This window comes from Opisthocomus hoazin, chromosome 4 (assembly GCF_030867145.1).
Source record: "Opisthocomus hoazin isolate bOpiHoa1 chromosome 4, bOpiHoa1.hap1, whole genome shotgun sequence".
Taxonomy (NCBI): Eukaryota; Metazoa; Chordata; class Aves; order Opisthocomiformes; family Opisthocomidae; genus Opisthocomus; species Opisthocomus hoazin.
The window spans coordinates 67,353,319-67,496,516 of record NC_134417.1 but is presented as its reverse complement, the minus strand read 5'-3'; the positions used below and the strand labels follow the sequence as shown (position 1 = coordinate 67,496,516).

Sequence of the window (143,198 nt, the reverse complement as noted above, 5' to 3'; positions counted from 1 at the left end):
ATTTTGAAACTACTAAGGCTTCTCAATCTATTGTTGACCTACCATTTCCCAGCAGGAGGCTGTTAAGAGTTGCATTTGTACATTGGGAAACAATCTTTTAATCTCTAGTCTGTCATTTCAAGAACAAATTGAGATTATCACTGATAAACCCCATCTTAACTTGATGAAACATTACAAAACTGGGCAGACACATATTTCCCCCATAACTATGCAGAGAAACTGAAGTTTCTTAATAAATTCTGCTTTTTCTCTGTTTGCTGCAGCATCCAAACAAGCTGAGGTTAAAGAACCTTTGTATCTGATTTTGAAAATGTGCTGCACAATAAAAAGGATTGATTTCCAAAAGGTCCAGAATTCAGAACTTTCTAGAAATTGAGTGCTTTAAAATGTCCTGGTTTTCTTATTCAAAAGTCTTGAAGTGTGTTTCTTCACAGATTTCTCCTTGCATTGGTTATAATTTCATTTGTGGTATTTTTCGCAGGTTTCCTGTACATCTGCAAAGCCTGCATCTGCAAAACAGTCCCTTTACTACAACAGGCTTAACATCTGAAGTTGCTCCACTGGCGGTTCTTGCCCTTTAGGGCCTGTTGATCTCCTTCACTGGTGCTGGCTCATGACCCTCTGCTTGCAAATCCAAGGAAACAGCAATGATCCTGTGCTCCAATAAACCCTTGTAAATGACTTCAGGAGCGGTACTGCAGTTCCTGCTCACACAGATGGGAGCTTACTCTCTTCCAAGGTCCGTAATGCAGCAACCTCTCTTCCAGAGGCCGAGAGGCACGGTACTCAACCAAACAGCCAATCTTTTTAGCAGTTTGTTAGTAACACAGGCGGTAGAATCATAGAATCATTAAGGTTGAAAAAGACCTCTAGTATCATCAAGTCCAACTATCAACCCACCACCACCATACCTGCTAAACCATGTCTGGACATGCCATATCTCCATGTTTTTCGAACACCTCCAGGGAAGATGAGTCCACCACTTCCCTGGGCAGCTTGTTCCAATGCCTGACCGATCACTCTTTCAGTAAAGAAATTTTTCCTAATATCCAATCTAAACCTCCCCTGATGCAGCTTGAGGCCAATAGTGGTAGTAGGTCAATACCCTTTCCTCTACCCGCAGAGATCACATGGTGTGTCAGTGCCCCAAAAAAGTGAAACAGCGAGCAGGACTAGTGAAAATATAGTTCAAGTTCAAAGGTTTAGCGCTTTTTGTTTCTTTCTTTATTTTCTTTTAAGGAGAAAGCTGAGCATGAACTTCTGACAGCTCTATCTTGGATCACTTGGTGAAATTTTCTTTGATTTTATGGGGTTAAAGCAGGGGAGCTGCTTTCCCCACTCTTGGGTTGTGGAAATGCGGTATGGATCTGGAAGACAAGTTTTGCCCAGAGGAGAAACCACTGCCAAGGCTTTGCTGGCTGGTGCAGGTACACCAGCAGCTATCCATTTGAACTCTGCAGCTCTTCTTCTCCTTGCACTTATTTTCAGAGGTTGCCTAAAGGCTTACTTCTGCCTCATTTAATCTCATTTAACACTGAAAATCATTTACCTCTATTTAACATAATTCACAGTCCCTATAACCTGACAGGGGTAATGGACACTCAGCTGGCTAATCTTTGTAGAAAATTCCCAGTTTAGGTTTTATTTCACTTGTATCAGTTCAAATCTTTTTAAGGAACCTGAAAGGAATTCCCACTGAAATACCTTTATGAAAGATCAAATGCTATTTTTGAAAGGTAAACTCCCCTTTTTTTTCAACTTTCAAACATCCTACTTGACTTAGTATTAATAATTTAGACATACGATATAAATATGATACTGAAATAAGCTCAGAATAGAAGTTATAATGAAACTATGCAACAAAGTTAGTTTGACATATCAGAAAACATTTTGGTATTTGTAGAATGAAAGTGAAAAATACAAACAAACTTCTGAAATTTCCTCTGAGAAAATGCATTAAAATATGATCTTCACTCTCAACCTTGCCATGACTAGTGTCAGTATCCTCTCGGTCAGCTTTGCAATAGCAGCTCCCACTCCCTTTCCTCTTCTCCCTTTGCCAACTGTTTCCCTCCCCCTCTTGAGTTCCTCAACAGAACAGATATTTCTCTTATCTCTGCTAGCCATTCCCAACATCTAAATACGCAATTCCCCCTCGTAACTCCCCTGAGCTGGCTGCTTGTAGCATGTGTGCTCTCCAAATTATAATTCTTGCTGACCTTAGCGAACCATGTTGCTCTTCAAGCTTCTTCGGGTGCTCTCCAAGTGATTCGACTGATAAATGTGCTTCTGCAAAAAAAACTGGACTTGTACCAAAGTTCCTTTCTTTACTCTTCTTCCTATGTTCTGTATTGCTATGATATCTAGCCAGTCTGTAAAATGTTAACTCATTCCCTACTATTTCAATAGTGTCCATGAAGTTTATTCAGTTTTATAAAGCAGAAGGAAACACATTGTTTGCACCTGCTCTGTTGATATTCACAACTTCTTCCCTTTTCTTTTGCAAAGTGCTTCGGTTTCATGTTACTGTTTTCCTCTTATTCATTACTTACACCATCAAACAACACATTGAACAGCCTCTACATTTAACTCAGTTTGCTGGAAGTGTTTTCTCAGGACACCTACAAAACTGAAGTAGAAAAGTAATCCCAGATCTAGTAAGTGTAAGAACGAACTGCTTAAGGAAGAATTGCCATTTGCTACCAAATGGGAATTAATTCAATATTCAACATTACTCTGTCTGGTTTTATTTGCCAAGGCACTGGAGTGCCTGGGAGCTCTTGCCAGGTCACTGCTGTGGGAGGCACTGTACAAGTAAAGGGCAAAGAAAAAAAAACACCCCAAAAGACGAGGCACACAATAAACCATTTGCAATCTGCACAGATATAATTGTTAGAGTAACAACACTCCTTGTTTTGTCTGATTTTGTCAAAATAAAAGGCAAGCCAATACAGAAGCTCCATGCCAGAGAGGCATACTCTGCCATAGTGCTAAGCTTTAACTTGTTAGACAAAATATCTGGCTCCTCACAGTCCAGCCTGAACTGTGAAATCCAACAATTTCTGTTGGCATTTTTGCAATTGATATCAAGATGACATTACAAAAAAAACCCAAAACAACTGCTGAAAGGACAGAAGTGGGACAGGATCACAGAATCACAGAATCACAGAATGGTAGGAGTTGGAAGGGACCTCTGTGGGTCATCTAGTCCAACCCTCCTACCGAAGCAGGGTCACCTACAGCAGGCTGCACAGGACCTTGTCCAGGTGGGTCTTGAATATCTCCAGAGAAGGAGACTCCACAACCTCCCTGGGCAGCCTGTTCCAGTGCTCTGTCACCCTCAGAGGGAAGAAATTCTTCCTCATGTTCAGACGGAACTTCCTGTGCTTCAGTTTGTGCCCATTGCCCCTGTCCTGTTGCTGGGCACCACTGAAAAGAGCTTGGCCCCATCCTCCTGACACCCACTCTTCAGATATTTGTAAGCATTTATTAGGTCCCCTCGCAGCCTTCTCTTCTTCAGGCTGAACAAGCCCAGCTCCCTCAGCCTCTCCTCGTAGGAGAGATGTTCCAGTCCCCTCATCATCCTTGTAGCCCTCCGCTGGACTCTCTCCAGTAGCTCTGCATATTTCTTGAAGTGGGGAGCCCAGAACTGGACACAGTACTCCAGATGAGGCCTCACTAGGGCAGTGTAGAGGGGAAGGAGAACCTCCCTCATCCTGCTGGCCACACTCTTCCTAATGCATCCCAGTATGCCACTGGCCTTCTTGGCAGCCAGGGCACACTGCTGGCTTATGGTCAACCTGTTGTCCACCAGGACACCCAGGTCCCTGTCCGCACAGCTGCTCTCCAGCAGGTCCACCCCAGGAGCAGCACCGAGTGACAATAAGAGTGATGATAAAAAATAACTCTGCTTACATGTGGACTTTGCCATCATGAGACCAGTCTGCTTACGGGACAAATGTGATACTCTGCCTAGCAGCTACGACTGTTGGAGGCTGTGTTTTCCTACCTACCCAGCAGTAATAACAGTGGGAAATGAATGCCACTTATATTTGGCAGATGATATTAGTTGTTTCAGGAGAGGTAAAATGCCAAGTATTTAAGCAGCTTGGTCTGGTTTGGTGTGGATTGCCATCTATTTCTTTGAGACCCAGAACTAGAAGTGAATGCTAAGGGCTTTCTTGTCCAGCAAAACAGAGAAGTTCCTCTCTGTTTAGAGTTAGAGGAAGTTTTCAGTAGAAACAGCATCTTTCTTAGCCTTTTTTTACCCTTGTTTTTTTAACTGCTTGTATAAGTGAACATGCCCTACTCTACTCAGATTTTTCCTGTGAAAAAGTTGAGAAAGGTTTTCGATATGCACAAGCCGATTAGTGGCTGAGTACAAGTTTTCTTCAAGGAGCAAACTTCACAAAAGTTTTGCATCCACGTGGTAATTCTCACTAGATGTTTAAGACTATTCTGTTGGTAGACACAAATGTAGAGTTAGCAAGCCATTTCCTCTTCCATTTCTTTCTCCTGAATCTTTGACAGATGTCTCAGCTGGAATAAAAACATAACAGCATAAATCTGTACAAAACAAGAAGGAAAAGGTAGAGAAGATTATTCCCTTTTCCTCTCTAGGGTAGGCCATAATAATGTACACAGCAGTGGCAGGGTATTAGTAAGACTTGTGGTACTTAAGTTACAGAGCAAAACAGAGCAGTATTTGGAGGCGCAAAAAGTCACTATGCCTGTGATTAGCAAGACATTTCATTTTCTGACACTCCTCAGCTTCTGAGATAAGCACTGAACCACCTTTTGTCTATTGAAATCACAACCATTTTACATACATTCATGTTCATCTGCTTTTGAGACTAAATGTAGGAATCAATCAGTACTTTAATGTAGATCAGTCATCACTGGGAATTTTATTCATGTTGTGTTCAGTTAATCATTTCAACATGATAATTGATCTAGTTTAGTAGATATCTAGAGCCTGCTTGGGCAGGTGAGACGGTCAGCTTTCCTAGAAGCCTGAAGAAGTAAAGTGAAACCCTAGACCCACACTGAGTATATTATATCCATCCACTGATTTCAGTAGGAACAACATTTCATTCATGACCTTATTTCTGTAGCAATAAATGCATTCATTACCCCACTAAGCTTTATTTAAAAATTCACCTGAGAGAAAATTTAACCAGAACATGATGTGTGCTATTTTTATGTACATATTCAGGAATGAACTCATCATGGCAGTATTTTGTTTGCCAGAATTCTTTTCTTAGGTATTTTATAATTTCTCTGTCTAGCTCAAAGATGATTTGTCCAGGGAATACAGCTGGAACTGAAGTATTTGTTAAGAAATCATTGAGAAAGCAGCATTTTACATGCTCTCCAAAACCAAGAATTTTTTCACAAAGATATTGTGTTCAACAGTTAAATTAAGTACCTCTGTATAGGGATCCACACTCCTCTAACCTTACCGTCTTCTAAACCGATCCATTTAAACCTCCTCCACTTCTCACAGCAGGCAGAGGCTCAGCCTAAGGGGGACTTTGCTGTCACAGCTTAAGGTAATTGAAGTCACAACACAAAGATGATGCTTTACTTTCCATGGGACAGGAAATCGGTCCAGCAATTGGTGTGGACATCTTGGCACAAAAAAATGGTCTTTAAAGCCTGATGAGGAGTCCTCAAGTTAGCCTAGGTGTCCTTACCACTGGGAAATGATTAGCTGAACAACTTCGCTGGCTACTTCTCTGCATTGTGCAATGTTTAATTAGAACAGATAAAACAAGATTGCTCAGCAGCTGCAATTCTTTAACCTAGAGGATTTATTGCATTTGAAAACTGAAGTCAGTCAGATAATACTCTCCGAAGGGAACATGCAGTTACTTAGAAATACACATGAAATATTTAGGGTGAAGTAATCCATCTGGCATGGGGAACATTTCATCCCTGTTATTTAGCCACTGATCTGTAACTGCACTTTGTTTCATGGGCACTTTTAGGGATTATTTTATCTGATTAGCAATATAGAATAAAACCTGAAAATGTTGAAAAGATGCTGGTGCTGAAAAGAGGCTGGTGCTGAAGGCATTCACTGCAGAAGTACATCTGAAACGTGCAAGCAGTGTAACAGCAGAGTATGCTGGTATAACAGCACTGGCCTCAGAGGAGTAGTAGAGTGGAGAACCAGCCCAGGAAATTGTTATTAAGGTCAAGATTAAAGCACGCATACAAAAAACTTTGTGTATTTGTCAGTGGCTTCTTTATAGCTGTCTGCGTTCAAAATTTAGGTCCTCAGATTTCCAGCTAACATTGGAGATCCTAGATTCTGCAGATACCCACATTTTTTTCGCCAAATACCACAACTGAGTAAAGATCATTCAACCATGGTCAGAAGTAAACCACCATCTCCCTCATAACCACCCTGGTGACATTTACCAAGTTGTCAGTATTCCGTGTCTCATAATCACCTAGACATTGACATTCTTAGAGCACATGTGTGAGAAAGGCCTTGCACACACAGAGACCATGGGATATGAACTAGATGCTAGAATCTGACTGTAAAGCTGCTTTTTCTGGAGAGGCAGAGATTCGGATGGCAGATACCTAAGTTTTTCATAGGAAATGTTCCCTGAAGCAGGTTTCTGGAATCCAGGTCTCTCTTTTTTGTACATTCCATTTGAATATAATTATGTTTAATAACATATTTCTCTTTCAATGAATACTGAATTATGGAGTAATTCAAACCAGAGAGACTGGGAGAAGCTCAGCTACAAATAGGCTACATTGTAAGGCTAGAGTCTTTATGAGGAATGTGTGGATTCGTCAGCTCTTATCGGAGAAAGGAACTGACTGTGGATCTTCACATCTGAGTACGGGCTGTAACTATTGAGCTGATGGATGGAACAGTAGGAGCAATATTATTTAGTACAGGCTTCCCTCCAAGCAAGGGTTCAGGGTGGGGACGCCTAACTGGAATGGTAGATCCTATTTGCTTGCAGTTAACCTTCCCTATGTACAATTTAGGGGCCTTAAGAATGTCATTGGAGGTTATGGGTTTCTACATCTGGGCTGTGATGAGGCTGAATAAGTACACTTGAATTTATTTTTTCTTTTGTTTGGTGAATCATCTTTTAACTAACAGTCAGGATTTTTAACAGAGCTGAATCTTTCCAGTACACTTCAAAGCTTCTGCTGGCACCCAGACAAGCACACATTGTGGCATCTGCCCCCGCATTCAGGAGGCTGGGACATGCAGACTCCCCCAACGGCAACTTTCAGAGCGCTCCATCACTTGCTTGGCCAGTGGTTGTTACGTGTTTGTGTCGTCTCTCTAGAAACTATCTAAATCAGACTCCAAATGTTCCTAAATTCTTTTGCCTAGAGAGCAAAAATCTGACAGCGGCTTTGAAAGGGAAGCCTCCCACGGGATGCTGTATGTCAGCCTGCCACAGGACTCTTCAGCCAGAAATACTTCTTTCTTGTTTGTATTAAGGCTTTATGTGGGCTTTTCGCAGCTTGAAATGTCTTCTACCAGTTCAGGTAGATCATACTTTTAAATGTTGATTTATGTGTTCAGTACAACAGAGAGATCTGGGGCTGAATGCTACAGATAAAAAGGAGGCTGAACGAACATGCACAGAGGTGCAGCTAATACCCCTAAGTAAACGCCGTGTTCATAGGACTTGTCTTCCCAATGTCATGTCTTCCCAATTATTCACTGTTCCTTTCTAACCTAATATTCTCTCTGTCCTCTCATTCTTGCTCTTAGGGACTCTGCAGCTAGGCAGAGGCTTTTCATTGTACAGGTGTATCCTCAGCAGAATTTCTTCAGGTGGTCTATTTACAGTTAAAATTAGATAAAAGAACAATTTTAGCTTACCTTACTGAAGGGTTTCCCTCCCTTTCCTTGTAATTCATATGAAATGACCGTCCAAGAAGTTGAAGTGAAGGGTGAGCAAGTGAACACCCTGTTACCTGTCCATCCTTGGGGTATTTCTTGAGACACTAGATGCAGTTACTCAGAAAAACTACAGTTCATGAAACAAAGAAAATGTAGCTTACAACCGCCAAAAGACCCAGACAGAAGATCAAGTAGCATTCCAAATATTTAAGCCATCCAATTCAGAAGACATCAAAATGATTTAAAAACAGTTCTTTGCCTTATTAAACAGTTTCTTGCATTATTAAGCCATGGAGTCACTAATTTCCTTGTCAGCAGGAAAGCAGCTCCTGTGTAAAAGACAGCAATGAACTCAGAAAATTTGCTGAAAGATAGATCGGTACTACTGTTTCACTAAGGATATGGTACAGGTCTTCAGCTGACCCGTCCGGTTGACAAGGGCCAATTTGTAGCAGGTAAGGATCTTTTCACAGCAATAGCATGATAGCAGTCAATGTGAGATGTCACAAAGACTTCGCTGTGATTGTTAAGCAACTAAGCCTTGTTGGGTGCATTCATTACAGCCTAACAGTGCTCTACCTTGATAAACGGTAGGTGAAATTAGTCCCTCACTAAATGGCATTAACAGGTCATGATCAAGGCTTGTCATAAGTTTTCATGGATATGAAATATTCATTTCTTCAGATTACCTGCATATGAGCCAGGTATCCCTCCAATGAAAAGAGGGATTTCATTTGTCTGTACAAAAATAACCTCAAAGGCTCTGGGAGCTCTGAAGATAGACTCCCTGGTATTTCTAACAGGCTGGAAGGAGAGAAGGAAAAAAAAAATCTGCCTTGGTATAATTTGAATCTTGTCTTTTCAAAGCCCTTTTTCAAGCTGCTGTGCCTCAAGGCCCACCAAATGTGGGCCTCAGTCGTGCGGCACACACACCTGTGTGCAAGGAGGGAGCCTGCGGAGCATGCAGGGAAGGCGTCTTCTCCTCAGATTTTGGAGTGGATGGGGACAAGGGGCAACACTGCAGCAGCTGGGGCCAGTGCTCCCCATGCTTGTTTGGGAGGCAGAGAGTCTCACGGAGTTCGTGCTCTGGAGAAGAAATAACCAGCCCAGCACAGCAATTCTGGAAGGTTTCCAAGTCCCTGCACACTGATAGGGAGGCACAACACAAGAAGCGGTGTGTATATCATGGGGAACTGCACAGCTAAATACGTCTGAGATTCTTGCTCTAATACAATGTGCAGATTGGGTCTCACAGAAAGCTGGCTTTCCTGGAAGATGAGGGAATTTATGCTCTGCAGTTGTTCAGCATTTATTGAGATTAATCTCTGATTATAATAAGCAATGAAATAAATTTGCTTTTTTAATGATTTTTTGGGGGGCTCAGTTTTGTATTTTTAGAAACGTCTCAGTCAAGCTTATTGAACATAATTTCACATTCTGTTTTCCACTAATTAGTGAAATGGTATCTCATTTCATCATGGAATATGTCAGCTTTGTGTGGCATTGGAACCAGAATGGAAAAAAAGGAGGAATTATATCAGGGACTGGGTAAGGTCTGCTCCATAGCGGAAATACAGATTGTGTGGTTGTCCCGCAGTGCCATGTGACTGGCCTGTCCAAATCCAGCATGATCCAAACCTTGTTTCTAACAACACATAAGGTGATTGCTTCCTCAGCACAGTCTGCTACTAAACCCCAGCAGAACAAAAACAGTACCACAAAGGTTGAGCTTCACAGCACTGTGACAGCAGGACCTGGGAAACCTGATGGAGATCTCTTTCTCAAAGTGAATTTATCCACCTTCTGAGCTGTAAAAATTGTTTCTCAAAAACATTAACAAAAAAGAATGATTTTACAGAAGGAAAAGTTGTATTTTGGAGACTGTACATTACATCTTTTTGAGTCACAACAATTTAAAGAAAAATAGAAAATGGACAGTCCTCAGGACAATTCAAGGGATTTTTTGAACTTGCAAAGAAAACCTTGTTACAATATCAAAAGAGCTATTTTAGCATTTTTCCTGGTTGTTATTTTTTTAAGAACATTTCCTGATTTGGTTGGCATTATTAACTGGTTTTCATTTTTTACCAAACGTGTGGGAAGTGTTGTTAAGTGGTGTCTATTGACAGTAAAACCCAGTAAAGTACAAGCTGAGTTACATGGGGTACAACAGTGCAAAGCAAGAGTTTAGAGGAACCAAACTAACGGAAGAAAGCTAGCATGATTTTCCGAAAGATGTTGTCATCATGTTCGGTTGCAGTAGGGCATGACTGAAATTAAAACTGCTGAAGCAAATGGAAAAGTCAAATTAGCTAAGAAGATTTTAAAGCTAAATTCTATTGTATGAAGTTCGTCTTTACTCAACTGAAATTCCCAAGAATTTCTCATTTCTAACTTCCCAAGACTTTCAGTATGATTCCCAAGAATTTCACCAGGAGTATTGCTTGGAGAAAGGCTGGAGGGTTAGGCTTTTGGGTAACAAGAACATGGTGGCATGCTTCTGGGTTAGTTTTATGAAACATCATAAAATAACGGGCTATAAAACAGGAGTGCGTAATAAAAACAAACTGCAATCACTCAATAAACCAATCTTTCTATTTTAACTTTAGGGGAAAATGTGACTTAGGAAGTGAAGGAACCGTCTATGTTTCTTCCAAATACTTGTAACTAGCCAGTATTTCATGTAGTAAACTAAGTGGGAGACAACAGTCGCTTTCACGCTTCAGTGTATGAATAACCTTAGTTTGAAAAAATAAATGCTTGCTCCTAAGACTTTACAGGAATAGCCTGTTTCTCACTTCTAGTTTTCCGGGCCCACTTTTATGATTAGAAAAAGGAATCCAAGTGAGCTGACTATACTTACACATTTCTCCATATAATTTGTGTTCTATACATCTGTCTTTCAGATGACAAAACTTTAGGGTCAGGTATTTTGCAAAACATCAAAGAAGTTATTAATCTAAGTAAAAAGGATAGTCTTGTGCGAAAAGAGAAACTGCTGAGCAGATTTAACTTTGGAAAAATCATATGGCTATTTCTGCAGCTTGTAAAAATTGCTGGGATTGTATCTTTTGAAACATTTTTGAGGTATGGAAATGGGTCAAAGATATGTGAGAAGACTCCCACCTGTGTCTCCCTATGTCAAATATTGCTGCAGTACCTGCTCTTTCCATTATACCAGATTCCAAACCTATGTGTTTAATGGAAAATAATCCGTATATTCAGTGTAGAGCAGAAAAAAACTATGGAAGAAGACTATAAAATAAAATTGCATTAACACAGAAGCTGGAAATAGAAAACACTTGGCTAAATAAACTAAGAGTATGTCCATCTTGCTTTTTGCAGACAGATGGACTTTGTCTTGTTTGTGCTGTGATCTGGCTGGACCTGACTGTATTACTGCTATGACCAAGAGCTATTTGAGAGGCTACTTTTCTAGGCATTGGATACCAGAAATATCCAAAGTGAAGTTTGTTTTCTACCACAGCCTTTCTGTGCCGTTTTAGGCAAATCAATTAGCTCTTCTATGATCTAACTTGTAAATAATTTTCATTAACATTGTGAAAGCTACATGTCTAACTGTTGTTCAGGAGATGGCTCATCTTTCCTGCTCTGCAAAATGATCGTGAAAGGACCTCCCTTATCCATAGGGGAGCATAAGTAGAACCAACAACACATCGTCTTGCGTCTTAGCCATGTGCTGGGTATAGACATGACTCCAGTTTTCCTTTTGATAGGATTTCTTAGCTCATGTACAATGTCAAGCAAATGCAGCTTTACTACATTTTCAAAGTCAGTTCAGGCCAGCAGCAGCCTTGGTGCTTTCATGCAAGGCTGAGACTGGGTTGGTAACTGCTGACTCTAGGGTGAAAGCCCTGGGGACACAATGCAGAGTCCAATGAGCTGGCTCTGCAGGAATTTGTGTGCCTGCAGAAGCTGAAACACTTTATATTCACTTACCCACTCAACCTCAGTTATGCCCCAGATAAAGGCAACCTGTCTGTAGATTAAACATCCCTAATAACTGCACTAATGGTGGACATACAAGCAACCTGAAAAGACTCCTAGTCCTTGCAGATCTTCAAATGATGTAACATGGGGTATTGCCCATAATTCTTCATGGTATCCTCAGTGAAATGTTTGTAGTGAATTTTCATCTGTTAGGCTTCCAATTTTTCTCATTGACATGAGAATTATATACAAACAAGGTATACATAGAATCTCTGACAAGGCTTTGTCACACCATTACAGAAGGAACAACCTTTTTGTTGAGAAATGTCAGTCTGAGTGAGACTGTTTAGTGAGAACATACTTCTCCCTGCACTTCATAGGTGAGAAAAAACCAAAGCATTTTACTTCCTTACTTTCAATACATTTTGACTGGACTTGGTTACTCTTGTACTTCTTTTAATAAAAATTATACATGTGAAATGCAAGTCAATCATACAAAACTAGTCTTTCATTAAAAACCTGGTATTTTTACTTGTTCTTTTTTTTTGTTCCAGCCCAGCAGTGGAATAAAATATTTGGAACTTCAGGATTACCCAAAGGACAGGAATTTTGGTTTTTGACAAGCCGCACTGCTTACCAGGCCTGCATTTCACATATACTGAGTGCTCTGATTGCTTCCAGACCATGTTCTCGGAAGTTCAGGAAGTTCCTTACTGGGCAGCTTCTATAGGACAAATTCCATCAGTCGGTTATTTACTCTTGTGTTTGTCATTTTCAACCACCAATGCACTCATGAACCTCCCTGCTGTTTTATTAGCATGACTGGATCCATCTGAACCCCAGTGTCTGGCCTTTCCCATAATCTGCTACAAGGCCATCCCATAAGAGCTTTCTGATTCAGCTCATGTGCAGGGAACCAATGCAAGAACCATTACACAACACATGAGGTGTACGTTTTCTTCCCATGCTAATCTACACCCATCTCAGCCACTAACTGAGTATTAGGTGTGACAGAAGACATCTTGTCAGACATGGGTAAATCCAATAGATCAGCTTCCTTGTCTTGGCTGTAGCATTTGTATCTTTCCTCTTTTTTTCAGCAGTCAGTAGTATAATTTAATTCTCAGAAACTGGTTGTGTTCCCTACAGATTTCCAAGATAAATAGGGTAATGAACAACATAGTTAGCACCTAAATTCTCTTTTGGGTTGAACTTCGAAAAAAAAATGAGAAATAATTTCCAGTTATATCGTAGTCTGTGCAAAAAAATGTTAGCAAAAAGCCAAGAAGTCAATACCAGAAAATACAGTCCTCCCTATTGGATGATGACAAGGATTAATTCAGAGCAGCAGCGCTTCCATTAGCTGAAGGGACTGAGAATATGGGTACAATAACAGAGATGTTGATGGTTACCAAACGCTCACCTGTCTCATTTCTGAGATTTTGTGACATGACTGCAGAGTCTGATATAAAAAGGGAATAAAAGCCACCTAAGGACAAAAATATATTACAATAACAGATTAAACCCAGCCTGTTTATCCTGGCTGATCTTTCTGAAATCTTTAAATCTAATTGTCTCTTTATTAATAGAATGGTAACATTTTTATTGAGTACTTTTTCTGGATTGGCCTTCAGTTGGATGGTAGGCATATACAAAATCCAGCTTCATTCCCCCCCGCTCCCCTCAAAGCTATCACCCTTACTTTACACCGCTTTGTGGCCTCTTGACATGGTGTAGCTCGCTTAACTGGCTTGACAGCCCTGTCTCTCCTTGCATTCTTCACCAGGCAGTCTACTTCCCTCAATTCTCCTTCTCTTTCATGTATAGATATACATATATATGAGCTATTGAACTTTTGATTGAATTTTAGTGCTCATAAAGATCCCAGATGAAAGCTCTCAGGTCTTTTAAAATCTGCATATTTTTTAATCAACTGTGCTTAGGGTTGTCAGTTAGAGGCACTCGAAATTTTGACTTTCTTCAAAGAGATCTGTGCTTTCCATCCCAAACTTGGACCACAAGTTCGTTCCATACCGTACACCAAGTAACCTTTGAGAGCAAAAACATTCTGGTCTTGGGTCTTACTGGAACTGGAAGCAGCAAGTGAAAGGCTGGGTGTCACAGGAATCTGAACTATTCAGTATGTCAACACTATTTGAAGAGCCACGTGTGCGTCATGTTCTTGTTTGCAAGCTAATTAGATTACTTGTTTTGGAAGATGGATTAATGAATTAATCACAGGGTGCGGTGGATGTTTTTTCTTAATGTTCTGAGACCAATTTAATGTGAAGGTTTTTATTTTTTATATGCATGATTCATTTCAGAACTGAAAAACACTGGAAGTAGAAATGTGAAAATGATAACTGTGTTAAAAAATGAAAATGATAATCACTGCCATCTTTGGCACAGCAAGATTTCTTTTATGTTATCTGAAACTGTAGATAGTACCAGCAACCGTGGAAAGAGGGAATGAACGATACAAGAGCTTTCTAGCTAATAAATCAGAGCTGAATGGAAAAGGGTGTGGTTTTAATTGCGCAAAATGCCAGACAGGTTTCTGGTTTGCAAAACTGAAACCAGGGGTGGTTCACATCTTGATATCTTCTCATACTGCAGCATTTATGGAAATTCTACTATTTTTTTGTCTTTATTCAAATTAATTAAATTTTGGGCAACTCCTAACATCACAAAATGCACTGGCTCAAATTTATTGACACAAAGGCAGAAGGCAGCATGGACTGGGATCTAGCCCTGGGTTCTGCACAGAGGGAGACACTCGTTTCTGGCCAATTCAGCAGCTGCACCAAGTCAGGCATTCATATGTGCACGTGCCTCTTCATTTGTTTTCCTGTTCTTCAGTTTTCCTGTTCGAGACAGCTGCCCACCTAATGAACCAAATTCTGCACGTCCTTTTCTTGATTACCACTGAGCACTGTATGGTGGGATCCTGGCACCTGGCACACAAGAAGGGAAAGAGTCTCAACATTAGGCAATGTCAAAGTGTGCGATTCTGAGCAAGACAATTTGCACGAACCATGAACCATCTGGTCTTCAGTCATTTTGAAAATGAGAGGTGAAGCCAGATTGTCAAAGATATTTACCTCAGTAAATAAAGATGGAGATACATGTCCAAGAACAGAGATAACATGCCCTAGATACTTTTAAAAAGTGCCTGGGGAATTCCCACTCATCAATAGAAGGTAAGCAGCTAGACACTTCTTAAAATCCCACAAACCAAACATCTTTATAAATGTGCTCTTTGTTTCCTGATCCCTTCTGTTTTCACCTTCAGCTGTACAAACACTCTCTGTACAGACAGAAGATGTGCCGTTCCTTCCCCAGCAACCTCCTTTGGTTCTCCTTCGTTACTAAAGCTGAGGAAACAACAGAAACCAAAGTATAGACTGCAAAATCTGCATTACTAGTACAGACCAAACATATCCAATAAGGTCTCTCTGAGACAAGACAGAGTTCCCATACCTGTTGATTAGGAAAATAAACATTTTTCTTGAATGTTGAATGACTCTTCAATGGAAATTAGCAGACAAAACGCACAGAAAGATTGAGTCCTAATCATGTTTCAGAGCGTGACTAGACACGTGTCTTTAAGAGAATAGGTTTAACAATGGTGAATGCATGCTACCAATAATGCATGCCATTGCTAGGTATGTATTTAGTTATGTATCACAATTTACCTTCATATCTGCTTAGTTTTAATGCAACAAAATAGAGAAAGAGCTGTCACAGTCATGCAGCATTTGCAAAAATCTCAAATCCATGTTTTGGTGTGCTTTATGGAGCATTCACTCCAATGTTGCTGAGATTTATTGTGTCAGCTGGAAAATGAAACAGTCGTTATTTCATGTCTTTGGATGTCTGAAGGAAAAAATATTACTTGTAGGCTTTTGCTGAGTACAGTGATGCATTTCAAAGCCCTGTTGCTACTGTATGCTCCACCTGAGAGGCCAGATAGCTGAATTTTTTCTTCCTTTTGCTTTTTGTACATTAGCTGGTATATGGCAGTGCTGTAATATGACATGCAGCCAACATGTTTATTGCATACTGCTCAAAGGGTGTAAACCAATATTGTTCCTTAGAATAAAATCTGTTGCTTTGACCATAGAGCATAGGAAAGGCAGTGGGGTGGATTTGCTAGAAGGGGCAGGCAAGCAGGACTCCATTTTCAGCCTCAGCACCCCGGCAGGCCAGGTCGCATGGTGGGAGGCCCCTGCTCAGTCCTGCTCTCCCTTGCCCCGTAGCCACCTCCTCATTCCCACCCAGAGTGATGCACCCAGTGCTGTGTCCCCCCACCATGCCCTGCTCCTCTTGCTCTGTAACTCTCAGCCTGTGTCCCCAGCACTGAGCTGCCCATAGCTCTGCACAGTACAGGAACAGACGTCCTCCCTAAATCACAGTGAAGCTCCCAGCACGGGCTGTGACTTGCACTGGGAACAGGGATTTTCCCAGGTAATGGCAATGGGAAGTGCCCTGGGTGCCCAGGAAGATGGACTCATTCAGATCCTTAGTTTTTCTGTGATGTCCTCAGAAAACTTATTTGCATTTCCAACATTACGTTACTCTTCGCTTAAGACAGTCATTCATACTCATTGGAAAATTTGGGCTGAAAGGAGCTCGGAGGTCATCTGGTCCAGCCCCAGCTAATAAGCACCAAGAGAAAGGTCAGGTCCGGCACTTCACGGCTGTTGCATGAACACGGTGCGGACAGAGGCAGAGCAGGAGGACGTGCAGTGAGTCAGAGGAGGCTTTCCACTCCTCTTTCCAGCCTAGGCTTCCCTAGCCAGGGACAGAACATCGCTGCAGAACTTGTCAAAAAATGTCTCTTGTGACCAGGAGGAAGCCTGCAAGAGTTGTGACTATTTTTCCCCCTGCTTTAGCTTTCTCAAGTGCTGAAGATGTGTCCTACCTCTTTTCTCTCCACATAGCCACCTGAGCTGTTTCTCAGTGGTTTCTTCACAGAGCCAAGGGTTTCAGTAATAAATAGTTCAAGGGCGTTTTGCGGCTCTGAGGGCTGGAGCCTCACCCTCTGCAGCCAACGCTCAGCACGATCCTCCCTACGCCTTTCAGGCTGAAATGAGAAAGCCTTCAGGATGTTTCAGTGATAAACTGAGGAAAAAGAAAGTAAAACAAGCTTTTTAAAGAAGAAAACTCCAATCCTAAATGCTACTGAGTGCTCACTATCACACTCAAAGGCATAATTCTGTCCCTTGGGGACAGAAATATTAACTACAGGTGTCTGTTAAAAAATGAGGCAAGAAAGAGTTGGATGTTTCTTTGTCAGCTCCATTGCAACAGGTTTGGAAAGAGCTTGTTTATTGTATACCTGGAGATCAAGAGCAGCTTTCCATCAGCATAACTGCAGAGTACAGTCTGTAATCTTTTTTCTGTCTCAGTTTTAAAAAGAAAATACAAAATCGAAAAACAAAATGAGATGAGCTCTACTTCAGTGACACATTTACTTTTTTCAGGTGTTTGTAGCTTTAAAAAGTTTTATGAGAATTACAACTACTGTGACTGACACTGTACAGTTTTATTGTAGTACTGCTTAGATTAATTTACTCTGGAAGGATGCAAAGTTGCTATTCTGAGATCAGTTAAGGAACCCAGTTCAATTGCCAGTACAAAAGTGGCACTTAAGAGTAGGTGTCTACTAGCATACAATATATCAGAAGGAAGAATATCGAAGCTATCTGATGACCTTAAACCAAACTAAGGCGATTTAAAAATTCCTCCTTCAGCATAAACCAATCTCTACGTTTCTGAATTTTGCTTTAGATTTTTAAAGAAGAATCTTGAAGAAATAGGAAGGAGAAAATCCTGATAAAACCTAATCAAGGAAATGCTTTTAATATTAAAACAGATATTTTCCAGTGTTTTATACAACAGGCTTCATAGCAGTTTTGGTCCTAATCCCATTTGAACACATATTGGATTCAAGCAACAAGTTAGTTTCCTTTCCCACCTAAAGGAACCTATTGCCCCACCAGAGAACGTAATTCACATCATACATCCAGCAACTCTGTGGGCGTTGAAATAAAGGTCAGATTTTTTTTTTGCTTAGCCTTTGTTTATTTGCTTGTACCCGCTGATGAACATTGACAAAGAAGAGCTCAGGTGAAACAGACATAGGTACCGCTGCAGGAGAGCGCTGCTCTGTGCAAGATCACGTTTCTGAACTTAAAGAAGCTTTTTGAAGCCTCTGGACTGGCGTCAGGTCTTGTTCAAATCACAGTAGAGTCCCTCTGGCTGGCAGAGCGGGAACGGTACAGGCTCCTCATGCTCCGGTGCAGCAGCCTGGAGCCATGAGAGAGCAGTAAATATCATTTGTCATCACTGCTTTTCTCATCAGACCTCCCTCCCACTTTTAGAGAGAAAAAAGGTAAAACCATCTTGCTAGTCTCACTACTTTCTATTGGAGGAATTTTTATAATGTATTCTTTTTTAACATCAGTAAAACTAACGATTTCTCCTGGTTGAAAACTACTGCAATGATGGAAGGTTTTTTTATAGTTTGATAATGAGGTATATTTTTCACCCCTTACTCTCTTGACTCTTTAAATAGCTGCTATTAGTGTAATCTATCCTCTTTATCTTGCTTCCCACACATACAGAAAAATACCCCATAGAGAACTGTTCATATGCATTTAGTAGTTACTATGAGTTTTATTACTGCATTTCATACTAAGGTTTAAAAATTTTAATCATGCATTACCCTCTCAGAAAAGATGCTGCACACTTGCAGAGTGAGTAGCAAATCTTCAACATAACTTACAGAGCAAAAATAGTGTAATTCGTCTAGCAGATATGTGCAAGAATTTAACCTGTAGTTAATACATTAAGGCCTTTAACGAGGATCTAGCATGAGAAAACATAAGGCTTAATATTCCTGTATGCTCACCAGTTGTAAGTTCGGCCCCACCAAGTGAGAGAACGTGATGTACTTTGAGTTCAAATTGCATTTTAAACCCTTCACACACAAGCAGTTAGCCACCTAACCAGATGTGTCTGGAAGAGCATCCATTTTGTCCATATTCATCTGAAATTATGGTCAGCACTCCCAGTACGAAGGGAACCTTCATTAAAGGAGTTTGCTTTATTCCCACGTAATAGAAAAATAAATTTGTCTTTAACTTGCTTGAACTATCTCTCTTCTATGCACCGTTCAGGCACGAGCTGGGAATGCTCATTTCTCTGGCATTTATTTGGAAATCACAGCTCACGATCACATCAGTTGCTAATATGTCAAACAGCATGCTTTTATGCATCTTGTTTACATAGGGTTTTTTTTTAATATCATTGCTGTTCTTTAGGCTTTATGTACTATGATAACACCCTTTCTCAGCAATTAAGTAATTTATCAGATGACAGACATTACTGTACAGGACCACCATACACTGAAAAATTAGGCTCACTTCAGCAGAAGCACAGAATCACAGAATGGTAGGGGTTGGAAGGGACCTCTGTGGGTGTACCTCTGTGCTAATTATCACCAGTGATAGTTATGCATAATAATAAAAAGCTTTCTAGAAAGATAATGAGGCAGATTTTGCTTTCAATAACACTAATGTAAATGCATAATAATTCTGGCACATCCGCAACGTGGTTCTTCAAGATTTGCATAACCATGGCTGGACTGCATTCATCTCGTAGCACTGATTTCTTGTCCCTGCCTGGATTCAGCACAGCTGCTCTCAGCAGTACAGCTGACTTCGAGCTTAGGGACAGAGTCTTCATCTGAGACACAAGTTCAGTGATGTCTTTTTTTTTTTCAATGATGTGGCCCATTGTGTCTAATAAAAAATCTTTCTTTTTTCAAATAGATATTCCATGTTTTCCACCTCCTCAGCTGACAAGAAGTGATAGAGGAATAGGGACACTTCTGACAGTCAGAAATCTGACTCCAGGGACACAAGCTGAACTCATCATCACTTTGCTCCGAAAGTATGGAATTGTGAGAAAGGAATTTGTTGGGGCTAGTCACTGTTAAAATGAGCAGTAGTGAAATTTTGCTTGCCATCATTTAGCTTACCAATAAAAAAGATTATGAGTTTCCATATGGATTTTTTCATTTTCTCTTATTGACACATAAGAATCCACTGAAATATAAAGATGAAGCCACTCTCCTACTCTTGAAATGCTTCACAAAGCAATTCCCTGAGTGTTGCCACAGACTAGGAATGAAGAATCAGCACAGATTTTCATTTTTATGGAGTCTTTGATATAGTTCTTTGCAAGATATCACTAAGAAAAGAACTTGAATCATGGGTTGCAATTGAAAGTTAAAGACCAGTGATGCTATTTGGAATGGAGTGTAGTCAACTCTGTTGATTTTGGCAACCACTGTTCAGTAGCAGGTATGACTGTCCCATGCAAATCACCGGTCATGAGTTTCAGTGGCTGTTTGCCTATGCAAGACAAGACGAACCCAACCGATTGTAATCACTGCTTCCCTCTGCAGTAGAAATTTGTGCTGTGACACATGATACCAGGTGCTGGACACTGGCTACTATAATAAAAGTTAATTTGCAGGATGGTATGGGCTGCATTAATTTTCAACGTGGCAAAATGCTAACAATCGACCCAACCTTGGGCCAGTGTTGTTTCATCAGCAAACTGAAAAAGGAAGTCAGTCATGAGTCATTTAAAATGCTGTAGATAATAGAGAATTATTTAGATTAGTCAAAGCCACAGGAGTCCAGAGGGATATTAGAGTAACTTAAGAACATGAAGCAAAGCAGCACATTGACAGATTAAATCCTTTGTAGCTTAAAAAAAAAACAGATTGGGGCATTTACCTGGGAAGAAGGTACAATTTTTACAAAGTGGAATAGCTTCACTAGTGGACTGAAAGAAACTTCTATAGCCTTCTCCCTTCCCCCCCCCCCCCCCCCACCCAGTCCTCTACTCTACACCCTGCTCACTAGGAAACCCTGTGAGAATTAGGGATGGTGGAGGTTAAATTTCTGTGTACTATCAGTTAGGTGAGAGATTAAACCCCAAGCCTCTGTACTCCACTGAGTATCCTAGCAGTAAGCTCTTGGACTTTGAATTATGCTTTTATGCAAGAAAAGAAAGAGCATGTGGAGCAGTCGTATTGTAAAGGGCTACAGCGACCATTGTGGCATCCTGGATGGTGCCCAGTCCATCAAGGCAGTGCTCACTGAGCCCCTGAGGGAGCATGAGCAGAAGACTATCAAACTCTTGGATCCCTTCCAGGACACTAGCTGGGTATCATGTTGCCCAGCATATGTCATGATGTGTGACCAGGCACCCAGTTCTGAGACCAAAAAGTTAAGTGAGGTGGAGCTGCTCTCAGATTTTGGGCTTCCTTTAAATCCCAGGTCCACTTTTGTATCCCACCCCAAGATACTCCTATAAAAGTCAAAGGCCCAATGAGGTAAGGAGTAATACTCCATTTCTCAAACCAGAGATTACACCCCGTAGTGATGGTGTTAAGATGGCCATCCTGTGCAGTTAAAAGCAATGTTTAAATTGAACTTTGACCTCTGAAACGGGCCTGGTTTTTTAAGCCACAGTCAGAAAGCTGCAACAAATGCAGCTGGGGTCCCCCAAATGATAGTGCCATGCATGAAAAAATATTCAGATATTCAGAGGAACACTCTGGGCTGCACAGCCCAAGCGAAGGGACATGGACAGCACCCATGGATAGCATGCCCTGTCTCCCCCAGGGACGTTAGAGTGTCACCATTTCTGTTTGAAGACTAGTTCCCAGAGGAGAAGTTGGGTATGAGACAAATACTCAGAACTATGTCACTAGTTACCTGCAATTTTCTGTCACAGACTATGCTCATTTGCCCACAATAAGTAATAGATTAATTGAAATAAGAAGGTTTTTTGAGATAAAGAACCAGAAATGGAATGGTAGAAAGACTATGGCAAGCGTAGCTGACCGCTTTAATTGAAAATCCAGCAGCGAGAGAAAAATCAGTAAGAAAACCAAATCTTGACTAGTTTTCCCATCATGTTCCCCCTCTGAAACAGGGATAAAGCACACACCTGAAATTTTCAAACTGAAAGCCAACATTATTTCAAGCATATAGCCCGCTACCTACACAAAAGCTCTTCAGGTAGCACAACATCAAACACGAGACCCAGCAGCAGACAATCAGCTTAACTAAGCACCCCTTTGAGAGCAGCTCTTTAGGGAGAGCTGAGCCATAAAAACTGCTGGGGATGAATGACATCAATGCAATTTACTGGCTTTCTTCAAATAAAGGCCTCAGCATAAGGAAATGATTTAAGAGACAGCTAAACTCTGCTAGAGTCATAATTAGTAAATAGATTCCATTACACATATTAGTGTATACAACTAATTCAGGATAATTAACAGAAGCATACGACAGAAGCAGCTCTCCTTTTTTTCCCAAAAACATTTTATTAACATTACTTATGAATTCATATTTAGAAAATATTGTAGGTGAAATTAACTGAAATTCAGACATGGCTCAAATACAAAACATAAAAGAAGGTGCAATAATATCACCATAGGCATAATCTACGATAAGATATACAATAGTGCCTCAAAAGAGGGATTACATGAGATTTGCAGAAGCTTCTGCTTTTCTGCTTTAACAGCCACTGCATAAACACAAATATCACGATCCTCAGCAAGTGTAATCAGTGTAGCTCCATTAAAATCAATAAAAATATGCTGATTCATGCCATACGAGGATCTGGAGTGTAACAGTAGAAATTTCAAACGTCATGAAAAAGTAATGGCTACATTTTCATTTTTATACTCAAGTAGCTTATTCATTGCCTTTGTCAGAGTCTTTATCAAAGTACCCCTATTCCCAATTTTCTCTTGTGGAATGAGCCAGATAAAGTTTATACTTCTTTCACTGTTATGAAGGCTTCTGAAAGCCTTGACTATGAACATAACTTGTAAAGGGCAGTCTACTTAAATAATAGTGCCAAAGTATGTAAAATCACAGGGCAACAAACCTCTGAACGCACTTTTGAAAGGTTCCTTTTCTTTAGGAAGCAGAGGATGCCAAAAAATCCATGACAGAGATTTAGCTTTGTACTCTTCTTAGTTATACTAAGAGACAATTGATTTTTCAAATCTTAATTGATTTGTAACAGCTCAAATATTCTCCCAAGGCAATAGTAACATTTCCCCATAAAAACATGGAAATCTAAATACCTGGCTTTGCCAAAGTATTACTGCAAAGACAACAGAGCAGAAGAACCAAACTTAGGTTCATTCTTCTTCTATTAAAACGCAGTTCTTTATAAAAGTAAGTTGGAAATAAAAAGCAGTTCTGAAAGTCAGAACTATGTCAGTGTACAAAACTGCATGGCAACTATCTTACAAAAGAAGAAAGTGGAATCAAAAGAAGGCGTTTCAAACATACAAGTGCACATCAGCTTTAAGACTTCGGGTTATATGTCTGAGGTTTCTTAACCAGTTTTCTCATCATTTTTCTGCGGAAGACATTTGTTGGCTTGTTGATTCTTGGCTTCTCAGTCCCTGCTAAGAAAACAAGGAAGCCGTTAGGGAAACAGAACAGAAGACTGTTGATACTCTTTATTGTTTGGGTTTTTTTTTTCATGTTACCCGGTTTCAGCAGTTTATTCAATAATAACAAACATATCAGAAATTGTAAAATGTGTTCTGTACACCCTACTCTCACACACTGTAAGGTATCCAATGTGTCCATCTTTGGCACTGGAGTCCTCCTTTGCTGCTCTTTTCTGGAGCAAGCATCTAAGCCTTTCTAGCTGTCCTGCAGTGACAGCAGAATAGAAGTAAACAGAGTGTTCTATCCGAAGAAAAAAAAAAAAAAGAGCTATTACTACATTGCTCTGAACAACACTGGGGCAAAGTCTAAAATATAAGCAGTGCTTGTGGGAAATGAAAAGGTAAAATGATCTGGGTTTCTGCACAGAACTGGGTTTCACACAGAAGCTGCAGAGTAGCCAAAACCAGTCAGGGTTATCTCCAGGAATGCTTACGAAGGCCGCATGAAATGCATGAATGCAGTTCTGAAAACAAGTACTTTGCAAACCTGACTACAAATCTTTCGTCTTTATGCTGCCTGTTTACCTGCACACAGAGCCTGGTTGGCCAGTTCACAATCCTTGCGCTGCCACCCCAATATATTTATTTTCTGAAATAAACTTCTTTAATGAAATGAATCAGAAACCTTTTCACTCCAGAAGCTATAGATGAATTCAAACAGCAGTTGCATATTTGCACAGGGAGAGGTCAAATGAATTCAGCTTGAGACTCCAAAAGGTAACAGGAAAGATGCTGGGGAGGGGATTAAGGGAGCAGGAGAGAAGGAGTGTCTTAAGTTGCCTTAACGATTTGTTTAATGTGAATGTACACTCCCAAGCTACAGAAATGAATATATATAGCACAACATTAATTAGCACTAATTATGCCCTTAACTATGGGCTTCGGTTGTACCAAGCCTCACTGAACTGAACTCCACGAGTTAGTGAAAAAGCTTTCAAGCGATCCTTTACCGTTTGGCTGCCTGGTGCTCTAGTTACAAGACAAACAACATTTCCTTACTCCTTTCTGCCACAAAAAGAGCGGGGAAGGGAGAACCCCCAGGGTGGGTCCGGCTGGGTGTAGGCAGGGGCAGAGCGTGGAGGCAAGACGCTGAAGAGGCAGTTTCCCTCCTCCTCTCTCTTTGCACACTGAGGCTGGAGCCTGGCCCTACCATTTCCCAGGTAGTAATAGATGCAAATTAGATAATCACAAGCATCTCAGATAGACTTAGCATGCTATTAAGGACTCCCTTACAATACTAGAATGGTAGAGACACACTCAGACTCGTCACCCACAGAAGTATTACTGCCGTGACTAACTGGCAGACAGTATTTTTACTTCTGAGAACTGTACTTGGGGTGCAATCCTTGCCCTAGCCCTGCTTTTCTAGCCCAGAAATGAAGAATCATCTCCTGACTTAAGCCTTCTGACTACACATCTTAAATACTGAAGTACCTGGACCTTGTCCATATCTCATATTTAAAACAGAACTACTTCTTGCCTTTTTTTTTTCCCCGAAAAAGACAATGTACATGTTAGATACAGCCTTAATTTTTTTCTCCATTAGTATGATATTTTTTTAAATATTGTGCTGTGTCTGCTTCTTGAGTGCTCTGGGAATCAACATGTAATTATACTTTTCTCTCTCTCATTGATTTACATATCAAATTAATTAAGCTAGAGTAGTAAAACTTGCAACAGCTGGTTTGAACATAGGACTGCAGGTAAAAGCAGAACTGTTTTGACTTACAAGCACAGCCAGTAGCTGATTTGAATAAAACCATTAGAAAAAACGAAATATCATTCCCAACCCTTCCCCCCACAGCCACAGAACCAGTTGACTCAGCACAACTGATGAGGCAGAAATCTTTAGGAATGGGAAATGCAAACAGGCAGCAGGGAACCCAGGGAGGATGGTGACTGCTGAATATGCAAAGGAAAAAAGTAAACTGATTTCACAACTTAATTTAACCCTACTTTAAAATACCTGGAAGAAAATGAGACCTTAATTAGTATTCATGCTGGTACTGAACAGTTTAAAGACTGATTCCCTGTGGACTCTAGCAAGTTAATTAGTCATTTTGCATGCCCCTCTCTACACTTCATTCAAAAACTGGTGTAACCCCTCACAGGGAACTGTTCTTGTCAAGAGGATTTAGTGTTGCATCTCTGCTTTCTTCTGCCTTTGAAAACATCGAATCCAAAGTGCAAAAAGCATACAGCAAGTCAAGGTGAGTAAAAGAACACTATGAACACCCATTACTGGTATTTGGATTGCTTTATCTGCTTATGACTGATAAAACACAAAAAATCCTACCTTTTCTGCAGACATTGTAGCAATCCGTTTCAGTAACGAAGTTATTGGCATTTCCACCACAGCCAGTATATTTGAACTCGTTACATGATTTGGTCTTGGCGTCATAGTAATAGCGAGGCACAGCAGAAGAACACAGTCCTTCATCCTTCGGGCTATAGCATAGCAAGGGACCAGCTTCAAGAAGAAAGAAGGAAAAAAAAAAAACCAAGAGTGAGAGAAAGACAAATTACATAAATGTATCTCTATGCCTGGCTTCTTAAAATGTACCCTGCAATAAATTTTGTGGATAAACAGCTCTTGTTCTCATTGAACTGATGCGACTGTTACCCATGTCTTCAGAGACTTATTACATCTTATTCCTGTGAGCTACGAATTTGAGAAAGCAACAGACTGCCCCAGAAAATAGGATTACTATCCCACATGTGAAATTCATCAGCTTTCCCCATTTGTGGTGCCATACATACGACATCTGAGATATTTACATAGTTTGGCCAGAAGTCTTATTCCACATATATAGGCATATAACAACACCTCCAGTGGAACTACCTCTGTAGAGGAAGACGACACTGTTTTATTTATCCTTGCTAAGATTTTGACAGCAAATCCTGCCCGCTTGCAGCAAAAAGTACAAACCCCACCACTTTCCTCACAAGCACCACGCTTCATTTCGCCTCAACAAAATATTACTTTTCTTGCTGGAGACCTTTTACCAGTTTATCAGATGTGCAACAGGGAAGGAAAAAAATAGTTTAGCATTCACCTCAGAAACTACTGACAATCTGCCATCAGCCAGAAACAACTGTCTCATCAAGCACTTATAAAGCTTAGGCAGAGACAGCTTTTACACATTCTGGTATATTTTTCCTCATCAAAGATCCTACCTTCCACTGGATATTAACCTGGTGTTTATGACAATGCTTCACTATAGTCATCTGCTTATAATTATCATCCTTCTCATTTAAAGTTCATACGGAGAGACAGTGAAGAGTCATGTCAGGCAAAAACCTTTTATCAGTTGAGTTGGCAAGCGCGAAAATCCCAAGCCACCTCATACTATCTCTCAGGCCTGAATTTTATAAAGGCACTTCTGCTTCATAACAGGATATCACTGCCCTGGACGTGACTGCCACACGTCTCCTACATCTGCTTCAACACAGATCTCCAACCTTATTTCCCTCCAGATTATACATGTGCACGTCTCTAGAAGTCAAGAGATCAGTTGGGGGTAGCTGTGGGCACATTTAAGGTCACAATATTAAACTAACACAGCACTTTGCTCTCTCAGTAACAGACAGCTGACACAAGTGACACATGCAAGTCTGTAGACTACATAAGAATCTGCTTCACAGAAGTCTTCAAAAATACCACTGTACGTGTATCCAGAGGAAAATACCAAATAAAGTATCATCTTCATATTGCTTTCAAACCATCTATTTTATTAAAAATTTGGAACAACCATTACTTTTCTCTGGCAGACAGTGGTCCACACAAGACTGCAAATCTCTGAAGTTGTTGCTGTTTCCGTAACAGCCACCGTAGATGAACTCCTCACACCTCATCGAGGTCAAGTTAAAGGCGTATCTTTTTAGATGACCTCTGCAAGGTCCTCCATCAGCCTCCAGCCGGCACAATTTGGGCACTTCTGCAACAAAAACAATTTCATCCTCTGTAAAATCAACCCTTCGTGCTCCCCATACTGGACAACATGGTAGGGGAGACAAAACGCTCTTACTCCGGTCGCAGGCAAGTCCCAGCTTCTCCCACTACCTGCACTCTTTAATCAAGTGGGGCAAGCTTTACAGGAGGAATCTGATGCAATAATTAGCAACTAGCTACAATATTAAGTTACATTTAACATACTAATAGTTAAATTCTGCGTGTCGCTCCCGAGACAACTCGCTCTGGTTTCTCGGCATAAAATCGACACCAGCGAGGCAGCTGCAAGGAGCAGGGCGAGAGACGGGGTGGGCACCAAGCTTTCCACAAACAGCGCGGCCTCCCCCATGCCCCCAGAGCCCCCCTCCAGCCCCCCGCCACCCCAGGGCCACGCAGGGGAACGGGGCCCCGCCGGGTCGCCCCGCGGGGGCTGAGGAGGGCGGCCGGGGCCGGTCCCCCCCGGACTCACTCTTGATGGTCCAGCAGTTCTTCTCGCAGTCGTCGAGGGTGTGGAAGTTGTTGGCGTTGCCGTGGCAGCCCCCGTAGGTGAACTCCTTGCAGCTCTGCGTGTACCTGTCGTAGTACCAGCGCGGCACCAGGGCGCGGCAGGGCCCGTCGTCGGGGGGCAGCAGGCAGGCGCGCTGCTTCTCTGCGGGAGACACCGGCGACCGGGGCTGAAGCCACCTCGGCGGCGGCCCCGGCCCCGCGCGGCCGCCCGCGGGGTCCCGCCGAGCGCCCGCTCCTACCTGTGAGGGGGCGCGGGGCCAGGGCGGCACAGGCCAGCGGCAGCAGCAGCGCGGGCAGCGGCAGGCGGCGGCGGGCGGCCATGTCGCGGCGGCGGACGGGACAGAGGGACGGAGAGTGGCACCGGGGCCCCGGGAGCGAGCGGCGCTGCCCGGCCCGACGGCAGCGCTTTATATGCGCCGAGACGGCTTCCCCGGGGCCGCCTCCCTCCTTGCGCGTGTGGTGGGAGGGGAAGGTCTGATTCAGCGGGGCAGCAGGTCCCCGCTGACCCGGCCGTCACCGGGGCGCGGCAGGCTGCGCGCCTGCGTGAGCCCGAGCGCCGGGGGCGCGGGCCGACCCCCGCCCCGCCGCCGTCGGGGGCCGCCAGCCGGGGCTGGATCGGGGGGGGAGACACAGGCTGGGGCTGGCTCGTCGTCGGGATGCGCCGCCCACGGCGGAGGGGCCTCTGCCGTGGGGCTACCGGGAGCTGGCCGGGGTCCGCGGCTGCCCCCCCCGCCCCGCCTTTACGGGATGATGCTCAAAGAGGGTTTCCTGTTAATCACGGCGAAAACCGGGACGGGTCACTTAGCGAAAGTCCTCTCCCCCCTCGCCCTCGCCGTGCGGGGGTAGCGGGCGGGACGCGGAACATGGAGCCGGCGGCAGGTCCCGGTGCAGCCGAGCCGAGCACAGCCCGCTCAGCGATGTCCCCCGTCCCGTCCGGCCGCCTCCCGCGCTGGGTGCCCTTGGGTGCAGCGCCGGCGGCGCTGGGCGCAGCGAGGCACTGCCTGGGCTCCTGGGAGAGCCAGGGGGTGAGCGGCTGAAACCTCGGGCTAGTGCAGGGAGCCGGGTTTCGGAAAGCACCGTCACTTGTCTTACTCTGTAGACATCAAACCCAGGCAACACGGCATCATCTGGGGGAGGAGGGGGTGAGCAGCAATCAGAACGCTTTCCCTCTCTAATCTATTAGAGCCATTACATTAATTAGTGCTTACTCCAGATTTAATACAGTGAGAGAGATAAGACTGGCTGCAAATTAGGTGTGCTGTCTATAGACAGCAATAAACTAGTCTGATCTCCCGTTGTTCTTCTCCACTCCCATTACAGCACGCGTGTTGGGCCTCAGTCCTTCAGGCGGGAGCTGTCATCGATGGGATTTTGATACAGGGCCCTGGAAATCTGTGGCCTGCAGGAAAGGAGCCGCAGTCCGCGCGGGCTGTAAGGAGGAGGAACTTCATAGCACCCAGATTATTTCAGGAACTGACTTTCTCTCCATGGCTTCTCTGCTTTTCTTCTATCATGGAGGATTACGACCTAGTTTTCTGACATAATCTTATTTTTCATAAAGGCAAGAATGAGGAGCAAATTCAACCCCCACCACACCCAGGTGGCTTCTGGGAGCATATGAATGGCACCTCTCTCCCCCTGTAACAGCACTTCCTTTTTTTCAGAATCTCTGGTTGCCAAAGCATAAGTGGGTGCTTTAGTGACAAGAAAATAAACACTGGTACAGTTTGAGGCATCACCATGGGACACATCTGTCACGTTTTAAAATCTTATAGCTATAACTGTTAGTAACAGGTGTCCTTGGGTTTAGGGGTTTTGTTAAGCTTGCTAAGCACAGCTACTATAATAAAGCTTAGATCCTTCTTGTAGGGGAAAAAAAACCAAAACATAACATACATTTTCTATTTCCAGAAAAAAAATCAGAAGGCTGTCTTTATAATATTAGGAAACTCTCAAGTGATTTTAATATGACTAGACGGATGTCCTTTAGTTTTCATCAGATTTTTGTTGGAATTGCAAAGAAAGTCATTGAAATACCACTTCAAACAGTAGCAGCAAAACAAATGCTGTCATGCAAATAACATTTTCCATATTTTCCATTTCCTCTGTGCATGCACACACACAAATCAGAGTTTGAGCTAAACCCAGCTGTCAATCAATGCTGTAGCACAGCGCAGTATGCGTTCAGCTGCTCCTCTGATGTAACAGGAAAGAAGTTCACTTAGATTAGGTAAGTATCTGTAAAGACATATGAACTAGAGTGAAAGTTAAGATAGTAAGTGGTAGAAAGTCCTTTACTAACTGCAATCAGCAGAGTTAATCACGCCAGCAGCCAGCTCACTGCAGGCTTTCCGCTACAGGGTTATCAACACCAAGCTGCAGCTGTCCTTCCCACCCTAACCACGCTGACCCTGCGCCAGGGCCCACCCACAGCTCACTCCCGCACCCGTCGCCTGCCACCGCCACACCACACGCTCTCTGCCTCTCTGCACCGCAATGCTTCTGTTCCCACCAACAGCCTTGGCCCCGGCCTGCCAGCTCCTTCCACCTGTTCTCACTGGTCCGGGACCAGCAGCTGCCAGTGTAGATTACGGGGGTGTGGAAATTGCATACCAACAGCTGGGAAGGGGAGGAGGGGGATAATAGCCAGAGGGATGGGGAAGAGGAACTGATTTCAGTGAACTTGCTAAAATACAACACATACAAACCCTGAGAGCTCTAGAGGAGAAAGATGTAAGTCTTATGTACTTCTGGCAGCTGCATACATCTGGTGAGTGGGGAGAAGAGGAAAAAGCATTGTCTTTAAGGGTAGAAGGAGGAACCAGCAACTGCCTACACAGGCCTTTGAAGCGCCAGATAAGGACTCGTACAGGCCCGTTCTAATCGCTGCTTCCAGGCCTGCAGCCCTGCTCACTGTAAGGGGTGGTGGATTCTGCCTCTGCTGGCATTGTCGGAAAGCGGCTGCTGGCATCAGAGATGCTAGGTGCTGTACAAACATGTGGTGAGGGACCACCCTGTTCCAAAGATGTTAGCCCCCCGTTTGTAATCTAGACCTCGAAAATGTCTGCAGCCACAGCAGAAGGATGGCCTGAGTCCTGTTTGCGTTTTCTGAACCCATCGCTTCTCTTACCGACCGTGCCCTGTCCTCAACACCTGTCGTAACTCCATGACTCCGGAGACGCTTTGTGCAGGCCAGGCGTGGCATCCCTCTCTCACAGAGCCGCGATTCTGCTTCCCAGACGTACCTACCGACAGACATTTCTGTGCCTGCCATTGACAGCCTGGCCGCCTGCTGTGACACCTGACCCGAGAGCTGTTCTTTTCCCTCTCTACGTTTTAGTCCAGTCCGTCCATAGTTGCAAGTGTGCATGTATTGAGGAGCGTGCCCACGCAAACCAGCTGCCTCGGCCGCTGGGCAGAGGAGCGCAGAGCCCAGGGTCGCCAGTGGCAGACGCGAGCGGGAACCATCGCCCGGCCAGGAGAAGCAGGCGGCGGCGGCAGGGGAAGAAAGACCTGGCCGCGGGGCCGAAACACCTGTTTGCCCCGCAGAGCGGTGGCGGGGAGGGAGAGGAGGGGGGAGGCCGGCCCGGGAGGGCGGCTGCGGACCCCCGCTCCCGCAGCCGGCTGCCCTGCGGGGGGCTGGGGCGATGCAGCGGGGCCCAGCGTCCTGCCCGGGCCGGGCCGGCCGGACCCTCCCTGTCAACGCCCCGGCGCCCCGGCCGCGGGGCCGGCCCGGGCGGCGGGATGTAATCCGGTTAGGGGGGATTAGGGTGGCGGTTTAAAGGCCGGAGCGGCGGGGGGAAGGGGAGCCAGGAGCGGCGGGGAGGAAGCGGCGGTCGGCGAGCAGCGGGGCAACCCGGCCGACAGCGTGAGTGAGCCCGGGGGCGGGCCGGGGGCGGCCGCCCCGCCGCCCCGCCGCCCCGCGCCCGCCCGGGGGCTCCGGCCCCGGCGCCCTGGCTGCCCAGAGGTAACCTTTTGTCCTCCCTCCTCCCCTCCCTCCGCGCTTTGGCAGTGCAGACGATGCCAGCCATCAACATCGAGGACCTGAGCGAGAAGGACAAACTGAAAATGGAAGTGGAGCAGCTCCGGAAAGAAGTGAAGCTGGAGAGGCAGCCGGTGAGTGGCCGTGGAGAAGGGGCCCGGGGCCGCCCGGCCGCCCGAGCGGGGTTCTCCCGTTACTCCCTGGGCGGGGTTGCGGGGGCCGACGCGGCGGCCGGGGGCACGTCGGGCGGGCGGGCGGCGGGGCCGGGTGCGGCAGCCCAGCGCGGAGCGGGAGCGGCCCGGCCCGGCCCGGCCCGGCCCGCCGCGGCGGGCCCGGCGGAGGCGCGGGCAGCGGGGCTTCGGGAGCCGCGCTGCCGGAGAGCCCCGGGTCTTCTGGGACGACCGCAGTTTGCACCGGCGGGTCCTGCCCACCCCCTTCGGGGCAGGGACCGGGGACGGCGCCGGCGCCATGCCGCCGCTAGCTCCGGCTGTTCCCGGTGCGTGTGGCACCCCTCGGCTTCCCCTCCCTCGGGAGTCCCGGGTGCCCGGTGCCAGCGCAAGGCAGCCTTGCCCGGCGAGGGAGGGGCGCGGCGAGCCCAGCTCCCCTCCCCTGCCCAACGCGTTGGGTCCCGCCAGCGCCCGGGGAGGGGGGTGTGCCGGCGGGGAGCCCGGCTGCCGCACCGCTCCCCGTCCCGTCCCGTCGGGGCGCGCACCGCACCCGGCCGGGCTGCGGGAGGGGCCGCACGGCCACGGCCGCCCCCCGCCCGGGCACGGAGCAGCCGACGGGCTGCTGCTGCGGAGCCGTGGTCCGTCCAGCCCTGGCCCGTGGAAGCGTTGTGCTTCTGAGCATTCACACCGATGGTTCCTTTCTGCGGGCGAAGCAGTTTCCAGTGAAATTTTTGTATTTTTGCACATTTTCCGTAGATGAAGAACGTGCAGAACTGATGTTGCTCCACGATAAAACTAATACATTTTTCTTTTTCATTCTGCATGCCAGCAGAAGCAAACCACATCTAAATAAACGCTTCGAGTTAGGCCTAAAAATACATTTTAGTTAGGACTAAAAATACATTTATATGTGGGAATCAGTGGCGTTCATCACGTTAATTACATTGCACGTCTAGGTGTTTAGCCCAGAAAGTAAGAAAGCCACAGTTATGTTTTAGCTGTCGGTTAGTTATCAGTGATTGTAGATGTTACGGTATAGTGTGAAGCTCCAGCAGTATGGAGGGTCCCGCATCCAAGTGCTATAGATACCTATATCATCCATCAAAGAGTTCCCAAGCAACTAAAATATACACTGTAGGGTGTATAGATTTTGATTTTCATAATAATAATAATTTAAAATTCTTGCCTAAATATTGGGAGTAAGCCAAAAGCCTGATCGCTTTAGGGAAATAGATATTTTCAAATCACCTGTAGTAAAGCACAGACAACATCCTCAATCTAACCAGTGCTTTATAAAAGAAGTTTGACTGTAAGAACGAAATCAGTGTTGTAGTTGTCACAGCCCCTTGGTACCTGTATGGGTGTTACAGGGAGAGGGAAACGCAGAAGCCACCCTTCTGTTGTCACCAAAAGTAGAAATGTTTGGCCAAAGTTTTCTTCACCCTTTCCTATACCTTTACAGCACAAAGAGGAGATACCGTTTTGAATGATTTTTTGCATGAATGAAAACGCCTGAATGTGTGTTCAAGCAGACATTTTTTTCTTATATGTGAAAAAGACCCTGATAGCGCTGAGTGAAGTGAAACAAACCCCAGTCCTACGTATACTTTGGAGCACAACTTTACTATGGCGTAAGTTGTCCCAATTTGAATGAACAGGATTTGCGAGGCACAGAAGAGCAAGGCATGTGTAATGGGCTTTGCAGGTCCAAATTTTCTTTGCTGTAAGGCAGCTAGAGATTGTTAGACCTTGCTTTCTGCACTGCTTAACTGGGAATTAACTCTGAATTCTTTCTGATGGCTTAAAGCTTAATTTTGCACAGGCCTTTTCTGTTGGCCTGTGATACAGGAGGTAAATTCATCGGTTCTCTTGTCACAATTTTACCTATGGAGTAAAATATAATTAACAAAGAAGGCAAGGGACCTTAAAATTAGAAATACTAGTCATCTAGTGGCCTGGCCAACAGCTGGTTCCTGCTGCTGACTCTGCTGCACTGCTGTGGCTCTGCAGGGATTGCGAGTAGGAAGGGAGGGGGTGGGGACAGAGCTGAGAGTGTGACCTCAGCCATGTCAGGTATTCAAGCACCTAAGGACAGTTCCTGCTGACATAGGGAAGGGAAACTAGAGATGTAAGTGGACGAGGAGCCTCTGGAGCTGATGGGGCCTGCTTGTGCACCCTCAGGCTCCGCAGACACTGTTACTGCAGGTGCTGCATGTGCCTCTGTCTCCGTGATCACAAACTAAACCCATTTCTTCAAACGCAGGTTCTGTGCAGGCGTACCAACATCAGTGCTAGTTTGCTATGAATGTCATGCTAAGTGTCATGCATGTTATGTTCTCTCTTAGCACAACAGGCTGTTCTATTAACCGTTGTTCGAAATAACCCCAGGTAACCTGTAAGTAAATTGGCTTTCCTAGTCAGGTCTTTACTCCCATTCAAGATGCATGGCTGCTGTAATAGGACTGCCAGGTGAGAACTTGTGTTACCACTGAAAAATCATTACTGCATGTTTTGTTTGAGAAAAACACGTAAAGTCATAAATATGTCGAAATTGAATTGAAAGTTACTGATCCTGAACCCAGTAAGTCATGCTGATGCCAAGGGAGAGTGTGATCTGCAGCTTAATAAAACTATATTGCCTAACTGAAAAAAAAAAAGCGCCAGTTTAACTATGCAGCAACTGCTGTTCCCAGCAGCGTTACACATTCCCAGCGATGCTCACGTGTTCTGTGTGAGTATCGGGCTGTGAAAAGAGTGCGAAGGAAGCCGAGTCTGCACATGCTTAGTGCTGGCTCTGTGGTCAGATCGTTTACATTTGGTGGGAAGGTCAGTAAGGGAACGGAGGACGTGGATTCCCTGGTTCGCTGTTCTGGTGAGCTCCAGCTGTAACGCAGCCACTTCTCTCTTCTTTCACTTGAGGTGTCCAAGTGCTCCGAGGAGATCAAGAACTACATCGAGGAGCGCTCGGGCGAGGATCCGCTGGTGAAGGGGGTTCCCGAGGACAAGAACCCCTTCAAGGAGAAGGGAGGCTGTGTCATCGCGTAGGGAGACGCACCAGCGCCTGCCCGCGGGGCAGATGCTCTCCTCGCACCCGTAGGGAGTCACTAGTGTGTCCCACCGCCGCCGGTCCTTCTTGAACGAGCACAGGAGCGGATTTCTTGGTTTTCTTCTTTTTTTTTTCTTACAAAAATAAAGAAACCAACCCGACAGCAGCCGAGACCCGCGTGGGTCGCTGTCCCCCCCCTCCCTCCCGGGGCCGGGCCGGGCCGGGCCGGCTCCTTTCGCTTCGCGGCGCCCGCTGTCGCCACCCGTTTATCGGTCGCTTCGTGGCTGTTCGTTGGCATTAAAGAAAAGCTGCCCGTAACCGGAGAGCCTGCCGTGGCTTGCTGCGGGGGAGAGGAGCTGGAGGAGGGACGGGACGGGGCGGTGCAGGCGCCGCCGGGGCCATCCGCACCAGCCCTTAAAGCTCGCCGGGCCGGGCCGCGGCCTTCGCCCTTGGCGGAGCGGGGCAGGCCGGGCCGCGGCTGCCATGGCGCTGCGCGGGGCTGAGCGCTGGGCGCGCCTGGCCTCGGCCCTGCGCGGCGGCGGGGCCCCGGGGCGCGGCGGCAGCTGCTGGCAGCGGGACGGCGGCCGCGCCGGTGACTCGCCGCAGCACCGCGACTTGCGGGCGGCCCTCAGGAAGGTACCGGGCGGAGGGGCGGGGGGGGGGGGCTGTCCCGGGACACCCGGCCGCGCCGCCCCGTGCGGGGACAGCAGCCGAGGCGAGGCCACCGCGCCGCCCGGAGCGGCTCGGGATGCCTCTGGAGAAGCGAACGTCCCCCTTGGCAGCATCAGAAACGAAACCATGTGCTCCCCGCACACCGCGCTGCCGGGCCCTGCGCTGCCCCGGCGGAGCGGGGGGGCCCGGGCTCCCTCCCGCAGGGCTGAGGTCCGTTTGCGGGTCCGGGCGCAGGAAAAGGCGACGCAGAGCCCGCTTGGCACCGCGCCGTTGCTAGGAGGGGAGCGGCGGGAGGTGCCCGTCGAGCTGAGTCCTAAATCAAATCATGGCTGGTGAGGCGACAGGTAAACTGAATGACAGTCACAGAATCACAGAATGTTGGGGGTTGGAAGGGACCTCTGTGGGTCATCTAGTCCAACCGCCCCAATCTGCAAGCCGTGGTGGTGTGGGTGGCCCCCCCTGTGTCCCCAGCGGTGAGGTCAGTGTCACCCGCGGAAGGCTGCGGTGGCATCCAGCGCAACCCGTCAACACTATGTGATTACGGGGTTTGGAGGTGGAAAGCCCTGGCGTGGGGCTCACCGGGGCCGGCTGTGGGCGAAACAAGCCCGCCTTGAAACCAGGAACCGGCGAGAAAAGCGCTGAAGGTGAAATGACTGATCCAATGAGCGCACCTGCTACGAGGAGTAAGCAGGACTCCGGTGGCAGCCACGCAGGGACCGGCAGGACACGCGTTCGGAGGTCGGCTGCGTGGGGTGTGAGGGCTGGTCCCCGGTTTACCTGCCGCCGCCAAGCGTACAGCTCCTGGCTGGGGGTGCCGTGCTCGGCCGTGGCCTTTTGGAACGGTACGCGCTGGATCGCCAGGTGTGAAACTCATTGGTGTGAGTTGGGAGCTGTGCTGTCGTACCTTTGATAGGTGCTTTTTAAAATGATTGTAGGAATCTTACATTTGAAATTTTTCCAAATTTCACCACGTTCTCAGTCCACTGTGGCCAAAAGATGGTGGAGCTACTTCTGAGTCATGTGATTTTCACTACATTTTTTTGTTTGTTAGGAATTAACTTTCACACTTCTAGCATTAAAACAAGATATCCCAAAGGCCATTTAATTAATCAAGTTTTCCAACACGAATATGAGGCCTGTTATCATTGAGCTTTAGCAGTTGTGGGTTCTGCTTCTGTGTTATAAAAAACCTGAGCAGTAAGGAAGAGAGATGCACGACCAGTCTGTTTCCTAAGAAACTGGTTTCGTTAGTCTAAATTCCTGGACCTTCTGCAAAGCAGAAATAAGGTGTCAGAGAAAGAATCAGTAGAAGAAGTTGGAAATGAATCCTCCTGCCTCACCTGGATTAATAGTGCAGGATTTTGTAGCCAGTACCATAGTGTCAAATTAGTGCTGATCCCACCTGGAGGGAGCCTTCACTCCGTGTATCTGCAGAGACATCTGCCCAATGAACTTGTTCCCGGTGACCTGGCACTACGACTGCATTAGTGAAAAAGCAACGTCCTCCTGAAATAGAGACAATGAGGCCAGACCTTTCGAAGGCAGCAATCTGGAAGATTTTAAAAGTCCTGCTTTGTCATGGCGATGTCAAGCCACACATTGTTTTGTATCTCAGGTGTTTGCTGATGTGTATTTACCGAGGGATCAGATGAGAAGGGAGGTGGGGAAAGTGGCTGTAATTAATGGCTGCTGGCGCATTGTTTGTTGCTCTGCTGTGTGACACAATGCATTTTTTTTTTTTACAAATAATTTTTTTTTTTTTCCCCACTCTTGTTTTTATTCCCCCTGTGCCTGTTGAAGTGCGGCTCACGGTATGCCCTGCCTTGCTGGGTTTAGTGCAGGTAATTTCATCATGGTCTAAGAGGGAATGTGATGCTACATTATCACATAAATCCCTGTGATAAATATATTGTAGAAGAAATTACAGTAAGCAACATAAACCCAATGTTGTCATTGCCCTGTATGTTACAAAATGTGTATCTAGCATTTATTTTAGATTTTATCTGGTCATACAGAATAAAAAAAAAAAAATCACTGGTTTATGTTAAATCCAGTTGTTCATTCCAGAGCTTTTAGTAATCAATGTTTATTTTTGCTTTAGTTAAACCTATCCCCAGGGACTTCAGGATAAAATGAAAAGTAAAGTCTTTGGGAGAGGATGACCACTCGGGATCTGTAACACATTTGAAGTGTACTTGTGTAATTTGGGGTGCTCCTTCCTCTAGCAAAATCCAGGTGCAACTACCAGAGAAATCGGAGAAATGAGCAGTGTAATTCCATGAGTGAAAACTGATATTTTTTTTGTCTCTATTAATTTTATTTTTTAATCTATTAAATTAATGTATTTTAAATGATCTGTAGTTTTCCAATTGTTCTGAGCAGGATGAGGAAGAGACTCTTATAATTCCAGGGGGCTGTTTTTAGCAAGGGTATTGAAATAAGCTTGTGAGTGGTTTCCTTTAGAACTTTATAGGTCACCACCCTTCCTCTTGGAAATCGAAAACGTAACTTTTCCTTAACCTGTTGAACAATGGCTGCAGTGCAGTGGTATCCTACAGCTTACTGCAGTAATTAAATTGTAACTGACGTGAAGGAAAAAGATTTAACCTCCTGTGTCTGTATGCATAACATATAGGATATATACATGCTGTCCATTTTTCCTCTAGCATTAGTAGTAAGAAGCTTTGGGAAGTAGGTTTGAAAAGGATTGGCATGTGTTTTGCTGGAGTTGCATCTAATGTAAATGAGATTTCATTTTACATCCAGTGGTGACTTGGACTAGTTACGCTGTGTTACATTTCTGTAGGATAAGGGAGATTTCCCCTGTGACAGTGAGACTCTGCCAAAGGACACTGCTAGCTTATTTGCCACTCCTGGCTTGTGTGTCATGAGTTTCTCTTTATGAATATATATGTTTGTACAAGAATTAAAGCCTCTTCATATTAGAGCATGCAGGATATGAATTAAATATTGATATTCACTGTAACTTTCCAGTAAAATTACAGTAAATTTCCTGTCAAAAGAATATGGTCTTTTTGACCTGCAAAATACCGAAGCTTGACCACCATTGCCACTGGAGCACCTTGGGTGGAGTTGGTTTATTTGTCTTTGTAGCAAATCATAAAACCCAGTAACAGAACAGCAAAGTAGCAGGTTGCTGGTATTACAAGTAAATCACTTTATTAGTTAGTTTCTCACTAAACTGGGAGGGAGAAAAGACGCAGCTGAATCTCCAAAATACATGACTTGCATCTGTAATTTTAGAGCCTTGCTTATTGTAGAATCATAGAATGGTTTGGGTCGGAAAGGACCTTAAAGCTCACCTAGTTCCAACCCACCTGCTATGGGCAGGGTCACCTGCCCCTAGACCAGGTTGCTGAAAGCCCCATCCAACCTGGCCTTCACGAGGTTCGCATGGGCCCACCTCTCAAGCCTGTCCAGATCCCTCTGGATGGCCTCCCTTCCCTCCAGTGTGTTGAGCGCACTGCCCAGGTTGGTGTCATTACCACCAAAAATTATTGGTGGTAATTTTACAGAGAGGAAATTTTCATAATTTTTTTTTTTTTTTTTAATTGGAAGGGGCAGCTGGGATGTATCACTGTAATAAGAGGAACCATCCAGTACATTCACTAGTGCCCTAACAAGAGTTGCTTTTAAATCAGTTTAGGAGAGTAGGAGAGGAAAACAAAAAGAGCTTCAGCACAGTCAAGCAAGCTCTGTAAAAGGCTTTTTCTGATAATCAGAAAAACATCACTTAATGTACAAATGGTTCATTGTGTAGCAAAAATGTAATAAAGGCAATTTTGTGAGCAATGCTCTTATTTGTTACTCAGTGTCAGAGTAGTGCATACATCTGAGATTGCAGCTGCTGTGTTCAAACATTGGGGTTTTTTCTTCTCCCATATTCACGTTAGAGCAAATTGCCTCTGCATCTAGTTAGACTTCTCAGTGAGCATCTTCCAGCAGGAGAGCTGGGCCTAAGGGACATTTTTGTGGTTCGGGTCTAGCTATTATATTCCTTTATCATTATCATACCTGATTGGCTTAGGCAATACAGTTACACACTTCTGACAACTAAAACTGTGTCTTAAGAAGCAGTTTATGACTAAGCAAACATCTGAGGTTTATATAGCTTTTGCCATGACTGTTCAGAGAATGTAACTTTGCTTAAATCTTTTTAGGTCACATGTGCTTGGAAATGTGCAATTAAATCTCCCCCCCTGCCCGTGTGCCCATACTAATGAATGTGACATCTCTCAGCCAGGCGTCAGGGTGCTCTGAGAGCTGGTCTGTGTTTCAGCTTGCCTAGCTCTTGACTTTGATTTTCTGGGAGAATTTTTTTTTTTTCCTGTTTGGGCTCAGAGGGAGAGTGAAAGCCTACATCCAGCTCCAGTCCTTGAAGATCAAGTTTGATACACAAATGCTGATAGATTATAGAAGAAGTCTTCCAAGATACTTGGTGTGCTTCTTAAAATTATTTGCTGTCATGCAGCCAGGCTTGTGCATCTAGGCATCAATTGTTACATTTTCAGCATCCTTTAGGAGCTGAAGATCCCTGGTCGGTAGCCCTGGTAGCACCACCTGAGCTGCATGTTCTCTCAGACAGATTTCAATGACTAGTTTTTAACTTGTCACAAAAAACCCTAGAGCGTTAGTTTCTCTTTAGGAATAAGTCAGGGCAAACTTAATAATTTTAAGTATTTGCAGTAGTGCCATTGTATCTGCAATCTGCAATTTTATATACGGCAGCCTTCAAAATATGCCATGTAAAATTTGTTGGGCAAACTGGTGTGGGTGGCATGCTGCGTTCCTGAAGGTGCCAGAGGTGTCTGAGACAGTGAGGCGCAGAGAGCCTAAGGGCAAGAGAGTAGCGACCTGAAGCCGCTCTTTCGTGGGATGTTCTGCTCCTTGCCTGTGCCATGTGCCAGGCCAGCTGGGGAGAATGTGCTCCGTGAAAGCTAAAGGACTGGAAGGCTGGAGCATGGAGTGTGTTCTCGTGTGCTCTTCACAATGCCTACTGGTGCCTGGTCTGTGGCACTGCTGCAGAACCGGCAGGATTTTGTCTGTGGTCAGGAGCCTTCGTTCCCCTCTGTCGACATCCCCCGAGACCACTGTGGGCAGGAGGCCGAATTGGAGAAGCGCTGGAGTGATCGAGGGCAGAGCTGCTCTTCAGGAAGGTTTGGGAGGGTTTCTCAGGAGCGGGTCCTCCCAGCCCCATTGCTGCGAGTACTGCTGTTAGGAGTGTGCAGTGGGATTAGCGCAGTGGTGTATGTTGTGGTTGCATTTTCAAAGGCAGAAAAGGAAATTAGAAACTCTTGAGAAGAAACCAAACTTTCCTGGGGAAGCTGATAGAATCCTGGAGAAAAATCACCTCATTTGGAGAGAAAAGTGGAATGTTTTATTTCAGCTTGGCTTTCTCCCAGCCACAAAAAACAAACAAAAAAAAGGAAAGCAGAAGGAACTGGAGCGTGCTGAATAAAAATGTTTCGCATGATGCTGGAGCAACGCAGTAAGTAGATCCTCTGTAAGCTTCTTGTGGTTCAGATGACAGTCCAAGTCTTTAGCTGATGATTCAGTACTATGAACTATCAGACCTTCAGTGAGGTCAGCTGTTCTAATCCGTGAGGATACCCCAAACTTACCGGGTATTTGGCTGATATGGTGATGAGCAGAGGCTAAGTGTCAGCACATATATGAACTAGCATAAGCTGTGGGTCTCTGGTGAGTTTCCATCTGCAGTTTGGCGTGTGCAGAGCCATTCTTTGAAGAGCTCTAGAGAATATTTTTTCCTCTTGCAGTAGCACAAGACAAAGAAGACGTGAGGGCAGCAACAGAGTTAGGATCAGTTCCTAGGACTGAATATTTTCTGTTTTATCTAAAGGATTCAGTCATGATGTGGGCCTCTTGGATGCAGTCAGTAAACCATGTCTTATGTCCAGGACTGCTTCTCTGGGTACAGATGTGACAGCACAGATATTCCTGTCTGAACGTGGCCCACTGATGCACCGGGAAGTCCTAGAAGTATGACAGGAGACTCTGGTTGCCACTTGTAGTTCTGGTTGGTGAAAAAGCAGCAATGAACATTGGAAGCTCTGCTAATAGAGATGTCTCGAGGAAGGAAATCGATCTATCCAGACAAATGGTATAGCCCAGACAGCACTTGATACAACATTGCTTAACCAAGCCGATCTGTCCACCGTTACCCAATTGTCAGGTTGCACTTCTGCCTAGGTAGTACATAAAGTCCTGAACCCTCTGATGGGGAGCAGTGTGTGGGTGGCAAAGATGGATGAACTCTGGAGGTAAATGCCTTTGAAGTTGGATCCCATCATATAATTCCATGATGTCCTAGTACGTTGCAGCAGAGAGGTGGCCTGGGATGGCATGGGCCACAGTGAGGTAACTTGTTTTGTTTGTGCAGGGATGTAACCCAGAGTTGAAAGCAGGATCCAAACCCCAACATCCCAGCTTCTGGTGGGCATTACCCTATACCTCAGCTCAGCATCTCCATGTTGGAAAGTATGAGTTGCAGGGGCAAAAAATAATGCTTCACTTGCCTAGATCCGCATCACTTTCACAACTGGTAACAGGTAGCCAGAGCTCCCAGCCATCCCAAAGGCTTGTCTGAGGTCAGCACCTAGATTGACATGGCACACAGTTTTGCTTTTGAAGGACCCTGGCTTGAATACATCTGCCCTAGATCCTAGGAATAGCCATGCCCTTGGTACTCACTTTTCTCGCTAATTCAGGGTTGCCTGTATGCCAGGACAAAAAAAAAAAAAAAAAAAAATCTTTGCCTATTATATTGTGAAAGTGTGTGTTTGTGCTCATTCTGGTTCCTTCTGGGATGAGCCCTCCAGCTGAAGGTCAAGTTGATTAGAACAGTCCCATGTGGGAGTTTTTAGATATGTCGTAATTTGTGGGTGTGTGTGAAGATTAGTGATAAGATTAAAATTGTGAAATCCTGTATTCTGGGGGAGTTAGTGCTGTGGACAGCCTCACGAAGCACCTGGAGAGGTTGGTTTGTGACTGAATACAAAGAATCACGCTTCTTATGAACAGAATTTGGGATTGCTGTGGGTGAGTCTGAACCCTGTCAATTGATGGCTGGTTGGAGGTGGAAAACGGGATTTCTTTGACCTATTTTCTCCCCCACAATGTCACCATGTGCACACGTGGTTCTTGTCCAAGAAGAACACAGGGCCCTGCATGGTTTAAAACCGATGGTGTTGAGTTTCAGGTGAGAAATGCTCTTTTGATGGCATCTACCTTTGCCCATTGTGGTGTGGTTCAATGGAAGATGCAGTAGATACTACCGATGGAGACGTAGCTTGAGTAAAATACAATCTGCATGTGCTCGAAGGAGAGAAAGTAAGAAATTCCATGGAACTAAGCACAGAACTGATTGCCTGGTCTCGGGAGGCCTTGCAAATGTGTTCCTATCCTTCTCTGCTGGAGAACAGATTTCAGTATGCTAGCTGCAGTTCTTGGAGACCAGAGAAGAAAGCAATTTTGGGATCCTCCCTTCTCTGCCATTTTTGTGGATAGGGCAGTTGAAGGGGGTGGTGGTTGGGAGTGTGCAGAGACTGCCAAGACACTCAGGTCTGTACAGGAGGGATTTGCTACTGCAGCTGCCCTGGGAAGAAGGGTATAGGGAGGGAGAAGGGGTTGGCTAGGATCTTGTGGGTTCCTCCGCAGCTGGAGCTGGTCTTCCAGCAGCTCATTCCTGAAGAAAAGGTTAAGCTGGGCTCAGCTCCCAGGTCCTGGAGTGGACCTTTTATTTTCTTAGTGTGGTAATGGCATGTGCCCTCTGCTCCAGCAGTGAAGCTCCCAGATGCACGAGCAGCTGCGCAGGGTGGAGCACTCCCCGGCAGACTTGTAGGTTTTCAAGTTTTAGGTAAGCATTGGCAAAAACTTTGTGGTTGACTTGGGGTTTGGGTTTTTTTTTTTGTCTCATGAAGTAAAAACTGTAGCAGATATATGGGACCAAAAGATTTGCAGTATTCAAATTTCTGAACCAATAATCAGCTTTGCTGTATGTATTACGTATGTTGCGAGGAACTGTGTTGCAGTAAAAGGGAAGAAATGCAATGATTTGAACAGCAGCATGTCCAGTTACTGCCAAATGAATAGACCAGGCAAAATTGCAGAACACTCATAAAGTGCATGCTTTTTTTTTTTCTGAAAATCAAATTTTGTAAAAATAGATGAGGACAGGTACGTTTTATTATATCATGAGATGCTGCCAACTCTTAGTTATAGGGTTTTTTCTTCTGCTAATTTTTTTTTCCCATTGAGAAAGGGAAAATTTCATTTACTAACAGTTTGTTCCTGTATTTGCTGATCACTGCAGTCTTTGGTACCCAGTGCTGTAGCAGATTGCATGATTCCTTTATTGCCTGTGGCACGGCTTAATTGAAGGTACAAAAATGAATTGTGATGCTATAATTAATCAATTTTAAATGTGTGTTCCCATTTCAGCCATATATTTTCCAGCACTCGGGAAATTTTTCTGTTTTTCTCTTATATGAGTCTACTGAATACTGGTTTTAAATCGACTGGAAGCTTCTCTGGAAGCTTGGCTCTGGCCACAGCTATGTGCAGTCGCAGTGGAGAAACCCAGACGCGAGCCAAGGCTGTTCACCCTTGCTTTGCAGCAATGAACAGAGAAATATGCTAAAGATATCCCAACGTGCTATCTGGCCCTTTGAACTGGCTTTATAGTGCTGAGCTAAAATTACTTTTTTTTCCTTAATTCTTAATGTCTCGAGCTTACGTGACACCCACTGGGAAAGGGAAAAGGGGAAGCCAAACAACCTGAAATCTGTGTGTATTTACGTCTAAATGCACACATGCACAGAGCAGATTCAGGAGGGGTTGTAGGTAGTGTACCTGACATGGTTGATGTGTCTCTTTCTGTATTGTCAAATGCTTAGTATGTTTACAAGCAAAATAAAAGATCAGCAATGCAGTCTGTGGAAAAAGAGGGTGATTAGCATAAGTGCCTGTCACGGAGCCCATGCTCAGCTGGGTACTTCAGTGTGGTCCTAACCTTACCGCTGTGTAGTCCCACCAAGGCAAGGGGACCGGCAATGGTTTAAATAGTGTAAGTGGAACCATTATTTTGCTTTTCAATATCTGTTTAAGGTTTTTTAGGTCTGGAATGAAAAAAAGAGTAGTTGTATTTGACTTCACTTTCTTTTTTTCTTCTCAGTGATATCTTCTGGCTGTCTTGAAGTGTCGTTTTCGTCCAGCAGTCTTTTTCACCAGGCTGGTCGCATTTTTCTGTGCAGATGCCATGCAGAGTGGTTGGGTTCTGCACATGAAATGAAAGAAAAGTTGAGGAGACCAAAATGAACTGAAGGGCAAAGACAGCAGAGTGTGGTCTTCTGGATCTCCCCGCATCTGGACCTTTTCAAGGGGTGGGCATTCATAGCCATCCTGCTTGGTCTATGAGTGTCTAGCATGTTCTTCAAAGTTTGTGAATCAAGGACAAAGTTTTGAGAGTGACTTTCCTACCTTCTGTTTTTAAGTAATCCTGCAACCACTAATTTCTTGCTCAGAAGTGTTTGTTTAGTGTTCAAAAAGATGCTGTTAAGAACAGCCCATCCCACTGTTTAATACTATTTATTTACACAGGGCTTCTATGTGATTGCTTTTTAGTCCGTGCATTTCAGTCTATGCATCTCTCCTCTATGGGGTGTGCTTGGGGTGATATCAGTGAGCTTGTTTATAAGGGTTAAATCAATCACATTTCAGATTAAACCTGGTAGTCCTCAGTTATAATGGGGGAAGAATGTAATAAAAAGAGATGGAGAGTAAACAGTGATACAACTTGGGGGGCTTTTTTGCCTTCAAATGCAGTAAGGGCTCATAAAAAAAGACATGGATAGGTGTGGTAATTCTTCATTCATTTTAGGTTTTCACAGAGGAGAAACACGATTGAAAATTCTAAGTGGAGTAACAAAATGTTTGGAACAAATGTTTCCAGTAGTTGTAGAAAAATACGGAAAGAAATCAAAGCTGTTTTATTTCAGGCCTTTATGTGAAAATTTAAACCACACTCTCTAGATTCATTGCTACTAGCTGTAAAGTTCTAAGTTAGATGGATGCTTAAATGCTGTGGGTTTTTTCCTGCGGTTTCATCCATATTGTGTGCTGCACTCGCATTATTATTTAGTATTTTGGTGATGACTTGAATATATTGAGACTTTACAAGGATGTGCCATCTAAATTACAAGAAGATAACTCGTTGGTTTGTGGGTTGTGAAATGACTCCTACTGCTTTAAAAAGTTTAAGTCAAAATTACTTTATTTTTGTTCTGTGTTTTAATTATCCGGATATTCTGCTTTTAGGACTTTTTTTTTTCCTGCCAGATGTTTTTCACAGGGCCGTTAAATGGATGTCTTAACTTAAATTGAACCTTTTCAGTTCAACCCTGTATCCATGTGGAAAATGTTTTCTTGGCTTGCTCCCAGCAACAGTCTGATGACAGGTCAGAATACAGAAGTTTCCATATCATCATTGAGGCCCAGTCCCAAATCCAGTACTCACACAGGGCAAATTCTTCAGTGACAACTCTTGTAGACAGTCATTTCCCTGGGTGTTGTGTTGTACATATGGCTGGGTAGTCAAGTGTGAATGCAGAGTAAGAGGCACAGACTGTATCCGAATACCAAATTTTCAATGTTGTGGGCAAGAGGGAGACTTGCCTTCCTCATGCAAAGGGGAGACCTGTTTTGGCAGCATCTAGGATATTTGCTACCTTGACAGGACCCCTTGCATAGTGATGAGTCACTTTTTACACAGATCTCCTAGGTGAGTCCTAACCAACAAGAGCATGTATGTTTTTATAGGAGAAGGAGCGAGAGCTATCCCCCTTGTTTCAAGAAGTATTAAAAAAACCCATTCCCGGAAAACAGTCCTGCAAAACTTCCTGGAAATCTTCACCCTGTGGTGGTGATGCATCCTGAAAGAGGAAGCAGTAGGTTGCAACTTTGCTCTCTAGATCACTTCAGGCCTCAGGCAAGCTGGTAATACTGGATTTTGGTTTCCAGAAGAAAGTGCACTAAATAGCTTTGTATGAACAGGCAAGGTTAACACTGCAGGGAATGTTTTCTGCCGGCTGTGTGGTTAAATAATCTCTGTGCCTTGGGATTATTTTTAATCTGTTGTGGTCTTCGAAGCCACCTACTGTCTCTCCTTCTGCACATGATGTCGTTGGAGACTGAATGATTGCCTCTTCCACTGGGGTACTGACTGCTACATGTCCGAGTTTGTCACCACCGGGCTGCATGGTCCAGGTGCTTGGGCAGCTCATGGCTGCTGCCATGGTCAGGATCTCCTAGCACGTGTCCTGGGGACTGGAAGCACAGGAGCAGCTGCCATCCTGCCAGTGCTGGAGGGGCCTGCTTTGCCCACCATGTGCTGGTAAGACATCCTTATCAGTGAGGTGCCATGGCAGCAGTGTCATTCTCCCCACAGCCTCTCTAGCAGATAGCAGCTATGAGGAGCTGACCTCCTTCTCTCACCTGCCTGGAATCGCCCCGGTTCTGTCCTGAATGCATTTCCACATCCCAGTCTCTTTCCCTGCGCCATTTCCCTACCTTTCTGAAGAACATTACTGGGAAAGGATTGGCCACCAAACTTGATTTGGGGCTTTGGAGGAGTTGTGGGGGAGTTGAAGAGGGCCGTGGCCTCCAAACCCAGGAGTGAGGCGAAACAGGGAATATATGGTGGAAAACTCATTCTGTTGTGCTTGGGATGCCTGCCTTGGGGGGACCCAAATGGAGAGCAGTATGTGGGAAATGAACAGCTGCTGGTTGGATGTACAAGGTCACCCTGAGGAGCAGCTGAGAGGACCTGTGCAGGCTGTGGTGCAGTGGCCGGAGGGCTCTTGTCTGCCTTGCACCCACAGCCAGGTTTGGCCACACCCTCGGGAATAAAATTACAAGGAGGAATGTTGTTTTTTGGGCTGTTAATTGTTTTCTTTCGTTATTGCTGGTGTTGAGGGCAAAGGGCACTCTGGTCTGTTACGTCCTTCCTTTCAAGTCAGTGTTATGCCAATGTCTAGATATAACCGCTGAAGAACTGTCATTAATGGTTTGTTGCTTATTTATTTGCTTTTTTTTTGTTACATTAAAGATCCCATTAATTGTGTCATCTTTTGTTATTATATTAATAGAGCTAAGTGCAATTACTGTAACTTCATTTAAAGGGAGAAAATGCTTCTCATAACATAATATGGTACAGTTATGTGGCACCACTAAATCTATTTAATCTTCATAGAAAATACCTTTTTCTCATACATTTTTGCTTGCTCTTCTAGTAAGTCAGTCTGTCTCAGCTGAGGTATAACTCACAGGAAGTTTTAGTAAAAATTTCTGTCATTTTGTAAGAATTCAGTTTCTTGTTCTCTTTTCAAGATTCATCATCTTGCTAATTGTGTGCTGAAATATACTACTACTGTACAGTATTAAAAGGGATGGATATAAGTGGTTTTGTGTTTAGAAGTGGTATGGCCTTTAATTTCTGATTTGGTTTGCTACATAGAAGGTAAGCTTGCTGTGAGATAATGGAAAGGAATCTTTAATTGCTGTAAAGGAGATCTGTACACATTTTCAGTACCCAAATTAACTCAATTACAGTTTCTGCTTTTGTAGAAATAGCATATTTATTTTAGAATACAGTGAGAATTAAATGGCAGTTGCTAATGCTTTTGGGTAGGTGCTGGTACAATATCATCAAAAAATACTGAGCATCGTGTTAAGGAAAATCCCCAAAGGTCCATTTTTTGTTTCTTTTCTGATTTAAATAGTGTACTAAATTCCAGTGGCATATAATCAAAATGTGCAACTATCTGACAGAGCAATAAAAATACCTCCCCAAAACACTGTTTTAGAGAAAATCAGAATAATCTGTAACAAAAATAATCTGAATTTCTGTCTCTAACCCTTCCCCAACCCAGCCACCACATTTCCTTGTTCCTAGGCAGGAAGCTACAGGTGCTGTTTTCACAAAACTTTGTTAAAACTATTTTAAATAAAAACACTTTTATTTTTCTTACTGTCATTCAACACAAAGTGAGTTTGTTGGCTCAATCAGCTTCCGACTGGGCAAATTTCCACAATGTTCTTTGAAGTCATTCATGGCTGATATCAGCCCTGAAGCCGTTCTTTCGGAGGCTTCCTGGAGCAGAACCCGAGCTCTCACTGGGATGCAGGCTGAACCAAGGCTGCCTCCAGAGCTGAGTCCATCAGGTTTGCATCTTCATGCTTCGCATGCAGCAGCCTGAGAAAAACACCGGTCCCATACATGAGACTTACTGTGCCCTCGCTGTCAGGAAAATAACGGAGTTTCTGTTGTGGTTTACTGGTACTTGATCAGCAGATGGGAAAGATATAGGACTCCTAAGTTGTCTTTACATCCAGATTTGGCCAGCTGTATCAAGTGAAAAGATTTCCTTGGTGGCTGGGAATATCTGTCAGATAGCACCTGTAGTATGCAGTGTTAAAATATTTCTCCTGAGAGGAGTTTTAGGTTTTGTTACAGTCGGTATCCTAGTGATGCAAGTCTAAATGCTATCGCCCATGATTTCCACATTTCTCATGATGAAGCATATGAAGGTAAGCAGACCAGCTGCTCATGTACTGCCAAAAGCTCGCTTCTGTATGTATGCCAAATACTGCATGTATACCTTGTGATTTAGATTGAGGTACCTGTATAATTTGTGCCTGCAGCTCTTAGTGTTTGCTTCTAAAAGCTGTATGCATTCAAAAAAAATAATTCAAAGTTAATTAGTCAAGATTTAAAGTAATTCAAGTGTGAAATATTTCTCTGGGGCCACAGATGTGAGGAAGTTACCAAAGTCAAGGGAAGGGGCAGATCAAATGTTAAGGTATGCAGCAGTTTGACCTGCATTGGAATAAACCTGTCTTTAGCAATGTTTTAAGCACACATTCTGTAATTGCTTGTGTTCCTTCAGTCATTGCTGGCTTGACCCTTTGAAAATCTCTCTCTCTGTTTCACTTCGCTTCTACATGAAGGGATGATAATATCCAATAATCAGTACTGAAGTATCAGCCAGTTGACCAGCGCTGCAGTTCTCCAGCAATGTGGCTTATGTTTGCATGTGGTACTACAAGGGGAAGTGTTCCGCCAAATCACCTTATGATTGTAAATAGCATGTGTGATTTTTGCAAACAATTTGTCTCTAAAGTGTAAAAGTTTTTGACAGGACATATTTCATTTCTTTGCAAAAATACAGTTTGGAAGTGGATGGTCCAATGCCTAAGGAAGAAAACTGTGGATATCAGTATCTGGACTGTGATACTAATTTTTTTTCTTGAACTTAGAGGCAAGCACTGTGTGTGGTTTGTTGCTTTTTTGTTGTGTCATGCAAGGGAAATCTTGTTTTGCTTTACATGGCAAACTTCACCTGGTTGTAATTAAACTTTGTCTCTGCTAAACAATTTGAGTTTTACTCAAAGGCACATGAGCAAGCAGGTTATAATCTGCAGAAATCATGTAAAAAAAGCTTCTCTCATGCCTTAGTCATTCTTCTGACTCTGTTTAACTTCAAAGGTAGCTTTGTATGTAGGCTGTGAAACACTTGGCCTGCTACCAGCTATAAGTACAAAACTCTGTTAGTACATTCACTTCATACTTTTGCCAAGATCCATCAAAACACTGGGATAACTTTCTGTACGGACTTGGTAACCTCTTTCAGGCATTTCCCTGGATGCTATCAGATGAGCATTACGAGATGTTATTACAATCAATCAAAGAGGTGCTTCACCACCTGTAACTCAACATTGAGGTCAGTGTCCTAGAATCGAAGCATCTAGGATATAGCAATACAGAAGTTAAATAAGGGCTATCCTAGATAGTGTCCTACTGAGTATTTTGTTACTATTGATTGTAAGGCCTTTGTTATTCAGTATAGGAGAGGAAGAGAGATGCTAATTACTGAATGAGTCGAACATTCAGAGTAGAAGTTTCTCAGAATTTGGTGAGAGAAGTGAAAAAGTGATTTTTCTGTTACCAACAGTGAATTATCCTTATTTCTGTGGCCAACTGGGAAGCAGAAAGCAGCCATATATGGGCTGAAATTCTCAAAAGAATGTGCAATAAATACATAGCTTGGAAGAAGGCTCTGCAGGGTCTCATGAGCACAGCACTTTGGGAGGGACAGGAGTCTATTTCCAGCTCAAGAAATAGTTATCACCACAGGGCTTGTTTATTTAGTGTGAAGAAAAGATGAAGAGGAGTGAGTCCTGAGTTCTTTAAATTATAAATTCTCTCTTTGTAAAATGGTGTAGCAGCAAAATTGTTGTCATGGATTAAAAGCATTAACTTTCTATTGGGAATTGGTGTTTGTTTTGGTAGGGTTGGTTCGGGGGAAGGAGGGTGGCTTTTCTGTTTTGCATTTGGACCCCCTTGTGCGTGCTGATGCAGGCGGACGGCGCGGTTGGCAGCATGATTTTGGCTAGTGGAGGTAGGCAGGAGTGGGTGCTATACTGCTGACTCCTTCCGAGAGCTGTTGAAACCCTGTCTGCCTTATGGCAGGTTGGTAGGCTCGGGGAGCAAGAACGTGGTGGCAGAAGCGTGGATGCTCGGAGCAACACCGTGGTGTGGAGCCAGCTCAGTTCATGAGTTACTGCCGGGCTTTGAGGTCAGCTGCAAAACTGCAGGTTTTGCTCCCTTCCCCTGGCCATGGAAATCCAGGACTTTTGTGGGGTGGGATGTACAACCCTTGTGCTCTGAAAACTGAAAGTGTTAGTGGACAGAGTGGCTGTACTCCAGATGTGTTTTGCTTGCAACACCTGGAAGACAGCAACCTCAGTAGAGCAAGAGCAGTAGCCAGGCAGCTTAGGACATTGACTTTTGGAAGGTGTGCAGCTGTAGCCCAGCTGAGAGTTGCCCAGGGACTAGACTTGGAAATGCTATAAAATCTGGAAGAAGACCAGATTTTTCCAGTAGATGTTTTGTCAGGTCCTAGGGAAGTCTAAACGCAGGCTGGACACCAGTCCTGAACAACGCTGACCTCTTTGAGAAAGTTTCAGGCAAAGGGAGGGGAAATGAGGTCTCTCCTACTTGCCTGTCTTGCATACCATGTGTGGTCACCGTGAACAGCTCATCAACTTTCTTCAGCAAGGTCCCTCTGAGGACAGTCCAGGTTTCCCTTCCTGTCGCTTTGTAGAAACCATACCCAGAAAGCCAACAAATGATGAGGGGGTGTTGCCACTTCCATTGGTCTTGGAGAGGCTTAAACCAGCCCTGATGACTTTTTGTTGTAGTAGTTGTAATTGTAAAAGAATTATTCATATTTGCGTCATTACATCTGTTGTAATAATTGTGGAGAATAAGGACATCCAACAGGAAGTAAGAAAATTAATGTGCTTTCAAAACTTTCCCTGTACATTTTTTTTCTTTTTAAATTAAAGTTTTTAGACAAAAGTAGTCAAAGATGTTTCTGTAGGAATGTCTGTGTTAATGACTTTTAAAATTTATTTTTCAAATCTAGATCATTGACAAGGAGATTAATCCCTTTGTGGACAAGTGGGAAGAAGAAGGACAGTTCCCAGCACACAAAGTGTTTAAAACCCTGGGACAGGCTGGATTCCTTGGTGTGGATAAGCCAACAGGTAGGAGAGCGTATAACTCCTGAGTATTGATGTTGACGGTGATAGACTCATTACATTATCTCAAATCGCTTTTACCCCAGATCAAAACGTGGTTCAGAATTCAACGCAAAGTTTGCTTGTATTCCTCAGTCACAGGTGTGCTGGTTACCAACTGTAGAAATACAGAAAATCATGTTGCTGAGTTCTCAAGTTGATATTCTCCTAAATATTAATGTTAAAAGCCTGCGTGTCTGTTATTTGGAAGGCAGTGAAATGAACATCACTTCATTTTTTCAATATACAATCTATACAATGACTTTTCTTCTGGATCCAGACACACAGAGAATAATCTCAGTCTGCATTAAAGAAACCACAATTTGAAGGCATTGAAAGTGTTATAAGATTTGGCCTGTCATACTCCCTTAACCTGTAACCTCTACATCATTGTAATGTATTCTGTCTCACCATTCAGAGGATGAGGTTTGTGTGGGTTTTAGGCCACTATATCCTAGACTGTCTTTAATGTGCACTATTCCAGCCCCCAGGAAGCTGATGATATACACAGCAAGGACAGAGCTAGTTCCATGTCTGCATATATGTATTGGTGAGGAAAGAAGTCAAAAAGTCCACAGGAATAGGAGATATTTCTGCTCTTCAGCTAAAATATATATTCCCCTAGGTTTTTTTGTTTGTATGTGATGTAATATATAGTTGTTTTCTTTTCAGATGCTGCTTTTATGTGTTCCTGTCAGAATATTTGGGGGTTTTCCCCTAATTTCCTCCAAAACATGCAGAGGTGACACTTCAGAACATGGTTTAGCAGGCATGGTGGTGTTGGGGTGACAGTTGGACTTGATGATCTTAGAGGTCTTTTCCAACCTATGATTCTATGATTCTATGATTTTCTTATTCAGCATTAAAAAGTTTAAAACAAAAGCAAGTTTGCATAGGCAAACCTTTGGCAATCATGGTGAATTCAGAGCAGCCTGAAGTGACAACATTTGGGCAGTTAACTGCAGATAATCGTCTCTATGGAGCAGCTCACACAACCTTAGCTATGCCACACAAAATCGTTATGTTGCTAAGGGGCAGGGTTTAAACTGTGGAACAAATTAGATTGTTTTACCACTTACTTTCAGAGGAAATGTTTCCTCTTGAAATCAACTTTCATGTTCTTATACATTCCAAAGTGGATGGTTTTTTTCTCTAGCTGTTCAGCTGTTGGAGCTCGCAGAACTGTTTAGCTGTGATTGTCTGACAAATCCAATTACGTCTGAGCTGGTGTTTTGTTACAAAACTGCTGACAGTTTGAGATTATAGTTAAAATCTGTTTAAAGGACAAATAGGATTACTGGGGGACGGAGAAAACCACCTCTACCTTCTGCTATAATTGCTTGATAGATAGATTTGAAATCTGTCACAGTGGGGTCTCCTTCACACTGCTAATATTCATGTTGGTTGTAATACTGGTGCGTTGCATTGCTGCCAGACTACAGCCTCATCTTATTGTTATGTCCATCTTGGGACATGCAGAGGCCTTGGCTGGGGAAGGAACCTCAGTGCTGAGCATGCTGTGCAGAGAACGTTGTAGAGGTGGGAACCTTGTATAATGTCACAAAATATCTAGGACAAGAAATAACGGGAGTGAAATCTAGTGAAGAAGGGACTTGCGGAGGCAAAGATGGACACAGAAGACTGCATGCACTGACTACACTTGTTATACTCATGATGAAGAATATTTTAGCCTTGGTTTTGACACTTGTATCTAGCTGTTAAACTAAGTTGTTGGGCCTCTGAACCTACATTTCATAAAAGCTATAAAAAATTGATAAAATTCTCAGCAGCACATAGTCTGTCTCAGTTCATTTTCTGGAGCAAGGTATTGTTGGCTAATGAAGGTGCACCAACACCCTGGAAGGTGCTGCCTTGACAGCAGTTGGTTGTGCAACGGAATGTCCCTAGATCCAGCTTTGCTCTGTAACAGTATAGTACCACCAGGCACATCCTCAAAGTTCCGAAACTTTCTCATGATGGTAAGTGAAACAGTCAGGTGTGTAACAGTGCAGTCTCAACAGCACAGACTTTGGAAAAGCCTGAAATTCTTCATCCTTCTACAAAGTGCTTGTGCTTGCTGTGATTGTGTTTAGTGTGTACCGGCAGTAGTAATAATTAAAAAAAAATATTTAAGAGATATACCTTTTATACTCTGCTCAGCCACTTCTGTGACTTAACTGCTGTGTGCAGAGGAAGAGAGATCTGAAGAGGTTTAAGGAAGCTGAGAGCAGCCAGGAGTTTTGGAGGGATGCTGGGGGCGGTCTGGAGAAGAGAGGTTAAAGTGATTTGCGGAGAACAATTGCGACACAGAGCCGTGTGAATAAGAACTGCCCTACTTTCTCTTTCCAGCACAAACCAAAATTATAATTATCATGTTATATCCCTTCAAACCCAGATCAGAAAGCATTCTCTTTAAAGAAGACTAAATTCTTCAAATGAATTCACTTCAGCAGCAACTGCAATTGGAAATACACTTTTTTCTGAATTTGTTTTCCAAGGTCATGCTGTTGAGTACAGTTTTTTTCCTGTAGAATTAATTTTGAAGCTTTCTGATTGGGCAGAAATGGGTCACAAACTTGTTTTGCTTAGATAGAAGGAAACATCTGTTAGATCTCAGATTTGTTGAAACTGGACTTTTTCCTGTGTAAACACCATTCCCTTTATGAACAATGAGCTGCTTAACGGGACTCAGGTTTTTAAAAGAACGAGCCCTACATGTGTCCCTTATCATTGGAAACTTTCTCTGTGTGGAGGACTGATTTGGGGCACTATTTTTATTGCAAATGTTCCATCAATTCCCACCATATGCAGTTGTGGGCTACAAACTTGTTGAGGTTTTTCCTGTATATTTTTTCATAGTTGTTTATGCTTGTAGTGAGTATTGGCTGTAGTACAGTAGTTCAGGATGTTAGATGGAGTGGTCACGTGAACACTGTGAGCAAGGCCAAGCCATGCACCCATAATTGGAGAATCTTTAAGATGATCCATGGATTTAACTTACTACACTGTCTGGTCAGTCCTCTGCCAGAGAAATATTCTTGTCTTTGAGCTGTTTCTCTGCTCTGGTATTCTTTACACAACTCAAAAGTAACGCATATGCTGTTTTTCCTTGGGGAAAAAGTGTGTGTTATTCTATTAACAAATTCTTCCTATTAGTAAAATACATACTGAAAAAGTGAACAATATTTATGGATGAAAAGTATCTTTTTGCTTTATACAAAACGTGTTTTACAGAATCACTCAATTCAGCCTGAAGTATTTTGTTGGAGGGGAAATAAAACTCAACATCTCTGTATACTTATTATTCTTCATTTGTGTTTACTGTGTGTTTCTCCTCAAATTGTAAAGTTTCTGGGCTATTGAGGTACTGACAGTCCCAAAGGGCAAAAGGGCAAAAAATATTAGGGTAGGCAGCAAAAACATTTTAAACAGCCTTGGTAGTTGGCCATTGTCTGTTTTGCTAAGGGAAGAGGCAAGACGTATTCTTTGGAGTGTTTTATGTGCAAATTAGACAAGGTATTGGAGTAAAAGCTGAAAAGATCTATGCACTCGTTAGTGATTTTATGGTTTACGAATCAAAGCCTTGGCTGTTGCTAAATTTTAGAACGTGTGCCAGACACAAACTCAAAACGTACTGTTATGTGCCTGCGTATGCCGATGCAGATGATTAAAAGTTGTTTTTATCAGCTGATGCATAAGTACAGGAATCCTGTAAAGGCTCGGGAAAAGCAAATAGAAGGAGAGAGAAGGGTTTGCGAGAGGACAGTATCTGCTGTCCTGCATGTGAGACATGAGTGGCAATGATGCCCACTCTGGGTATTTCACTAGTGTTTTCACTGGCAGTACTGTAGGAATATTTAGCAGAATGCATTTGCATGTACAAATAGCTATGACAGTGTGTCCAAATAGTAGCCTTCATTTACTCCTGTCAAACACTTAGGAATGCACTTGAAGATACATGTTCCTAAATGTATCAGGAAAATCAGGAAACTATGTGGTAAGACTTGCACATGGATGGGAAAGCATAGTTTTACATGGTCTCCTTCCCCTGCTGCTGGGATATATGCTGGGTACAGGACTGGAGAAAGTAATAAGCAGTACGTTCTTGTCACATGAGACAGATAAGCGTCTGATGAAACAAAACAAACGTTTCAAATGATGGATTGCACTGCAGTTGGAAAATGATGCAATACCTTTCCTTGAGAAAGCCTGTTTATTGCAAGTGTCTGTGCTGAATGTGGGAATATAGATCTAGACCATCCTGTAACATTACTTTTGTTGTTTTCTTCACAAGTATAGATTTCTCTGGTAAGATGAGACGTTATGAGAGTTTGGTAGTGGAGAGTCACTTGGAAAGGGGGTGTGTGGTTCTTTCTCTTTCTTTTTTTCTTTTTCCCTTTCTGTAATACTGAGCCTTACTATTACATGGAATGAGCAAAATAAGGATCTGGAAGGAGCAGTGAATTCTGTCACTAGAAAAGGACTTAGTCTTTCAGGTGAAACAGTGTTCTTATGGCCTCTAAGGGAGTAATAAAACCAAACTTTTTTAGGTGTGTCTGTGGATATAAGCTAAAAGGGATATATTTGTCAGAAGAGAATTCATTTGTCCAAAACAATTTCTATATGGCAGGAGTGAACCAGCTGCAATGCTTGTGCTTGGTTTAGTAGATTCAAGCATAGCCAGCTGAACTAATTGCTTGATCTCTTTCTCACTTAGAAAGGAGTGCAATAGTAGTTAATTAGTAATAGTTGTGCCCTAGAAGTTTGAGAGAGAAGCCCTTGTGCCATTTTTTCAGATACCAATGAACTGGTAAATCAGCACTCTGAAACATTTACCAGCTTTGAGATATACCTGGTTAGCAATCAAGAAACAATTTTGCTAAGCCTGTAAAAAACAATAGACCGAAATCAGTGACTGTTTTATTTGAACCAAATTGATGACAAAGTTAGTGATGGGTGGCAGTGGTTTGGAGACCTTGATCAGATAAGAAATTTAAGGTGCTTATCTGACCTTAATTTGGTGGGTTGGGCTGAAATCTCAGGAAGACAGGATTATGCATGTACATACAAGTTTTTTGTGGGCGAGACTTTTTTTTTCCCTCCCTCTTGTGAAATGCTGACAATTCAAGTCCTGCCTAGCTTCTTGCAAGTGCAGGATGAAGTGCAATTGAAAATGGCAAGGGGGAGACAGTTCAATTGCTGCATTTCACAGATCATCAGATATTTCTGATCAGACCAAGGAAACTAGTGCTTGAGTTCATCTTTGGCTTTTCTTGACTCTGCACGTGACTTGGAAACGTGAGTGCTGCATTCTTTGTGGCTGGTTAGGAAGTGCAGCAGTACCCCTGGGAATAGCTTGCTCAGCGACCAACAGCAGCTTTGTAGAAACACCTAGCAGAGAGCAGACTTACTGAAGGACAGAGAGTCTTTATGGAAGAGGTAATCTTCCTTTAAGTGTGTTGTTGACAGAGGGATCAGATTAGTTCCTGGGGTTCTGCTTTTGTACTTGAGCTAAGGGAAATCCTCACACTTGTGACTTGTAATGCAGGACGCAGCAGTAACTCATCCAGTTCAGGTATGTGTATACCGATATCTTAGGGGCAGACTAGAAATTTCTGAAGTCTGGCATGTGTAACACTGGTGGTTACAGGTTTTGTCAAAATGGTATTGAGAAAGAAATAAAAAATGCCTCTTTCCTGAAAGAAGTTAGAAGCATCTGACAGGGAACCAATGCTCAGCTATGTATGTGCAATGAAGTGCTTGAGCTCCTGATGCATGGCTATCTCACAGCGTACCTGCCATGCTGAATTCGCCTCTTCATGTCACAGGCTTTGCACAAACTGGCAGATCCACATGGTGTCTTGAAGCTGACTACAAGCACTTAGTCTCCATTTGTAGATGAGGTACAGTTACAAGCAGCTGTCACTGCTCTGTCCCCGTTCCGCACAACGTGCGGGGTTGTGCTCCGGATGGTGCAAGAGAGTCCGTCCTTGTCTCTTGTACTTGACTTTAGGTTAAGCATGCAGCAACTTGAGTGCTTTGTATGAGTCTTGTTAATGAGGTTTCAAGGTTGCACAAAACTGTAGGGATTCACATACCACGTATGTGTCTTTAGGATAATGCAGTCCAGAAACACAGATGAAAAAGCTGGGGGAAAAGTAAAAGTACAGCTGTGACGTTGTTGGAAAGTCACACTGAAATGGAGTGTCAGACTGAGAACCTCAGTTTCCAGAATCCAAACTGTGGTCTTATCTACTACCTAACTGGTTCCGTCTTTTCTTATGTACTAATGCCTCAAGCTTCAAGACAGATGAATCTCATCACTAGCTACGGTTTTCTCTTCTCCCTAATGCTGAAGTTGCAATGATGATAGTTTACTTGCTTCAACAAAAAAGTGAGAAGGGGACCTGCATACTGCTTTGAGGTCCAGGTGCTGAATCAGGAGCCAGATCTAACCTGTGGGAGAGAACTAAACTGGCTAGTTCGCACTGAGCTGGACCGAAAGCCAGATGGTATTTCGCTACATAACATCGTGATAAAACACTGGAAGAAGCAATCAAGAATCTTAATAGTATCTCATGATCATTAATTTGGAGGTTGACATGTTTCAGAAACTGTGCACTAAACACTGTTAGATTGAGTTGAATACTTCAGTTAACTTTTGTGACTTCTTTGTTTTATCCTTGTGTGGGGTGTTTGTTTGTGGTTTTGTTTTTCTTCTGAAGGTCTCTGTATATAACCTTGGTTTGAATTTCTATCAGTTTTGTAGAAAACTGTTGAGTTTGGGGAGTTTTGACGAGACAAATCTGCTAAAAATCTGGTGTTCTTAATTTTGCAGTTGTGAATAGGAAAAGAGTGCACACAAAAGAGAGCAGCTAAATAGATTAAAGAAATATGAAATATTATAACACCTGAAAAGAATAGAGGGGCTGAGATATTATCAAGTAAGACAAACTGTTTGGGAGTTTGCATTAGAGGAGTTGAGTTTATCCTTTCCTTCTGTGGACTGAACGGTAAAACTGTCTCTTGACAAAGCATGGGCTAATGAATGAGATTATACTAAAATAACTTTGGTATTATAATTCTCTCTAATTTATACATAGCTGTCTTTTCCCAGTCTCAAAAGTTTGATGCTAGATTCTTGACATCTGTCATATACCCAGATGGTATAATCGGAAAGCTTTCTGAATGGTATAAATGCACCTTTTACACTTTGAGACATGTCAGTACACCAAGTGTGGCGTGCGTGGGAAAATTATCTTTGTGAAACGTAGGCTTAATTTGCTTTTACCCACTCACTTTTGGATTATTAACTGCCAGGAGTGAAGACTGATTTCTTTCCTGGGGCTGAAATGGGGAAAAATATTGTGAAGCAGTCATTCTGAGGTTGACATGGAAAATCTCTGAAGGGCTGCTGACTTGTCAACGCTTGCAGATCCCACAGGTCAATAAGCAAATCATAAACTTCGAATGACATCTGGCTTGACAAGAGGATGAACAAGATTGCAGTAAGACTGTGTTGTTCCTAGGTAAGTGTTTCTATCCGCAACATTTGAGCAAGATCATAGAATGATTAAGGTTGGAAAATACCTCTAAGATCATCAAGTCCAACCATCAACCCAGCACCACCATGCCTGCTAAACTATGTCGTGAAGTGCCATATCTATATGTTTTTTCTACACCTCCAGGGATGGTGACTCCTCCGTTTCCCTGGGCAGCCTGTTCCAATGCCTGACCACTCTTTCAGTAAAGAAATGTTTCCTAATATCCAATCTAAACCTCCCCTGTCCTAATTTGAGGTGTGGAAGATAACTTCCTGATGCAGCTGGTAAGTGAGCCTACCAGGGGAGGTACCTTGCTTGACCTACTGTTTACAAACAGAGAAGGGCTGGTGGGGGATGTGGTGGTCGGAGGCTGTCTTGGGCTTAGCAACCATGAAATGATAGATTTCTTGATTCTTGGTGAAGTAAAGAGGCAGGTCAGCGAAATCACTGCCATGGAGTTTTGGAGGGCAGACTTTGGCCTGTTCAGGATGCTGGTTGAGAGACAAGAAGCTGGTGTCCAGCCTGTGCAAACCAGAACATGTGTAGCTGAATGAGAAGAAATGAGGAAAGAAAAAGACAAGAAATGTGTTTAGTTTTCCTGTTCTGATGTAATGTTTCTAATCCCTAGTGGCCCAGTTCATGCAAAATCATAATAATCTAATCCCCGGAGATCTTGCATAAACCTTTAGTAACTTCAGCATCTATGAGGAAGTTCAGAGGTCACCGTACCAGTGAAGTGCCTTTTCATACAACTGAAAACCAGGTCTTGGCAATATCTTTCTCCCTTTCTGGCGGATGGGTAGCATCGCAGCCACCTTTGCGAATCTTGTCGTTACCCTTGCAACACAACTGTAGGGCTTCCCCTGCTGTAAACTGGACTCCTGGGGGTAGCGCTAATCCTTTTCAGCATTTATCCCAGAAAGGAGGACAGACAAAGGCATGGACCCAGTATTTGTGAATCTGTGTGTGACAGGCAACTAGCTTAAGGGCGAAGTAATGCATACAGCACATAAAAACTTCGTATGCTACATGGTGATAAAAAATATAAGGAATTTAGCTTCTTGCGGCTTAATACTTGGATAGGGTTAGAGCTGGCCATTTGTGGCTTTCTCATTTGATGGTCTGGAACAAGCAAATTTTGAAATAAAAGATGCAGAGAACTGAGACTGCAGTGTTTTTAATCATGCTATATGGTGGAGTAGTTATCACCATTTCACAACAAACCTGGAAGTTAAGCATATCTAATTATGTGACATAGGGCTCATGTTTATACTGCTTTTAGGCCTACTTTGACTTCGTTGCTTACCCTCATATAATACTGATACTCACATCAGAGGCTGCGTGATACTGTCTACCAAGTGAAGCAGGAAGTGGAAAATATGCTTTTATTCAGAAATATTTCTAAAGTCTATTAAACTGGTCGGAGAAATATTTGGAGCCTGCACTGTGGTGTGTTGACACAACCATGCTGAAAGTCTTTTTATAGGCTTAATCTAAATAACACGCTGATTTGTAGATTTGTAGTCAGTCCAAACAATCAACCAATGTATCTTCAATTTTTCACTTGATCAGTAAATGTTGAAGACAAGTGGGTTGTTTTTGAAATGAAGATATGTTGGAGGCAGGAGTGAATGATGCTTTAAAACTTCAAAGCTTGTTCTTCTGGCTGGACGATCTGACCAGTGCCAGACAACTGTCTGGCTCACATGTAGGGAGGAAAGCAGGTATTTTGTGCCATCATAACTTGTATTGCATTCTTTTGGGTGTGCTTTGCAACTCTGAGGATTGTGTAAATTCAGAAGTGGGGTGTGCAAACTGAGCTGGAGGCTCAAGTTTGTGCGACTGCTCTGTCAGCTGTAATCCATACACTGTATGAAAAAGTAATATTCTGTCCAGCATAGTAATTTGTAGTGATAACATGATTGCATAATTATAAATTTTTATATCTATATTAGTAAAGTATGTTTCATCTTATACATGTATTTTTATATATAGAGAAGGAAATCTTTGATTTGTTTGTTTGTTTGTTTTAAATCTCTATAAAACAAACTAAAGCACAGGAAGTTCCGTCTGAATATGAGGAAGAACTTCTTCCCTCTGAGGGTGATGGAGCACTGGAACAGGCTGCCCAGGGAGGTTGTGGAGTCTCCTTCTCTGGAGATATTCAAGACCCGCCTGGACAAGGTCCTCTACAACTACTGTAGGTGACCCTGCTTTGGCAGGAGGGTTGGACTAGATGACCCATAGAGGTCCCTTCCAACCCCTACCATTCTGTGATTCTGTGAAAACTTTAAAGAAAGGAGTATCCATCTAGTCAGCTTGTCCCAGTGTTGCACAGTGGTCTGCTTTTAATGTATTTCAAAGGCCTGTCCACATTTTCAATGCCAAGTTCATATTTCAAATCTTACTATTTAAAATAACACTGCTGTAGCCCAATGCTGAGCTATCATAAGCACTAGGGAGAAGACTTGCTGCAATAGAGAGGCTTTCTGCTGTGAAGATTTTGTGGAGTCAGTAAGAGGTTCACGTCAGTCCACCCACACGTGTGGTTCCCTCGAGCAGAGGACAACGGTCAGTTTGCGACGCAGCTGCGAAGCTCGGTCTGGGGAGCACCATGCTCCCCTGGTGCCTCTTCCTCACCCCAAAGCTTTGGTGGTCACAGACTGCTTGTCCTAGTCAACTTTTAGGGCGCTTCACTCCTTTAGCTGACCAGACTTCCTTTGGAACTCTTGCTATTTTGTTCATAGGGATAAACAAAGTGATAAATGTAAGATTTGAAGTGCTCAGGAATGTGTGGGTTGAGTATACACAAATGCTCAGCAGTTCTGATCAATAATTACTATTCTTTCCCAGATTCATTTTTTTCATCATTTTTTATTGTCTGCAGAGGAATTGTGACACGTTATGCCTCCACTGGATGAAAAAGGAGCTATAGATTAGTGTTTAAAAACACACCCCTGTGATTGTTATCCGTAATGTCTCCCTATGCGCTCTGACAGCCATAGATAGGTACAGTAGAAGAGAAGCGTGGGCTCTTTCTCCTGCACTGCTGTTAGGAGAAGAAGTGTCCCGTTCCCCAGCATCGCGCTGAATTTTGTTGCCAATTACTCAATTCCATAACATTTCCCAGGACCTGAGGGGTTTGGCGGTGCCTCGGGGCTGGCAGTCTCCCAGGGGGTGGCCAGGCTGAGCTGTGCCTGGAGCTTGGACCTACCAGAAGGAAGTTGTCCATCTGTCTGGCCTGCAAGTTTCTGTCCAGTCAGTGCTCAGGGTTTTTGCCTGATGCATAAAATTATTAAATCTGGAGCCTTCTGTACACCACTAAATGAGTAATTGTTATTTTGGCTTATTTTCACATGAATAAGGATTATTCATGGGTCAGAGAGTTTTTACAATTAGGTTTATCGCCCTGTTCCTAGAAACCATAAATGATCTGCCAAGCAGACAACTTCTCAGCAAAGCACTTAAATATATGCGTACCTGTTGTGCTTTAAGGAAATAAGATTTGAAAGTGCCCTTTGCTGAAAGAAGAAATAAATCTAGAATGAAAGTTTATCCAGTCTTTTCAAATCTGCCATAAGATAGATGTTTTGACTTAATCACATGGACAGCGTATTACTGGCAGTTGACAGAGTTAAGCAGAAAAGCTGGTGCTCCTTGGCCCGTCAGCTGCTCCTCAAACCTTTGATCATGCAACGTAAGATACCTTTAGCCCTTTTATTTCAATATGTGCTTAAAAGCATTAAATGTCTGGTTTTATTGCTTTGGTTCCTAATGGACATGGTTGTGAACTGGTTGCACTTGATATCAGATACTCACCCTTCAGCTTTTTTTTCCAATATAATCTATAATTATCCAAGGAGAACAACACAAATGTTGTTTCCTGCAAACTGTAATCCAATATAGAGAGGACATTGATAAAATATAATGGACAGCCATTTTTCATAGAATTTGGAATGGAAACCAAGGAAATTATTTGATTTGTGCTTGAATTTTTTAGGTTTTCTTTTCAACAGAATATAAGTAAACATGCTTTTTTGAAGCTGCTGAGGGATTGGTTTGGGGGATTTTTTTGGTTTGTTGTGGGTGTTTGTTTTTTTTTTAAGTCCTGCTTAGGTAAGATGGTTTCTGCAGACTTTCATCAACATGCTGGAAGGTTAATGTAGTAGCCTTAGTGGGTTTTGTTTATCTAGTCTCCTGCATGTTTTAGAAGAATGGTGTAGATCTGTAAGTGGAAACGCACAGAGTTAACATTTGGGGTGAACTGGATCAGGTGTCGCTGAAATCTCTGTGGGGAACTGGTGCACAATGCAGTCTGAAAATGAAGGATGGGAAAATATTGCAACTCCAAGGCTGTGTGAAACACCACCAGTCTTTAGGGGTGGAAGGAGCACTGAGCAGGACTGGTGGATTAGGTGTGCTGGGCAGTTTGCTGCAGTCTTGCCTCTGTGGTGTGGTGCCAGTGAAATCTGAGTATCTGTCTCAGTTATTTCGCAGCTGACCTGGTTGGCGGAGACCTTGGGAGGAGACGCATCAGAAGTTTATTGGAGCAGAGATTGGGGAATGGGCATGGGATAACAGGTTTCAGGAGGAAACGAGGAAGAAGCCTCAAGACGATGTGAAGATTTGTTTAGCACTTTTGTTCCAGGTGTGTTTGGTTTTGTGCTGTCATTTCAAAGTCATGATCATCTGAAGACAATACAGCTTCACCTTGTTTGAAGAGAAGAAAACAAAAAATAGGAAAAGTGCATGTCAGTTTAAAAAAAAAATTGTGAAAAGCAAAGCTGAATTAAAACTTTATTTTAAAATATTTTCCTTCTGTCCACTCAAGAAATCCTTCAAATACCTTAATCTTCCAGCATTTTTTTAGTAACATAAAGAACTTGGAGCCTTTTAGGAATGCAGAGAGTTGTTGAAAAGAAGCTGTTTAAGTACTTGAAGAGTTGGCCAACCGTGAAGGAGAACGTGATAAGGCAAGTGTTCTTCTGAACACCACAATTGTACGTACACTAAAAATTTAATACCACTTTTCAGTTCTGCAGAATCAGTTTTGAAATCAGACTTCAGTGTCAGGTTTTTCCTTTTTTTTGTTTTGTTTTGTTTCTCAAGCAGGGGCATGGGAGACCATTTGGGACAGACAAAGTATGTCTTGAAGGACAGTGCTATTTCCTGAAGAATATGCCTGTTTGTTACCTTTCTGCCTTCCCTGGGGTAGCCTAGAAGAGCTGGTTTCTTGGTCATCTCTAGTGCAATAGCTGTTGTTTCCCATAAGACTACAAACCCTGTGGTCTTGGATGCTCCGGAAAATGTCTTCAGCGCAGGAGCCAGGAGCACAGCATGACTCTGGAGGAGGGCAGAGACTTTTTTTCCATAGAACCTTTCATACACCATGGCCTGTGTATGTGCACTTTCCATGAGCCTGCGAAGCTAGCAGAAAATGTGCACTTGCCCGGAACCTTAAGCGTTTGCAAATTAACTTCACTTGCAGAGCTGAACAGGGAAACAAAGGGCAGAATTAACGGAAAAATTTCCTTGCGTGAGTATCGCAGGGGCAGGTATTTGAGTTTTTTATAGCATCATTAAATGGTTTGAAAATCTCTGAAGGTGACTTTAGTCAGCATTTCTTCTGCTTCCCATTCCATATGTCAGAGGAAATGAGTAAGACAGTTATGTTCACCCTTGCTTTATTATTTAAGAACTGGAGTCTCTTGGTGGAGTGGAAGATCAGTGATTAATAAGCCTTCTGAAAGGATTTTTTTTTTTTTTTTTTCCTTTTTGCATTATGTATAACCTGTGAAACTTATCTCACAGAAATCACAAGGAGCAAAGTTTAATGGGAATCCAGATGCTATTACATACTTTTATAGATGGTGAGACCATCCACGGTTACTTCAGGGAGAATGATTGTATTTCTCATCATCAGCTGCTCACTTATTCAGCTGGTGGGTACACCATGTCACAGCTGCTTATACTCTGTGGCCTCTGCTTGTGCCCCTGAATAGCACATCTAGCATTGCTCTGTGTGCTGGGGTCTAGGTCTGGCATGGCTAAAGTAGCATGTAGGTGGATAGTAGCAAGTAGGTGAATGGAGCTTTAGTCCCAGCAAGAGCTTGTAGCTTTATGCCAGAAATCTGGACTTTATCTCATGACATTAGCAACGCTCTGGGCTGAGATGTGGTATAGGATGTTGGTCATGTCAACCTGCTTGAGAGCGGAGTTCAGCCTTTGGTTATGGCAGACGCTGCTCAAGAGTAGTTTATACTCTGGATGGAGTTTAGCACTTCCCTCAGATGCAAGGTGCAGCCCTGGTGCTTCAGTTGGACAGCGTGGGTACCACTGTGTAGTCCAGGGAGGATGGCACATGGCCTGGAAGAACTCTGGAAGAAGGTCCAGTTCCCTTGACTGGAACATTTCCCTCTACTTGTTGATCCATGGGGAGCTTTATAGCTGCAGGACTATGATAGAAAGGGTTGAATGTTCTTACCCACTTGAGAGCTATGTGGTGACACCCATCTGAGGCTTGGACACCCTGTCAGAACCCTCTCCACATGCTCTCGTGGAGCACCAGAGGGAAGATGACATCAGGCTGCAGCCAGCTGGTCCAGAGCTGCTAGGGGTTCAGGTGGGGCATGGCAGAGCCAGGGATCGTGTGGAGAGAGAATCATCTCCTGGGGAGCTACTTCTACCGGGAAAAGATTCACTCCAGGCTCAGTTTTGCCAGAAACGAAAAGCTCAAAGAATTAAAAAAAAAACCCAAAACAATGGATATTTCAGGTTTTTAGGATCCTCCCCCAGCCGAAGAGAGGAAGCTTTTAGTTTTTGCACTTCCCTCCTTCTTTGTATATTGGAATTATTATGATCACATTTTTTACAGGTCATCACTATCTATATTTGTTTTCTAAACCTTAACCAGTGGTTTTCAGTCACCTCTGTCTACTCGTGTTATTTGTCTAACAACTGCTATTTGCTGTTTCTTCTTTTTCAAGTTAGGAAGGACTGAGGGTAATAAAAATATTTTGTGGAAATCTAGTGAAATTCTGGGCATAAGGGGAAAAAATAATCTTTTATGGTCAGATATTCTTGTCATTACTAAAGACTTTAAGGTCCTGGAGGCTGAGAAAATTTGGGCCTTTTTTACCATCTGCTTGCTGTGGATTTATTCTTCAAAGCCAGTGACATTTAAGAGAAATTTAGACAGATGGACTTTGCTTTGTGGGGAAAGCTTATTAAAGATTAAATTGCAGATTTTTTCCTCAAGCTAGTAACATGCCGTGTTTCCTTTACCTGGTCTTTTGTTTGTTCTTCCTCAATAACCTTTTCAGGAGTTATATTTTGGAAGATAAATAGAGTATCTTACTCCTTCGGCATTCTAATAAGGATTTGCTTTCCAAGTCTCTGACTGCTGAGCGGTTCAGGCTAAATCCTGGTAGTGTGGAAGTCCATGTTTACAAATCCAAACAAAAACCCTCTGAATCCATTTCACTTGCTTTTTTGGACTTTGTTTTTTTTAGGTAGAATACAGAAGGTTTTTTCTGCTTTTCTGAGGGAAGCAGCATGGGAACGATTTTCCCTTCTGTAGCTGATGGAAAGAAGCTGTTAGCTGAGCTTGTCACTCACAGCCATTCAGGAAATTCTTTCCAGTGTGTCCAGATGCTTCCTGTGCACAAGGCTGGTGTCATACTTGGCACATGATTAAAAAAAAAAAAAATCACACTCAGACTGCATTTTATTTTGCATTTAGCCAGTCCCTTTGGCACCATGGAGAGAGTATAGCCTTGCTGGTTGGACAGTGTTGCTGTGCTTGGGGTTGTTTGGAAGAACAAAAAGGAACTGTGCAAAATGTGATCTTTTGTTTGTTTGTTTGTTTTTAGCTGTTCAAAGCCTCCCTTGGCTTTCTTCTTTATGCCACCTGTATGCTGTCCTCCGTGAAGTAATAGACTAACTCCTATTCTGCACGTGTCAGGTTCTGCATTGCTGAACAAATAGTTATGGCAGCTGATGCTTGTAGAGGTGCTGCATTTCAAAGTGTGGGGGGGAATATCTTGTCATCTTTGCACTCTGAGGGGGATTTGAGCTGACCACAGCACATCCTCTGACGCCTTCGTAGATTATGTTGTTCTCTTTATATGCCTCTGTGTGGGAAGAGTTGTGTAAACCATACGTCCCGGTTTGTGCTTGTAAAACTTGTGGGCTGGTGGACCTGGAAGGAAAGTATGATGCATTTGCTACCTTTGGACAGGTCTATCCTGGACTCCCAGTCACCATGCTAGTAAGATATCTGGATAAACCAGAGTCTCTTGGGAGTGAAAGCAGTTTCCTGCGCTTTCTCCTTATCTTCTTCCAAACACAGTGTTGGGAATCCCATCCTCTGTCTCTGCCCAAGTCGTAGCTGGATGTCATCAAGTCCCATAGTCCCAGAGGAGGAAGTGGAGGGAGGAGAATACAAGAGGAAACAAATACCAGGAGGAAATTCTTTAAGTAGGAATCATTTCAACAGGAAATGTTCTGCTCCTTTCGGCAAAATTGCTTCGTAACTATTTTTAACATGCTAATTTCATTATATTCCAGTTTTGTGTTTATTTCTTGCTACTGATAATCGAATTTCTTCTCTCCTAGAAAAGAGACGTGTATTTTGGTCTTTGAAAACTTTGCTATTACTGATCATCAACTTTGAGTCACCGGCAGATCTTTAATATGCAAAAAAGGTATTATGAGTCCTGCTGGATGGTACTTCTAAATCTGGAGACACCCTCAGTTTTGGAGATGCCCATGGAACATGCTCGTGCAGACTGATGTGCACAAGAAGTGACCGTGCCCATAGACTCACTGCACTGTGTAACCCCTAAGCAGCTCCAGGGATTTCAGAGTTGCGCCTGTCCATTGCATGGTTTCTATGGTGCTGCCTGCTAAATTAGGGAAAGGAGGGGAAATGCCAGTTTTCTGTTTGGAAACTAGAGAAACAGAGTGCAACAAAATGAATTGGATGTTCTCTGAGGATATTTTTCAAGCAGTTTAGCTATGTGTCTGAAGCATAGAACATGTAAGTGTAGAGAATTCCAAAATCTTCGACCTCTGATCTTGCTAAAAACTTTAACAGGTTTTAATTCCTGCCGGGTTTAAGGCAAGTGACTTTAAAACAATGTAAGATTCCAAAACTAAAAATATGAGGCTATTAACATTGGAAATTTTTACCATTGCAGTGACTGTTATCTAGATCTATAGCATAGTGTGGTTTCTGCAAGAAAAAGCGTGGAGCCGAGGTGGGGGGGGTGGAGAGGGGGGGGCGTGCTCTGTTGTACCTTGTGCCTGCATGATGGGGAATCAGGAGACTGCATCACATCTTCTGTCCTACTTCTGAGCTGTCTGGTGCTCATGCTGAGTATTGTGGATGCGGTTGCCCTGCATGGCCTTAAAATGTTTTGCCTGGATTTGAGTAATTTGCGTTTGTTCCTTGATGTGGTGTGGGTTGTCTTCCATTGATGGATTTAGTGAGGAGAAGAGGGATAGAGAGTGGGTATGTCAACATGGCTGGTAGTTTTTAGTGGGTGAACCTGCCCTGTTGCCTGCCACTGAGCGCTGTAACAAGCTGGTCTGTAATGAAAGATGCAGAAAACCTGCAGCAGAAACTTTCAATGTCCTTATGCGGAGATGGAGCAGCACATGTGAAGGGTGGTGATCTCTAACCCTAGCTACCATAATCCCCTTTGCTGTCTTTGATTTTCCATTCCTTTCAGCATTTTATTGATTCAATAGGTAGTAGTGAGCTATATTCTGTAAATGCCTCCACATGCTGAATGATCTAATTTTCCATGTGGGAGTACAGAATAAACTTCAGAACACAAAAGATTGCATGAAAAGGTGGCATTAATTATACAAAATTACCATCAGAAGGCAGATTATTATACAGAACATTCTTTTTGACATTGTGAAACAGCTTTTAATTTAATATTAAGTTCAATCTGACAACACTCAGAAATAACCACAAAGCTCTGCAGTTTAATTTCTGGCAAGGGAATATCCTTAAAGGTAGTTATTGAAGCATACTAACAGTTTTTGGGGGAAAAGAAATTTAAGTATAAGCTCTGCTGAATAATAATGAAGAAGGGCTTAATTGAAATCAGTAATTTTTAGTCATAATGGCTTGGTGAGAAAAGGTGAAATGGAACAGTAGCCAAATTCTTCTCAGAGTCCCAAATATCTGCTAGCTGTGAAGTAGTTAACATCATGGACATGCAAATGTTAACATAAAAGTTTGCAAAAAAAAAAGGGGGGGGGATGACGTTTAGTTGATTTAGTATTTAAAAAGAAAGAGGAAAATTAATACAGCAAATAAGAGAAGAAGTCAAAACTTAATGTAGATAGCAGGCACCAATTTGTGTGTGGCCACAGTTGCAAAATGCGCAGCAAAGCAAGCACTGGTGAGGTAAGGTTCATGTTTTGCAATTATCCCTGCTTTGGGGCAGCTCAAGCCCTCACATGATTCTATTTTATTTCTAGTTATGCCAGAGAAATACTGGCTTATTTTAAAAGGCAAAAAAACCACCCAAGAGATACATTTGCAGGGTTAAGAAAGTGAGATGGGGACTCTCACATGGTCATAATTATTTTTGCTTGTGTCTGGAGGCCACCACTGTAAGCAGGGCCCATGATGCTGGGTGATTGGTAGATGGTGCCAGGAGGAGGCTTCACAGCTGAGAGCTGAAATGCAGAGGTGACACAGGCAGTCTGGAGCAGAGCCAGAAGCTGGACCCTAATTGTAGGAGGCTGGGTAGCTGTGATAAACATGGGAGATAGGAAATGCCTGATCAGAATGGTTTGTGTTTGCTTTCAGAAAATCTTGGGGGAATTACTGTAGTCCAAGACTTGAAAGACCCCAGCAGATGAACCATGCAGAGAAGTGCTTATCTCCAGCATCTCCCTACATACCTGCTCAGCTTTGCCTCTCCCTCCCTGTTTTTATCTGCGATGTTTTTCAATCAAGTTGGTTTTGTTGTGGGAGAGGTTAATTTCAGAAATATGGAGAATGTTTTTAACATATATTAAAAAAAATTTTCTTGTTGCTCAGGCATCAGGCTCTGAAATCATTTGGCAGGGGTGTTTTTATTTCAGCTGACCCTGGAGAATCTGAAGGATACCACAAATGCATTTTTAATGGTCATCTGCAATTTTACTTGGAAGTAATAAATTGCAGCCAATGACAACATCATTTAGAGCGAAAAATAGCTCAACAATATGAAGTCATTCTGAAGCACAGGGCCAGATGATAATGTGCATGTTCAACATAGGCTTTGAACTCATCGTGTTTGTGAAGATGGGCAATAAAAAGCAGAATCAAAGCATGCTTTATTAATTTTCATGTGAGATGTGTGTCGCAACCTGCTCTTCAAAAGACACAAACTCAAGGGATTATAGTTAAGCTTGTTTTCGAGGTGATACTCTAGGAAGACCATATGTCAGTGTTGTATCTTGTTCTTGCAGCAGTACCTTAAACACTCAGGCTGCTGGCTGAGACTCTGAGATAATGGGATATAGCATCCCTGTTGCTCACCTTGCCCCCTTTATCTGCTTAGGGGTGAATATCACCTTTGTTTAAGTAACTTCTGTGCAAGATAAACTTTCAAAGGCCTGAGTGCTGGTTATTGTATCTTTTTTTCCTATTGAACATCAGCGAGAGTTGGGCATGTACTTGCAATTTTAGTTTTTTGAAAAATGAGCTTGTAATGAGAAAAAGGAAGCAGTGTGATGAATATTATGCTTCCTCTTTGTTTACTTCTTTAGCACATCTTTCCTGGTTTCTAATGAAGCCTTCAGCTGCCTCAAACTGCCTCAAACCACGAAACTAGATTAGCTGGTCTGCATGAAGCATTTAACTGCTGGAGATCTCTCTTCTCTCATGGAACAATCACACTGGTGCAATGCAGAGCAAGGGGGACACAAGACAGGTGACCAGTCGTGCTCAGGGTGATTCAAAAGGCAGCATCCTCACTGACCTTAATGAGCCCTGATTAAAGGGTGGGAAACATCTCCTGCAGTTCCTCTGTAACCGAGGGAAGCTCCCTGAGCTACCTATGGATGTGGCAGCTCTGGGGGTGGGCAGTTATCAGCATACCGCCTCTCTTGTACAGGGCTGCTTTTAAAGTTTGGGCAGAGTTCTACCTGTGGTGAAATAGCACTGATGCTAGCTGGGCTGCAGCTGTGGTCATTGGGAGGGAGGGGGGCACTGGAACCTGTTGTTAATGAAGGTATGATGTGTTTTAGCCTGTTTTTGTAAAAACAGCTCTTATGCTATTACGTGCTCGGTTTCCTTTAATACTTTTGGTTGTTACTAAGCCTAGCCAGCATAATTTGAGGTCCCAAAGATTACTGGTTCCTGCATGTCTGAGAAAGTCAGACAGGAATGAATGCTGCCAAGAAGAGAAACACGGTGTTGTGAGCTGAAGTCATCCTCTCCCTTGGCCCTTATCTGCTCCCTTGACACTGGCTTGGGCAGCTTTGCATGGAGCCGCTTACCCCACGTGCTGCCTCTTGCCCGGCCGCTATCAGGAGGCATGGAGCAGGGAGCTGGTGGTGCAGAGCTCTGAGGAGCACAGGGTGGTGGGATCAGAGCACCTGGAGCTCTGTTTTTTCAGACAGAATTTTCCTTGACACGATGGCAAAAGATACCAGAATCCAATTCCTCTTCCTTTACTGGGTCACCAGGCAGAGTAATGATCATCACAGATGCCATAAATATTTATGGAAAAGAAATTCCATCTCGTCTTCCACTTTTGCTAATGTTTTTTATCATCACTGTTTCTCTACCTATTATCAAATTACCCTACTGATTAACTTTTCATCGTATGTACTCCTCACCCAATGGTTGTGGGGTACTGTAATATTGCTACTGTAATATTGCATGTACTCAGGTTATTGTGAGAAGAATTATTGGGTTATTTTTGGAGGAGTGTCTTTCTCCTATATCTTGTGCACACTGGTAATAATGATTCTATATTGCTTTGAGATGGTATGTTACTATTGTCAAATGTATTTTTTTTTCTACATTAGTTACACAACAATGAAGCTGTGCTGACATTTTATAAGTTTCACTGGTTTGCTTTTTCTAAGGAAATCTTTATAAAGCCATTTTCAGTAGCTGTGCTTTACATATTCAGGCATTTATACATATTTCACACAGCCTAAGTATGTTAAAGAGAAATTAAAGGTCAAGCAGAAGCTCACAGGTTCAGTTAATGAGTTCCAGTAAATGCCCTTAAATACTTTATGCATTGAGAGTGGGGCATGAAAAAACCTCTCCTGATGCTTATTTCCACTTACTGCTTCAATATTTAATTAGCATGGGTTTGTCACTGTAAAAAAAAAACAAAAAAACACTCAGGGAGTTTTTTAAAATATTTAATTTGAAACTAATTGGACTAATACACTGACTATTAATTACCCAGACCTGCAGACGTAGGAATGGTAGGAAGTCGGTCTCTGTGAAGACACTGGGTGCGGTTCTAGGTCAAGACTGAAGCTGAGGTGTGGCTGAGTAGACTTAGGGAAATCTCTCCAGCTTTCTCTGTGCCCCTTTTGTCACCTGCAGAGGGGGAAGAGGTGAGTGGTGTAACAGCCTTGATGCTGTGCTCGGTGTTTGTCCTACAAGGAGAACAAAGTAAGCCCTAAGCAGTGGTCTTCAGTCATGTTGTCTGTAATGTAAGTAATAGTGGCATGACATGTTGCTGGCATGTGTACGCTTTGTATACACGTGTGTCTTATTATACAGATGTGTATGTGTATATGTGCACGTTAAGACACATCATAGAATCACAGAATGTCTCAAGTTGGAAGGGACCCATGAAGATCATGGACTCTAACTCCCTGTCTCTTGCAGGACTGCTTAAAACAAAACCATATGACTAAGAGTATCATCCAGACATAAATGCATTTTTCTGGCTCTAAAGAAGTATTAATGAACAATTTTCATTTTGCCATGCATTTCAAAGGACAAAACAATTGCTTGTGGAATGTCATCTTTCTTCTGAGGCCCTTTCCTTATTGGGTTTACAGGTATGGGTTGTCTGTGCGGGAGGCCTTATTTCTTAGAGGATCACGCTGCTTTTTCTTTGGCTGGTAGATATACTGCTAATTGGAGGTGGTAGTTTTGATAATCAGCAAGTGAAATTTCAGTGAAGCATTAGAAACTCTTCAGTTTTGCATTCTCACTCCTGAGTAGATGAACATTACTGTAAATTTGCAATAAGTGTGTCATATTAAAATTTGAGAACTTGCCAGTTTAATTCAAGTGAGGAAGCTTGCTCATGTTTTATAACTCTTGCAGTTTTGCGTAAGCATTTCTTAATCAGTCTCAATTGATCATGAAGAGCATATGCCTGAGTCTCCTTGTTAGGTCAGAAATTATGTGCTGTCCATTTTTTCTTTGGATAACTTGGCTTTTGCCTGTGTTGTTATTCTGAGGTCTTACATCTTACGGAATGTTCGGATGTGACTTGTTAGCAGTGGATTTGCAGGCATGGAAGCATTGCTGCACAGTGCTGTGCAAATCCCACCCAGCTAGCCCTTCTGCCACGTGCCTGCAACCCTGCCAGACGGCAAAAAGTATGGATGGCAGAGCAGGGAGCCTGCAGTCTGAGAAACTGCTCTGCTGCTGGGGAGCCTGGTCACGTTGTGACACGGAAATCAGGCTTTTTTCTGCATTGTTTTGTTCAAATGGCAGCATAGACCCACCTTCTGCCTAATTAAAAATGATACAGCAGTAACTGTGATGGGACAATATTAGCGAGACTCTTTTTTCTGCGAGTCTACAGCTGGTGCGGTAGCAACCCGTATTTCCAAATGAATTACTGTTTGGAGGGCTGTGCTCCATTTTGGAGACCTGCAGGTGCTGTAAATCACATTAACACTGTGTGATGGGTTTGTTCTTCACACAGACATCAAAACTGTGGTTGCTTTCACATTGATCTCCCAACCTCCCATTTCAGGAAGGAATGAAGGAAGCAGAGCTGTCTCCTGAAATGCGTACAGGATCAAGTGTAGCTATTTTCATGTTTCTTGGAGAAGCTGGAGGCTGAATGACTTGAGTCTGTAGTGGGAAGGGTGGCTGCAATTTCTGTCACCCTTCGTATTTAGGAACAGGAACAGTAAGGTTGTTTACTTGCAGTAGAATTGGTTATTGGATCTCCGTGCATCAGCTACTCCAAAGCCTAAGTAGTGATTGAGGATATTCGCAAGTGAGGTGTCTTTTAGTCGAATACCTGTAGTTAACACAATATACATTATTGACTAGGAAAGCTGTGTTTTATTTGATTAAGAGCCTAGAAATAACAGAGCCCTTTTCCTGGCATGTGCCATGTCTAGTGGCAATAAAAAGACCTTGGATCTGGTTTCAGTCTTCTGACTCAGTCAGCTTAACTTCTTATAGTGCTTTTGTTTTTCTCAAAAATAGTGGAAAATTACTTTTTTTTTTACATACTGCCAGAGACAATTTTTTATGTATAAATATTTATAGTCTTACTTGGTCTGTGCTCTTGGTTTCAAACTTTTTGTATAAACAGTCTTTCCATCAGTAAGAGAGACATTTTTGAAAGCTGTTCGTGTTTGACTGTTGGAATGATTTCTCTGTGGTGCTGGACAGCTTCTGCCAGGAAAAGACCTAGATTCGGTAAGTAGCACTGAAACATGTTCTGAATTTTGCAGTTATCCTGTATATAAGTGCGAGCAAAATTTGATCCCTTCTTTATTTTAAGAAGTTGATTGCCTTTTTGTCTTTGTTACAAGGCTGCTTTGTGCAGCTGTTTACCATACATGTTGCAAGGGTCATCACTGTAATTACTAGTGAAAGCTCAAAATAAGAGGTAATCAGCTTTTCCTGTGTTTCAGGGAATTTTTGTGTACAACTCTTTGCCCAAAGCCAAAATTAACTGCATATTTTACTAACACTGAGGACGGGTTCGGAATGGGAGCTCTTAGCTGGGCATGTCTTGGCCTGAAAGTTCTGGCAAACTAATGAGTTCAGGGAAGAAACAAAGAGAGCTCAAAGGATTGATTTGTAGGAGCAATTAAAGAGCTGAGGAGTTGAGCTAGGGAGTGATTAAAGGCATGTGATTACAATGTATGTGTCAGGCATAAACAAGGAAAGAAGGAGCTGTTTAGGACACCAGAAGAAAAGGAGAAATATAGCCTGAAAACCTGCCAGCAGATGAAATTGAGATTATCACCAAAAGTTGGAACCCTTACTGGTGGAGACATACCAGTTGTATTAAATGGGCAGGAGAAGATAGGCGTCTGGGACTCACTCTTCTGGGACTCACTCTTCTGGAACTCATGGGATCCTTTAATTCATATTTAGTGGCAAGCGCGGGACTACTTGAGCATGTCATCTGACTTCAGGTTTAATATGGGTAATTGAGTTCCATGCAGTAATCAACTGATCAAATCCAGTACTTGTGGATAAATTAGAGAAGTAGGTTTCAGCCTGCGGCCTGTGGATCTCTGTAGACTACTTCCAAGATGAATGCAGAAAGTTGATAAGGATGGCAAACTTCTTGTTAGGAGGCTTGAATATTTGCTGGAAAAAAATACGTCCCTGAAAGAGGGGAAGAAAAAACAACAAAACAAAGGAAAGCAGTTAAGATATTGCATATATCTGTATATGCTTTAAAATAAGTCAGATTTTAATTTATGGAGAGCACTATTTGGCAGGATTGTTATAGTGGTTAGTTATACTCACCAATGAAAATCTGTGTCTTGTTTTGAGACCCAATTTTGCTATTTTCAGCTTCTGGCTGTTGGATCATGTATTAACTACCTTCTCCTGAATCATTACTTTGGCCATGGAGTCAAGGTAACAGCAGGAAGACCAAAAGCTACCACAGATTTATCAAAAAATAGCATACTAATATAAGTTCGTTAACAAAATATTTGAAGGGGTAACATCTCCAGCAGCTTTCAGGCCATATCAGCTAGCATCTTTCATGTTTTGGAGTCAGTCTGGAGTGGGTAACCTCATACTGTGGGCTCTGGCTAATGTGACAGAAATGTGCTTGCGCCTGATCCAGGCTGAATTTTTACTGTGATGGAGCTGCTAAAGCATTGGCCTGATACCAGTGACTGGGGAGTCCTGGCTTCTGCTAATCTGCAATGGCGCAGCCATCTATGATGCTTTCTATGTTACAATGCTATCTGATTTTGTTCATAATTTTTTTCATCAGATTTTTTAAAAAAACCCGCTAACTTAAATTAATTCTCTACATATTTTTTTCCATTAAACTCCGGAAATGCATTAAAGGTTTTGCCTGTGAAATAACAGTGAAATAATAGTGCAATGAGTCACTTCAAAGCTAGTTTTCATAACTTAGTGTAGGAATGGCAGTAAGTCAAGATAAAAACAGAGGAGGTCCTATGGTCAATATTAATACTTATATATGAAGTTTATAAGTATAAATTCAAGAAATGAGAGATATACAAGAAATGAGATATACAAGAAATGACAGATATTCTAGCCATGGTTACCACCTGTGATAAAGCTCTTGCTAAAAGGAGTGTGGGGACCCAGACGGAGGCCCCATGCAAGAACGCAGGTGTCCAGGTCTCTGGCTGCAGGGAGTGCCTGAGCCTGGCGCTCGTACCGGAGGACAGCAGAGACAACAGCTGTGTTCAGTGCGAGCAGGTGAATGATCTGCTCAGCCTGGTGGCAGAGCTGAAAGAGGAAGTGGAGAGGTTGAGGAGCATCTGGGAGTGTGAGAGCGAGGTCGACTGATGGAGCCGCACCCTGCCCTCCCTGAGGCAGAGGCAGCAGGAGGTGGCTCCGCGAAAAGCAGAGAACCCCCTACCCTCTTGCCAACGAGCAGAAAGAGGGGGCCTAAGAGATGGGGGGGAATGGAAACGGGTCCCTGCTCGGGGGGGCAAGAGAATCCCCTCCCGGCCTCCCTCACCTGCCCAGTTGCCCTTAAGCAACAGATACGGGGCTCTGGAATGTGAGGGACCGGCCACAGAGGATGTGGGTGAAGGTGAAGCTTCATCCAGGGAGTTGCCCAGGACGAGTCAGTCACCCCACACATTACGACTGACTCGGCTAGGAAAAAAAGGAGGGTCATTGTCATAGGCAATTCCCTTCTGAGGGGAACAGAGGGCCCGATCTGCCAACCGGACCCATCCCACAGGGAAGTCTGCTGCCTCCCTGGGGCCCGGGTTTGGGATGTTGCTAAGAAACTCCCTGGTCTGGTGCAGCCTTCTGATTATTACCACCTCTTGGTCATGCAGGTTGGCAGGGATGAGATAGCAGAGAGAAGTCCCAAGGCCATCAAAAGGGACTTCAGGGCACTGGGACGATTGGTTGAGGGATCAGGGGTGCAGGTGGTGTTTTCTTCCATCACATCAGTGGCAGGGAACAGCACTGAAAATGGCAGGAAAACTCACCTGGTTAATAGGTGGCTCAGGGACTGGTGCCATCAGTCGAATTTTGGTTTCCTTGATCATGGGGAGGTGTACAGAGCACTGGGTCTGCTGGCAACAGGTTCATCGCAGCTATCTCAAAAGGGAAAAAGGATTCTTGGCCACGAGCTGGTGGGGCTCATTGAGAGGGCTTTAAACTAGGTTCGAAGGGGGAAGGGGACATCGCCCAGTTCACTAGGGACGAGCCCAAGCTTGGCGTGCAAGGGTCAGGGGTGAGATTGACAGCCCAGCTCAAGTGTGTCTATACCAACGCACGTAGCATGGGCAATAAACAGAAGGAGCTGGAAGCCATTGTACAGCAGGACGGCTACGACTTGGTCGCCATCACAGAAACATGGTGGGACAACTCACATGACTGGCATGCTGTCATGGATGGCTACAGACTCTTTGGGAAAGACAGACCAACAAGGAGAGGTGGGGGAGTTGCTCTATATGTGAGGGAGCAACTGGAATGCATTGAGCTTGGCCTGGGGGCAAATGAGGAAGGAGTTGAGAGCTTGTGGGTTAGAATTAAGGGACAGGCTCACATGGGTGACATTACGGTCGGTGTGTACTACAGGCCACCTGACCAGGAGGAGGAGGTTGATGAGGCCTTCTACAGGCAGATGCAAGCAGCCTCACAATCACAGGCCCTGATTCTCATGGGGGACTTCAACCACCCTAACATCAGCTGGGAAGACCATACAGCTAGGCAGGCGCAATCCAGGAGGTTCCTACAGAGCATCGATGATAACTTTCTGGTGCAAGTGGTGGAGGAACCAACAAGGAAAGGCGCACTGCTGGACCTTGTATTAACAAACAAGGAGGGACTGGTGGAGCATGTGAAGGTCGGAGGTAGACTCGGCTGCAGAGACCATGAAATGGTCGAGTTCAGGATCCTGCGTGGAGGAAGCAGGGCGATAAGCAGGATCAAAACCTTGGACCTCAGGAGGGCTAACTTTGCCCTCTTCAAGGAGCTACTGGGACGAATCCCGTGGGCCAGGGCTCTTGAAGGCAGGGCCGTCCAAGAGTGCTGGTCGCTCTTTAAACAACACTTCTGTCATGCACAAGAGCAATGCATCCCCCTGAGAAAGAAATCGAGCAAAGGAGGCAGGAGACCTGCATGGTTAAACAAGGAGCTTCTCGCGGAGATCAGGCAGAAGAGAAAGGTCCATGGAATGTGGAAAGAGGGGCAGGCCACTTGGGAAGAGCACAGGAATGTGGTCAGAGCATGCAGGGATGCGACGAGGAAGGCCAAAGCCCACCTGGAATTGAAGCTGGCAAGGGATGTCAAAAACAACAAGAAGGGCTTCTTCAACTACATCAGCAGCAAAAGGAAGGCTAGGGACAATGTGGGGCCGCTGCTGAATGAGGCGGGTGTCCTGGTGACGGAGGATGTGGAGAAGGCAGAGCTACTGAATGCCTTCTTTGCTTCAGTCTTCAGTGCCAAGGCAGGCCCTCAGGAATCGCAGAGGTAAGAGAGGAAGCCTACAGAGAAGATGACTTTCCCTTGGTCGAGGAAGACTGTGTGAGGGATCGCTTAAGCAATCTGGACGTCCACAACTCCATGGGCCCCGATGGAATGCACCCACGAGTGCTCAGGGAGCTGGCGGATGTCATTGCTGAGCCACTCTCCATCATCTTTGAGAGGTCCTGGAGGACAGGAGAGGTGCCCGAGGACTGGAGAAAGGCCAATGTCACTCCAATCTTCAAAAAGGGCAAGAAGGAGGACCCAGGGAACTACAGGCCGGTCAGCCTCACCTCCATCCCGGGAAAGGTGATGGAGCAGCTTATCCTGGAGGCCATCCTCAAGCAAGTGGAAGAAAAGAAGGTTATCAGGAGTAGTCAGCATGGATTCACCAAGGGGAAATCATGCCTGATCAATCTAATAGCTTTCTACGATGACATGACTGGCTGGGTAGACGAAGGGAGAGCCGTGGATGTTGTCTACCTCGACTTCAGCAAGGCTTTCGACACAGTCTCCCATAACATCCTCCTAGGGAGGCTCAGGAAGTACGGGCTGGATGAGTGGTCGGTGAAGTGTATTGAGAACTGGCTGAATGGCAGAGCTCAGAGGGTTGTCATCAGCGGCGCTGAGTCTAGTTGGAGGCTGGTAACTAGTGTTGTCCCTCAGGGGTCAGTACTGGGCCCAGCCTTGTTTAACTTCATCAACGACCTGGATGAAGAGTTAGAATGTACCCTCAGCAAGTTTGCTGATGACACCAAACTGAGAGGTGTGGTAGATACACCAGAAGGCTGTGCTGCTATTCAGCGTGACCTGGACAGGCTGGAAAGTTGGGCAGAGAGGAACCAGATGAGGTTCAACAAAGGCAAATGCAGGGTCCTGCACCTGGGGAGGAACAACCCCATGCATCAGTACAGGCTTGGGGTGGACCTGCTGGAGAGCAGCTGTGCAGAGAGGGACCTGGGTGTCCTGGTGGACGACAGGCTAACCATGAGCCAGCAGTGTGCCCTGACTGCCAAGAAGGCCAATGGCATTCTGGGGTGCATTAAGAGGAGTGTGGCCAGCAGGTCGAGGGAGGTTCTCCTTCCCCTCTACACTGCCCTAGTGAGGCCTCATCTGGAGTACTGTGTCCAGCTCTGGGCTCCCCACTTCAAGAAAGATGAGGAGCTACTGGAGAGAGTCCAATGGAGGGCAACGAGGATGATGAGGGGACTGGAACATGTCTCCTACGAGGAGAGGCTGAGGGAGCTGGGCTTGTTCAGCCTGAAGAAGAGAAGGCTGCGAGGGGACCTAATATATACTTACAAATATCTGAAGAGTGGGTGTCAGGAGGATGGGGCCAAGCTCTTTTCAGTAGTGCCCAGCGACAGGACAAGGGGCAATGGGCACAAACTGAAGCACAGGAAGTTCCGTCTGAACATGAGGAAGAATTTCTTCCCTCTGAGGGTGACGGAGCACAGGAACAGGCTGCCCAGGGAGGCTGTGGAGTCTTCTTCTCTGGAAATATTCAAGACCTGCCTGGGCAAGGTCCTCTACAGCGTACTGTAGGTGACCCTGCTTTGGCAGGAGGGTTGGACTAGATGACCCACAGAGGTCCCTTCCAACCCCTACCATTCTGTGATTCTGTGAAATGATTATTCTTTAGTTTATATGCAAGCTAGTTTTACATTTAATGTATCTGTAGAGTAACTTGGCTTCATTTCTCATGTCCTCAAGTCTATTGTTTAATTGTCAGTAAGGGCATCTTTCTTTATAGATAAGATACAGATGTAAATATGTCTCTTTTCAGTGAACAGTGTCACAGTATGAATAATGAAAAGGGAATCATGCTGGTGTTGACAACAGGCAGTTTGTCTTCAGAATCTTCATAGACTTGTTCAGAGAAAGTGTTTATTAAACAATTTCAAATACATGTTTATAACTTTGTTATTTATTAGCAGACAGGCAGAAAGAGCATTCATTTCTGACTGCACATTATTTGCTGTGAACATTTCAGTCACATATATAACTTCAGGTGTAAATTCTCAGTAATGAATTCTCTTGTAAATTTTTACCTTTTTCTTTTAACGAGTTTTGCTCTGTTTCTGTGTAAAAGCAACCTGGCTTGTGGTATCACTGTAAGTAGTGAAAAATGTGAAGTCTTTTATCACAAAACTAATGAGAGAATCTCAGCTGTAAACAGAAAAACAAGAAAAACATCAGTCTTTAGTTTTCTTGTTGCTCCCTCTAGGCAGCTTGTTAAGTCACAGTGAAGTTAGAGGGTATAGGAGATAGAAACACTTTTAGGTTAGGTTTTATGGAACAAACCACCAAATTCAGTGTGATTTTGTTATGTCTTTTGCTATTCTGTCATCTAAAAGACCCAAGTATAGTATTAAACTGACAAATCTGAAACTTTATAGAGAGTTTGAATATGGGACAGGAGGTTTTTCGTATACCTCCAGTTTGATTTTGCATTGTTCAGACAGTCCTTCTGTTGTGGTTGGTGACACTCATTAGAGAGTGTGTATCATTGCTCGTAGCATTAGAAAAAGGGAGTCTTTAAAGTGGAAGCACAGCTTCCTCCACAAAGGTGCTTTGAAAGCTGATGTAAATATTAGAAGTTCATTTAAAAAAAAAGAAGTATCTTTCTAAGAATTAAAAGTAGGGAACCACTGTGTTGTGCAGGCAGGCAGAGTAACCACTGAAGTATACTGTAGTATAATTTAAACCAATCCACCCCTTCTCAGCACCAGTTATTTCCGGACTTCTTCCGTTTCATTCAGGCAGTTGTGATTGTATGGCTGAGGGATGGGGAAGCCGGCGGAGGCTGATTACGCTTAGGCTGAAATAGCAGCAGGATGGTGTGTGGGTCACCACTGCTCCAGGAGTCAAAAATTCTCCTCCTGCTGCCTTCTGCTTGCAGAAGGGGCAGTGGTTCATACTTACTTAGGGGTGATCTGTCATCTTCAAACCAGTCTTCGCAGTGGGATGAGGAAGATGATGGTCCCAGCTGGTGAAAGTCCCAAATCCGTGTCTGGGGTGGCAGTCTGCACGGCTGTGTGCCCTCGCCCTGTGATTCCATTTGTCCTGTGTCTGCTCATTTCCATGGAGGCTACCCTTACACCAGGCAAGGCTGTGGGATGGCAATAAGAAAGCTTTAGCTATTAAAGCGTGCAACGAGATGGCTGGCTGCAAAACTGGAAAGATTTTTATTTTTTTTAAATTCTGGATTTAACTTAGCAAGATCTCAGTGGTGTCCGTATCGTCGCTCTGGACAGTGGACACTGGCAACTTCTTCTCTCTGTCAGAGGGCTGGTTTGCTCTGGAGGCCTGCAACTTGCATCTTGCGCTGCTGCTATTTGAGGAGAGCTTCTGAGCTACTCTGAGTGGTGGAGCTGGGTTGTGTTTCTCCAAGGTCCGCACCTGCCTCTCACACAGCCTTCTCTTACTGTTTGCTTTTACCAAGAGGAGTGTCTAGTTAGAGTACATACCAAGCTGGTTGTGAGGATTCATATTTCCTTCCACCCCTTGCTTCATTGAATTAGGTTTAAAAATAAAACACTTAAATTTCCTTTTCCTTTGTTTTGTGTGATGGAGAGCATCACTCTCCCCGTCTGTCTGCCTGCCTTCCTCATGCGCTTCCCTGAAATTACTCCTCTATTGTGTTCCTTAATTAATTACTCTTCTCAGCTTCGGGCACTTTTTTTTCCTTTGGTTTCTTCAAGGTTGTTGCAAAATCCTGTAATTGGTGTATCAAGAGACTTGCTCATTATACCTTTGTTAGGTATCTTGCAGCACCTACTTTGCCATAGAGACCATAAAAACACAATATTAAATTGTAGGCAATGCATCTTTTTCTAAATTACTTTGTCCTTCCACACCATCCTCTTTCATGCCTTTTACTGGTTTTGTGGATCGTACTGTAATCATGAAGGCGGAAGAATTTTTTGTCTTTTTACTAAGTAGTAAGGCATTTTAAAAGAAAGTCCATGATATAATACCACAGCTTTAGTGCCTCACTGGCCATTTATTTTGAAGGCATACAAAATGCTTCTGTGCTTATACAGTGAGATGAGAAAATGAAGGTAGATGAGTGGGTAAATGAGGGATAAGAGGTAAGGGTGTTTGGCCCCTCTCTTTCATATGACGTTTTCTCAGCAGGAAAGACCTGATCGCAGGTAGTACCGTGTATCTCCAGAGTGAAACCTGACCATCCAGAAGTGGGGATAGCAGCAAGGCCGTGTGGGGAGGTGAGGGCTTTTTGCTCCGCAATCAGCAGAGCACAGCACTGTGGCTGTTGTTGGCCGTAGCTAAGAAACTTAGCTAGAGGTCAGATTTTAAAAAGAGAAAAGAAAAAAAAGTGACTCAACAGGGGAACATTAGGGATAATGAAATTCCAATATGATTAGTTTTTATATAACCTTGTTGCACATTCTCCACTGCTGGCAGGCTAAGCAGAGAGGTCTCCTGGTCCAGCTGTAAAATCTGTACGAACTTGTTTTGTTTTTTACATCTTTTCTGTGTTTGTAGTCAACAAAACAATCAGATCAGCAATGGCTATTAATCTTGCTAGGATATTCCAAAAGCATCCTGAATGTGGCAAAAAAAGAAGATAAATCTTCACTAGTATAAGGAACGTGGCTGGGTGATGCATAGCGCCCAAAGCTGGGTTTACACTGATGAAGACCTTTCACCGAGGGAGAAATTAGGAAGCAGTTTCATCCCAGGTTAGGATGGGGAACACAGAGGACAGGATTTGTCTGAAGACTCATCCTAGCTCTGGAAAGTCAGCATGGAAGGACACACTGAGAGATGGAAAACAACTGGAGGAAAAATAAAATTGTATCAAGATGTATTGTTTGATTTATCCATACTCATCTTCGAAAAGAGTAACCAGTTTCTTAAAGCTCTTCATTCCAATATAATAAAGGTTTGGTTTTTGGTTTTTTTTTTCTGTTTTGCTCGGAGTTATTTAGCCTTAAGACTAAATTTTCTGGAGGCTGACAGGCTGCACACATCTTTTCAACTTGCAGGGCTGGATTACACAGGACTCCAATGGTACCAACCACTCCAACACAAAATCAGGAGCAAGCCAAATCTTGCAGAGTGAATTGCAATTAAATTGCGAGTGGGAGACATGTTCTAATGGTAAAACATTAGCCAGGGTAACCCAGTCTTCAGCAGCAGAGCTCCGAAACACAGGAATTTCCCTAAAATGGTTATAAGTTGGAGTTTCTTTTGTGTTTTGTTTTGTTTTTTTTCCTCTTTATGGCTATACTTCTAACACATAAGAATAATCTGTGCAATAAGGAAACGTGTCTGATTCTTTTATGTAAACTGCCTTAAAATGCAAAGAATACTGACTTGGTTTGGTTTGGAAGTGTAATTGCTAAGGTCTGTGTTTTAGCATGCTATTTAGGTGAGTTTGTATTTGATACGTTTTTCATGTCTTGCTTTAATTAATCACTCTCAGTCTAGTCCGTACTTTATCAGTGCTACTCTAAAATTTAGAAAACAGCATCAGCCAGTTACAATATGAGAAGAATTTCAAACAAGGAAAGACTCTTCAGCAATACTTGGTGTTGTAAGAAAAATAAAATCTGTAGCTTAGTCATTTCAGTTACTGTGTTTGCATACACGTGAGCAAAATAAATGAGCCAGGTTTTCTCCCTTTGTGTTTGGGTTTTTTTTGGGGGGGAGGAAGAAGATAAGCATTAATTCGCGTTTGACTTGTTTTATGTCCCTTGACTTGAAGTGGTGAGGCTGTAGCCTAGCATATGGCATGATCTTTTCCAGATAGAAAAACTTACTTTTTATTTACGTTTGAGGAATAGTTTGCGTAACTTCATTGTTTCAGTGAAGTACAGCACGGTCTTAAACCTTGTTGCTAATTTTGAGGCCATTCAGTATGCAATGAACAGTGTTTTTGTTCTTTCCTTAACTACTTTAAACACAGAGTGAGAGGTGAGCATAAATTGATGTCTTTGGTGTGGGCTTTCTCATTTTTCATGGTTCAGTATAATGATGTAGTTGGGAGAAAGAAGGCACAGTCACTGCTGCTTTGCTCACTGTTAATTTAGAGTTGCCAGAATCACTCAGTTTCAGACTACCTAATGCTGAGAGATGCTATAAACTGGCTTTTTGTTAAGCATGAGTTAGCAAATAGTTGTAGTCCTTAAAAGGTGGAGAGAAAACATGGTAATGGTGCAGCGCTGAAAGGATGTGCAGTATGGTCAACATCGTGGAGCCTAGGAGTTTTAATATATTATTATAATTTCATGTAGGACATTGCAGAAGCTTCAGAATGGGTCACTGATTAAAATCTGTGGCTGCAGATCACTTTGTTTCTTCTGCATCTGGCTCTGGACTTTGATCATGCTAAAGTTGCCGAAAGAGCTGGTTCACAAACTTGAACAACCGGTCTGCCTCTTGGGCGGTTTATGAAGACACTTTGGAGTCATTGTGGGATTGGTGTCTCCAGCAGACTGAGAGTATGCAGAGATGTTGAACGTGCTACGTTTTTCCATGGGTGTGAGATACAAGCTTTATACTGGAAATGCGTCTTTAGGCTGTAGCCATTCCAGCGCAGACATCTGCTGCCTCTCCTGAGCGACGTGGAAAGCCCACAGCACTTCAGCTGCAGGTGAGCTTCAAAGGTCCAGCAGCAATGGGCTCCTTGTGTGGTTCGTTAGGATGAGCCCTGCACGCCCAGCCACCTCCTGTGTCATGCGCTGCCCATAAAGGAGCAAACAAGTTCAGCCCAGAACCTCTTTAGGGTGTCTCTGAATTACTGGAACGCTCATCAGGCAGCTCTTGGGAGCTGTGGCTGAAGAGTAACAAGAAGGTGGTGGAAAATATTTATCACTCTGGACAGAAATAGTGTCCAGGAGACCATGGGAAAACAAAGGATGCATCAGCAACCTTGGTAGAGTGGCTACACAGTGGGCTGTCTAACGGTGATAAAAGGTGCCGATGGTAATAAAATCCTCTTCAGTTCCCTTTCTTACAGCCCTGTGATGATCAGCAGCGTCTCATGACCGTAGAAGCCTGTTGTGTTACAGCTGGATGGATGGGGACATGTGAAAATCAGGCAAATATTTTTGTGGCTATTGTGTGCGTTTCGAAAATAGTGCCTCTTATGAGATGGAAAGAAATGAAACTCTCAGAACACATGCCAAAAAGCCTGAGTATATTAACATAATTTTATAGTTGTGTGTTCTTTTTTTGGAGATTCTTACACTTGTGTACCGATAAATTGACTGGGATTTTCTGTTTTGTTTCAGATGTTTCAGTTACTCATTTAGAAGCAGTATACACAACACTGTAATAAACCCCTGGTATCTGATGGATTGTTGCCAAGCCTATTATGTTTTTAAAATTGTTTGCAATTAGATGGATCTAATGGAAAGTGCACAGTACAAGACAAACTTTAAAAACTAGTAATAATATGGAGTTTTGACAAGTGCTTTTTCCTTCATGAAGAGCTACCTTTCCCCTCCCCCGTCCTCCCCAGTTTCCATGTACTTGTAGATGTGTGGGAGAGATGGGGGAAGCAGGATGGCTCCAGAACATTTGTCTCCTCGAGAGGTGGAGAGGACTCCAGCCTCACTGGTATTTTTCTTCTGATTTGAAAGAAAGGTACGTTATTGTACTAGATTACTGAGCCATGAAGATAACAAGTTGAGTATTTGGCAGTATTTCTATTTCTAAGATTATTTTTCAAACATCTTGTGGAATAATTTCCTCATTTCTGGGAAGGATTTCTCCCCCGCCCCCTAAATATATAAAATTGGTTTGTTGCTTTTATTTTCAAATGTGAGTATTTAAATCTCAGCTTCAGAGCAATTCCAAGTATGAATGTATACAATACAATGTATTTGTTGATTTAGTATACTTTCCCTTTCAGAATTACTCAGTGTATGCAATCAAATTTAATTCCTTTGCAAATTTGTTGTGTGACCACATGTTCCAGGTATTCTTTTCCTGAAGGATACATTTACTGCTCTGTACCTCTAGTGTGATATTTTAAGAACAAGAATTTGAGATATAATTTGTTGTATAGCTACTTATAAAAAAGCATATGATTGAAATGAATAGCCGGCCTCATGTTCTTGGAGCTTCTGAGTGGTAGCTGAATGCATGAACATGCCTGCTCGGGTTCCTGAATTGTTCATAAATAGCAGACATAATATTCACGCCTGGGAGAGGTCTGACTTTAGCTGCAAGTGTTTATACAATTAGTGATACAAGTGCACTTTTACTATAGACTTTAAATTGCTGTGGCTAAATCTATTTTCTATTTCTGTTGTAAAAAATTACAGTTAAACTGTATAGTAAAAGGGTAGTTATACTACTGGGTGCATAAACGTTTAGTGTCATTAATTGAGGTAGGACTGGGTGTTGGGGAAGATGGAAATGATTTTCTGGGGGGTTTTGTGGTTTTTTTTTCTTAACTGATCTCTCTTCTACAGATACCTTTGATCATGTCATTGTTCCCTTTTGTCCTAGGTTATTCTGTATGTATGTTACAGACCTCATTGTGTCACTCAGATAATTGTGTATGAGGTAGTTTGATGTGCTTTTTAGTAGTAACCTGTATGATAATTTATCTGCTCTGCAGCTGGGTGTTGTCATTCCCCCTTGGAATAACGTTCATGGTTTTGAGTGCAGATTTGCTACTGATTTCAGAACCAAATCAGTAAGAAGAAACGGATAACCCCAATCAACAAAAATTCCTTGGAGCATAGCACAGAGGATAATGAAATAATAGAATATTTTGAGCAGAAGGTTATTTTGAATAAAACAGTCTTGAATGGCGAATTTGCTTTCTGGCATGCCTTGCACTTTACGGGAAATCCTTTCATTTGTGGCCAGTACCACATATAAGGCACACCCTCGAATTTCAACGTAAGTCAAAATAGCGATGTAGTGTATTTCACATTGGAGATTGCAGCTCATATTAGAATCCTGTTGTGTTAGGTTTTTTACAAACAGAGAAGGATAATCTGTTTTATGATACGATGTGGCTGACAAATCTTAAAGGCAACGATGCACACAGACTCATAGGCAAAAATGAGAATTAAACCAGATATTTTCAGCTCTAGAATAGCACTTAGTGTGTTTGTCCACACTCCTTAAACCAAATAAAAGCCATCAATTTTTTTTTTCCGTTAGTATGACCAAGAACAGAGCAAGCGTGGGAGCAAGTGTCCATTTTACTGAAATACCTGTTTTGCTGGAGAAAAAGAAAGGCAAATGCATTGTTTTGGCACTGTGAAAAATCTTCCATTTTCATTGCGGAAGGGATTTTTATTGTGAAATTTCCTTTGTATGTCCTTTGGAAAAAAGGAGGGGAAAAAAAAAAAAACCACACAAAAAAAAAAAACAAACAAACCAAAACCAAACTGACGAAAGAATACAATTTCATGTTATAAAATATTCAGATTTTTGCATTTTTATTTGACTTTCTTTCCCAGTCTGAGATGAAACTCATGACTCTTCCTGGAAAATTGAAGATTTGGGGTTTGTCTTAGACAGCTAACCACACTCTATTGCTCAGAAATAGGTATGCTTTTCCTTTGCTAACCCAAAGCGGTTTCAAAACCAGCCAGATTTCAAAAACAGTCACGAAGTAATACAGAAGATGCTCTCCTTCGGTCTCTGCTGCGCTCAGCAGGTGAAACACCTGGAGGTGCTCCAGCAGCGTGACAGCCTGTCCCGTGGGGCGAGGGCTTGGGAGTTGCTGGGGACGAGGAGCTGTGGAACTGGCAGTCCGAGCCCTGCCCATGCTAATGCCTGTGTCACCCCTGCAGATGCAGACGCTGCCAGCTAAGAGTTTTGCCTGTTAACACTTATAAACAAGGGAATTACCTAATGACAGTGGGGTGTGCTTCTAGCTGTGGCATTAGTTGATAGATGTTTCTTTAATAATTTGTTCACAGTGACCGTGCTAAGAATATGTTGATCTGCAATGTGACAGGTATTCTGGGATGGCGTGGTATGTTTTTTTCAGTATCTGGCCCAGCTTCTCAAGGACTGAAGGGGTCAGCCACTGGAAAGTGATTTGGTCCTGTAAGCATGTGCTGATCAGAAATTCCTGTGGAAGCCTCCTGCGGTGTGTTTCTGTTTCGAGTTCTGTGCTGCTTAACTAAAACCCCTGCACTAGCCAGGGTAGCTCCAGAGCATGTCCAAAGTTCATTTAACTATTCACTACACAATTCTGAAATCCTTTTTGCTGGGTTTTATTCAAAACCAGTGTTTCTCAAATTTCTGCCCCCTGTGCACTCAATTTATTTCTCAATTTATAACCCCATTTGGAGACTGCAAGTTCTGGAACTTGTGATCTAGTAATATCTATGCCTTTGGGTGTGACATCTTGAGCTAACAGGCTAAAGTTTTCCAGGTTGGACAAATCTGGATTTCCAACAAGCTATTTATCAGCTTGGTCTGGAATAAAAGGTCTGATAGGAAAGAAAGTTAAACACAGCCTTCAGCTGATAGTCAGCCTTTGTATTAAATCTTAGTGTGGAAATTTTAATCTGTTTGATCCCTGTATCACATAATATTACTTATCAGTTTAATTATCTATTTATGTGGAATCCAGAAGAGCCAGAATGAGCTCTGGATGTTTTGAATATTCACTCTGTATCCTGATGCCTTTAAGAAGTGAAAGTAATTAGTCTCTTTTTGCTCACAGGGTTTGCTACAAAACCAAGTACAGTTTATTCTGATTGCAGATCTTGGCCGCTTTTCATCCAGCTTTTAAAAAATCCTTATAAGTGTATCTACTTTTATTCAGTCCTGTCACTTAGCTTTTCTCTCTGTGGTGCTTGAACTGAAGAATGCTCTTTGGGCTCTCTCTGTGTTACCTGTTGATCAATCTGTTACCATTTTCTTTGGCCTGCTCACCCATGGGATGTTGAAAGTGTGTGTATTTCTGTAGTTTGCTTATAATACCTGTTTATGTATTCACACTTCTGCAGATCCTGTTGGAGGGAAATTTGCCATCATGCATAGTAACATGAACTTTTTGTAGTAGTTGGTATGAGAGGAAGAATCCTGTATAGGAGCACAGCAGCACTTAAGGTGCAGTACCCACTGTGTTCTTGTACGGCTGTGAGAGTGATTTGTTTGGTACCTGTTCGAATGAAAGCATCTGAAAGAAGCCAGCTGAGCAGCTGTGCAGTTGTTTTCTTGGGAGGAAGAGTACATTTTACATGGGGCTGACAGATCCCTCATGCAGTCCGAAGGCGGATTTCAGTGCCTCTGAGGGCTGAGTCACAGTGGTGTCGGTAGGACTGCAGTGGACACGCACAGTGTCGAAGGATGTTGATGCAATGTTTGCCTCTTCGTCAGAAGGGTGGCAACCCTCAGGCTGGAGAGAAGCCGTATTCCCTGCTGGATAAGCCTGACTCAGGGAATTAAACTGAGTATCTGCAAGCAAAGCTTAAACCAGGTGGACATGCAACAAGTTGTAGGAATGTGTATGTTCAGTGTACGTAAGCAGGTTGGTGGTTTTTGCCGACTGAGTGACCTCGGACAGCAGGGAGGTTGCAGAGGTGATACTCTTGAAACTTAGGCTATGGTTTGTTTATGAGCTTGCCCAAAGAGAAACCCCATGAGAAGCAGTGTGGCTTTGCCACTGAAGCTCAGGAGGTGTGATATTCGGCCTATACACTCCTTGACTTTGTTTTTCTGTGTTTTTTTCTTGTTTTCTTCATGCTGTGGCATTTAGCTTGACTGACATCTTCAAATGCACAATAATTGAGATCTGTACTTTTTAACCTTAAAGAAAAAAAAATGTAGGATGGTTTAACTAGGCTTCTGTGGAATTGATGTTGGGTCAGAGCTGAGGGGGAAAAATAATCTCAGTTTAAAAGCAGGCAGAAGATGGCCGAGGCATCTGTGACCAGTGATTGCACAAAGTTTTTTTCCGAGTTGGAGCTGATGCAATAGCTGGTGCTTTGGACTGTGTGCAATCTTGGATTTTTTTTCTTTTTTTTTTTTTTGGCTACTGAATGTTTTTACACTGTTAATGTTTCTTGTGTTGCCACGTGGATATTTTATTATACTGTACTGCAGCTTAGCTTTTCCTTCCCCATAACTTTGTTTGTACACAGTTTTGGGGGGTTGTGTGATTTATTTTGAAGAAGTATGATATCCTTCTGAGTTTGAGGATTTATGCAGATGTGATTGCTGACTCAGGTGGCACTTGGTGACACTGTATAACCCTTTAGAAAATAAAGAAAACTGACAAATTTGTGAGGGAGGTTTTTGGAAATTAGAGGGTAACAAGTGCAGCTGTTGTCAACCAGTGACTTAGAATATAGTGCTCTGGCTTTCTAAAGCAGTGTCCTACACAGCTTTGAACCCTGTTTAAATGTGTCCGTGCTGCCCCCAGCCAGGGCCAGGTCTGTGTTGTGCATTGATCTGCTCAGTGGCAGGCACGGCCGAGTTCCTACTTGGCATTTTGTGTTGTTTTTATAGTTTTGGGGTTTTATTATCCTTACGCTGTGGGGAAAGTTTCTCCTGTATTTTCCAATGTAGCTCTGTCTTACTTTGAAATGGTGCTAGATAGGTCTGATCACCTTACTCATCTCAGTAAATTTAGTTTCTGCAGTGGCAACCATGATGACTTCTACAGCAATGAATATTGCAGGAACACACAATTTGTGCTGTTAATTGCTCAGGGATTGTACTTGTGCTGCTAACTGTATATGTTTGAAAAGGAATGAGCAGCCAGTCCATATTTTTCTTTTTCCAGCAAATAGTGGATCACAAGAGTGATATTACTAGTAAAACTTTGGTTAGCAGAACAAGTCCTTATCTGCCTTGGATTTTTTGGATGAACTAGTGAGTATCTGTGAGAGATGAAGTACTGTACATGGTTGTGATCTTTCTAGGATCAACCAAACAAAACTATAAAGCACTATAATTTTTTCCTGGTTTGGGACAAACTTTCAGTCAGACTGAGGGAGTTTGGTCAATGTGACTAAGGTAATGTGTTAAAGGGAACTTTGCATCTTGTACAAGGGTTTTATTTGTTTTTTTTTCTGGGGGGGGGGGTGCTGTTTGTTTGTTTAGGGTTTTTTTGTGAATTGATCCAGGGGAAATAGCAAATAAATATGTATCTGTTCATCTCAAGAAGACTAAAGTGGACTCACAGTGTTTCTGTTACCCAAAATGAGAGTCTTTTCCACTGTACCCAGCAAAAAGGAAATAAGCAAGAAAGGAGGAGGTGTTTTCTGAGCTTGATCAGCCTCAACTTTTCATAATGGGTTTGTGGCGAATTGCGCAACATGGAGAGTAACCGTTTGGTAATTCTTTACATACCTTTTATGTAAAGAAGAGGAAAGGAATTACAGTATAACTTCTGTACTGTCCTACCTGATGACATTTGCAGTTATGTAACTTCAGGGCTCTTTGTAGTCCTCTGGAGTTGAAATTCTTGAACTATATTTATGACAGGTGAGTAAGGTTTCAACACTTAAATTTTGCTTTTGTTGATTTAAAATTGTAGGCTATGATGAAAACTGGCAATTAGCTCTGTCATCTTAGTGTCAGTTGTAGCAGTCTTTCAGACCTATCGTCAAAATGGGAGTTGATTCATATTTTGTCTTTCTAGTCACTAGAAATAAGAGCACGTGTTTGTTTTTTCTTGCACTGAGCTAAATGCCAATAGTAGAATAACACTGTGTGGTTTCCTTTGGTGTAGATACACTTTATGTGAACTTTGGAAGCTCTGTAAACAAACAAGTTAAATTATATAAGCATTTAAGATTAAGTTACCGATACGGCTGTATTGTGTTTTTACCATTCCTTTTTCCGGGCTCACTCACATTCTTAAAACACTCTGAAGACTCCCTGTTTATCCTTGCTTCAATGCATTTATAGACTCTTTTCACCACGGATGTTGTCATTCCCACTGACAGCTACTAGATGGGGTTCAGAGGCAAATTCCAAAACTTACAAAATTTGGACTAGAGACTTCAAGCCTGTCTCATCATTGAACAGAGTCATATTTGAACAGGGAGCCTGTAGCTGAGCAAGTGACAAGAAACGTGTTGGTCTTCACAAAAAATGTATGAAAGATCTCAGCTTCTCCCTTGCCTTTGTAAGTCCTTTTTCATAGCCATTCTTTGCCTTTGGTTTCCCAGCAGTGTTTCTATTTTGACATTTTGCAGCTGAAGATCAGGTAGTCTTGCTTTTTATTTGTATTTTTGGGCATCATCTTTGCTGTCTGCCTATATTCATATATGAAAGTCCTGATACCCTAAATTATCGGATTTAGTCAAATGTACATCTTCACCTTTTAAAAATAATATCTTTTAAAATTTGCTGTTTTCTCTTGAACTCCCACTCCACTGGCAGTGTCACAAACTTAACGTGTAGAAATAAGCTGGTCTATATAAAATGAGCTGCTTTTTTTTGCTCTCCTTGGTCGAAATAATGTGGTGGTGGTGGTTAGTGGAAAAGCACAGAGCCAGTTTAAAAGAAAAATAGGCTAATATACTGATCATGGTGCGGTGGGTTTGCCTTGGCCAGCAGCCAGACACCCACCCAGCCCCTCGCTTACTCTCCCTCCTCAACAGGACAGGGGAGAAAATACGACGGCAGGGCTTGGCTGTCGAGATGAAGTCAGGGGGGCTGCTCACCAGTTAACCGTCATGGCCAAAACAGACTCGGCTTGGGGAAAATAAATTTAATTTGCTGCAAATTAAAATATATTTGTGTGGTAAGAAACAAAGGCAAATTGAACCAACGTGTTCCCCCCATCCTCTCCCGCTTCTTCCCAGGCTCCGCTTCAGTCCTTCATTCCTGACCCATCTACCTCCCTCCCCATCCAGAGCGGCATAGGGGGGTGGGGATGGAGGATTGTGGTCAGTCCGTAGCAGCTCCTCACACTTTTCCCCTACTCCAGTGTGGGTCCTGCCCATGGTCTGCAGCGCAGAATCTTTGTTTATTTACATGTTCATGTGTTCTTGCTTTGGGCTTTATAATTTAATTTCTTTGTAAAAGAACCTGAAATCAAACAATGGATAAGATATCCAATGAAGCTGTTTAACAGCTGGAAGTTGTGCCATTGTCAGCAAAACAGTAACAGTTTGAATATAGCAAAGTTGCCTTTTTCTACCTGTTTTAAATTATAAAAGCATTAGTGCATTAGACTTTCTGCCTAGTTTTGCTTTGCTTTGTTCTTTTAATATTTCTTGCAGCTTAAAAAAGGAAATGTAGCCAAAGAATTTGCTAAAGGTCACTCATTTCATTTTACAGTTAAATGAAATATTTACCCTAGAAATGTTTTACACATTAATATTTGCACATGCTTGTTATTCTTTTTTTAAAAAACAACAATCAAGTCTGAAATTGATTTGGTTCCTTTCATTATGGATTTTTCACCAAAAATTATATTAGGCATGGTGTTTGTTTTTGTTTTTGTGTTTTTTTTTTTTTAATTTTTTTAAAATTAGATGGGCCTGTTAGCATTACATCATTGTACGGATACTCCCAGGAAGTTGTGTTTTTTGATGGGACCAGCAAGCATGACCCTGCTACCACCAGTTTATTCCCTTATTGCAGATAAGACTTATTCCAAAAACAGTAAGCCTTATTCCAAAGAAGAATTAAAAATTCATGCCGTAAAAAGTTCACTGTCATCACTGAGACAAATGGAAATAAGAACAGTCAGGTGGTTTTGTCTCAGTTTGAGATCCAAGTCCTGTGGCACGCAGGGTGATGTGCTCAGACCAGCCCCAGAGCAGCTGACGGGAGTGCTGGCAGCGGGGCTGTGAAAGCTGGGCTGCCACCATATGCTGGGGAAAAAAGAAAGCTGCATCAGTGCTGGGAGCCAGTGCTGCCCGCTACTGCTGTGTGTGACACTGCTGGCAGCGCCTCTCGGTACAGAGATCCGCTTCTCCAAAGAGAATGGGGCACAACTGTCTTCAGCTGCGGCGCAAGTTACCCAAATTACTTTGGGACATAGCTGCACAGGCTGCACTGACAAGTGAATGTCTGTCTCGACCAAGCTTTGGGCTCGAAAGAGGCGTTCCCTATAATCATCGATCAAATCATTCACATTTCTCTGTGAAACCCTTTCTTCTTGGCTGCTGGAACAGAACTGAAGAGAAGTTGACTGTTATCTGGTTAATGTTCTTAGAATTAGATTCTGCCTTTCTGCATTTGTGGTTGTCTCTTGGATTATCTATCCCCGGATCATAAAATCTGCAGAGGACGCATCATCTCCGTGCCTGGTAGGGCTTCCCCCTCCACCTTCTCAGCTCCTGAGGCTTCGTTCTGATTCGTTTTCTCCTGTTGGTTCGAAATTCCTTCAGTCTCATCACTTCGAGAGCTGCCCTTCTGCAGCGTTTTGTTTTAAAATGTGCCATTTAGTAACTAATCTCAAATGAGAGCAAGGCAAATCTGTTATACAGTAATATGTAATGAATTGTGGTATGAACAAAGAATGTAAGCTGTACACTTGCATAAAACGGTCCTTCTTTGAGTCATTTTTGTGCATGGCATTCCTCTTGTGAAGTTTCTTTGGGTGAATCAAGAAATTAAGGTTTTGATTTGTGAAATTCAGTGAAAGACAGGTATAGAACTGCTTGGTAGATAAAACCAAAGACAAAATTAGTAATAACTGCAGTTTGTCAGTAAAATGATTGACTGAGTTTTAAAAAAATAAAATCAAATGGAAAGCATTTGTGCGGTGCCAAAACTGAGGTTGTCTATTATAACTGTGCTATAGATTCATATAAAATGACAAAAACTTTCTCATGCCGCACATCTTTAAATAGCCTTGCCTTTGCGTGTGCATACATGCCTTATCCTTCCTCGGAGCGATTATTCATTGATGGGGCCTTTGTAAAGGCAAGAGAATTGGATTATATATTATGCTACGCACATTCCTGTATTACTGCTGTTATTTCACTGTACTCCTTAAGGTCCTGGCAAGAAGTTATTTCTGGGTATATTTTTAAGAAACATTCTTTATTTTCAGGTAACAGTTTGGAGAAGTAGCTATTTTTTAAATTCTGATAAGCCAGACTATTCAGGATGACCTAAGGAGAAATGTTACTTGAAAACTGAACTTCACGCTTTGTCTTTTGTGTTTTCCTTTCTTTCTGCAGAAAAAAATGATGCACAAAGATAGTTTCTATGAGTTTAGGAAACGGATGTTAGCCCACAAGTCCCTGTGTTTATATGTACTGCAGTGTTTTGATTTTTAATTAATGGTGTTTTTTGACAGCTTTAAAGAAGATCAGGAGAGGGGCGAGCTCAGGTAGTGTTTGGTGTCAGCAAGTGAGAATGGAAGAGGGTTGTCTGCCCTTTACTGTGTGTGTGAGAGGTGAGGGATTGTATCTATTTATTTGTCATTTTCTCAGTTTGTCTTCAAATGAGGGGAGAAAAAAAAAGGAGGAAAGCCTTATCTAATCAAAGCTTCTCAGTCAGCTAATGACGTCAAGCAGTAACCTCTTTCTCGCCATATTTCCTTTGGACTGTAAACTATTTAATACAGGTAGAAATTACCTCATCCGTCATAGCAACATACCCTTTTTCTGTTTCGCTATGTGGTAGTTTTATCAGTGCTGGGCTTGGCAAGGAGATGAAGAATAATATCCTCTTTGATTGAACTTGCATATTGGAATGTGGGGAGGAGGAACAGCCCTTGCTGGCACCCGGTAAGCGCCCCGGGTCGTCAGCCTCCTGCTAATGAAAAATGCTTTAATGACTGCGCCAACCAGGTGCCAGGATAAGAAATATGCGTGTTCAGTATTGTACTTGTGTCTGACGTGGATTTTGAGCTATGGCAGTAAATTAGCATAGGGACACAGCCTGCATGTGGTCTTGCTCTGTGCTGGCTTGACTGCTGGGCATGAGGAAGATAAGCTCTGCTGGAGTGCGGTGGGGGGTGAGAGTGGGTGTCAGGGGTTATCATGGAGAAATAAAAGCGCTTCTTACCTTGTGGTGATTTGTTCATGTGACCTTGCTGTTAGAATAATTTTGCCTTCTGATGTGATTTTCAGCAGCACGTCACTTTTTCCTGCTGTTTCCAGCAAAAGGAAACTACTTGGGATATTCAGAGGTGACCTGATGTGCACCTGGATAATTAGAGCAGGTGCAATTTCAAATTTAGGTTTTGTATAGAGAATCGTAGCATCATTTTTCTGAAAGAAAAGCTGATAATTGTCAAATATTTAAAATTAGCAGTGAAATTGCAGTTGGCAAGTCCTTGCAGCAGCAATATTTCTTTTTCTTGTTGCTTATGCCAGTCAGGAACATGAGTGTCATAGATTTGTTTTTTCCTCAGAATATGGCGGCATGGGCTTGGACTTCTCCTATAGCATTGCAGTGGCAGAAGAGCTGGGAAATATCCGCTGTGGAGGTGTTCCTATGGCTATTGGAGTGCAAGCTGGCATGGCTACTCCTGCTCTTACAAGGTAATTTTCAGAAAGTTTAGATTAGCCTAAAAACCCAAATTGTCATGTGTTTAGGCCTAAAACTCAATCTGTGTAAGAGTAGGAAAAAACATTACTGTGCAGTTTTACTGTCTAATTGCTCTTCCGTGATACTTGAGGAAGGAACCTACTCTCTATCTCTCTCAGGCAGTTTGGTTTAGGGGAGAAAAATAAGTTTGTTTTTTTTAATGTTAGAATATTATCTATTAAAACGTAGGCCTTGTTTAATAGTAGATAATATGTTTACAAACACAGAACCTTGGTCCTACAACTGATAAAACAATTTTCATTCAAGAATCCCCCGATTCATGTTTGTGTTTTTTCTTAGCCGGATATGCCAGTGCAGGCATACTGAGGAAGTATTTAGTTGTGATGATTAGGATCAGTCCCATTCTATTTTATAATTTACTTGCTTTTTTCCAGCTTTACGAGGCGCTCCTCACTGACTTTTCAGAAATAATGATCAATATTTATGTAAGTCCTAAAGTGGTAGCACATCTATCATACTTCCTAAATACACCCATTCCAGGCAATTACTCATTTTGCTTTTTCTTATCTGCTTGTGTCAGTGTTCCTCTTTTATCACTTGCTATCATTCAGGCTCCTGAATGAATGATGAATGCATTCCTTTCTGAATCTGTTTCGGTTTGGGGTTTTTTTCCCCTCCCTCAATAAAAGTGGCAGTTACCAACTTCTTTATGTAGTAGTTTCACAGACATTCTGCATCAAAACAGCAGTTTGCAAAACTAGAGGGAGGCGACAGGCTAGTCCAGCAGTTTGCCCCTGGCATGTGGATATGCCTAAAATTCTGGAAGGAGGTGGTGGGAAATAAATTCAAATAATGATGATGAAGTCAGGAATTTCTCTGCACAAAGCAGATATACAAGAGGGGAATTTTTGCACAAAAGAGCTCTTTAGGGTTGGGTTGTATGTCGGTGTGGGGTTTTTTTCCCCATTCTGAGTGAAAATGCCTGTAAATCCACTGCAGAGTCTGCAATGTAAGCTCTGTTCTCTTGACATCCGTGTGTTTTTCTGCTAGGTAGGTGTGACTTCGGAGGTCTCAGCCATGGGAAATCTTTCTATAAGTTTTCTTCTCCTTTATGTAATATACCAAAAGCTTGCTGAAAGCATGAAGTTCAGCATCTCTGTTGCAACAGTAGCTTAGTTACAGTCCAGTTGAGAATAAAACTGGTGTTTTAAAAGACTTCAGAGAACAGTACCTTGCCCCCATGATAGCCTTTTATTCCCAGGGGTTTAAAAAAATCTGTGGGTAAAAGAAGATGGGATTTTGTTCCATTGCAGCTTTTTGGCCTTCTGTTACTCTGTTCTGCTGTAGTAAAGCAGTGACGCTTCATACATTTGTGCCAGTGAAATGCTAAAGTGGATATTCTTGGAAAGTGAATGCGAAAATGTCATTAACGTGATAAAATCTGTAATTGAATTTGCATCTCTGTTAGCGAACTTTCCTCCACTGTTAAGTCAATTCCACTGACTAGTAATACAGTGCAGTGTCCCACTCTGAACATGTAAAAGTGAAACTTGATAATGAAATGAGAAATCTGGTTGCTACAGGAAATTTTGCACAGGTGCAGCTTTTCTTCCTGCAGTATAGTAAGAGGCCTAAATGCTTGTCCTGGGTCATGGGTTCAAATTGTATTCACAACCTGGATGGTTTCTTTGAAGGTATCTGTGTATTGTGGTGAACCTATACAAATTCAAACAGATAATCCAAATTTTGCATATTAACATATCATTGTTACACATGATATGTGAGCAGTGCACAAACTAAACAGTAATATGGGAATCAACTATCATCCCCTAAATAACTCTTAATAAGTCTGGAGCCCATTGTTGGCTTTCCTAACTTTGGGCTTTATCCAGCATTTATCAAGCATTTATTTACTGCACCCGTGAACAAACTCAGTGAATGTGGTATCTCATGAAGATGCTGTGCCACTAGAAATTAGAGATGTTTCCTCAATTAGATATATAGACAGTGCAGTAGTTTGAACAGATGGGTGCACATATGCACACACACAAACACAGCTTTTAAAAATTTTCATACTTTGGAAAAATAAAGTCTTAAAAGATTTAGAGTCAGTATGCCTCCTGATGCTGTTTCAGCTGCTTCCATGGGTTTCTTGGTTCAGCGACAAGCTGTTGCGAGGCTTATTTCGTGAAGGTCTTTGAGATATTCAGTTAAATGTGAAGTACATTGTAGTAACAGTTTTAATTATACATACAATATATTTTGAAAATGTTACCTGTATCTGTTTGCTTGTTCAGTATTTCTGCCCCTTTTAACTTCATTATTTATGATTTTTTTTTGACAATCTTCAAAAAGTTATGTGCATGGTCATACTTGGAAGCAATCCTCCAGATTTTGATTTATATGCACTTCTATTGTGCAAACAAATATAGGAGAAAATAGTTCTGTTTCACCTGAAGATGCCAAGACTACTCCATTTTTTTTCCCCAGATTCTGTTAAGTGAAGCAGTAGCACTTCAAATTTGAGAACGAAACGAAAAATGTTTTGTCAGCAGTGATCTGACCTTTGATGTACCTGGTTCTGAGCATAACTCTCTGTCAGATCTTTCAAATGCATGCAGATATAATACTTCACTTGCTTTCAGGCTTACAAGTAGAGCAGAGAAAGCAGCTCTCAGCTGAGGCAGTGAATGAGATACGTTTCCCTGGGCTTGTAAACAAACCTGTAGGGTGACACATCTGTAGTGATACCAGATCAGTGTAAAGCTACTTCATCTAGGCAGTAAACTTTCTTTTCTTCTCCGCCCCCCCCCCCCCCCACACACACTATTTGTAGGAAAACAGTAAGGATAATGATGATTATCATTAGTGGGAAGAGAGCACTTTTCTATTTCATCAGCTTACTCATCACTGATCCTTCCTCCACCCTGAACAGCAGCATACCTGAGAATTAATACCCAAAAAGTCAGGTTTACTGTCTCTTTTCCTGTTTGCTGTAAAGGAGAGAGGCTGCAGCTGACAATCAGAACAGCAGTTTTGAAAAGCAGGATCATCCCCTTGATCAGCTGGGAAAAAGGTGAAAATAGGAAGAGATCATTGAAGAGCAGAGTGGCTTTCCCACTGGCATAGTCTAAGGGAAGCTTGGGTTTGTGCTTCTTCAAGAACAGACATACTGAGCTGTCTCACTCTCCCGTTTGTATTTAATTTGTCTAGTGTTTGTAAGGTAGTCCAGGCCTTGCCCTGAGCCAGAGCAGAGATTGTTACAGGTGCAGTTTTCAACATATCATCAAAAAAAGTATCATTAGGCATTGCTGTCATGATGGCTAGTTGTGTTGCATCCATAGCCAGTTGTGCTGCTTTGTGGTTCTGAATACCTGTGAGGTTCTAACCTGGCCAGAGCAATACGGTGGGGCAATATGAAGTCAAGCAGCTGCTTGTGAACTACATTTCCTCAGAACAGCTTCACAGTGTTCCTGTACCTCTGTATCTTTGAGGTTTCTCCAGCTTCTGGTGACAGCCTGGCCATGCTGTGGTGGCAGGTTGTCTGGTGGGCAGTCTTGAGGTCCTCAGAGCTGGTGTGGTAGCAGCAGGACACCAGCCACATGAGTAGCTCTGAAAAACTGCATGGTCTGAAGAGGGTAATCTTTAATATGACTCCTCTTTTCCAATACCTGCATTTTAGTGCAAAATGCATTCTAAATAAACAGAAGATTGATGTAATTGTTCTTAACCAAAACTCTTCAGATAGTCTCATCTGCATGAGGTGGTCATACCCATTGGGTAGTCTCATACAGGCTTCTCATCTGTATTCTCTTCAGAACATAGCCCTAGCTCAAACTGAGCAATTTATTTCATAAAATCTTCAAATAACTGAAGCGTAAAGGCTTGATAAAAACGAAGCCAGAGCATTTTTCTTATTGCTTTTTTTCTTGTGCCATCTTTCACAAAAAGTAAAAAAGTTTTTCTAAATGAAGGGTTTTTTTTTTAAAACTCACGTGTCTTCTTATCTTCACTGAAGTAGGGACTCAAAGAGAGAAAGCTGACTGCAGTGTGGTTTCTTTTAAATCCAGGTTAGGTAAATTACCGAACTTAATGAGGCTTCCATGCTGCCCAAGGGTGCCCGCTGCTGTTCACCACGCGTTTCTAACCCTTTCTGTGACTGTAAAGGCCATCTCTTCCCTTTTGTTTTTCTTTCTTCTTTTCCTGTGTCTTGAAGATCCAAGGAGTACTGGTAAGCTGGACCTGGACATGTGACAGTAGGATGCCTGAGCAGGACTACACTGAAGCAAAAGTGTGGCACATGGCAACTGCATCATTAATAGTTTGAGTCTAGGAGCAGAACAGAAGGAGAACTGGGACAAATTCGCCTTTTGCTAGTGTGTAAGAAGGAAAGTGACAGTAGGTCAGAGTTACGCTTTTTTTTTGTTGCCTAAAGGAAATCTTCTCTATATTCCCAGGAAGTCCATGAGTAAACTGTTGCGTCATCTTTGAGATACTGTAAAATAATGCATAGATCATCTGAAAACTTTTCTTTTTTTTTTTTCTTTATTTTTGCTTTGGTGGCGAGTAGTCCTCAAATGTGTCAGCTCCAGTGCAAGAAAACTTGAGTTGATCAAATTCTAAGAGCCATGTTACAACTGGCTGCAGCTGTTCATATTTAGAATTTCAATTTACACTTAATAATGTATCATACTAGTGTATCTGTCAGTTCTACTCAGAACTTTCCTTGCTAATTTAATTAATTCACTTCAGCTTAGCTTTTTTGCCCAGAAGCAGAAGAAACAAAAGTGAGTAAGGTCTGCGGTTCTGCTGAGATGATTATCAGCCCAATTAAGTCAGAGTAGTGATGTACACTAGACACACTTTCATTCAATGTAGCAATCTAACCTGTCAGAAACCAGATTTTCATATATATTTGAGATGAATAAAGGTGACTTCAAATTTCTAATTGGCAGAGCACATAAACAGAACTATGTGGATCAAGGAAGTGTTCTTACATCTGTAATTTGTCATGGTTTTATTTTTCTTCTACCCACCATTTACAAGATAGTATTGTCATTTTTGTGTTTGTATTCGTGACATTCCACCAATGTTACTTATAAAGTGTGGACAGGAAAGGATGGACCACTTTCATGCAACTCTGAACATGTCAGAATCTCACACTTGGGCCTTCTGGGTTACCCAGCATCAACAAAGAGCTCCGGTTTATTGACTGTAGACTCGTGTGTGTGTGTGTGTGTGTGCGTGCGTGTGTGTGTATACATACACACATGCCTGAAAATACATTTTAGAGTGATGGTAAGGCTGCATAGTTAATCACATGGGAAACTATGCTCTGGGGTATGGCCCCGGCCCAGAAAGCAGACATAGTCTGCTCTGTCTTGACCTAGAGCATGATCTCATTGCAAACAGAGTTTTCTAATTCTGGAGCTGCTAAACTGGAAAGAAGTGGGTATTGCATTTATGCAAACCTGAGGTTTTTCTGCGATGCGTTTAAGATCGGTAGAATTTTACAGAAACAAAATATTTCTAACACAATAGCTGGCCACTTGCTGAGCTACATGTCCTTCTTGCAAGGCATAGAGATCCATGATCTTCTGAAGATAGTGTTGCTAGATTTTTTTTTTTGTATTGCAAAATAATTTGTTCTGTAGCTTCATTTTTGGGAAGAGCTGAACTATTTTCTGGAACTTAAACTAAACAAAGATATCAAACCAAAAACATTATTCTGAGAAAAGTTCCTGTCATGGAAATCCTCTGTTTAAATAACTAAAGGTTGGCAAAGTTTTAAGCATCAGAAAGCATTGCCAAAAATGCCTGCTAGCTCCTCTCATAATCTGTTTTTTCATGTTGTTGGTTGGGGTTGTTTTTGTCTGATGAATGTTCAGCTGGCTGTACTTGATCATGGCCTAAGGGCAAGAAAAAAAAAAAGTAGACCGTGTAGCAGACCAGGGGACATTGTCCCAGTGTGCTGGAGGGAGGAGTAAACACTCCAAGCTCGCATGTTGTATTTATTTGGGATTGCTGCCGTGATTATCAGCAGGGATAGGACTAGGAATTGAGCTCCTTGTGTGCACAAAGGGCAAGTGTCTGCCAGCTCCCAGCCCATTCCCTGGCTGTCCCGTGTCCTTTGGCTGTTCTGTGTCCAGGCTGGAGTGGAGGGGAAGGGTCAGAGTCTTAGCTGAAACGGGATCGCTCCTTTGGGAGTGCTGGGGCAGTGTTTCTGAAGGAGGGCCCAGGTAACTGCAGCATGCTTAGGCAGACAGCCAGCCCAGGGAGATGAGTGGAGGCACTGACCTGGGACACCTCACACTGAAGAGGAGGCTGAGGAGGAACCTGGCTTTTAGGGATTTCTGCTCACAGAAGAGACATGACCCGAGGATTTTTTCCATCTAGCACAAGAGAGGTTCAGGAACTAAACCATGAGCTCACTGTTCACGCTGCAAGACCAAATCAGTGAATGTTAGTTAGGACAAAATCAACCGTGAAATGAGATGGACCGTGTTTTGAATCAATGAAAGCAGCTAAAGGCTGGAAAAAAAGAGGGTGCTTCTTAGCTGAATTGAAATATGGCTAAGTGAATTTTTTGTGTTAAAATGCCGTCAACAGTTTGCTGTTGGCCTTTTTGTTTTTGTGGGGACTAAAAGAACATCTGGGAAGAGGCACTAATGGATTTCACTGTGTGATTTAACTACAGATGTGAAGTATTAATGTTGTAAACACAGATATTTGCAGAGGGTGGCCATCACATGTCATAACTTTTCAACTACCACTAAAACATGGCAAAGAGCTGGTGCAGAAGTCAGAAGACAGGCAGAAAGCAAGTCCTTCATCCTGGCTGACTGCAGACTGGTGCAGGAGCACTGAGGGGAAACCCCAGGGACTATGTTCAAAACAACAAAACAAAACAACAGTCATAAAGATCAGATTTTGGGCATCTAGACCACACATTTCTGTGGGAGAAAGATGCCTGAATTCTTGTGAAAGCCTTGTTTAAAATGATTGTGGCTGTGCTTCCTGTGAAGGCTCTGAATCATAGCTTTGGAGGGTATCTATTCTGTCTTTTGGCTCTGGGACAGGTTTTACCTAGTCATATGAAAATTGATCACTCTCTGGGTAGAACAAAATTTGTAACTAACTTGTAAATAAAGTTTACCTTCAAAAGCCTTTAATATCCTATCTTTTTCATTCTGTTGTTGCAGGTTTGGTTCTGATGAGTTGAAAAAACAGTTTCTTGCACCAACTATAGCTGGAGATTTTGTGGCTTGCTTGGGAGTCAGTGAAGCTGGAGCTGGGTCAGATGTCGCAAGTAAGTTAACCTAGCAAATTGCCAATTTTAGACAGCCTGATATTTTAATGGAAAGAATCTGCTTTCCCTGACCCTTCCCTTTGCTGCTATCATTTTTAATAAATACAAAGGAAGGAAAATCTGTTGTGGTGAGGGCAAAAAGTAATATTCCAGGAGCAGCACTGCATGCCTCTGATGCATCCAAAAGCAATCAGATTGAATGCATTTGTCAGTGAATCAATATCTATAACCCATTATGGGCTGAGCACAACAGATTAATATGCAGCTGTCATGCTGGCCATGGATTTCTCCTAGAGTTTGTCCACCTCTCCTGCTGCTGCCTCCCGTGTTCTGTCTGAGCTCGCCGCTGTAGTTGCACAGCCACCATCAGTTGTGCAAACCTGCAGGTGTACGTGATGGGGTGTGTGGCCCATTCAACTTGCACTTTCTTGAAACAGACCTCTCCACTGAACACCAGCAAACTGCAGAGCTAGTCCATTCTGAAAATGATGGCATCCCTTTCACGGTGGGTTCCTCTCGTCTCACCTCAGCCCCTTCTGTCATTCCTGTTCAGCAAAAATGTTTCTGAACTGGTGATTGTTTTATTTAGAGCTAATGAAGAACTGGCCATGTCAAATCTATTATCTTTGTGATTTAGTTACTTTGCATGCAACTGTTTTTCTTGGCTTAGTGCAAGAATATGTTTAAAAACATGGACAAATGAAGCTATTGTTCTGAAGTGCCTGAGGCAGTAGGTAGTTTGAACAATTAAATTAAAACAGATACTGTAGAAAAAGTAAAAGATACCTCATCTGACTGTGAATTGTGGACTGCAAAGAAAATGGAGTGACAAGAAACCACTTTTAGAGGTTTTGTTGTTGCACTCAGGATGGCTAAGTTGAGCACATTGTGCTCTAACACATTACTGAGACAAAGTCTCCCTGCAGACAAAATCGCCGAGTTTGACGCTTTTTGATCAGCAGAGTCCTATGTCCATCTCCCTGACCAAACTCGTGTTGTTTTCTCAAGACAAATAGATAATTATTCAGTGTTAGAACCAGGGTGCAGCTGGTAGTTTTCAGGAGAGTTAATGGGGATGATGAAATTATGGGACGAAATCTTCCGGCATGATCCATTGCTGTTTTTCTTTCTAGTTAATTTATTTTGTTTGTAAGAAAAAATCCATAATTTTTATAGAGTTTTCATTAAAATAATTTGAAATTTGAATTTTGATAAAGTGGGAAATAAAACATCATTTATTTTAACTAATGCCTCTAGTTTAATTAGATGATTATCAGAACTTTCAAAATATGATTTTCATTTTTTGATGCAGTGTTCCAGATAATAAGCAACATAAACGTACTTTTAGCTGCATGTTGATTATTGTCTAGTTTAATGGTTATGATACTCTTGGATTAATAAAGTTAAAGAGAAATTTGGAATCGACTAGAATGATCTGATTAACCCAGATGGCAGCTGGTGGGCAGACTGCAGGATGAAATGATGATACTTTTTCACCTTTCATGGAAGATCTGATCCCTGGTGTAAATGTAGAAACCAGCTTACAATGCTTCTAAAGGGTAATTAAATGGACAATGTAGACATGAACAGCATTAGCTTATGTTCTGAGTAGCACTGGTTTGCATGAGGCAGAGAGAACATATTATCTCCAGGTGGCCCAGCTTGAAAGTAGACTGAACTATGTGAAACTGCACTTAATACTTTTTTTGGTTTCTCATATTGTTGGGATGTTTGTCTCCCTTAGATACGTGCAGGGGTAGTAAAGCATAGCAACTATTCACATGTGAAGGTTGGGGACATGCTTCTGCTGTTTGAGCTGGTGTATATAATAAACTGAAGAATGACACAGAGTAAGGTATCTCTGGTATTTTCTTCTGCCAGTTCCAAAATTGCTGAAGGTGTTGCGAACACAGAAGGAAAAAACTGTTTCTCTACATGAGAAGTTAAAAGTGCCTGGAATTAATTTAATCAAAATTCAACAGAACAAAAAGAACTGTGTATATTAGTCTAATATAAATTTCAAGCCAATTTGAAGGAGCACCTGTCTGCTTTCAAACGTAGTTGTTCTATATTGTACATAGTATTGACCATGTGCAACAAAACTAGCACAGAGATGACTTGAGAAGCAGAACAGTACAGAACAGTTGGTATAGAAAGCATCTTTCTTTAATTTCAGGATTCTTGGTACCACAAAGCATACACATTTGTGTTGGTTTTTAATGTTTTTTTCTCATTCTATCTCAATACTATTCTGCAATTTATGTAGTGTTCTGCTGGTAGTCTGGGAGGAATATGTAGGAACACATCACGGAAGACATTTGCTCTTTCTTCGAGTTATGTCTTCCAGGCAACTGCATCACGTAACCCTGTTCATATCTACCTCTTCAAAATAGATGTTTTGCCCCATTTTGTCTCGGTGGAATCCTGTCTTTCTGGTTTTCTGGGTTTAGGTCATCTTTTTTAAGCATGAAAAACCAAAACTGCACATGGTGTCTATAATGGCACAAATGCTTCTCTGACCCTATTAGAAATACTACCTTCTGATATGTAATGTTACACAACAGTTTGCTGGCTTATGAATCTTGTAATTAACTATGCAGATCATCTTCATTAGTGGTTTGCTGTTCAAAAATTGTAAGACACAGTAACCATTCTTATTACTTTGCACCTAAGTACTTGTACTTGCCATGTTGAATTTGAAAACTCAAGATCATTCCTTTCTTGCTGGGCGATACCTCAGTTGTCTGTGTTGGTGACGTCTCCCAAGTTTGTGTCACCAGTAAATTTCATGAGTGTATTTCTATCCTTCTTCTAAAGATCACTAGTGGAGATACTCAATAGGTTTTGTCCGAAGGCTGATATCCAAGGGGGAGCTGCAATAGTACCAACCCTGCACATCAGCACTTCCTCTTTTAATGCAACGTGATGCAATTTCCCCTTTGCCGAATTCCTTGTCCACATTTCCAGTTTTGTCCTAATTCTTACATTTTCAAAATTTTAAGTCATAGTTACCTAGTAGCACCAATTTGAATTTGCTTGGGTCTAACAGGATTTTTTCTGTTCTGCTTTCCTCTAGAAAATCTATTTTCATAATAAACTAATCAGGTTGGTTTTGAATAAGATACTACTGGTAAACTGAATTGTCTTTTCTCTCCAAATGTATTCTGAGGCTGTGCAGATTGCTAAAACCAACAACCTCTCTTTTCACTATTTTTTAATTTCTGTACAGTCCTTCCTGAAGATTTCTTACTTTGTCAGCTATATTGTGAAACTTTTTGTAAACTCATGTGAAATATTTCTTTAGTTTTGAGGCATCCTCTATATGCCTGACTCTTTTTCCCATTCTTTTTTCATTTCTGTTGCTGAAACATTTTTGTTTGCCGGCTCAGTCTTCTTCAGTTTTGTTTGGTTTCATTTGCAAGATTTAACATAGTTTGATCTGTGGCAGTTCTTTCTTTCTGACCTCCAAGCTGTAGCTCACTTTGATGATTAATCTCTCTCATTTCCTGTAGGCCATCTCCTGTTTTTTGAAGTGATTATTCATTCAGTTAGACTTGAAGCTATTTTGTGCAAGTTTGCTGTTTTTTTTTCCTGTGTTGACGATGTAAATTCCAGATATATGTTCTTCATTTTTTATTTTTAGGATATGCATTGCCTATCTTTGATCGTAATGTTGACCTTAAAAGTTGAAGCCAACCTTGCTTTTTGTCAAATCTATTTTAATGCATGTCTGAACTGAAGAGCACAATGGAGAAGAAAACTTGAGGCTCAAGTATGTTGAGATTTGAATGACGAAGGGACCAGCCCTAGTTGCTTATATGGCACTAGTTGTATCATATGCCTTGTGGTCTTTCCTAGCAGGGGCCCTCACAGCATGCTCTGTAACTTGTTGAGTTATAGGCACTACAGGGCTAGTGGAGTGGACCTGCCAAAAATAAGTCATGGAGCACCCACTGAAGTAGCCTTTTCCCAGAACTACACTGTATCAGGAAGAATAATTACAGTCAGATATTCCCAATTATCTTCATAGCCATATGCGTAAGACAGTCCACTTGCCTTTAGTAAATTGTTAAGTAGGTTTTCAAAGCCTGCTGTATTTTAAACATAAAACTTATTGACTTGATCATCTTTCTTCTAATTAAAGTGAATCAACTCTTTGTAAGTTGATTTTAAATAGTCGTTTTTCAAGTGTTTGAAGCAAACTGTCAACCATCACATCTGGGAGTACTTGAACATTCCCATTAGTAAGGCATTTGTTCTTTAATCTGTATTTGGGTGGTTAGTCCCCTGTGACGCCATGCTTGCAAGAACTGTTTACGTTTGTGATAACATCACAGTGCTCATTGTTCCTCTGCAGACCTTCCATGGGACCTCTATCTAATCTTTTCAGGAGCTGTTTCACAACAAAGGGATGTGTGATGTAAATCACTGTATCTGCTCCCATCCTTTTCACACTGCTTCAGTTCAGTGTCATATTTCATATTCTGGCTCTTATGTGTCCTTCATTTATTATTTAGTCTCCATGTATATGATTGTCCAGTGTCTGTGTCCATGTAATATGAGCATTAGTACTTTAGATTCCTTCAGTTTGTTAGCCTTCATTATTATACAGATTTCATATCAAGTGCCTTGGACAGATTTGGCATAGTCCTTTCATTGACTGAATAGCTATGTGGATACTGTTTTTATCCACATTACTATTATCTCTTTCCCTTGCTGTTCATCATTATCTGCTTGTAAGTTCCTTCAAGCATTGCTGTATCCGATATTCACTTGTCCTGTACTTTATACAATTTTGTCCCATCATTTTTCCCCAGTTCCTTCACTGGCAAGACTTCTTTTCAGCCGTGCTGACCTCAGTCCCAATTTATCTTGTAAATGAAGATCAGATGCTTGGTTTTGCTTTGGTTTATGTTCAGAGCTGTTGGGAAGATGGCTCATGTGCAGACTGAGGTGGCTGTGTATGAAGGTATAACCAGCTGACTTAAATGTGCCTGCCCACCCTACTTGGTGTCTGTGACTCCTACCCTCCAAGTCTACTGCTCTCCTCAGTAGGTGGGCTCTTATGGACTTTGTAGTCTCATTGGATTTACAGGTGCTCATAGGGGTGCAGTGTAGGGTTCTCTTATACCGTCACCTACTTACAGCTAGATATCCGTTGGAGAGTCTTCCTCAGTTGGGGTTTTAGCTGAAGAAGTTCAGTTGCAGGGGGAAGAAGCCAGCTCTTTGGAAACTCTGCTGGAGTGTAAATAATAACTAATGATTCACTCCAGCTGTCTGTGACAGCTAGCTAGGGCTGCTTGCAGGGTGATGTGAACACTCATGGATGAAAATAAAATTGTTTTTTCCCGGAGACATGAATAGCGGGTGTTTAGAACCCCTTCATGTACAGACATTCTTAGCATTTAGACTTGGCCTTTTGAAAGTGTACTAATTTTGAATTTATTACGCCATTCTGACCAAGAACATGCAGGAAGTGCGTGTATGTATATCTTTATGCATACACAGATATTGAGGCTTATGTTTGTTTAAGTCAGGACTCTGAAATTAATGGCCTCCTCAGTGACTAACATGCAGTCACAGAAACATATAACAGATCGCAGCAGACGGAAATGTTTCTGGCCTGAGTTTTTGATGACTGGATTTACTTTGGGAAAATTTTCTGCTTTCATCCACAGGGATAAAGACTCCACCTAAAGGAGGGTGAGAGAAGTGGTCTGGTTGCCCTGGCTTGCTTTCCAAGAGTTGTCCGTATGGGTTGGCCTTGTGCAGACTGGAAGGGTCAGAGGACTTGGGGGGTATGAAGGGAAAACCAAGTGTTAGTTGACTGTCTGAAAGCAAGGGAGTGACCCTGCCAGTTGTACAGGGACCAGCTTATCCATCCTTCACGAGAATAACCCTTGCTTTCCTGTGTTTCGAAATAGGTATCAAGACAACAGCTGTGAGAAAAGGCGATGAGTATGTCATAAATGGTGGTAAGATGTGGACTACGTCCGGGTGCCAAGCAGACTGGATGTGCCTGCTGGCAAACACCAGTGAAGGACCTCCCCATCGAAATAAGTCTCTCATATGTCTGCCAATGAATCTACCTGGTAATAACACAGAACTCTTTCTCTTCTAATTTGATTTTATTGGTGGGTTTGTGTATGCACAGTAGAAGAAGGAAAGATGTTTGACAAAAAGGACTACACTCATAAATGCTCTTCTAAGTTAAGTGTTTCACTGTCATAAAGTTGGTTCTGAAATGCACTTGCACGCTTCCACAAAAAAGTAGGGGACGGGAGGAAACAAGAAGGAAGTTAAATATTTTGCAGACTTCAGCTTGTGGCTCCCAAATAATTTTATACGGAGAGTCCTTTTTCAGATGCATTTGTGTGGGAATATTTCATAACTTTCCGTGAGAATGAATAGACAAGTCAATGCCAAGGACAAAATTAATTCCTCAAAGAAATCATTAAAAATAGAGCCAAAATTTTTTTAAAAATTTGTAACATCCAGTGTCTTTTAGTTTTGTAGAAGTTCCAGAAAACTTCTATCTTGGTTTTCGGCCCCCAAAAGGCTTGAAGAGACAAATAGTCCACAAAATAAATAACATATTATGCTATTTACATAGATCTTTGCTACATATGAATTACATGTAAGAAGTTCTTAAATTATCTGTCTGAAATAGCATTCAGCTCTTTCCTGTTTTTGTACTACAACTGATGAACAGAATATATATTTCTTTTTTCAATGAATGAAGATGACTGTCTTATTTCTTCAGAAAACATTGAAAGTGATTCTCAAACATGTGAAAATGCAAGGATAAGGAGTTTAGAGATTTCAAACTTGGTGTGTATGGGTACAAGTTTCAGTGGTACAGTCCACACGATGTCTGTTCCTGAGTAGTCTGCAGACCTTGCAGGAAAGATGTGCTGTATGCGTAAAGGACATCATTCAGAGAGGACAGAGTTAAGGCTATGTTGACAGGGACCTTTTGCAGTGTATTTTCTTCATATTCAAAAATAATTTTGAACAGTTTTAACATCTGTTCAAAAGTTTTTACACCTTTTTGGTTTTCACTCCATGTTTTAAAAGTTATGTAATATATAAATTCCTTGAATGTATCATATTTTAACACATTTAAAATATAGAATATCTATTGAATATGTAACAATGTATATTAACATATATATTAATATGAAATACTAAAACTGATGGCATTTTTGTTCATTCAATTCAGAGTATTTTATATACAATATATATGTCATTGTCAGCATTTCATGAGTAGGGACACCACCATGGCAGTGAAGATCTGTATGTTCACTTAATGGATCAGACTGCGAACAAAATCCAGGTCTCCAATGTTGCAAAAGAGGGTGATGAGAACTACTTAAGGGAATGTGCTGTGAGTGAATTTCAGTATGGAGTAAGCCAAGTAAGTGAGTTGCCTTGGGAATGAAACAAGTTCCGAGTGCGTTGTGAGTCCCTACAACCTCTGCTCATGCAAGACAGGTTTTGCATGGGAGCTCACAGCAGATGGACCTGAGCTGCTTTGTTAGTTGTTGGCTTAGTCCTTACTGATAAGTGATGAGCGAACATGTAACTCAGAGCCAGAATCTCCCTGAATTTCCAGGTGAACTCACTTACCAGCCATCTGCATGAAGTCGTCCTTGTGATTTTTTATGAAAGGGTCAGAGCACAAATGCAATACTGCTTCTCTGAGGTCAGTTTTCCAAAACCAGCAAAGCAGCCAACCCACTGTTAGAGGCAGATCAAATATACAGAAATTAACTGGGAGGGTTTCAGCTACTTTGCTTATTCCAAAAAGACATGTGAGTCATTGTAGCTTCATGGAGCGGTGTTGTTAGGCCATACAGACCTGCTTTACCTGTTGTAAATAGATTTTGAGTAGAAAAATTGCCTGAGTCACCTGAAACTGATGTGCAGAGATACATCAGTCTTCCTAGAAACAGAAATTGCTCTCCTCAAAGTGTGTATGCTTTCATTCTTCTGTGCGATACAGATATCAACCTCCGAAAAGGTCACTATACCAAGATTGGAGACCTTTTGAAATAAAGTATTAAGGTGGTTGATTGTGCTCAGTGGGTGGGTCGTGTCAGAAGTGAGATTTTTCAGGAAGACAAAGAGGAAAAGTATGAAAAGGCTGCCATTTGACACAGATGTGAGGAGGAAGCTCCAGCTGTTTTGGTACATCCTAAGGATGTCTGTCTGCCAGAGATTGCACTCCTTGAAGGGCAGCAGACCAAGACTGTACGGGAAGTGTCTGGAGGACATCGCAGAGTGATGCACTATCAAGCATCTGTAGATGTACGTGTGTCAAAGCTCAAGAACGTGCAACGGAGAATGAGTGTGTTGTGTCTGACTAACTGCTGCAGTCACCAGCCTATATGGCAGCGTAAGGAAGGGATCCGTGGTGCAGCGATAACTCGTTCCTTGCTGGCAGCTGGAAGGACATGGGAGGCTAGTCCAGCATTTTTCATTAAAATCTTAATTGTTTTGTACTTGTATAATGTGATGATAAAAAGAAAAGAAGTTCCAAGTCTGAAAGTGGGTTGTTAACTTCAACAACTGGTAGTTTATTGGAGATATGAATTAGGATTTGCTGCTTCTGATTTTAGGTGTATACAGTGTCTGTTCTGGGGTGAATCAAATCATGGTCTAGATTTGACAGACGCTGCTGAGTACATTCCTCATAAAGGGAATTTGGATAATGGCAGTCTGGACTTACAGTAGATAACCAAATTTGGTGAATACTCGTCATACTAATGATGTCTTAAAAAAAAAAAAAGCACTGAATTTCTGGTATGATGAAAGAGAATATAACAAGTCATAAAACATCTGTGTGCAAGATATACAGACAAATGGCTTGCAGCCCTAATCTGGTAACTATTTGCACACTGGTTTGTCCTCCGAGTCCTCAGATAGCAGCAGGGTAGATTGCAAGGAGGAGATAATAAAGAGAAGAGCATCCAGGAAAGGGGAAAGAGCATGTTTCTCAGGCTGCAATTTAAAATGTGCCTCTTCCCATTTGTAATAGCACTAAATGGTGTCAGGAGAGAGCGACTGCTTTTTGCTAAAGATAGAATACAGGAAATAAAAGAGCTTGTCAGAAGGCTGGAGGAGTGGGAGAAAATGAAAAATCAAATACGCCTGGGAAGAACTGCCCAGGAAGAGACATAGCAATCCATCTCAGTGACACTGGTACAAGTAGCACAAATGGCTCTGTTAGTGATTTTAGTAAGTCAGGCACATGGCCTTACTAGATTGAGATTTGTGTGTGATTGGATGGCTTGTGATTTATTTAATATAGACAAACTCCAGGAGTTATCTGGGCAGATGATTTCTACTGCTGCTGGTAGATTTTAGTATATAGTACCGCTTATGAAGAGAATGAAGATAAGTAAACTAAGTAAAGGAAGATTTTGATGCCCATATTGTACCCAAAGAGATGATTATGTATCATTGCCTTCAAAAAAGGAAAAATGTAAAGCATGTGCTAGCAATAGAGGGGGCACTACCTGAGGCTGGTGCAGTTTGGCCCCCTTCTGAATGAGAAACATAAATTAATCAAAGAGCAAGTGAAACTGGTAAGGCACGACAAAGAGGGGATGCTGCTGGATTCAGGAAACTTGAACACACAACCCAATATCTGGAAGAAGTGTGGATAGCAATCATTAACATATTTAGCTTCTCATACCAAACCTGTAAGAGCTGGCTTCACTAGTTGTTGTATGTGGATCTGGGGAAGTACACAAGAGGACTGATTTAGCAGTATAAAGATCTGGCAGTAGCTGCTTTTTTTCCAGCAGGGTCCTTAGTAAACCACCCACTAACAAGAGCAGTCAGTGTATCTTCATATGAGTGAAGAGCAGTGATTGCATAAAACCAGCTGGAAGTAGTCAGAAGACATGATGTCTGAGACTCTCAAAGAAACCAAACAGTAATATTCCAACGGGAAAAGAAGTTCCAGAAATCATTTGGGCTTGTAAATGGTTCGATGTGCATTTGTTTAGCTCTGATTTTAATACAGAAACAAACCACAAATGCTTTTTTGTCATGACTGAGTCCAAATTACTGGATAATTTTCAGTCCAAGAGTCAAAAATTTTTATACAGCTGTCCTGATTTTCTTCCTGTGCTGAACACATATCAAAGCAAGCATTCCTGACACATAATGTGTTTACAGATTGGCTGTTGGAGAAGAGTCTTGAGTGGAAGGTGTGGAAGTCTATGTGGACCTTATTCTGAGAGCAGTCTTGGCATTTGGAAATAGTGTCAGCATTTCATCTCGGCAGAGAAATGAAACTTTCCATAACCTTGTTCAATGCAGCCAGAAAGAGTGAGTTTAAAGGGAATGACGGCCAGCTGCTTCTGCCTGTAAAACCAAAATAATTTTCACATGGCTGAAGGCGTCCTGTCAGTAGAAGTTGAGATGTCTATATTAGTTCAGAAAAAAATGTTGACTGAAAGCCATGAAGGATGGCAAGGTACAAACAAGTACAGGGAGGGACCACAACATTCTGTGTGGTGACCAACTCCTACTAAGCAGTGTTACAGAGTAGTAGAGAAATCAAAAAAAACATAGAATAAAGAGGAAAATATTGCCAGAATACCCCCTCATCACACAACTCATTAGAATACCATGTATCTGGGTAGTGAAATGTTTTGTTTTCTGCATAGACATATATGCTGGTTTGGAGGGCTGTTCTTCTACGTATATTGACTTGGCAGATGTGATCAGCATGTTTTGCACAAATCCTCATACAGAATCATAGGTATGGTTTGGATTGGAAGGGATCTTATAGATCATCTAGTTTCAACCCCCCTGCCACGGGCAGGGACACCTTCCACTAAACCAGGTTCCTCACAGAATCATAGAGTGGCTTGGATTGGAAGGAACCTTGCTCACCCCAGTTTACCTCCAAAACATTCTTGCCTTCCATCCCAAATATTCGCATTAGCCCCAGAGCAACAAGGAGGTAGTTACTGAAGATAGGGAAACTGCCACGAAAGATCAGTGGATGTCTGTTAAATTCTCCTGGCACAGGGGTAAGCCATGATTCCATCTGAACAGTGGCAAAAAAGAACTTGTAGCTATGAAAAAACAAACAACAGGAGCGTGGCCAGACCTGGAGGAACCGGGCTCATCTCCGGCAGCCCATTACACGTGGGGTCAGAGTCAGCGCTGCGTAGGGAGGTCTGCAGGGAAGCAAACCCTCTTCGCAAGCATGTCCGCATTAAAACACAGAGGAATGAATTGTGATCATTATGAACCCTTCTGTGACTACCTAGATGAACTAAACAATATTTTGTAGGCAATTATAAAATACATAGTTTTAACAAAATTTGGAGTTGATATGGAATTGTTGGATGTTTGTAGCAGTTGTGAATTTGAGTCAAGTTTTTGCTATTAGGAAAAAAGCAAGTAGTGTGATTATAGACTCTCTTCTATAGGTACCAAAAAAAATCAGGATAGGCTAGAAAGGGGAGGATAAACGTGGAAGACAGGGAAGGAAGAGGATTTCCAGGAGGAGAAATTCTCTACTTGCAGCTTAAAACATAGCTCTGTTTTTGCCATTATTTAGTATTCTCTACTGTTTCACAGCAGTGCAGGCACTTGGCAAATACTGCTAAATTGAATTCCAGCATTTTATTATAGTGCACTAACAATCAAACACAAGCAAATAAATATTGAATTGTTTCAAGACATGCATGAAGTAAGATTATTGCTACTAGTAAACAGTTATTGTTTGGGGACATAATGAAAAGTGGAACCTTTGCAATTGCAGTTTCTGATTTGCTAGTTAAATAAAATGGAAAAACTTTAAAATAGGAAGTGGGCCATTTTACTCTTAAATTCCAGAATACTGTTTATTTTTTTCCTAAAGGTAGGTTTCACTGTAGTCTTGGCACATACCTTCATATCTGCAAACTTTGCTTTCTTAAAATGCTGGGCTTGTACATAGTGCTTCTGGTTTTTGTGGCCTAATACCCCTTTTCCTTCAGGCATTCATGTTGCTAAAAAGATAGACAAACTGGGCATGAGGTCATCGGACACAGCTCAGATCTTTTTTGAAGACGTAAAGGTCCCCAGGAAAAACCTCATCGGTGAGGAAGGAAAGGGTTTTACATACCAGATGTTGCAATTCCAAGAAGAGCGGCTGTGGGGAGTAGCCACTGGTAAGTCATGGTTTGTGCTCCTGGGGCTGGGCAGGGACGCAGGGGTCACCCTTCGCATGACTAACAGCACTTTCCTTTCATTGTAAACTGCAATGACCTCTTACGATCTGGTTTTGAAATCTGTCATAGCCTGGATACAGACAACCTTCCCTTTCTTAGGAAAACTTGAAACAGAAAATGTTTCCTGAGGCATCACAGAGGCTGGTTTTGCCTTGTTTTTCTTGGTGCTTTTCTGCTGATAAAATATGGCATCATGTTATGTCTGCTACAAATATAGTACAAAGGCTATCAAAATACTGGCATGAAATAGAAGGACGGTGACTTTTCCTGTAGTACAGTAAGCTATGATGTTTGTCCTGGATTTTAAAAATTAACCTCAGTGGCTGTGTAAAGAAGTGCCCCTTGCAGGATGTAAGAGCTTTGTTTTGCGGGTCTGTTTTACCTCTGTACACTTGGGACATAAGTGTTACAGCACCAAATTCCTTTCCCTGAAGTTCTGCTGTTACAGAGTTCCTGTTACTCTGAATTCAGACTGTACTTGAATCTGTAAATCTGGGTTATACGGATTCTGGATATTCCAGGTAACCAGATCAGGGTCTGGATTGTCCGTTTTCAGCTTCCCAACTTTCCCCCCCACTCCACAGTGCTTGCTTCTTCAACTTAGATGTAATGTCGTTCATTGTAAGAATATTGGCCCTTTTTAAATTTCAGGGTTGTATAAATACTCTCACCATAGTTGTGCTCCTGTGTGTACCCCGTCTGTTACTGTAGGTGTGTGGCTGGGGAATCAGGTACTCTGAGAAGTGATTTTCTGGTTCAGTGACTGAACAAAAAATCACTCCCTGTTGTGTGTTGATCCCAGACCAAATATTTTGACGTTCAAATGCTTTAAAAAAATCTTTGATTTGGGCCCAAATTCTTAGTTCAACCTGAGATAAAGAGTAAATGTGAGAGTAGTTTTAGCAAAGAACAGGAGGTTAGACTTGCAAGGGATGCCACTGCAGACTCGGACAAGCAGGAGACATGATGTACTGCTGCTCCTGCTTTAATCGAGGTGTACACAGACTGCAAGGACATGGACTGTGCATTTTTATGCTTAGTTTGAAATCTAAATTAAACAATACAATCAGAAACTCTGGGCTGCAGTGATACTCCCCAGGCAGCAGAGTAGCCCACGGTGTTAGTCATGTCTCAGGCAAAAGTGACGCGCACTGACAGCATCAGAACACGAAGCCTGGCAGGTTAGATCACTCCTGTTAAAACCACTGGCAGCTTGGTACTGTCCAGCCTTGCACAACTGCCCGGCAGTCACCGCGCTCTGGCAGGAAGAGAGACACCAGGTTTCAATTCTTTTCACCCAGAAAAACCTGGCAGGAGCAGGCAAACCCTCGCCCTGGATGATCTGTCTGGGGAGGGCATCGTCGCTCCCCCCGCCACGGCCAGGCAGGGACCATCAACGAGGAAGAGCCTTGGGGTTCACCAAGGGAGAGGCAGCTGCCTCCTGCAGCGCGGTGACCAATGTATTATACCTTGCTGGGCCCCCCAGCTTTCCTTTTATCCACTATCTGATGGAAAAATGCATGAAAGTGCTGGGAGCAGGGACAAGACCCATGGTCTGGGCCAAGCTGCAAACTTCAGAGGAAACCAGTTGTGGTAAGCAGGAAAAAAAGAGTAACCGGCATTCAGAAGGGATCCAGGTGCTCGATGGGTGCGGTTTGTTACACCACAACATCTAGTTGTTAGCTTCCAGTCCTGCCAATGGTTTTACATATATTCAGCTACAAGTGTTTTGCTGAAGGCGTAGATGTGCCAAACTATGTACATGCTTTCTGTAGCTTTGTGATTAGGTCTGCGTATGTAATCCCAGTCCTTGTTTCTGGCCCTCAGAAGGACATTTCATCCCATTTCATAACTATTCATGTAACGCTGAGAATCATCAGTTTACTTTTAAACGCTTTGGGGGCCAGTCCTGGCATCTTCGCTTTCACTGTTCCCTAAAACTTAGAAGAGGCACTTGACTGCCTGTATTTTCTTTCTTTCCTTTTCAGGTGGTGTTGTGTTTGGGGGGGTTTGTTTTGTTTTTTTGTTTTTATGTATTTTTAGTATTGTGTTCTCCAGCCTTCTCTGTGTTTGTTAATTATATTATTTGTGGCCAGATTTCAGAACGTGTGGGGAGTTTGTTTTCTTTCTTCTTCACCTTTTGTTTTTTTACTTTAAAAATGAATTTTCAGTCAGATTTAAAGTACAAATGGAAAACTAATTTCCTGGAATTGCAAAATTTGGTCACAGGTGTGGTCTTTTCTTCCAAGTGACACGTTGTCAAAGGCATTGGTAAAAGTCACCGTGTTTCTTGCTTCATTGAAAGCGAAGAGCTGCCACATATCTCTCCCATGTTGTGACACTCGGTAAACACCGTCCATTTGTGGACCTGTTGCACTGATCACCGGAAAAGAACGTTGCTATGGCAAGAAAGCAAACAGTATTTTTGTGAATTGCTTAACTCAGAGGCAAAGAGGGAGTTCAGTGTGTGTGAGAGAGCAGAATGGCACTTTTCTAATGACTTCTATCTGCTCCTGTAGTCTCAGTTTTACGAGCACCATTGAGTCATGGCCAGTAAGCAGGATGACAGATCCTTTTGCATGGGCAATGCACGTCCTTAAGAGACAGATTGCTCAGCTTGGAGCACACTTTACCTCTCACTAGAGAGTGATCAGCCACAGCCTAAGAAAAATACATTAATTTCCTTTTGTTTTGAGAGGAAACGTAGCAAGGCAAAGTGTGCTTACAGTGAGCAGAAGTTTCAAGTGGAAAAATATAAGTTGGATGGAGGTACGAGGGAAAGATTGTTCTGCATCTGGCAACTTCAAGTGCTTTCACAGTTCTCGGCTGTGTGGTAGACCATGCATTCCTTCGGCTGCCCTAGAGTAACATTTCCTGCATGTGCTGTCAGTTGAAACCTGTACGGCCAAGTTTATCTGAGGTTGTGGAGAAGATTGTATGAAAAAACAGGGAACAAATACACAGAACAAAAAAAGTTCAGAGAGAAAATGAGTTTCACTGTTAAGAATGGCATTTCTCTGTACTTAGGACTGTTGAAGTATTGTGTGCTGTTATGTTGTACGAGGCTGTTGGCAGTCATGGTATTCATGACATGCTGCATGTTGTTGCTGTTTGCTGCGTAGCTGAGCTTTGCCATGTTAGAGCTATGCTCATAGCTCTAAGTACCTGTAGTCATAGCATCACAGAATGGTTTGGGTCAGAAGGGAACTTTAAAGCTCATTGCGTCCAATCCCCCTGCCATGGGCAGAAATATCTTTCACTAGACCAGGTTGCTCAGAGCCCCATCCAACCTGAGCTTGAATATTTCCAGGGATGGGGCATCTACCACCTCTCTGGGCAGCCTGTTCCAGTGCCTCACCACCCTCACTGTAAAAAATTTCTTAGAATCATAGAATGGTTTGGCTTGGAAGGGACCTTAGAGATCATCTAGTTCCAACCCCAAAACGTTCTTCAAGTTTGATCTAAACCTACCCTCTGTCAGTTTAAAACCAGTGCCCCTTGTCCTGTCACTACAGGCTCTGGTAAAACATCTCTCTCCATCTTTCTTAGGTGCTGTTCTGTTCCTTCCCACCAGGTCTTGCTCCTGCCTTCTCTTTTCTGTTTCTTGTCTCTTCTTTCCCTGGTGCTGGATGCTGGGAACCACATGAGCCAGACCAGAGCACCTTGCTCTGACAGACCAACACAAGACCAATCCCCTGTCCTTACCCCTCCAACCTCCCTTTGGCTCTCCTAGCACTGGCATGTACTGTTTAGTTTCCCTTCCAGCAGCCCAGACTCAGCTCCATGCTTCCCAAGTATCACTTTAGGGGCAAGGGGCAAGCGGTGCCTAGACACTTCTTGCACTTTCTTTGGCATCTCTCAGGCTGGAGAATGTAGACATACAAGTGAAAAAGCTGTTAGTGTTACACATGCTACAGTGTTGTGTTACATGGTCCTTTGGAAGAACAGGGATATTCCTTTGTACGAGAGATGTCCCCGAAAACAGCAATTTGTTTTCCTGTCCAGAAAACCAGCATTAGGGTGGCAGCATAGTGTGTTAATGCAGAAGAAAGCAGGACATTATTGTATATGCTCTTTTGAAAAATAAGCGTTGGGGGTAGTTGTTTGAGAAAGGAAGGGAAAATATTTAAGGAATGAAAAAAGCTGAACACCTTACGGAATGCGGAGACAGCATGTGAGAAACCATGCTCTGCGGGAGAGCTGGTGAGTGATCATGGTGGGGCCAGTTGGTGGGATGCAGAGTCTGCATGTGAGAGGAGTATAGGGATGAAGTCTAAATAGGGGTGATCTTGAAAGCAATGCAAAAAGGAATATGGAAGCACACCAGGCTCCTGTAACGAACTGTCATGTCAGTAACCAGCAAGTGGGAAAAGGGATGCTGTAGTAGTCCAGGGCTTGGTTGTATTTTGCATTTCAGATTTAGACTCTAAATGTGAATGGATGTGAATATGCGTACTTTGAAAAGAGAAAATGTGACCCTTCTCATACTGATAGATTTGTGAGCTCTCTCCCTCTCACTACTGCTTGCCATAGTGACATGGGTCCATATTTGCCAAACAAAATTCACAAATTCAGCACCTAAGCTGCCAGAGACTGATAGCATAGCCCTTTGTTTCAAGGCTGGTTTGCCTTGGAAAAGTTTTCCCTCTTCTTCTTTAAAACAGGATATCTCTTAAGTTTGCTCAAAAAGTAGCAGCAAACTAGTTCTCTTGCTTCACAGCAGTGTCTCCCACTTCTCTCGCCTGTCTTCCAGCAGTACCCTGTTTTGATTCTGTTTCCGTTAGAAGCACTGTTTTGCATTTACTAAAAGTGACTGTGAATGTTTTTCCTTTCTATCCTGCGATCTGCTCACAGAGTGCAGACGTAGTAAGCAGTCTATTCGTATTCCTTGATCTCTGAATAGTTTTCTGCCTTCTCCTTGAAAGCTTCCTTGAATTTACATTGCTACGGCATTCCTCGGTGAGCACGCTGTCTGCCTCCAGATTTTCTTTCAGGACTGTAACAGACCTTCAGGACACAGGTAGCGTGCAAGGCAGGAGTTGCCGTGAGCTTTTGCTAGGGCCCCACGTGAGGCATTAAGGATAAAGTTTAAATACTCGTCATCACATACTGCTCCCTATGACTTTCCTTCCCTCCTCCCCACCCGCCTTCACTCCTTCACTCCCCTCTGAGTTTTGGCAGCTTGGGGCTCAGGTGAAATAGGGATAAAGAGGTCTTCAAGGTACAAGGAAAGAGCAGATTTTTGCAGAACTGAAAGTGCACCCCAAACTGAGCGTATGGAATAATTTACTTTAGAAAACCTAATGTATTGTTTGTACAATGTGAAAAAAACACATCTTTTCCAACAAGAAGAAAACCAACAGATCTGGCTAAAATGATGTCTTGTTCTGTGCTTTGCTTCAAGTACTGACGCCGCTGGAAACTATAATAGAAGAAACTATTGACTACGCTCGCCAGCGGACAGTGTTTGACCGTCCCGTCCTGCACAACCAAGCCGTGCACTTCCGCCTGGCCGAGCTGGCAACCGAAGTGGAGCTCCTTCGCTCACTGCTGTACCGCACCGTTGGTGAGCTCCCGCTTCTGTCTTCCCAGAGGTGCTTCTCTTCACGCAAAGAACGTTGTCAGGCCAAAGGAATGTGGGGAGGTGACTGCCAGAGGCAGGCTGTGAGCAGGGACTGCCTGTGCATAACTGTGCTTTTTGGTGTCTTTTTTAGCTCTCTATGTGGAAGGCAACGATGTGACGAAATTTGCTTCCATGGCTAAGCTAAAGGCAGGTCGTCTGGCCCGTGAAGTGACTGATAGCTGTCTCCAGTTTTGGGGAGGAATGGGATTCACCAGCGAGGTTTTGGTGAGCAGGCTTTACAGGTAAGCAAGGGAGTGGTGAGAATAGGAAATGGCTTTCCTGAAATTTGGCCTATTAAAAGTCCCACCAAAATATCACCCGCTTGAAAAGGGCACCGGCTCCTAGCCAGTGTGAATGGTATTGTTCCACTGGTTGGCATGTCGCTGCTGTACACCGTGGATGCAAGGGCATCCACAGCCCCACTGACTTTGGGGTGATGTGTGTGAGCGTCAGGACTGAGGCTGACTATTCCTTTGCCAGATCTTGGCTTTGCATTACACCTGTGTAGTTTGAACTGCCCATGGGTTAGCTTGAATGTCGGGTGAAAGAAGTGAACTCCATGCTTTCCCTGATGGTCCTCTAGTACCTGCCAGACAGTAGGATAAATTAAAAAACGGGGAAGCCTACCAACAAGTGATTTTTTTTTTTTCCTCTTTGCTCCTTGTTTGCTTGTAGTCTTGATTACAAGAGCAGAACTAAAACAAAACAGATGCTTTTTTCCAAAACCAATAGAAAATCAGCTTTATCTTTTTTCCCCAAATACATGCATGAAACTGGAGTTCATCATTAGGCTCCTGCAGTAGTCTTTTCTGGTAACAGTTTCCACCTGATTAGTCACACCAGATACCATGTGAGACATATGAGACATGTGGCTGCTTCCAGCAAGTTGTTAGAGCATTAAAATGGTGCAGAGGCCTTTTTGCAAATTAATTAAAGTCTCTTCAAATTTTACCATAAATCTACTCAGGGCAAAATTCTCTCTAAGCAAACAGTTATCTTGGCAGCTGTTAGGAAAATTCTGGCCCCAGTGTCTTATATTCTGCAGAAGGACCAAAATGGAACTTGCATTTTCTCACAGTAACAGATTTCAGTTCAGCCCTTACCTATACGATACCTAATCAAAGGTTAGCAAAATTAGTTAGTGGTTCAGTTAGTTGAAAGTTTTGGTAAATGTATCTGTGTAAAGTGAGAATAGAATACTTTAAAAAAAAAAATCTGTAAAAAGGTTGATTCTTTTTAGTAGGTGGAGTTACTTTTTTCTATTTTTAATAGCATTTTATGAACAAGTATGTCATTGTGGTAAGTCAGAGAGATCCTCAACCTTTTTTGACTTGTGGATTCCTGAAATTTTCTGGTGAAGGTACATACACCTCTGTATGGTGATGGTTTTAGGCCAGCCATCAAGTTAATGAATATAATGGTTTTTCGTAGTTATTTTTTTCCCAGCCTCTTTATTAGCAGCTAATGGTCCCTGGTGATGCAGATGTTAAAAGCTACCGCAGTAGGCTCTCTGAATAAAATGAATCCTTGTCTTGAAGCGCTTACTGTCAGTGCAGTAATGAGTATAGATTTATGTGTATGTGCTTTTATGTAGCTTCAATTTGTCTGTAGATTTCCTAGCCCAGTATGTTATTGCTAACTGTGGGCAGGGCTTTTCCATGTGAATTCCAGAGTGGTTTTGAAGTACACCAACACAGTCACATTTTTCCTGAGAAGAAATCCAGAGTATTTCCTATGATATAAACTGGGTCAACTGGCTAAAGAAACACATCTTTCTGCCTCTAAAACAAACGCTGTTACAAATGAGACTGTAAGTGGTGTGATATCTATACTCTAAAATTTTCTGTGAATCAGTAAAATTCCATCACTGAGTCACCTTAAGCTCCAGGAAGGGAGAAGTAGAGTATTACCTAAATAAACAATTACAGGTTCAAGTCAGAAGCTTGACGATAAGCAAAGCAGCAACTTTCCTAAAGCCGTTCCTTCTTGTACAGCTGACTGAGTAACCATTCACGTCACTGTTAAGTAGCAAGCAGCATAACTGCGCAGCATGACATCTAGTCGTAACGTACAAAGCTTTTTGTAGCATAATCCTTACCATGTTGCCCAGGAAATGTCAGTCTTTGACACATGTCTGACTGCTAGGGAAAACCAGAGCTGGAGTTACCAAAACTCACTTTCTTCCTTACGTCTGATCACTGCTGGAAAAGGGAAAGAAAATGGCTTGGTTTATTTTATCAGGATTTTAAAGTTATGTGAAGACATCTGCACTGAAGCTAGATAGCGCAGCAGGCTCCTCTCAAGGTGTTTGTGTACAGAAAGGGCTTTTTACATCCCATCACCATGTGGCTTTCAAGGGGAAAACATAGCTTAGAGTGGTTCCCTGAGCAGGTGCGGCTTCTCGGCTGCATGTAGTAAATGGCAGTGGGATGCACAACTGCAAACACCATCATGTTTTATCAGCTTGAGGCTAGAGACCGATTTAGTGTGCCATTAGCTGCAGCCTTAGCACCTGTACAGCACGTTACAAGGTCAAAAGCTTTCCTCGCGCTGTGAGATGGGTACCTGTCCCTCCTTCACGGCTAGTGAAATCACGCGCAGGGAGAGCTCAGACTGGAGCGAGGACCAGTCCTGATTTTCAGAATAACTGGGATCAAAATGTGTACAGGCAGGGTGATGGACACGCCTTGGCTTGTGCAAAACAAGGGCTGCATGGCGCTCTGGCTGCAGAGGGGTCAGCACTAGCCAAAAGAGGAGCGTTAAACTGAAGGACTGTACTGGATTGTACTACTCAGGAACACTTTCAGGCCGTAAATGAGAGGGTTCCTAACCATTAGAACAACTTTGTTCTATGACAAATGAATGATGGAGAAATCAGGAAGCAAAGTGTTGCGGTGCCAGATCAAAAGCCTTCCAGGGGTAGCCTACCTAAAGCAATAAAATTCGAATGTTTGTATATATTAAAATATTTATATGCTGTATTAATAATGCATTATTGATATAATATAAACTATCAAACCATAGACTTACAAGAAATAGCTGATATACAAGCTTACTTTACTATGTCATCTTCCCCAGCTTCCTCACAGAGTTCCTGGCAGGATAGCTAGTCCTGTGGTTTTGTTTTGCAATGCTGAAAGCAAGTTCTTTCCCGGAAGAGGGCTGTTAGATTAAAATCATTCGAGTCCTTTATCATCTTGATCCCCTTAAATTAGGCGAAACCTTCGGTCCTGTCTCCCCGGGGAGAGATCAGCACTAGGCGCCTGCCTGTAGATTCTGTAGGAAATACTCCTTGTCTCACCCACAGAGGCAAAGAGAAAATCACCATCAATTTTGTAAAGATGCGCAGACACATATACACATACACACACATACATATGTGAATGGTGTTTTGGTTTTCTGAAACGTGTATTTATGTGCGATAACCTGACGTGTCTGTCACGCACCACCAAAGCTAGATCTTACCACTGCCTGTTTATAACTTTATATAAACAAGCCACATGTGTCCAGGATTCCTGCTGCAAATGGAGAATTTTTATCGGCATCGCAGAGGAGTTCTGAGAATTAATTACTTACTGTTGCTTCAGTGCTGTGAAGATGCAAGATGCTAAGTGTAGACAGGGGCTTTCTGCAGCTTGAACAAGCAGACAGCATCACAGCACGAAGAACAAGTAACCTACCGTTGTTCCAGCTCTGCTGCCTTCAGCAAAGCCCCCAGGAAGGTGGGGAATCTTCAGGTTGTGGAATTAAGCAGGGGTAGTTTAGCAGAACTGTTTCAGTGGTTTGTTTTTTTTTTTCCTTCACCCCAAAGGAGAAGAGAAATTTGTGACGAAAATTGCTGAAGGCTGCAGTAGTTTGCAATCTGGCTAGCACAGGGAACTTCGGCAATACTACTAGGGATGACTTAGTGATATTAATGTCAGTTTTTAAATGACTACAATTAGAAATATTAAAAGTAAATAAGCTTGGAGCAGCCATTCATTTTTAAAGCACAGAAGCTTTATACACTATATATTGCTATACTATAACATTATATAATACTAATACTATAATATAATACTGTATAATACTAATATGGATTATGCCAGATCTCACATAGCCGTTAGGGAGACCAGGATGCTTGCTGATTAAAAAACTTAAATGAAAATTGTACCTTCTCCGCACAATTCTCCAATACCTCATGTACTGATTGACTAATACCCTTTTTACCACACAGTTGAGCAAAGTTAAAAAAGTGCTGCAACACTTCTTGCTGCTGGCCCTCCAAAAGCTCCCTCCCCTCCTAAAATGCAGCTGCGGGCTTCGGCACCTACCGCTTTGGCCAAGGACCAGCGGGGATGTTGCAGGAGGTATTGCCGACCACCTCCCCAGGAGGAGGCGGTGGATGAGGTGTTCTGCGGACAACTGGCCTTAGTCTGTAATGTGTGGGTCATCTGAGCAGGCAGCCCAGCAGAAAACCTTGGGAAGAGCCTGTAATGCTTTATATGCTGGTCAAAACGGTAAGACCTACACAGCAGTCTGTATGGAGTTCAGCTGCAGGACATCTGGCTAGGCTTAAGAAGGTGCAGTTGTATGCTAGGAGAGGTTTTTAAATTAATTCAAGATGAAAATACAGTGCTACACCAAGTTAAGGTTATTTTTGAAAGAATCTGAAAGTTGGATGTGCCAAATTGTATCTTAAGCCTTTTGATTTTGAATTAGCAACACCCCTGTACACAAAAGGGTATTTACAGTGCTGACAACACATTTGTCCACACCACATATGTACTTCTGTAAACAAGGGGTTTCAATGTAATAAAAGCAGCTCCATAATAAATGCATGGAATAATAAATGGGTATGTACAGTTCTGTGCTTGTTCCATCAGTATAGCATGCAAATGTTTAAATCTGCTCTTTATATTTCTACAGAGACTTGAGATTAATGTCCATAGGAGGTGGTACAGATGAAACCATGCTTTCCATCATATGCAAATACATGGAAACACTTCCAAGCAAGTGATGCATCTCCACTTTTCCTTGGAAAGTAAGAAAGCAAGAGCATGGCTTGTACTGCACACTGCAGGTAACAGCCAGGACACGTTTCAAGGGTAAAATAAGTAGAAAATGTGCTCATCAAGGTCTTTAACCATTGTCATTCTGTGCGTTCTCCAGTGTCAAATTCCTGTTCATACTAAGCAGTCTGAAAGCATGTGGCCTCCTGCAAGATTTTTTCCCCATTTTTTCAGAGGGTTACTGCTTTGAGGAGCCTAGTCATCCACACTAAGCACGCAGGAAAAAAAGGTCTTCTGCAATCAAGGCATAGCTACATTTCAGAGCATCTAAGCCACCACTTAAGAAACATAACTTCCATACGGATACAGCTACGATTTCACTAGTAGCTTTATCTCATTTCAGTGTAGCTTTGCTTTCAAGATCAATAATTAAGGCACAAATTAGTCCATGTCGTATTCAAATACTGGAATAGTGATTTTGCTCTCGATTACAAGTACCCTCCCTGTATTTTTTAGCAAGTAATCATCAAAATGAGCTCGGTCGTCTTTGCCAAGTTCACATCAATTTGTACTGCACTGTCATGGGTGTTCAGTGATGGGAGTGGGGCTCGATTTTTATTTGTAGAATTCTACAAACAACTGTTTAATTGCATCTGAAGCTTTTGGAGGCCTGAACTTCAGCAGAAAGGTATCATGCTTTGTGTGTAATTACTAAAGAAAAAATATTAAAAACAAACATGTTAATATGAAAATTGTGTGTAATTACTTAAACTCTTCCTAAACCAGCCATTTAAGCCAGAAAAGACAGCCTGTATTAGTGCAAAAAAAAGCTTCAGGGGAATTGTCTTTGTGATCAAATGGATGTGTTGATTAAGCATATTTTAGGGAATCTCCATGATACTGTAAGGTTAACCATTTAATAGTTAAAAGATGATATTTCCTTCCCCTTGGAAATAATCTGTATGGCTGCTAGATAAGAGTCTAAATTACATTAAACTGAGAAACACAACATATAAATATTGTGAAAAAAATTTATAAAGATTTCAAAAATAAGACTAATCATAACTGCAGTATTCTTACATAGCTGCTATTAACTGCAACTTTGTAGAAGTACAATAAATGCTACTAGTATTCTTCTGTTGTATCCACTGTACAGTGGATTTTATTCTACAAGGTCATACTATAACATCCTGAAATTTTGCTAAGTATCTGTGAATTTTCAGTGCTGTTAGAGGAATGTTCTACCAGAAAATCACCAGTAAAAGCAAGTGTAGATGCTGAAGAAAATGTGAAGGCTGCAACGCATGGTGTCCACCAATTGCCATTCCCCTTCCCCGAGCGAAATAGTCTCAAAGCAGTTTCACCTTTACACAAAGTCACCTTAATCATTCTAAGCAAACCTGCAGGATTCTGATTCAGATTTTAAACTGAAAATCGACCTTTTACTGGAACTGAAAAAAGGGAAATGTGCTACATCCTGTAAAATTACATAAAAACGTACAGAAACGTCACAGATTTGACAATGTAACTTGTAGTTACCTTTCAGTTCAGAACGTTGATGTTGAAAGACTCTCATAGCGCATGTTTTTAGCACTTAATTAGAAAAGCCCTTCTGTGTTTTCTGTTAAAACGTGTAGCTGTAGAAAGTTGGAGGCTTCATATGTTCCTTGCGATTAATCTTTCTCCCCATTTCCCACCCTATCTAGACAACAACAAAAAAATGACAACCCTCCTTAAATGAAGAAACACAGCAGGGAAGACATAGGCTTAAGATTTTTTCTTCCTGTAATTCATTTCTGCTCGTTCCTCTGCACCACTGAAGAATCAGGGCGGGGGGGGAAGGAAGAACACCTAGTTCCTATTCTGCATGAATTGCCTTTTAATCTGGTTTGACATTTCAAATGAAAAACCTGTTGGTTTTTATGCATGATCTGAAGGAAATGTGAAAGATTTTTACCACTATGTGCTCTGTCAGGACTGAAGGGACACCCTAGCATGTTCTTCAGAACAAAGACAGGAACTGTATCATCCAAATAACTAGCTGCGTTCTCCCACTTTTCTACCTTATATCAGGTACTTAAAAACTTTTACCATTTACTGGTATAGCAGATTGACTGCTAAAAAAAAAAAGCCTAGAAATTGTTCAGACGCCATGTTTAAGGGCTAGAAATATACTTCTAGAAAATGATCAACTCTCAGAGGAGTATGATTGTCAAACAGGTATTTCAGTAATTATCATCGCACTTGTGAAGTACCTTGCACTCCAGTCTCATTAAAATTACACAACTGCATCAATTTTGGATGGCAAACTATATCCTATGGACTAGCTTTGGGAATGCTATACTTGCTTAACACGCCTAGCACTTCTCATAAAAAGACAATGCATTATCCTGGTGTTAGTACTTAGATGTTCTGTTATTTGTAGAAGTATTGTAGACCTTTTTACAGTCAGAGATTAAATGGGCTAGAAATATTTAAGGTTTAATTACTTTTACACATTCTGTGTGTTTTGTATTAGGTGATTTACATGTCATATTTCCATTATACATGAAATCTAATATGAAGAAATGTAGCATACACCTCCATTTCTTATTTTAATAGTGCTCCCCACACAAATATAGACACTTAAGTGCAGCACCACTTCCAAAAAATACATTGGTATTCTACAGCAGAAAATAATGTATATAAACAACACTAGCTAGGACACTACAGGACACTTTATTTGTCAGTTTGTAATTAGTTACTAAGTGCAACATTATACAGTATTTCTAAAAAAGTTTTTCAAAAATTGTAGATACAATTTCAATATCTAGGAAACTTAATTTTTTGAATGTTAAACTCAGCAATGTAATAGCTTCAACTATTAGAAACTATCTGGTGAGCCAAAGCTGTCTTCAAAATAAAAAATCTTAATATGACAGCACCTCCAACAGGTGCATGATATTACACTTTAATAAAAATTCAAAATATCTGACCTCATATTTCAGATATCATGCAGTGTAGACTTAGAGATCATCACAGACTGATAAGTAAACATACTTACGGTAGAAGTTCTAGTGATTCAATGGAATCATTAAGTTTTAGATACTTTAAATATAAAGGAAGCATTTGTACTGTGTCCATATTGGTTGATCCCAGTGACCAAAGGCATTTGCTTAAAAGAGCAGATGCATAAGCATAATTTGTCACATTTAAATTAAAAAAAAAAATCCAGTTCTAAGTAACTTCTCCCCAAAACACACAGTTTAAGCTACCTAAACATGTATGCTATCAGACCTATCCACAAAAATAATTTTTCGGGGTATCATTATTACATTTGTTAGCTTCAGGCCAGCCTTTTAAAAACTCACAGATACAACCAATTTAGAGAGATCGAAGTACTCTTCGTGCTTTTGCAACCTAGAAGTTACTATATGCCTGAAACTGGAGCTCTAATTTAGAGTATGGCCCAGAACGAAAAGCAGAATGAAACAGAAAGCCTTGTAATTCTGCAGTTACTTCATATCCGAACAACCGTTGTTTTCTGTATTTTTCAAATCAATTCTAAAAACTGGTTTCCCCTAAAAAAGCAACCTAATATGCTGGCAGTTTCTGCATATTTACAAATAATCCCCCCCAAAACAGGGGATGATGGGAAAGATTCTGATACATTAAGAAAACTATACATAACACTGCATTAATAGTTAATGCAATTTACAACAATTTCACTGTGTTTTATCAACAGCATAGGCCACCTAAATCAATGTCTTCATTAATTAAGACTGCTTTAGAGTTGAAATTACACAATTTAAACCGAAGGTAACATGCATCACCTCAGTTTAATAATCCAGTATATTACAAAAAAAACAAACAACGCAAAGAGCATCATGTAGCATAATAGCTTTGTCTGGCTTCCTTTGGAGAGTGTTCGCAGTCTGCCCATGGTAGCACCTAGAAGTCCACCCGCAGAGTCAAAATCATTATCCTACATTTAAAAACAAATAAAACAACCAAAAGCACGTTATTCAGAGAAAAAAAAGATTGCCCTTAAAGCTTGCTAAGTGTAGTTTTTCCTGGGTTTTTTTTTCAAATTTTCCAAAACTATTTCAGAGGCAGTTTCTGAGAATTAATCAGGAAAAACTTTCGCCCATTTATCCAGATAGATGCAAGCAAAAAAGACATTTTTTACTTCCTTATTTTTTGCTTCCCTCTTCTATTCTTAAACACAATTAAATACAGAACTGCCTTTTTAGTAATACTATATATTTGCTGATAGTCCTATCTGAAGTATAAAGACCTTGGTTGTGCCTTGGAAGTAATGCTTTTGCACATCTACCTTTCTGAACAGAAATACTGCTGCTGAGTTAGTCACATCTTACAGTCTACGATAAGCTGTCAACATTTTAATACAAATGTTCGTACTAACAGAAGGAATGCTTTACATTACTAACTTCTTAATCCTGCCCCATATTTAAAGAAAGCTGGTGAATAAACACTTACCATTTCTGATAACATTTTATTTTGGTTTTTAACTTCTGTTCCAATTTCAATGGAAAGCTATTAAAAAACCCAAAAATTATTAAATATGAGTAATCAGTTACACACAGATTAGAAAAACCAGTCTAAAAAGTACATGACCTAACCAGCATTTTCCCAGATAAAACATGAAAACAGTACATGGCATTTTAAAAAACAAAATAACACGCACAGTATTCTGTCACTAACCGTTAGAAAAGTAAATACTTGTCATTTGACTAGAGGAGTCTAGAGAGTCACAGAAGTCACTCAACACTCCTCCTCCCCACTTCTCCTTCAACAGGGAATTCTTTATTGGAATTACAGCTTAGACTTTCAAAAGTTCAAGATCTAATCAAGTCTAAGTAGTGATTATCCATTTCCTGGAACAACTGTTAAAACTACTGGCACACGGCACAGAGGACCAGGAGCACTCTTTTTGACTCAGTGTTGCTGGAGTGGACCCTTGTAACCTCCTAACGCATCTCTTTTGACAAGCTGCTGCTGTGCTGTAAATGGGAATTTCTTTTGTGAACTTATCTATTCCTTTTCTGCTTTCTGTCATGAAACAACAAGGAGGCAAGGTGAGTATGCAAGTAAGGGTCAGTCAAGAGGGAGTGACCAGGGTCAACGACAGCCTGGTGATAACCCAGGACATCCACAGCTACAAGACAGGTCCGAGGTCAAGCCAGAAAGTCAAGTCCGCAAGTTAGAGTTGGAATCGGGGAGGTATGAGACCAGGTGCAGAGAGAGCTGCAACGTAGCAAAGGCAGGGGCCAGCCAGGAGAATCTCGGCCTAAAAGCAGCTCCCAAGTGAAACAGGGTGGAAGCCCCACTAAGGCTCCTTAGCAGCTCTTCCTCCGTAACATTTCTTAGCAGCACGCTGGCCTGGAACAACCAGCTCAGCTCGTAGAAGGGAGGGAAATGTGCTCCTGCCCCCGATGCTTTGGATTAGCCAAAACCCATATGTTTTTTTGTGATGCAACCCAGATCTCATTATTTCGTAATGCTGCATTTCACTACAATCTATCAGCAAATCAGGAGTGAAACATGAGACTTTTCTAGAAAGATTATCTGAAGATTATTGCATCCTCCAAGATCAGGACATTGCACTAAAAGATGCAACTGCAGAAAGAGCACACATGCTACTCCACGGGGCACTATCAACCACACTGCAGACATACCCTGGGGCACTATTTTGAAATGCAACACATCAGAGAAGAAAACAAGAAATGAAAATCTGTAACAAAGGTCACAGCTCTTTTTTTTACCTCCTGAACTTGTTCCAAATTATTGAGGTGTATAATGTCTTAACTTAACCTAAGGTTTTACTTTCTATTTGAGACTGAACAAATTACTTTTAAGAAACAGGATATTATTAGCAATAGGAATTTGAATGAGTTTGGACCTAAGAATTCATTGGCTTGTACTACATATACAGAAACAGCACCTATTGCTAAGAATGTATTTTACAAAATCTTAAGTTGTTAAGAAAAAAACCCCACACACAATCGTAATCACAGAGCTGTCTTTCAGTTAGACATGCTTGAAAGAAGTCCTCAGTCTCTGGAAGGAATCAGAATCATTAAAAGAACAAACTTCTCTTTCAGAGGCTATTAGCACTGTAAGAGCTGTTTTCACATTACAGATTTATCAGCAGATAAAGCAGAAACTGATGAGCCACAATGATCACACCAAAAAGAAGCAGTACGTTTTCTTAAATCAAACATAGATGGTTTACTGACCTAAACTCAAAGTTTCTAGTTTCTGCAGGGACAGTAACTCATTCTGTAGGTCAGTAAGCTGTAAGTAACACCACAGCTGTCCTCAAGATTAGCAAGAAAAGACACCTCTGGCTTAAAAATCTAATTAAAGGAACAATCAGTTATACAAAGGAATGACTGTCCATTTTGGCTGACAATAATTCTTTCTTGTATTTGTGTTGGGTTTGCATAGCAAAATTTTGGTACCGGGGGAGCTACAGGGGTGGCTTCTGTGAGAAGCTGCCAGAAGCTTCCTGTATGTCTGACAGAGCCAGCGACAGCCAGCTCCAAGATGGACCCGCAGCTGGCCACAGCTAAGCCCATCAGCAACAGTGGTAGTGGGATAACATATTAAAGAAGGGAAAAGAACTGCTGTGCAACAGCAGCCAGAGGAGAAGAGGGAGCATATGCGAGAGAAACAACTCTGCAGACAGCGAAGGAGGGCGAGGAGGTGCTGCAGGCACAGGAGCAGAGATTCACCTGCAGCCCGTGGAGCAGACCATGGTGAGGCAGGCTGTCCCCTGCAGCCCATGGAGGTCCACGGTGGAGCAGATCTTCACCTGCAGCCCATGGAGGACCCCACGCCGGAGCAGGTGAATGCCTGAAGGAGGCTGCGACTTCTGCTGGCAGGACCTGTGACCCCGTGGAAGGGATCCACGCTGCAGCAGTTCATGAAGCACTGCAGCCCGTGGGAAGGACTCATGTTGGAGAAGTTCCTGGAGAACTGTCTCCTGCGGGAGGGACCCCATGCCGAAGCAGGGGCAGAGTGTGAGGAGTCCTCCCTCTGAGGAAGAAGGAGCAGCAGAGACAATGTGTGATGAACTGACCACAACCCCCATTCCCCGTCCCCCTGCGCCACTCAGGGGGAGGAGGCAGAGAAAATCGGAGTAAAGTTAACCCTGAGATGAAGGGAGGGGTGGGGCGAAGGTGTTTTAAAATTAGGTTTTATTTCTCATCATCGTACTCTGATTTAGTTGGCAATAAATTAAACTAATTTCCCCAAGTTGAGTCTGTTTTGCCCATGATGGTAATTGCTGCGTGATCTCCCTGTCCTTACCTCAACCCACAAGCCTTCTGTCATATTTTCTCTCCCCCGTCCAGCTGAGGAGGGGAGTGATAGAGAGGCTTTGGTGGGCACCTGGCAGCCAGCCAGGGTCAAACCCGCCACAGTGTTAAATTTATGATTTATACTAAGTCTACTGCTTTGCTGGACCATATAGTTTAATTCAATAAATATGATGATACCACTATATTAAATACTTACCGATTTAATGGCACTGACTTTTGTACGCAGACTTTCTGTTAACCTTTCATTTTCTTCTTCGTAAACACTGTATCCACTGTTGGTATAGCCATAGTTACCAGCAGATGCTCCATCACCTATAAACACAATACTCAGTAGTTACAGACAGAAAACACCGTTGGAGAAAGTGCTCTTCACATGTGGAAAAGCACTCTGTCCATTTAAAAATGCATTGCATTAATGCAATCGCTTCACCCTTGACAATCAGGAAGAGGCACCGCATGTTCCTGAGACAGAGATTCAACTTTTTTCAAACGTGTAAGTTACCTTTCAAAATGCAAATCAAAGAAGGGAAACTGAAGAACAGCTGTAATTTAATACTGTAAAATTTTTCCCCAGGTGGTGTTTTCAGATGACTTCTATGGAAATCAACCTAGGCATCACATGGACATGTGAAGGATGGTTTGAGGCCACTACACAGAGCAGTAAACCTAACAGAAAATAGGATAGTTGAGATCCTTCTCTAACAAAGACAAATACCACTTGATCACACATTTATAGGAGACATCACACACATTTAAAGGAGAGAGCATACTCTGATGCTTACATGAGTTTCTCTACAAGCAAGACCTCAGAAGAGACACCAGGCCTCTGAGCAGAACACTGCCATTTCTGTCACCATTCTGCAGTTCTGTTCCCACTCCCACCTTTGCTTTTTGGGTGATGGAGCTTCAGGACTGTTATCCAGACAATTGACTCAGCAGAATATGCGGGGCGGAAGGGAATGAAAGCTCCTCAGCTCCACACATTCGCTTCCTCCAGCCTCTAAAAAAGATCTCCCACAGACAGCAGCTGGACAGCAGCATGGGCACAGGAGAATTAAAGCCGTGTCCAGTCTAGACAAAAATCAGTCTTAGACCTCAAATCTAAGATTTGAAACCAAAGAAGAGAGACTAAGACCAGGAAAGGCCAACAGAACTATTATAAGCTTTATGATAAAGATCCTACTAGATTAATTCAACTAACAATCCAGTTATGAAATAAGTCAATATTTATATGGCTAGTCAGAATGCTACACTAAAATTGACTGAATGCCTTTGGTTAATTCCTCTTCAATGCACTTTAAAGATTTTTGTGTCTGGGCATCCTTTTTATTTTTGAGGAAAAAGGAAGATAAGAGAGACACCAACTACACTCACAGATAAAGCTCCATCTCAAACAGTTTCACGGTGTGCTTGGCATACATAATATTAAGATTTTAAAAGAAAAAATTACAATGCTACTCTGACAATAGATATAATTTTGTATTAACCTATAAAGCCATTCTTTAAATCTATTGACAAATTTTTAGTTTCTACTTGTAAACTGTTTTGATGTTATTCTGTAAGTTAACTAATGACAAATTCTCAGCAAGGCTGGGTGAAATGTATGTTTCCATTTCATCACAGTGAGAGTCAAGAAGTTTTTCCCCTCCCCCCGCCTAAATCCAAAGTACTGATGCCAAATACAGAAAGTCGACCAAAAGGACATGATTTAGAGAGGCAGGGTTGTTCTCACTGTGTTGTTTTACAAAGGCATCTAACTACAGTACTTCCTACCAAGAGATACACAATTTTGTATGTTTATAAGTTAATATACCATGTAGCTTCAGGCCAAAGTACCATCACTGTGATTCTCACATAGACTCTGACATAGCAGATATGAACAACAGCCCCAAAGCTTTTAATTAGACACAGCTGCTTCTATATACGTAATAGAAAGCACAGTGAAGGAGCCTGGCTAAAACTGTTCACAGGAAGGACAGAAACTTCAGCATGGCAGTTCTATGGGCTGTTGTGCAACACTGCTCATTGACATGTAATATGGACATGACCATAACATAACTGCAGGCTAAAAAAAAGGTAGCAGGTAGCTGGTGACAACAGCAGAAGTACTGGTGCCCAGCTTCTATTTCCAGCCTACTAAAGTAATCCTGGACTGACAGTTGAAATGTCAAGGCAAAGGAGCAAATTTTACTGCAACTGATAACAGACATCTAAGTCTTCTGCTTGACCTTCCAGGAGATTTTTTAATAAGTATTTTCAGGATGTTCCTTAAGGCATCGTTCACTAGAAGAAGGCATGCTCTTTCCCCGTGCTCCTTCCACAAACATCCATCACTTCACTTTTTCAGAAACAGCATACTGAGCTGGATGGCCTCCAGTCTAACCCCTCTTGGTTCATACCTAAGAGCGAACTGTTAGTCTGACAAACAAAAGGATTGAAGACCTAAGCATTATCAAATGCCCACCTTCTTATGGTAAAGATCCCCACACCCCTCTTGAACTAATAAGAAGTGTATCCAAGACTGGTTTTATCTTCTGAAAATACTATTGTGCAACACAACTCAAAAGTGTGGAAGTAAATGTAAGGTGGTGCTACAGACACATCTGGGTGAGCCATACGGCATTTATCAGCCCCTAAACATTCACTTTCTAGAAAGAAGTAGGAGAACTCAGTCATAAACTTCTGAGGCACAAACATTACCTAAGCTTTACAGTGAGGTCACGCCACCTACGTGGTTCTAGAACATGACATGGAAGTTCAAAGTTTACAGTCACCAATGTAGCTGCTGGTTTAAAAACGGGGCCTAAGCTTCCCAAAACACCCAGCAGGAAGTCTGCAGAGATTTCTGCCTTTGCATCAGATTATATCCGTAATAAACTGACAACAGCTGGGGTTTTTTCCCCAAAAAACATCTCAGGAAAACATACAGAAGTACTAAAATTAAAAAAAAAACAACTGAGAATCTGGAAGGACCTGACCGAAAAGTGATAAATCTGTCCATCCATGGACACGCGGCTCAAGTTAACACTGCGTTAGAACCACCCACGAACACAAGGAAACACCAACCCCAGCGCTGCTCCGCAGGCCCAGCTGAGCTGGAAAGAGAAAAGCGGCAGAAGCGGGGGCAGCAGCTACAACACCTTTCCCACGCACAGCCCCCGAGCTCAGCTGCACGCCTGCACCCACCGGCACAGCCCCCCTCACGCAGAGACACCCACCCCCAGCCCCCAAGCCCCTACTCGGGGCCGGGCCCTGCCCCGCCGGCTCCGGCAGCGGCTCCCAGGGGCCCGGGCCCACCGGGGAGCACAGCCCGCAGGCCCCGCCGCCGAGGAAGGCCGCGCTTACCCAGCCCCGCGCGCCGCATCGCTGCGCCCGGAGCTGCCGAGGGAGGAGGAGGAGGATGGGAGCGGCTCCCGCGCCCGCAGCACCTGAGGGAAGCGGGGCTCGGCGGGGCGGCCGCAGCCCGGCTCCGGCTCGGCCCGGCTCATTCACCCGGAGAGCGCCACGACGGCGCCGCGCGGCCCGCTGGGTAGGGCCGGGCCGGGGCCCGGCCGCCCGCGCGGGGGGTGATGGGGGCTGAAGTTCCGCGCCGCCGCTGAGGGAAGGCCCGGCCCGGCCGGGCCCCGGTGCCTGTGCGCGGCGGGCGGGCTGGGGCCGGGTCCCTGACAGAGGTGGTCCCGCACCGAGCCTCGGGCCTCCTCCAACGCCGGGGAGCGCGGTGCCTGCAGGGCCTCCCCGCAGCAGCCCAAGGCCTGGAACCAGCGTGGCGCTTCTCGGGACGGAGCGCGGGGCCCACGCACCGTCCGTTTGCCCAGGAGGCCCCGAAAATGGCTGCTGTACTCAGCGCGTACCTTCCGGGGAGCGGGGGAGTGGGGCGGGGGTTTGGGGCAGGAGGAGGCGGCAGGGTGGTAGCGCGCGGGAGCCTGGCCGCGGGCCGAGCACTTTCCTCCCCATCCAGGAGAAGAGCAAACGCGGTTAAATATAACCAGTCGTGACTTTACTCAATACGTTACCTCTTTCAGCTTGCATAAAACCTTTAAGAATTGGTCCTGAAAAGAAAAAAAATAAATCTCGGCCTTTGTTTCGGGAGGCCATGAGTAGATGATCATTTTATTGTCTGGAAAGGGAAGATTCTCAGTGGTTGTCAAAACAGTAAAATTCAGTGCGGAGTGGAGCTTTGCCAGCTGCCCCCCGCGTTTGTCTGGAGGTGACAGGCATGCTACTGCAGCATACAGCAGCTCGAACTGGAAACCTGCAGATTTCGTTACTATTGAATCTTCAGTTCTGTCAATGATTTAAATTTCATTTGCAAAGATAATTTCGCCTTCATTCTTTTACCCTTTGCATGCTTTATCAGAAATGGGTCTTACCTGCTTTTATTAAAGGTGTGACTCACTCTGTATACCAGTGGATTGAATTTATTTCCCAGGATGATGCCAGAATGATTTATCAGTACTCCGCCGCGAAGCAAACAACATCATGGAGTCCATTCAGAGTTTGCTGTTTCAGGTGTGGCACCCACCCGACTAAAGAAGCTGCACTGGCTTTTCCAATTACGACATGCTGCCATATCATTAATTGCTTTGGTAGTTCTGTTCCAGTAGGAACTAAGACACCCAGTATTGGACCAAAACCCACTTGTGTCATACAAGCTATATAAATGCAAACCAGAGCTCGTGCTTCACTGAGCTTGCAGTATACCAGGAGTCTTCATCTAGGCAGGTAAAGTTGTAGAAGGAAGAATAAAATAACTCCTGTCAACAAGAAGGCCTATGCCCTCCTGCTGGCATTCTGTGTAATCGCTGTAAGACACCCCACGTATCTTTCTGCGGTGCATAAAAACACAAATAATTGCAGCGTTTCTTTGCTTGTCAAAGTTCACCTGAGACTTTAGTCTCATATCAGCCCAACTTCAGAACAGGCTCTGAGAAGCTGTTTTTCATCTGTTTACTTCTCAGTCACACCTGGATGCCTATATCTCAAACAGAAGAGTAAAATGAGTATAATGTAGAAACTGGCCCCTTAGTTTATTGAATATTTAGTAATTTAAGCAGTTTATCAAAAATTTCAACTAAGGCTTTAGTAGCACATCGAAAACAGAAGAGAAGGCAAAGGAGAAGAAAGGAACTGCAGAACTGTGAACCACACTGTGCAGTGTGAAGCTCGTCACCATGGGGTTTTGTCTGGAACTCCACAATTCTTACAGGAGTTTGCAAGCTGCCATCACTGATGACTTGAGACTTGATTGACATCAGTTCAGGGAAACTGGGGGAAGAGTGGCTTGGGGAAGAGTGGCTGGAAAGCTGCACAGTGGAAAAGGACCTGGGGGTGTTGGTCAACAGCCGGCTGAACATGAGCCAGCAGTGTGCCCAGCTGGCCAAGAAGGCCAATGGCATCCTGGCTTGTATCAGGAATAGTGTGGGCAGCAGGAGTAGGGAGGTGATCGTGCCCCTGTACTCAGAACTGATGAGGCCACACCTGGAGTACTGTGTTCAGTTTTGGGCCCCTCACTACAAGAAAGACATTGAGGTGCTGGAGCGTGTCCAGAGAAGGGCAACGAAGCTGGTGGAGGGTCTGGAGAACAAGACTTATGAAGAGCTACTGAAGGAACTGGGGCTGTTTAGTCTGGAGAAGAGGAGGCTGAGGAGGAACCTTATCACGCACTACAACTACCTGAAAGGAGGTTGTAGTGAGGCAGGTGTCGGTCTCTTCTCCCAAGTAACTAGTGATAGGAAGAGAGGCAATGGCCTCAAGTTGTGTCAGGGGAGGTTTAGATTAGATATTAGGAAAAATTTCTTTGCTGAAAGAGTGGTCAGGGGTTGGAACAGGGTGCCCAGGGAGGTGGTGGAGTCCCCATCCCTGGAGGTGCTCAAAAAACGTGTAGATGTGGCACTTCAGGACATGGTTTAGCAGGCATGGTGGTGTTGGGTGGATGGTTGGACTTGATGATCTTAGAGGTCTTTTCCAATCTTAATGATTCTATGATTCTGTTAAATAGATCATTTTTTTTCAAAGAGGGGAAAAGTGCTATCACCAGATTAAAGAGGTTGTTTGTGCTAAAACCGTCTGAAGTTCAGAGATGGGCCCACTTCTTTCCTTGCCAGGACAAAGAGGTCTCTTAAAGGACGACATGCTTAAACCAGCAAAATTCAGATGTTGTAAAATTTAGAGAAAATGAACAGATTCTGAGAAAACCTTCTTCATGAGTGCTTCACATTTGACCTAGGGCTTTGTTAGGAGCAATATCCTCATCAAACACAATTTTTGAAGAAGGGTTAGGGTGACAGTCTATGCAGTAACTAAATAACCAAAGAGTGAAATGGGGGCTCCAGTAGGCACTAGGAAAATGTCTTTTAGTAACAGCTGGGCTGCATCTCTCATTGTTAAGTATAATTTTATTTACATTTTTTTCTTCATATACCACCCAAGAAAATGATTACAGTTGGTGGCATTGCTATATGAAAAGATTTTTCTTTGCAGCATTTGCATATTCTGTGTCACCCTTCTTCCCCACCCCCCCATGAGTCTTCTTCCATTTTTCAATAACTATTGATTTACACGTAACTAGGTAAAAAAAGTACATCTCCCCACTAGGGTTGTAGTTATAATTCACTGTTATGATGCTCATTTTTCATTCTTAATTACATTTTGTGTAAAATAAAATCCCAGTTAGCCACATGTGAGGTGTTCACAATTCATAGTGTTTATGTCTATAATCTGCTTATGATGTTTTGCAATAACATATGGAGTCTATGTGCAATTTATAAATGACACATTATTTCTTCAGTTTCTTACAGCAAAGCATGGAAATGATACTGACGTGATTAATGTTTCAAATCCATTTTTTATCGTATTGACTTTATATTTTTTTCACACACTGAAAGTGCCTTGTAGAAAAGTTAATTTTATAGTTCTCCTGACATTACAATAACGAAATCGCGATTCCATCTCACAACACAGGCTGGACACAGAGGTCAACTGGTGTCCTGGTTTTTGTTAAAACAGAACCAGTTTTCTTTTAGTGAATCTTCCTTACAGCTAAGTTCTTCTAAATAACTGCATTTTTCTGCAGCTGGCTGCATATTTTACAGACGGTGTCCGCTCCAAAGCTGATGACACCTGTTGTTCATAGTTTTACCAAGCTAACAGTAGGAATGAAAGGCAGAAAAAGGCCCCTGTTTATAATTGTTACCGTAGCAGCCAAGGTCACTGACAGACCTCTTAGGTCCCACCAGTGAGGAGTCGCAAAGGGTCGCACTCGCAGGGAGGGGAGGACAGGACAGGTGACCCGACACTGACCAAGGCGCTATTCCACGCCATGCACGCCATGCTCAGCTTAAAGCTGGGGCGTCACGAGGGTCTCACTCTCTTCGTCCATGGCCGCCTGCTGAAGAGGACCCTGCTCCTTGTCCAGCCTGTGATCCTGATCC

At 42.7% G+C, this 143,198-nt stretch overlaps 4 protein-coding genes across 5 annotated transcripts; 2 read left to right on the top strand and 2 right to left on the bottom strand.

The window, feature by feature from the left end:
* Positions 1 to 22,184: 22,184 nt before the first annotated feature.
* TFPI2 (tissue factor pathway inhibitor 2) lies at positions 22,185 to 28,389 on the bottom strand. Of its 2 annotated transcripts, none has more exons than XM_075417473.1 (5): positions 28,104 to 28,389; positions 27,827 to 28,006; positions 27,164 to 27,343; positions 25,702 to 25,875; positions 22,185 to 23,354 (listed from the first exon to the last, which is right to left on the bottom strand). In XM_075417473.1, exons 1-5 carry the CDS (start codon positions 28,183 to 28,185, stop codon positions 23,254 to 23,256), a joined length of 717 nt encoding a protein of 238 aa, XP_075273588.1. In that variant the 5' UTR covers positions 28,186 to 28,389; the 3' UTR covers positions 22,185 to 23,253. The 2 variants fall into 2 exon arrangements, with proteins under 2 accessions (XP_075273588.1, XP_075273587.1); XM_075417472.1 differs by having other exon boundaries at positions 22,187 to 23,357.
* A 3,261-nt stretch (positions 28,390 to 31,650) lies between these two features.
* Positions 31,651 to 35,377, top strand: LOC142361055 (guanine nucleotide-binding protein G(I)/G(S)/G(O) subunit gamma-11). Its single transcript, XM_075417470.1, has 3 exons — positions 31,651 to 31,732; positions 31,877 to 31,980; positions 34,933 to 35,377. The coding sequence occupies exons 2-3, from the start codon at positions 31,885 to 31,887 to the stop codon at positions 35,056 to 35,058; spliced, it is 222 nt and encodes a 73-aa protein (XP_075273585.1). The 5' UTR covers positions 31,651 to 31,732; positions 31,877 to 31,884; the 3' UTR covers positions 35,059 to 35,377.
* A 165-nt stretch (positions 35,378 to 35,542) lies between these two features.
* LOC104330914 (putative acyl-CoA dehydrogenase 6) lies at positions 35,543 to 129,195 on the top strand. Its single transcript, XM_075419327.1, has 9 exons — positions 35,543 to 35,695; positions 52,258 to 52,378; positions 98,142 to 98,271; positions 105,481 to 105,587; positions 111,512 to 111,679; positions 117,596 to 117,769; positions 123,234 to 123,395; positions 123,544 to 123,694; positions 128,361 to 129,195. Exons 1-9 carry the CDS (start codon positions 35,543 to 35,545, stop codon positions 128,449 to 128,451), a joined length of 1,257 nt encoding a protein of 418 aa, XP_075275442.1. The 3' UTR covers positions 128,452 to 129,195.
* Positions 129,196 to 132,242: 3,047 nt separating this feature from the next.
* Positions 132,243 to 139,306, bottom strand: BET1 (Bet1 golgi vesicular membrane trafficking protein). Its single transcript, XM_075419328.1, has 4 exons — positions 139,114 to 139,306; positions 135,965 to 136,080; positions 132,923 to 132,979; positions 132,243 to 132,407 (listed from the first exon to the last, which is right to left on the bottom strand). The coding sequence occupies exons 1-4, from the start codon at positions 139,130 to 139,132 to the stop codon at positions 132,252 to 132,254; spliced, it is 348 nt and encodes a 115-aa protein (XP_075275443.1). The 5' UTR covers positions 139,133 to 139,306; the 3' UTR covers positions 132,243 to 132,251.
* Between the last annotated feature and the right edge of the window lie 3,892 nt (positions 139,307 to 143,198).

What these genes read in the sequence shown, in the direction of transcription:
- TFPI2 (XM_075417472.1), bottom strand. Translation starts at nt 28,185, where the DNA reads ATGGCCGCCCGCCGCCGCCTGCCGCTGCCCGCGCTGCTGCTGCCGCTG. An exon ending in GGCCCCGCGCCCCCTCACAG is followed by an intron (nt 28,007 to 28,103) that starts GTAGGAGCGGGC and finishes TGTCTCCCGCAG; the next exon opens with AGAAGCAGCGCGCCTGCCTG. An exon ending in CTACAATGTCTGCAGAAAAG is followed by an intron (nt 23,358 to 25,701) that starts GTAGGATTTTTT and finishes TTGTTTTCTTAG; the next exon opens with CAGGGACTGAGAAGCCAAGA.
- LOC142361055 (XM_075417470.1), top strand. Translation starts at nt 31,885, where the DNA reads ATGCCAGCCATCAACATCGAGGACCTGAGCGAGAAGGACAAACTGAAA. An exon ending in TGAAGCTGGAGAGGCAGCCG is followed by an intron (nt 31,981 to 34,932) that starts GTGAGTGGCCGT and finishes CTTTCACTTGAG; the next exon opens with GTGTCCAAGTGCTCCGAGGA.
- LOC104330914 (XM_075419327.1), top strand. Translation starts at nt 35,543, where the DNA reads ATGGCGCTGCGCGGGGCTGAGCGCTGGGCGCGCCTGGCCTCGGCCCTG. An exon ending in AGCTGGGTCAGATGTCGCAA is followed by an intron (nt 105,588 to 111,511) that starts GTAAGTTAACCT and finishes GTTTCGAAATAG; the next exon opens with GTATCAAGACAACAGCTGTG. An exon ending in TCTGCCAATGAATCTACCTG is followed by an intron (nt 111,680 to 117,595) that starts GTAATAACACAG and finishes CTTTTCCTTCAG; the next exon opens with GCATTCATGTTGCTAAAAAG.
- BET1 (XM_075419328.1), bottom strand. An exon ending in AAGTCAGTGCCATTAAATCG is followed by an intron (nt 132,980 to 135,964) that starts GTAAGTATTTAA and finishes GTTTTTTAATAG; the next exon opens with CTTTCCATTGAAATTGGAAC. An exon ending in ATAAAATGTTATCAGAAATG is followed by an intron (nt 132,408 to 132,922) that starts GTAAGTGTTTAT and finishes TTTTAAATGTAG; the next exon opens with GATAATGATTTTGACTCTGC.